At 41.9% G+C, this 129,373-nt stretch overlaps 12 protein-coding genes across 33 annotated transcripts; 6 read left to right on the forward strand and 6 right to left on the reverse strand.

The window, feature by feature from the left end:
- The first annotated feature begins 3,673 nt into the window (after nucleotides 1–3,673).
- ykt6 (YKT6 v-SNARE homolog (S. cerevisiae)) lies at nucleotides 3,674–7,499 on the forward strand. Of its 4 annotated transcripts, none has more exons than XM_040154312.1 (8): nucleotides 3,674–3,904; nucleotides 4,270–4,416; nucleotides 4,597–4,679; nucleotides 5,476–5,576; nucleotides 5,695–5,799; nucleotides 6,104–6,169; nucleotides 6,572–6,673; nucleotides 6,779–7,499. In XM_040154312.1, exons 2-8 carry the CDS (start codon nucleotides 4,313–4,315, stop codon nucleotides 6,812–6,814), a joined length of 597 nt encoding a protein of 198 aa, XP_040010246.1. In that variant the 5' UTR covers nucleotides 3,674–3,904; nucleotides 4,270–4,312; the 3' UTR covers nucleotides 6,815–7,499. The 4 variants fall into 4 exon arrangements, with proteins under 4 accessions (XP_040010246.1, XP_040010247.1, XP_040010249.1 ...); XM_040154313.1 differs by having other exon boundaries at nucleotides 4,300–4,416; XM_040154315.1 differs by having other exon boundaries at nucleotides 3,681–3,788.
- sb:cb288 lies at nucleotides 7,498–16,550 on the forward strand. Of its 4 annotated transcripts, none has more exons than XM_040154318.1 (7): nucleotides 7,498–9,399; nucleotides 9,902–9,956; nucleotides 10,700–10,844; nucleotides 11,866–11,950; nucleotides 12,179–12,191; nucleotides 16,154–16,394; nucleotides 16,509–16,550. In XM_040154318.1, exons 1-6 carry the CDS (start codon nucleotides 9,214–9,216, stop codon nucleotides 16,156–16,158), a joined length of 489 nt encoding a protein of 162 aa, XP_040010252.1. In that variant the 5' UTR covers nucleotides 7,498–9,213; the 3' UTR covers nucleotides 16,159–16,394; nucleotides 16,509–16,550. The 4 variants fall into 4 exon arrangements, 3 of the variants coding, with proteins under 3 accessions (XP_040010252.1, XP_040010253.1, XP_040010251.1); XM_040154319.1 differs by having other exon boundaries at nucleotides 10,700–10,771; XM_040154317.1 differs by lacking the exons at nucleotides 16,154–16,394; nucleotides 16,509–16,550 and having other exon boundaries at nucleotides 12,179–13,816.
- osmr (oncostatin M receptor) lies at nucleotides 14,397–22,367 on the reverse strand. 4 transcript variants are annotated; one of them, XM_040154309.1, is made up of 17 exons: nucleotides 22,194–22,367; nucleotides 21,943–22,097; nucleotides 21,617–21,770; nucleotides 20,873–21,145; nucleotides 20,630–20,759; nucleotides 20,263–20,411; nucleotides 19,875–20,008; nucleotides 19,637–19,778; nucleotides 18,975–19,060; nucleotides 18,620–18,833; nucleotides 17,962–18,147; nucleotides 17,752–17,853; nucleotides 16,870–17,040; nucleotides 16,535–16,687; nucleotides 16,294–16,375; nucleotides 16,104–16,188; nucleotides 14,398–15,515 (listed from the first exon to the last, which is right to left on the reverse strand). In XM_040154309.1, the coding sequence occupies exons 1-17, from the start codon at nucleotides 22,279–22,281 to the stop codon at nucleotides 15,105–15,107; spliced, it is 2,715 nt and encodes a 904-aa protein (XP_040010243.1). In that variant the 5' UTR covers nucleotides 22,282–22,367; the 3' UTR covers nucleotides 14,398–15,104. The 4 variants fall into 4 exon arrangements, with proteins under 4 accessions (XP_040010242.1, XP_040010244.1, XP_040010245.1 ...); XM_040154308.1 differs by having other exon boundaries at nucleotides 14,397–15,515; nucleotides 17,752–18,147; XM_040154310.1 differs by lacking the exon at nucleotides 21,943–22,097 and having other exon boundaries at nucleotides 14,397–15,515; nucleotides 17,752–18,147; nucleotides 22,194–22,306.
- Nucleotides 22,368–22,516: 149 nt separating this feature from the next.
- On the reverse strand, nucleotides 22,517–62,096 carry LOC120805131 (rho guanine nucleotide exchange factor 28-like). Of its 11 annotated transcripts, none has more exons than XM_040155041.1 (41): nucleotides 61,853–62,096; nucleotides 60,851–60,894; nucleotides 57,830–57,971; nucleotides 56,841–56,950; nucleotides 56,323–56,509; nucleotides 53,557–53,740; nucleotides 52,885–53,086; nucleotides 52,456–52,531; nucleotides 50,755–50,801; nucleotides 49,975–50,047; nucleotides 40,910–41,031; nucleotides 40,327–40,709; nucleotides 39,224–39,398; nucleotides 38,414–38,525; nucleotides 38,107–38,187; nucleotides 37,097–37,139; nucleotides 36,035–36,124; nucleotides 35,296–35,419; nucleotides 34,391–34,535; nucleotides 34,067–34,122; nucleotides 32,215–32,272; nucleotides 31,456–31,594; nucleotides 31,075–31,202; nucleotides 30,820–30,960; nucleotides 29,964–30,214; nucleotides 29,758–29,883; nucleotides 29,535–29,652; nucleotides 29,034–29,288; nucleotides 28,854–28,930; nucleotides 28,565–28,743; nucleotides 28,322–28,419; nucleotides 27,958–28,149; nucleotides 26,580–26,711; nucleotides 26,299–26,432; nucleotides 26,163–26,210; nucleotides 25,735–25,839; nucleotides 25,415–25,579; nucleotides 24,264–24,515; nucleotides 23,764–24,142; nucleotides 23,432–23,593; nucleotides 22,517–23,070 (listed from the first exon to the last, which is right to left on the reverse strand). In XM_040155041.1, the coding sequence occupies exons 2-41, from the start codon at nucleotides 60,881–60,883 to the stop codon at nucleotides 23,051–23,053; spliced, it is 5,544 nt and encodes a 1,847-aa protein (XP_040010975.1). In that variant the 5' UTR covers nucleotides 60,884–60,894; nucleotides 61,853–62,096; the 3' UTR covers nucleotides 22,517–23,050. The 11 variants fall into 11 exon arrangements, with proteins under 11 accessions (XP_040010975.1, XP_040010971.1, XP_040010974.1 ...); XM_040155037.1 differs by adding an exon at nucleotides 60,989–61,051 and having other exon boundaries at nucleotides 22,517–23,593; XM_040155040.1 differs by having other exon boundaries at nucleotides 22,517–23,593; nucleotides 26,299–26,429.
- Nucleotides 62,097–62,631: 535 nt separating this feature from the next.
- On the reverse strand, nucleotides 62,632–68,677 carry utp15 (UTP15 small subunit processome component). Of its 2 annotated transcripts, none has more exons than XM_040154269.1 (12): nucleotides 68,498–68,677; nucleotides 67,756–67,872; nucleotides 67,530–67,622; nucleotides 67,175–67,359; nucleotides 66,311–66,489; nucleotides 65,674–65,799; nucleotides 65,347–65,482; nucleotides 65,083–65,167; nucleotides 64,236–64,391; nucleotides 63,906–64,007; nucleotides 63,541–63,674; nucleotides 62,632–63,386 (listed from the first exon to the last, which is right to left on the reverse strand). In XM_040154269.1, exons 2-12 carry the CDS (start codon nucleotides 67,843–67,845, stop codon nucleotides 63,095–63,097), a joined length of 1,578 nt encoding a protein of 525 aa, XP_040010203.1. In that variant the 5' UTR covers nucleotides 67,846–67,872; nucleotides 68,498–68,677; the 3' UTR covers nucleotides 62,632–63,094. The 2 variants fall into 2 exon arrangements, with proteins under 2 accessions (XP_040010203.1, XP_040010204.1); XM_040154270.1 differs by lacking the exon at nucleotides 68,498–68,677 and adding an exon at nucleotides 68,403–68,476.
- Nucleotides 68,678–69,142: 465 nt separating this feature from the next.
- On the forward strand, nucleotides 69,143–71,651 carry LOC120804689 (transcription factor BTF3-like). Its single transcript, XM_040154210.1, has 6 exons — nucleotides 69,143–69,249; nucleotides 70,157–70,225; nucleotides 70,322–70,435; nucleotides 70,989–71,190; nucleotides 71,283–71,339; nucleotides 71,433–71,651. The coding sequence occupies exons 2-6, from the start codon at nucleotides 70,157–70,159 to the stop codon at nucleotides 71,477–71,479; spliced, it is 489 nt and encodes a 162-aa protein (XP_040010144.1). The 5' UTR covers nucleotides 69,143–69,249; the 3' UTR covers nucleotides 71,480–71,651.
- Nucleotides 71,652–75,122: 3,471 nt separating this feature from the next.
- Nucleotides 75,123–77,752, forward strand: si:dkey-88e18.2 (interleukin-12 subunit beta). 2 transcript variants are annotated; one of them, XM_040155920.1, is made up of 7 exons: nucleotides 75,123–75,194; nucleotides 75,551–75,629; nucleotides 75,790–76,041; nucleotides 76,356–76,458; nucleotides 76,602–76,792; nucleotides 77,249–77,397; nucleotides 77,501–77,752. In XM_040155920.1, the coding sequence occupies exons 1-7, from the start codon at nucleotides 75,192–75,194 to the stop codon at nucleotides 77,645–77,647; spliced, it is 924 nt and encodes a 307-aa protein (XP_040011854.1). In that variant the 5' UTR covers nucleotides 75,123–75,191; the 3' UTR covers nucleotides 77,648–77,752. The 2 variants fall into 2 exon arrangements, with proteins under 2 accessions (XP_040011854.1, XP_040011855.1); XM_040155921.1 differs by having other exon boundaries at nucleotides 77,466–77,594.
- Nucleotides 77,753–80,926: 3,174 nt separating this feature from the next.
- LOC120804799 (protease-associated domain-containing protein 1-like) lies at nucleotides 80,927–83,817 on the forward strand. Its single transcript, XM_040154435.1, has 5 exons — nucleotides 80,927–81,152; nucleotides 81,430–81,530; nucleotides 81,633–81,742; nucleotides 82,700–82,867; nucleotides 82,986–83,817. The coding sequence occupies exons 1-5, from the start codon at nucleotides 81,077–81,079 to the stop codon at nucleotides 83,104–83,106; spliced, it is 576 nt and encodes a 191-aa protein (XP_040010369.1). The 5' UTR covers nucleotides 80,927–81,076; the 3' UTR covers nucleotides 83,107–83,817.
- Nucleotides 83,818–88,486: 4,669 nt separating this feature from the next.
- On the reverse strand, nucleotides 88,487–89,374 carry LOC120804919. Its single transcript, XM_040154649.1, has one exon. The coding sequence runs from the start codon at nucleotides 89,372–89,374 to the stop codon at nucleotides 88,487–88,489; it is 888 nt and encodes a 295-aa protein (XP_040010583.1).
- Nucleotides 89,375–91,371: 1,997 nt separating this feature from the next.
- Nucleotides 91,372–92,277, reverse strand: LOC120804920. The gene has a single exon (XM_040154650.1). It carries the CDS (start codon nucleotides 92,275–92,277, stop codon nucleotides 91,372–91,374), a length of 906 nt encoding a protein of 301 aa, XP_040010584.1.
- A 6,429-nt stretch (nucleotides 92,278–98,706) lies between these two features.
- LOC120804921 (G-protein coupled receptor 15-like) lies at nucleotides 98,707–99,754 on the reverse strand. The gene is made up of 2 exons (XM_040154651.1): nucleotides 98,892–99,754; nucleotides 98,707–98,746 (listed from the first exon to the last, which is right to left on the reverse strand). The coding sequence occupies exons 1-2, from the start codon at nucleotides 99,752–99,754 to the stop codon at nucleotides 98,707–98,709; spliced, it is 903 nt and encodes a 300-aa protein (XP_040010585.1).
- Nucleotides 99,755–105,791: 6,037 nt separating this feature from the next.
- Nucleotides 105,792–121,424, forward strand: hic2 (hypermethylated in cancer 2). The gene is made up of 2 exons (XM_040155571.1): nucleotides 105,792–105,899; nucleotides 117,410–121,424. Exon 2 carries the CDS (start codon nucleotides 117,462–117,464, stop codon nucleotides 119,223–119,225), a length of 1,764 nt encoding a protein of 587 aa, XP_040011505.1. The 5' UTR covers nucleotides 105,792–105,899; nucleotides 117,410–117,461; the 3' UTR covers nucleotides 119,226–121,424.
- The last annotated feature ends 7,949 nt before the right edge of the window (nucleotides 121,425–129,373 follow it).

The following is a 129,373-nucleotide window of genomic DNA, read 5'->3' on the forward strand; positions in this document are numbered from 1 at the left end:
AAAGGAAATGTAAAGATCTGCAGGCTTATGCTATATTACCTCACACTGTACATCCAGGAATTTGTGTCACAGCTTGTTCACTGCTGCGCATGAGTTGATTCATTAAGATTACCACGATGAAGTGCAAAGCTTTCAACCCAGTCTTGTCCTGGAACATTTCCTGAATCCAATTAAAGCAATGATGAACCAGTAATGTACTGTATCTGTATCAAAGTTTGCTTAGATAGATAGATAGATAGATAGATAGATGGCTGATGGATGGATGGATGGATGGATGGATGGATAGAGAGACAGAGAGAGAGAGAGAGATTAAAAAAGTAATTGGACACTTTGCTAATAAATGTTTCGTGGGCAGCTGTGTGTCATTTCAGTGTTAGTTCATGGACAAAAAAAGTTCACGCTTGGCTCAGAGTTTACTGAGGGTTGAGAGCGGCCATTTAGGTTGAGGTGGAGTTGTCTGTCAGCATGAGGTGTGAAGAGGTGACCATGCAAGTGAACAAGATAATAATGAGGCAAAAAAAAAAAAGCAAGAGTCTATCAAAGAGATGTCAAAAGTAGATGGTTTGCCAAAATCAGCAGTTGGGAACACTCTAAAAAAGCAGGTGTGTGCAGGAACTGGTAGACCAGGGAGCACAAGTCTTGTGGATGAGCAGAAAATCATCTGCATGGTGAAGAAAACCCCCTTTATGACTGCGCAGCAAGTCAAGAACGCTCTCCAGCGTGTAGGTGTACATGGTTTCTTCTCAACGATCAAGAGAAAACTTCGTGACCATAACCGCAGATGATTCACCAAGAGATGCAAACCCCTGGTGAATCTCAAAAACAGAAAGGCCAGGTTGCTGTTCAGAAAAACACACACAAAGAAACCGGTGGAGTTCTGGAACAAAGTTCTATAGGCTGATGAAACAAAAATCAGCCTCTGTCAAAACTATGGATAAAGGAGATTGTGGAGAAAAAAGGAACAGCTCATGACCCAAAGACACCACCTCATCTGGCAAACATAGCGGTGGTTCTGTCACGGCTTGGGCAGGTATAGCTGCCACCTGAACTGGCACGCTGCCATTTATTGACGATTTCACTGCAGACGGAAGCAACAGGATGAATGCATTTTTACACAGAGGCATTCTGTGCTCAAATTCAGTCAAATCCTTCAAAACTCATTTCATCATTCACCAGGAAAACGATCCTAAACATACGGCCAAAGCAACCAAAGAGTTTTTCAGGGTGAAGAGGTGGGATATCTGCGACTGGCCAAGTCAATAACCTGATCTCAGTCCGACTGAGCTGCAGTCCACTTGGTGAAGACCAGACTTAAGGCAGAGAGACCCCACAACAAGCAAGACCTTAAGGTTGCTGCAGTGGAGAGCATCTGGGAGAGCATCGTCGGGGAAGATACAAAGCATCTGCTGATGTCTGTTGGTCAAAGACTAAAGGCAATCATTGACTACAAAGGATGTTACACAAAATATTACATATGATGATTTTTTTTTGACTCCATGTTTATCTGTCCATTTACTTTTGAACCCCTAAAACTTGGGCACCATATGTTTCAAGGGCTACATCTCCCAGATTTTTTTCTGTATTGTTGTAAACCTACTCAAATTAAAGCTGGGACTAGGCACTTTATGTATTATTTTATTTCAAATTGAAGCTCATAGCATGAAGAACAAAAAAAAAAAAGTGTAACTGTCCAAATACTTCCGGCCTTGACTTTAGATAGATAGATAGAGATAGAGAGAGAGAGAGATAGATATTTCTGTTATAGGGTTATTGTGATTTGTTCATTTACATCCCTGCAACATTTTCCAGAAATTTTTGATCAGTTTTCGTGACACTTACCAGTAGCAGATTGAAAAGGTTGTGAAATGAAAGTGTAACATGCAGAGGAGAAGCAAGATGAGCAGAAGGTCCATGCTCAGCATCGGCCATATGTCATCAGTAAAATACAGCCTTGACTTTCATGAGCTAAATCTAAACTTTTTTTGTTTTTACCTTATCCATCGTATCGCGACGAGGATTAAATCCTAAATCCCGTCCGTGCATGAAGTGTAAAGAACACGTTTTCCTTTGATGGGAAACTGCCCAACCATTATTATATTCCCAACGCGTTTGATCTAGGTTACATAATGTTCAGCAGCTGGTCCGAAACACATCTCAAATACATATCTGCAGTATGTCCAAGGTCTAGGTGGTAAACAGTGAAAATCTTTAAGAAAGCAGGGCAGAAGTGTTCTAAATAGCCTATGGTTCTTTCTTCATTGATGCAGGTATTTCAAGGGGAAAAAACTAAGAACTCATCTCCATTCTTGTACACATTTCATAAAAAAAAGGTCTTTGCAGTTATTTTCATTCTTAAAGGCATCCTGTGGAAAAAAACCCCTACGGATTCATCTTCATTGCTGCAGATATACTATGCAAAAACCCGTGGATTTCTCTTCATTCTTGCAGTTAACAGGTCCAGTTAATATCCGCATCGGCGCACTGAATGTGCCATCGGCTCCAACGATCAGTTGAACAAGAAAGCAGATTGCATTTCCAATCCAACCCTTCGTTCCAGTGATGAACCGACAAATTTTAGGGCGAAAAAAAAAAATGAGAATAATATTAAGACAACAACCCCCCCACCGTCCGTGGCCGAACTTCTTACTGACATCTCAACCTAACCAAAAATATTCCAGGAAAGAAAAAATCATTTCTTCCCCCTGGTGTAGCTGACCCGTCAACAGATGCACCCGAGGATTAGCCGTTTCCATGCCAAAAACGATTTCAATGTGTTGCCTTGGAAATGAATTACAGACACACTTCTGCCATGGAAAACACTTACCACTGAGTTAAGTGGCCGGGGAAAATTGTTAAATGGAGCAAGATTACCAAAGAAAACATCAATTGAGGGGTTGCGTGTTTTTGTAGACAAATCAGGTAAAGGCCAGCAAGCTGTTTAACACTTTTAATGTTAATTACGATAATAATAATAATTATTATTAGAATAATAATAACAACATAGGCTTTCAGATCGATACCCTACATCCGAAGGTTACAAAATTACATTAGAAAATAAAATGTAGTTGAAGTTTACTATTACTAATACTAATAATCAGTATTTTCTATCGTGATTAAATTATTTTATACATGTGTCAATTTATAGGATTATCATTTTATTGCAAGGTCTTTTTCATTTGACTTCGTGCAGTCAGGTAGTGAGTAGCACTTGATTACATAATCCCAAAGAACCAGGACGATTACTAAATTAACAGATGTAATTAAAAGCGGTTAAAGATTATTAGAACTTGAATCATTAGAAACCTCCATCCGAAATGTTTTCTTTTTACATTCAGTCTTGTTTTTCCAAAAGAAGTCAGATGAAGAATGTATGAAAAAATCACTGGGATTAGATATTTTTGAACTATCATCCCCTTCCCTGGTCGTCAATTAATCTAAATGAAGGGAAAAGACAGAAGACAAAAGTCTGTGTTTCAGAGAAAAACACTGCTTTTCATTAAGAACTCCGAAAAGTCAATATTATCCGGTTGAATAGTAATTTGAAGTGCAAGATCTCGCTCTAATGGGACTAGCCTTAAATAGGCTACTTTACATCGCGGAAATACTTCACTACACTAGCATGACATTTCTTTTTTTTTTTTTTTTTCTTATTTAACGGGAACGATGAAAACAGCGGCGTGATTGTTTCCACCGGAGCCGAAATCCCGTTGGACCGTATGAGGATCGTGACGTGGTGATTGGTCACTAAACCGCGTCTTGAAGATTATCGAGTTAGCGCAAACCACACGGCAATTAGGCCGCTGGACGTCTGCTGTACGTACCCTGGAGTTTTAGTTTATGTGCAATAATAAGTTTATTCGGTTGTTCTCACGGGACACAAAACGGTTCGCTGCTGATTTGTCTGGTAAGTAAGCTGAGGCCTCATGAAGACCGGATAACATCAGAAGCTAGCAGTGGGCTTGAATTGATTTCAGAAATGATTGTAAGGTTTATACTTCATATACATTATTATCAGTCCTGGGTAAGTTTATACTGGTCGCTGTCAGTTAACCCATCGATCTTCGCCCGGAGAAAAAGACTTACTTAAGCCGAGCATGGCTAACATTAGCCTGTTAGCTCATAACAAGGCGGCTAATTTCGCTTGTCAGCTGTGTTTCACTCAAGTTTCTTTAGCCGCGTTGTTAGCAGGGAAGCTATGTGGCTGGGCTGGATAAGGTAGAATGCCCTCGCGTAGTCCTGCTTGTGTCATCTTCCCAATTACATCGTCAGGACCGTGTCTGACTGACTGCCCCCGAACAGATCCGGCGGCAGCATGAAGCTCTACAGCCTCAGCATCCTCTACAAAGGGGCCACCAAAGCCAGCCTCCTCAAAGCGGCCTACGAACTGTCTTCCTTCAGCTTCTTTCAGCGCTCCAGGTGCGTCTGACCGATCACGACCAGCACACCTGACCGACGTCCTTACCTTTTCCGTTTCTATCGTGCTTTTGTTTTTTCTGCTTTTGCAGTAAGTGTGATCGTAGACCTCAGCAAATAAGATGCCTTCTGGCATGTCTACGTGGTTTCCACGCAGTGACCCGATTCTTTTGGTTTGTTTAGTGTTCAGGAGTTCATGACCTTCACCAGTGCCTTGCTTGTTGAACGAACCTCACAAGGAAGCCGTGCCTCTGTCAAAGAACAAGGTAAAAATGAGCAGGTTCCATCTAGTTTAAAAATGTAGAAACGGTCATTTCTAGCGAACTTTCATTTCAGTTGAAGCTGATTTTTGCCCAGTTTGACTCAAATGTTAGGCAGATGGGAATGTGTCAAGCAATTCTATTGAATTCTGCCTGGAAAGACTCGTGATTTTTCATTTTTCTGGGATTTAGTCTCATTTGTCACACGGTAATATCAGACCAACCAAATAGTAAACAAACCCTCTTCAAGCCCCCTCTCTTCTTATGTCTATGTTAACTGCGCTCACATAGGTAAACACATTAATTCCCTTGCTTTTGTTGTCCACTCATATATTGGTCTAATAGACTACTAACATTTAACGATGTCTTTTAAGGGTCAGAATGGGGAAACTGCAGTTTTTCTCACTGTCATTCAGCAATTGGAATTTTCCCAGAATTTTTCAATTCTGTTTGCCAGCAACCAACGCAAATGCTTCCTTTTTACTCTCATTGGTCTGCAACATAGAAAACAAACCACTTTATGCCCTTAACATCAAACAAGCGGAATTATCAAAATGGCGTATCAAGTGACATGAAGCTGATGTTACCAAATGTCAGGGAAAGCAAAGCCACAATCCACAATGAGTCCTTATCGGTCTTCTTATGGTGAACATTGCTAAGCTTTTGTTTGAAACTTTATCAGTTTTACTTCAGCTTTTCTAAACAAAGTGCACCAACAGGCTCTGTGCCATGAGACCAGGAAATGCCATTTTTATCACACTTTTGTTTTGATGGTGGCACACATGGTTTCGCTTTCTTTCAGAGTACCTGTGCCATGTGTATGTGAGAAATGACAACCTGGGTGCTGTGGTCATCGCAGATACTGAATACCCACAGAGAGTCTGTTTCACATTGCTGGACAAGGTGGGTACAAAAATATGCAAATATTAGATGCATAATTATTGCACTTCAATGTCAACTTCAATATTGAGATTTCTGTTTTTTTTTGTTTGTTTATTTGTTTGTTTTGTTTTTTTTCCAGGTATTAGAGGAGTTCTCCAGGCAAGTCGACAGTATAGACTGGCCCTCTGGTAATCCTGAAACCATAACCTACAAAGCCCTAGATAATCACCTTTATAAATACCAGGTCAGTCTGTTTATTCCGATAGCCTATGCTTATGACTAGACTGTAATTGTGGACAGAGAACAATATCATATTCACCTGGATATGCCTTCATAGTTGCCAGAGTTTCTAAATGTCTTATGCCATTTGATACCATTTACTAAACAGTACTGAGATGTGCTCTGCAGTCATTGTAAAGATGGAGGCATGAAGATGAAATTCATTCATTTGTTTGTGGCCGATCCAAGAGTTTGTTCACGAAATGCTGCCAAACGATTAGCAGTATCAGTGTACCTGACAGCTTGTTACTTTTTATTTTATTTTCCAGAACCCCAGGGAAGCAGATGCAATGTCCAAAGTGCAGGCGGAGCTCGATGAGACAAAGATCATTTTGGTAAAATCCTCCCTTAGCTGGGAACCAATAATATAATCAAGAGGCTGAAATATATGCACATTACTTCCTGGAATAGAGGCAATAGAGGATATTTTTTTAAAAAAATGTTTTATGAAGTTTTCCATTATAGCAGAACACACACAGGATATGCAGAGCACACACTGCTAAAGTAAACTAAACTGAGAGGGGCAAGAAGCAGTTTCTTCTCAGCCCTAAGATCTGGGCCCCAGAACTGCTACTGTAAGCCATAATAATCTTCAGACCGTTATCGGTGCATCGGTTTAATTGGCCAAATTGTGACTCTACATGCCTGAAACATTATATAGTATTCCCCAACCACTTGTCGAGTCATATTCTTTACACTGCACGCTACCTCATAAACACACATTTTGTTTTCTGTAGCACAACACCATGGAAAGTCTGTTGGAGAGAGGAGAGAAACTGGATGATCTTGTGACAAAGTCAGAGCACCTGGGAAACCAGTCCAAAGCCTTCTACAAGACTGTGAGTACTGACGATTGGTCTTATTAACGTTGGACCGTGAGGCTGCTGGGCAGTCACAGTTCAGATGCCTGACTGTGTGCATGTGTGTTCATGTTGACCCTGCAGGCACGGAAACAGAACTCATGCTGTGAAATCATGTGATGACGCTGCCTCGTCCTTGTGGACATACCCATCTCTGCCTTTCTGCTTTGCCTACATCTCCCATCATGCACCAGTCACCAGCTCTCAGTACAAAGGGCAGGACTGACGCCGTCTAATCCGGAATGGGATGCCAGGATGAGAGATAGAAATGGTGGAAGGTATTGACCTATCCGGATTGTGACTGATGGGGGTTGGTTGGGGGAAGAAGTAACATTTGAATTATTTTTAACCATTCAAAGGGTAATCATCTGTGCGGTGTTTCAGTACCAGCTGAGGACATAATAGTGTGACGTTGTGTATCGGTGATGTGTTGTCTTCAAACCATTTAATGTTATTCAGATTGAATCAAATCTTAATAGTTTGATCTTGAATCTTAAAAGTTTTGAAAGAGTATTAACAACGGTTGCGCTTCTGCTTCATGGCAACTCGGACAATCTCACAGTCTTATCTTGTGAATTCACACAGCGTGTCACTGTTTTGGTTCAGTTCTTCAAAACTTAAACTATTTTTCTTGCAGGAATAACCTTCGCGTCCACAAGGAGGCCCTGTTTATTTACTTTATTGTTCCAATGAGCCTCAATGTTGAGGTCAATCTAAAAACTCTGACAGCCAAGACAGCAAGTGGCTGCTTGGACATATGAAAACAAAATCTCAAAGAATTTTACAGACTTTTTTTTTTTTTTTTTTTTTTAAATCTTTCCTATACTGTATTAAGTTACATGATTTTGTTGCTTTTGTCTGTCTCATAGAGTTAAACGAAATCTTAAACATTCCCACTTTGGGTGATTGTGTTATTGTGTGATGATGCATCTTAAAGCTGAAGAGAAGTTGGAGATTAGATGTAGAGGGATGTTTCACCATAGATGCAGCCTTATTGCAGCGTGGCTAACGTGTAACCCCCCCCCCCCCCGGTCCTGTGGAAGAATTGCATCATCTCATTAGCAGGACAGGACCTGTAAGCTATTCTCTTTATCTCTGCGTACCGTAGCCATGCTTTTCACTCTGGTAGCCAACATGGGCACTTAAAGCAGGTTTTTAGAGTTCAAAAGCCCCCTGGGACCTCTGCAGTCCAGGGCTCGTCCGTACCTCTCTAACCTATGACTGGGATGATTCTGGGGAATCTCAGGTGCTGTTGCACTCTCTGGCCTCTTTCTATGTGCTAGTCAAGTTTTCCCTGAAACGATTATAATGTTTGAAAAGAGACGTGTTGTGCGATATTATAAATAGTGATTTCACATCCCTCTCTTATTTTAAGACACTCCGTGGCTGACTTTTAAATATTTTTTTTTTTTTTTTTTTTTTTTTTTTTTACTGAGAGCACAGTTTGCATTGTGTTTAGATCTGACGGGGTAGAAATTTCTTTCTTCGTGAACTGCTGATCAGTTTAAGATGAAGAGATGCCTTTGGTTGTGTATTTTAAGATGTCTCTCTGCTCTCTTTCTACTGTATGTGTGTGTGATTTGCTGATATATAACATCTGCAGGCTGCATTGATGTCGAGTGCCTGTGTGTTTGCGTGGGTGAGATCTGAATTTGCTCTTTCTGCTCTTACAGTGTAAACATTTGTGCAATATCTCTGCAGACTGATGGTGTCTTTCTTTTTTAAAGAAGAGAGAAAAAACCGAAACATTTCCCATAAAGGACAGTTTCTGTATACTCTTCTTATCACTAACTCCCATGTGAAGCTTGTCCAGGGTTGTTTCTGAAATATTTGTTTGATTTCTTCTTTTCAAAAATTCCAATTAATGTGCTGAATTTGAATATCTGTCAAACCTTTGGAGTTACGCTCTAGCTCTTTGCAGGTCAGGTCTCACCGATCAGTGTGTTAAACAGTCTGCATTAAACGTTTTCATCCAGCTGTGGTCTGCCATTTTAAAAAGACTTCAGATAATAAACAGTTCTTTTCTGTCTGTATTTACATTTTGTTTTTGGAACACTATTTTGTTCAAAACACTGACACGTGATCCTGCATAGATAAACAGCCATAACTTCTGGTGGGCCTTGTCTTCATTGTTCCAGGCGTCCAAGTGGTGTCGCAGGACGTCGTGTAAAAACAGTGTAAAGGTTAACTTGTTCTGTCCAGCAACAGGAAGTCAACGGTCCTATCTTTAAGATTTCTATCTTCCATCAGCAAACTGAGGGCTGCGCGGCCTCTGCTCTCGGCCTTTCTGCGGGAAGGTTAACCGGGAATCCGGTTGTAGCCTCTGTTTTAACTTAATATTAACGGGGAAATTGAAAACCCGGGAGTGTATTTGGGTGGTACAACTTGCAAATGATCACAATCAACAGGAGGTTAGCAGGTACCAAAAATAAATAAATAAAAAACGATCATCTAAACAGCTCAGATAAAGGATTTTCTTTTATTTGAATACCCTGCCTCAAATACGCGGTACAACGGGAATGTTCTCTGGAAAAGTACGAGTTTCAAACGACGCACTTGAAGGCAGCACGAGAGGCGCGTCTCAGCGCCCAGCTGAGGTGAGACGACGACAACGGCGTGAACTGAGCGCACAACCTCAAAACAAAATGTGGACGGAGGCGAAATATAAGAACAAGACTGTCGTCGGCATCGGAAACAGCTCGAAGGTAGGAGGCTGGTGGGGTGGGGTGGGGTGGGGTGGGGTTGGGGCAGCAGTGCACCATCGATCCCAGTAGTCCCTCGCTACTGACACTGCTGCTGTTTACAAGCCTGCGGAGAGTTGCACCAAGAGTTTTTACCTGGACTGGCAGCGGTTTCATCCCCCCTGTAAGCTACAGCCACAAGGGTCTCGATCAAAATGTGTTGGAGACGTGTCTCACTTATTTTCTTATCTTTGCGTCTGTCGTTTCCCTAACCACACACTTCCTGCAGCAAGTCCACTCCTCCGCTATAAGCAGCGTGACTTGTTGCTGATCAATCTTTTCCTTTTTTTTTTTTTTTCCTTCCTCCTCCTGTTCCAAGCAAACGTAATTGTGATAAGTGGCTGAATCTCAACCTGCACAAGAGGAGTCGTTTACCTGCCTGAACTGGAGTGGTGTGTCCTGATCCGTCGGGGCCCCGTGCTCTACGCTCTTTGTTCAAACATGAATGTTTTTGCTGCATTTTCAGATGGTTGACCCAGATCTCGCACTGCAGCTTTTACATGCTGTTCAGCAGAGAAATGGTGAGGCTTATCCCCTTGTTGAGCTTTTACCTCTTCTGTCTTCTTATTGACTTGTGGCCACCTTAACTTTTACATAATTAAATCTGATTAAAGTGCCAAATAAACAGGGGAATCTACTTCAGGTAAATTCCAGTCAGCTTTAGATGACTGACAGTCAATACTATTTTGAGTTCACACAGGGTCATCAAGGAAACACACTCTATGCAGCACGGTAGTTGCAGGTCAATGCTCTCAGACAAAACTACAAACTGTAACTTTGAAATAGGCAGCATGAATGTTTTAGACACCCAGAAAATGCATATGACCAAATGTAGTGAATCACTTTACCAGAGAAGGGAGTTACTGATTGAAAAGCAGATCGGGAGAGTTAACTGATTGGTTCTTGCTGCAGCTGTTGACAGTTTGGAAATCTTCAGAGGATCGTAAGAAACTGGCCCCTGAAAGCTTACTGGAAAAAAAAAAAAGAAGTGGCTGTACTGCAATATTCTGAAATGACCTCACATTTGAATGAACCACTGACACAGTTTCTTTCTTTTTTTTTCTTTTGTAACTTTGTTCACCCACTTGCATTTTAATAGTGAGCAATTCAAATGCTAGATCATTACCTTTTCGACTAACTTGGAAATTTTTAATTTAAAGTGAATTCTCATTAATGACTCAGTTATGTAAACAAGTGTATCACGCACACAGTCTTACGTATTGGCAGTTTTAAAACATTCTCTTTTTTTTCCCCCCTCATGAAGGTTCAACTGGAGCTGCTACTCGTCCCTCCTTCACAGAGGAGTCCTTAACAAGGAGCAGCGGGATCATCCCTGGTGAGCGCCACTTTGACCAAAATCTGATGTCTTTACAGACCCAGGACCTGTTTCAGAGAAGAACACCTGCTTTGTAAGATATACCACCCTGAGCCAACAAAGACCGCCTATTCCAGTCAGAGAGTAGAGACCCGCAAGTAAAGGGGAATCAGGTTACACCACGAACAGTCGACCAATCTCTAAAACATTTTATTTGGCAGTTCTTTTTGGAGTATGACTGCGGTGAGGTCCTGTGATTTTCGTCAGATTGCAGGGGGTTATTTTCATTTGCTGAGCCAGAGACCAAGATTTTCCAAAAATACTGGGACTGCTGTTTTTTTTGTCATACACATTCAAAAATATAACACTTCATCAACACACACTTCTTTCTCTGTGCGCAGTTGAATACGCAGTGTTTTGGCGACTTACGGGGTATGTTTCTTGCTTATCATTTGAACCTTGTACTGGAGAGCTTCTACAGTTTGTTGACCCCGGGTCCCTCATGTTTCCATGCCTCTGTTTGCTGAGCATGCAGACGTGTGACCAAACTGGAGGGCAGCATTTCTGGGAGTTGAACCTGAAAGTGGTGCCTCTATGCAACCCCAAGATAACCCTTAAACATTTTTTAAGACTTTCTTGCTTAAAAAGATCATATAATACAATATCAGTAAGCTGTGCTTACTTTCAAGTAAGCGTCCGTTCACCAGAAGCCAAAATAGTAATTCGGAAAGGGCAGTCAAATTCCTCGGGTCTCAGCAACAGTCAGTAGTGTTATCACTGCAGGATCCGATTGTTTTTTTTCTTTCAGAGTGGGAGATTCTTTTGGTATATAATAGTGCAGTGGAGACGGATAGGAAAGTGTGGAGCACAAATATGCATATGAATATGCAGTCATAAAACACGGTGTTTTTTTGTTTTCTGTGGATGAACTGGTTCAATCAGCTCAACAGGATGAGATACAGGTAAACAAATGATTCCTGCAACACTCCCGGCAGAAGGTACAACCCGAAAAGTAAATCTCGCTACACTGCACTTGGTGCTCACTAGGGCACATGCATGTATGAAGTTGGATTTTAACATGTGACAATAAACACACGTATGTTCTGTGCTTTTAGGTGCAATTGCAGCCACAGTGTTCATTGCCTTTTTACTTGCTCTATACGCCGTCCTCTGGAAGTGCATGGTGTCTCCACCACAACGGTAAAGAACAGACACGAGCCCTAACTTGATTTTGTTTACACATCTTGTAAACTGCTATTTGTTCACCTGCCCCTTAGTGTTACATGTCTGAACTTTGGATCCCAGCTCATCAAAGACAGACAAATCGCCTCACATGATCTGCACTTTTGCCACCTCATATTAAACTGCAATACTTTTTTTTTAATTGTAGTTATCATGTAAACGCACTCATTTGTGTTTCCCTTTCAGAAAGCACAGAAAGGTGAGAGTAAGAGTACAACAGAGGAATTCTGTGTGAAGACTGGCTTCCAGGTTGCGTCTGTTCAGCAGTTTATTTTGGATCGTAATGGTGCAGACTAAAATCTGAGAGCAGACTTTGCTCCCAGTCAGAGAACAGCACCGGAGTGACAACAAGCCACTGAAGAAGATCCTCCTCCTAAGAGATCCAAAGATCAAACCACAAAAAACTGACCGAAATGACTGACTGTGTCACCTTCTTCCCTCAGCTTTACTGTCTGCTGGTAGCTCCATGATGATGTGAAACACTTTTGCGTGCTGCTTTTTTTTTCTGTTCATTTGTGTAAACTCTGCACTACTGAGGATTGAATCATCTTAGGCCACAGCTCGCTCCAGTGACCAATAAGCGCGTGTGTGTGTGTGTGTGTCTGTGTGTGTGTGTGTGTGTGTGTGTGTGTGTCTGAGAGTATGTTTAGTACGTGTAGATTTTTTTCCCATGTTTTATACCTGCACGACATGGACTGTTGCATTTTAAAGATGTTCTCTATTCTTGCATAGTATTTCTTCATAGTATTTTCTAAAGTACAGGATGGAATCAGTAGTTTCCATTTCAATCTGTCTTTGTCTCTGAAAGATTTTTTGTGAAAACTCCTAAAGCTGCCAGAGTGTTCAGGACAATCAGCCCCCCCCCCCTCATTTCAAATTCTGTGGATGGATTTATGGTGAAACACTAATGAAACTGAGCAGTAAACAGGTTAAGTGCCAGTATGAGCTCAAATGAAAAAAGTTCTTATCTCTGATTTCTCACCTGTGTTTACTTGTGTGAGCGCATGATGCGCATCAATAATATCTGTTCAGATTCATACAAGTTCATGAGCTGCTGAATCCTTGAATCAACAAAAAGAAAAGACATGAAAAAACTCAGACTGGCCTTTTCTGTCCCATACATGTAAGTGGTCACCCAGGCCAGACGGACACGTCCTGCATAAATGGACACAGTCCAGCGGCCACTGAGCTACCCTGCTTGATATGCTATTTGTTGCACGCTATTTTAGTACCTCGCTGTCACAGCCAAATCCACAGAAGAGGTCTAACACGATTTTTCAGAACCAATTCTGCAACTGCAACAAACCACAGAGTGGAGCAAACAGAATGAAGTAACGAGCAGGGAATGTGGTTTGGTGGAGTTGGTAAGAGTGTTGGGTGGAAGTTCAGCCGAGAATTCACCAGAGCAAAGACAGCTTAAATGACAAATGATTAAAAACTGATGAATGAGATACTAATCATTGAACAGTGCATAACTTCATAACTTTGACTAAGATGAAACTAAGCGCATCCATATTTGTAAAAATGTAAAGGCAGATAGGTGAATAGTTTTGATAACACCGAGATTGTGGATGACAGCTGCATCAATCCAAGATTTATACTGCATATGCTTAGGGTTAGGCCAGAATGGCCAGACCGGTTGGAGCTGACGGAAAGGCTTTGGTAACTCAGATAACCACTCTTTACAACTGTGGTGAGCAGAAAAGCATCTCGGAATGAACAACACGTCGAAACCTTGAGGCGGGTGGGCTACAACAGCAGTAGACCACGTCGGGTTCCACTCCTGTCAGCCAAGAAGAGAAATCTGAGGCTGCGGTGGGCACAGGCTCACGAAAACTGGACAGTTGAAGACTGGAAAAATGTAGCCTGGTCTGATGAATCTGGATTTCTGCTGAGGCAGCAGATGGTGGGGTCAGAATTTGGCATCAACAGCATGGATCCATGGACCCAACCTACCTTGTGACAGGAGTCCAGGCTGGTTATGGTGTAATGGTGTGGGGAATGTTTTCTTGGTACCCTTTGGGCCCCTTAATACCAACTGGTCACGGTTTGAATGCCTCTGCCTCTCAGAGTATTGTTGACCATGTGCATCCCTTTGTGGCCACAATTGACCATCTTCTAATGGCTACTTCCAGCATGATAAAGCATTCATGTCACAAAGCAAAAGTCGTGTCAAACCGGTTTCATGAAAATGCCAATGAGTTCAGTGGACTTCAGTGGTCTCCCCAGTCACCAGATCTGAATCCAATAGAACACCTTTGGGATGTGGTAGAATGTGCAGCTGACAAATCTGCAGAAATGATGTGAACAAAATGATGTCAGCAGATCTGTAGGACACTTCTGCTATCACCAAGTGACCTGTTCCAGGAAGTTGAGGAGATCAAATGTAGGATCTAGGTATGTTTTGATATTTGAGTCAGACCCTCATCACAGTAAAAACAGACTGCTTACCCATTAGTCACTGCACAGAACTGAATTCAAAGTTTACAAAGAAATTCTGACCACTAACACTTTACTCTTATTTATTTATGCTTGTTTATTTATTCATTTATTTAGCCAATCTTTTTTGAAATAATACATCAATATGGCTGACTTTTTTTAATGTAACGCCTACATACCACCTCCTCCTAACTGATAACACAGTTTTTTAATTTTTAAAAACATGCTATTTTATTTTCCTTCCACTTGATATGTTCAGCTACCTTATCTGTGGTACCGTTTGCATCCTGTAGATAAACATCTCTCGTTGCTTCACAGTTTAGCACTCTGAGTTCCTCTTAAGCCGTCGTGTACACTTTCCCATATAACAGCACCTTCAGTTTCATTTTTGTACTGTACTGCTGCAGAGACAAAGTTGTTTCAAATGCTTTTTAGATTACCTGGTCTGCGTTTTCTGCTCTACATACAATATTTTACAATAAGTCTGCAAACAAATCACACAAGCAAATATTCTGTTGAAATGTGGCAGGATACAAAACCTTAACATCTTTACATTAGAAAGCTGCAGATTCGCATTATGTCCATTGAACAAAGCATCTGTTCACAGCATTTAGACTATTGAAATTGAGACATGAAATATATGGCATAGAAGCTTTTGGCTTGGTTTTGGACTTTATACTTGTAAAGTATCACTGGAGATATAACCGTATGTAACACTATATGATTCCTGCGCACAGTCAGAAGGTTCAAAGCTTGATTTGATTTCAGTAGCTGTGACTTCTTTTGGCTCAGAGTTTTCCTCCAGCAAGGAGTAGAAGTAATTCTTATTTGAGATGCATGCCATTTGCTGAGGGGCCGGTCCCTCACAGAGCAACATGGCTGAGTGCTGACAGTAGTCTTGGAGTGGCACACGGGAAGGTGACAAGGATGAAGTAGATGACTGAGAACCAGGAGAGGGTGGTGTGTTCAAGGGTTCAGGACGGCTGAGTGTGGTTGTTTCATTCACTTGAGGGCAGGTATTCAGGATCTCAATGTCACAGCTGATGCACTCCTCCACGTTGCGAGACTGCATCCTCTCAATAGTCTATACAAACACGTAGAGGGGATTATAATAATGTAAACTTAAGGCAAATAATTACACGAGTTTAGATAATAGAGGGAGGTCCATATCTGTGGGCGTAATGTACACAACTTAGTATGTATGCATGACAACGGCAGGTAAATTGACCCAGAAGTGGAGTTGCTTTGCTATGCAGCTACATCAGGGATTTCCAGGGAACGGCTCTATTGTGTTATATTTGCCTTTAATACTCTTAAAACCACTTTTGTACCAAAAAGTTATTTTACTTATTTTGAAAGCTGATTGATGAGCTGCTCTCTGATGGTTTATTCGATCGCAAGTAATGAGCTGCCCGAATGTACAGAATCATTTTGCACAAGTGTTTATGAAATCTATCATAAAAGCTAAAAACACGTTCTGAAACCACTGTAGAGGGAGGACCGTGTGAGTTGTGTTGTAGAGTGCGTCAAACTCAGTTCATTGAAATAGTTTAATATTTCCACAAAAAAAAATAGAAATGATGCGTTATGTACCATATGCATTTTAAGATTAGCGCATAGTAGTTGTTTCCTCTCTGTGCATTATTTGACCATTTCAATGATGTGTCCATACCTCATGCAGGAAGTTCTCTAACTCAGACGTTTTGATGTTCATACCAGCAGGATAAGCAAATATCTCCTTCAGCCCTCTCTTCAGCCTGGAAAAGAAACAAAACAAAAAAATGAGATGGAAGAGAGAGGCCCCAGGTCGTCTTCCGCAGGGATGAATGTTAAAGTGAAGATTTAAAGATGAAGTTACTCACATTTTTCTTTGACGCCACAGAAGAATGGTGCAGCCCAGCAGCAACAATATGGGAGTCAGGATACTGGTCAAGTGAGCAGAGTCTACCGCAGGAAACAGAAGGTGAACGGTTTACACAACCAAGTAGTAAATTGCAAGCCTGTGTAATCGAATTTGAGAAAAAGCCTAGGAGAAGAAACAACATTAAAACTGATTGATCTTGTTGAATTGTTGTAGATTGCACTGGATGTTATGGAGCTCACAGTTGGTTCTGGTCCTGACGGTGATACTGGCTGCTTGTCCAGGCCCCTTTTGGGTAAGTGCCATCACAGAGAAAACATAGTCATGGCTCTGCCTCAGACCTTCAATGGTCAAAGACTTATTCCGAGGGTCTTCCACTGACAAACTGAAATTATCTAAAAGTACACAAGATTATTAATGCCTTGTTTCATGTTGTCAAGAAGTTTCATAACTCTAGTGTGACTCAAATTAGAGATTGCTTCTAATGACCAAAGAAATGTAAACAGATGATTGTTTAGAACAGTCCGCATATTTTGCATATGCACAGAAAGAGTGCAAGGAATCAGGAATTATTAACTCTTGAGGCTGTCCTCTGCCCCTCTTGCAGTATGACCTTCCTGTACAGTAACCACGTAACCAGTGATGAATGCCAGATGAGCCGGATCATCCTCATTGTAACGCCACTCCAGTTTCACAGATGAGGGGGTTCTCTCAACAGGTTCAACCAGAACCGGAGGCTTCACAGCTCCTGGGGAAAAGGAGGTGGTTTTGAGGAAGGAAGACAGATAAAACCAATTGGAATAAAACAAAAAAACCAGACTTTAAGCAACGATGCAACTTCTCCAACTGATTTCAACCCACAGGGACTTTCTATCTGGCGCCTGCATTGTTGGGCTGAACTGTCAGACTCTGTTGCAAAAGCTTCGATCTGACAGAAAGTGGCTGCTATGTCTTTTTTTCCATTGATTTGGCTTTGAGGTTATTTTCTTATAAAAGATTAAACCTGGTGTTCTGTCCCCAGACGTCAATCAATAAGATTATCGTATGCATTTCCTCCTTGTCTCTGCTTCCTCCTGCTTATTCCCCTCTGCATATCTGACAAACAGGAAACACAGTGTCTTGTATATAGATGACGTCTGATGTCCTCATTAGAGCCTGGGATGAAGACACCCTGTGTCAAAATTTCAGCTGCCACACCGCATGAAAAGTTTCAGTTTTAACCATGTGCTCAAGACCTTATCTCTCCTGCAGTATATCTGACCGTCCTGTCTGTTGAAACACCAGTTCTGAGACGTACTTTAAACCCCTCTATCAGCAAAGTGCCTCATTAACCTCATGAACACACACACACACACACACACACACACACACACACACACACACACACACACACACACACACACACACACACACACACACACACACACTCATATTTCCAGTAGAACCCAGTAACACTTACCAAGCTCTTGTGAGTATCCAGTCTGTATTTCCAGTAGTCTATGTCCATTTTCTGTGCACCCATAGATATTAAATGTATACCTACAACCTGCTTTGAACTTGCCTGCAAAATAAAGGTGTATGACATTGAATACCAAAATAGCAAAAAAAAAGAACTTAAAGTATGCACTTACAGTGACCACTAAAGGAAAACTAAAAGACAAAAATTTACTAGCAGGTAGGAATAATGTGTTGTTTCCCTCCGGCATCTTTATCCATTCCAGAGTACAAGGCACTGCGCTTCCCAGATTGCACCACTCCACTGTATTGCCACAAGTGGCAGTGTCCTGCTCAGCCCAGGACAGAGTGAAACCACCAGCTGTGCTGCTTTTTAACCGCTTCCCTACAGGGAGGTTCTCTGGACAGAAACACAAATTTAAGCCGCTTCATACGTAATTCTGTCAAACTCCTGGATATCTTAGACTGAGGATGAGGAAAAAAAAACACATTTGGTTCAAAACTAATTATCTAACTAATTATCTAAAGTGATGCATCCAGAAAAGTAGCGGTGAAGGTAGATTCAAAACATGCCACTAACAACAAAACAACACAAAAAAAGCTACACGCCCTATTATGTTTTCACACACTTTAGCTAAGACTGATTTTTCTTTTCACTCTATGATGATCATCTAATGGCATAAATCTGAGCTACTGATCACCACCGCCATCCATCTTCTCCTTGATCAAGTGGCTATCTGTCTGCTACATTTTTTGGAATACAAACTTGCCAAATGGGGAAAAAAGTTCGCAATATGACTTGATATAAGAAGCATTTATGTATAATGACAGCCGAACCGACACAATCTCAGCTGACTCCATGGGTTGCTTACCACTATCATCCAACTTTGGGATGGTGATATGAGCAGAGATGGAGGGACCGGTGTCAGGGACAGCCTGGACAGTGAAGTTACACTGTCCTGGACCGATGGAGACCTCTGCACGGGTCTGTCCCCCGTCCTTCCACTCAGTCCTGTTTAGGCCTTCCTGCGACCACTGAACTGTGTAACCTTGGATGGTTACAGTGGTTGCTGAGCCATGAACATGCTGAGAACAGTGGTGGTCATTAAAAGTTCATGCTGTGGTGATAATATATTTTAAATCAAACAAAGAGCTTGTGCCCCACTACACGAAGACTTGTGCCAAAATGACACATTTGCAGGAAAACAGGCAAGCATGAGGTCTCACCGTCGTCCACAATAGAGTAACTTGACGACTGCGGGGGTCGGACATCTGCTTTATTTTCCTCCATAAGTTTAAGGTCACTAATCGATCTGAAGAAAGCGCATGAAGATTATTTGTTTAATGATTTGTTTAAATTGATTATTTGCATTACAGGCATCAGCAGATCATGCAATATCGCTACCAGTACAGTACACTTGTATGTACTAACAGTGTAGTACTAAGTAAGTAGTTTATAGTCTGGCTTTGAACGAACTTTGGGATGTCTGGGCCTTGTATTGTTGGCTAACCTGAATCATGCCTGCTTAAAATAAAGCATATGTAAATAAAGAAAAAAAAGAAAGAAAAATGTAAGTGCACCGTCTCCAGATTCACATGAATATAAATGGACATGGACCTCTGATCTACCTCTGGAATGGGGGGGGGGGGCTTTAAAGGTGGTTGTGATGGCAAAGTTGGATAACATACAACCACAATGTCCTGGGTTCATAAATGTTGAAGGGTAATTAATTGCCTGATTTAGTCTTGGCTTGAAACAATATGAAGTTTTTGGTCTTAACCTTGTCTGAGCGTGGTCTTGACTCAAACTTGAACTTGGGTCCTTGGATGGAATGGACACACGTTGTACACAACATATTATCCAGGTAATACACTCTTTTTGTACTCACAGGTTTTGAAAGATATGGGCTTTGTCCATTTTCCCCAGAGCCTGCCATTGACAGAGCAGCGCACCCTGGTAGAGTAGCGGCTGTCGGGAAGCAGTTGCTCCAGTTTGACTTTGCACGGATCATTCACACTATTGCAGTTAAGCTGCCACAAACACACAGACAGAAGGGTAAAAAAAATGCACGAAAACTTCCTAATTCTGCAGCACAAATATTTTATTTGAAACTGGATTAAACTCACCTTGGTGGTGCTGCCTGGGTCTACGTTGACCTGACAGAGGAGGTTCAGTTGAGTCAAGTTCCCCCGTACGGTCCACGACACGGCGGTGTCTGTCACCCCAGGGCTCACTCTGTTTATTTCCACAAAAGGAAGCACTAATGGCAACACACAAATGAAATCCACACATAAATAGAAGTTCATCTTTAAGCGATTGTTCAGTGAACCATCAAAGAACACGCTGAATACACCAGGACTTATTTCAACACATTGTGCAGATAAATCAGGGGCACCTACGTGCACACAGCACTACCAAGGAGTCTTTAGGGGTTCAAAAACACAACTAAACTGTATGGTTACAATATATACTGTATATTCCAAATTCTGTTCAGATGTTTGGAAGATCTATGACCTCTTTCAGAGATATTGAAGCTGTAGCTCTCTGTCTCCTCTCCCAGCTGGTCCTTCACCACCACACTGATGTTGTATTCTTCCAGCTGTGGGATGGCCGGGAAAGTACAGGAGGATGGCTCGCAGTTGATGGGAGCCTGGTCTGATTTCCTGTGTTTTCATAAACAGAGGCGGGAATGGGAAAAGTCTCATGGGACATCAAACAGAACGGTCTGTTTGGAATCGGTTTAACAACATAATCTTAACTGATTGAAGCTGAACGTGTTGGACCAGTATTTATAGTTTACAAAGACACTGCAATCTATGCCTGAAATTCTGTGCATAAAGCTACGAATACATCCTGAATGTTTGGCAGTGTGTGCGCTTACTGTAAGTGAAGAGTGTGTGTTTGCTTGTTGCGATCATATTGGTATCGATTTTTGTCTGGGTCCCAGGTGCAGGTGACAGTTGTCATTTGTGAGGTCGTGCAGCTGAGGTTTCTTGGCTTCTGGGGGGGAGCTACAGCCCACAGGTAGATACATAAATATATGTTAAAAAAAAAAAATCTTTTGAAAATTAATATTAAAGGAATGTCAAGAATGTAAACAAAATAAATAATAATTGAAACTCACAGCTGACAAAGTTCCACGTGTGACAGATATTGCCAGATGTATCACTGCAACTGAGTGAGACAGCATTAATGCAATCTTTTCGGATGGTCAGGTTGTCGACAACGATAGCCTTGACTCTGGCTCCAATGCTGATGAGAGGGTATTTGCTGTCATAGAAGGTTATACTGGAGATTTTCAATCCAACTGCGGGAACGCAGCAGAACATGGCACTGGTGCCCTCTCTCAGCACCCGATCCACGGGGAAAATCTTGGTCTTATCCGTTGCCTCAACTCCTGCAGGCCACAGAGCAGAGCTATAGTGCAGTCTGATGAGGACCTGACCAGCTTTGCATAGAAGCAGTGGTGCCGCTACAAATATCTGTACTCCTTTGTACGCTCTAGGACACCAGAACCCTCACTGCCATCACCCCTTAGTACAAGATACTAGACAAGTGAGAGACATAAAACCTGTACAAGTGTGTAGGATAATACTTCCAAATGCTATATACAATAAAAAGATTACCCATCCCAGTATATTACAGGCAGGCTTTAAGTAGGAGGATTGCAACGGACCATTGCAATGACTGCAACAGACACTGCAACACTGGTTGAGACACTGATGTAAAGATTGGTGAGGGGAAAGAGAAAAAGGATGAAGGGCTCTCTGTTACTGAACAAACAGCAACAAGTGTTTATCTTAACAGTGAAACAGTCCACACAAGAGACAGACCTGTTTTCAATGTGCTTGGTTTGGCATCGTCTCACCATAGTTAGTTACCCATTTGCTCCAGGGACTCGGGACAGACTGATTGTAGAAATACCGTATCCTGACTGAATGATGCACACACTCCAGAGGTAGATCAGAGGTCCATGTCCATGCATATTCATGTGAATCTGGAGAGGGTGCACTTACATTTTTCTATATGAACAAAGACAGGAAAAAAAACCCCATAAATTTAAGTTTGAGTTGGTGATTATCCATGACATCATCATTCATAGGATAAGTAGGATAATCAATAACATAAAACTACTGCAACTATGCAGGGCCTTTAAACAGCCTGAATTTCAGGCAACAAATCTTCAGTACTCACACTGTAAATAACAGTGTGGTCCTCAGTGCGGCTGATCTGGAGCTCATTAATGTTGCCCACTAAGGCACTGTGGTTTACCAGCCAGCTCACCACGAGGCTTTGATTGTCACTGAATGCCCGCAGATGACTGATGCTCGGTCTTGGTGGCTGCCAAACTGGCACACAATGCAACACAGTGTGTGTAAAGTTACAGGACATATTTGAGGAGTTTTACAATGGAAATGGAAAGAATTTAAATGAAATGAACTCACCAGTGTCCGAGCAGCATCCACTGTGCTCCTCAGAAAATATTAGATACAACCCAAGCAGGTTAATCAAGGATATTCTTAAACTGTTCATCCTTTCAGTAGAGAAATGATCAAAGTGAAAGCAGCGTGAAACGCTGATCGTACACTGCGCACCCGAACTAAAAATCTCATGAGTTAGTGGTTAGTAACAGCCTGCCTGCAATTCCTGGAAGAGTATTACACAATTAAGTAATACTGAAACCACGGAGTTTCGCAAACGTCAAACTGACGTTGCTGTGTTCTATTTTAAAGACAAAACACACTAAAAAAAATTGATGTTTGCCACGATAGTTTTATGTACAGCCCAATGTTACAATGGCACATCACAGTTCTGATTACAGAGATTACAAGAGAACAAATATCAAACAAAATATTATTAATGTTGACAGTGCATGAAGCAATTTACACACAATAAATTATCAGACAAGGAGATGAACAGAAAAAATACAACCATTCTTTACAGAAATCAATTACAGTATCAGATAGCAAGATTTTTGGCACTTAAGTGAGAAAAATGAAGTTCCTCTTCCAACATAGTGTGCATAGGTAGCCTTTCCATAAAACTATACATATATTTAATATTTATACAATGATGTCAGTATATTTATTTCTTTTAGATGCTCACAATCCCTCATAAATATTATTGAAGAGGACATGGAGAAATAATAGCACTATATACATAGTTTGGGGAAGGACTCGATTGGCTTCTCAAATATTTCCATTTTCTGTTAAGTGCTCACGGGAAAATAACATCAGTACTTCTGTCCAGATTTCCTGGTGCTTTAGGTCCCAGTGTTTGTAGCACGAAGGTACCTCTGCCATCAAACACGTCCATCGGACACTTAAAAGAATCATAGTTGAAGTAAAAACACGGGGAGTACAAGTATAAAAGCTGATTTACAAAGAGCTTGTCTACAAAAAGGCACAATGGTTTGATCGCGGAGGAAGAGAAGGATTAATGGCTGACATAGACTGAAAAAGGCACAAACAGTATGTGTCATTATACTTCCTCCCTGCAACTATTCCCTTATTTGATTATACAGGTTTCTAAAAATGAATTTATATCCATCACATTTGGATGGATGCAATGCACACATTTACAAACACATATAAGCGACAGATATATTATTGTCGGTCCAGTAATATGTCAGGCAGTTTGTGTTGTTCGCTTCTCTCTCAGAGATAAACAATGTTCTCCTCACCTCCCTCCTCCCCGTTCTGTCCTTCAAGAGAGAGGTAAGCCTGTGGTGGAAGAAGGGGGGTGAGAGAGGGAGAGGGGGAGTACTCCTCGTAAAGTCCGTGAGCTGTGACCTCTGACCTCCAGGGACCCAGGGATTGCCTGTCCAATGTCGGGCTGAAGTCTGCTGGAAGGAGAACAACAGAAGCTCTTGAGACAAAGATCACGTTTCGGAGGAAAGGACAAGGACATAAGAAAGTAATGGGGGTTTTTTTTGTAGGTACAACACAGAATCAAAATCACAATATGGTTTTTTTTACAATCTTGTATGATTTAATGTATAGTAAGTAGCCCTACGGTTGTTGGTCCTCTGCGGCTGTGCAGTGATCCTGCTGCTGAACGGTTGGACAGAGTCGTTCAGAGGCCGAGGGCAGCTGTGGTTGTTACTGTAGTTTGGGTACGTCAGGCCGTCCGGAGGCTGTTTGCTGTGTGCCTGGCTCAGCAGAGTGTTGAGGCTGTTGTAGAGGCTGGCGCTGAGGCCGAGGTTAGCAGTGTAGCCGGAGCTGTGAAGAGGGCCATCATGGTTCTTCCTCGACGCGGAGAGCAGACACTGGTGCTGGTTGTTGTTGGCAGGCTGGCGAGGGTGGTTGTGCTGGAGGGAGGTGAGAAATGCCGCCTCGTTTTCGTACACTGAACAGCTTTCATCCAGACTGCCTGAGCGGCTGTGGCTGGACACCTAAACACCAGAAAAAGCAGAGGGGACATGGCTTGCTCAGCAGTTTTCAGTTTTTTTTATGGGTTTTTTTTTTTTTCTACCTTCACCTTCCTGTCTCTCCTCCTCTTCCTCCTTGTCATACCTTGTATCCATGCAGTGGTATTGTAACTGGCAGGCTGCTCTGGCGGTTGTGTCTCCAGCTCTGGAGAATCCTCTGCTGGGCTTCAATCTTCTCCTTCTCCCTCTCCACACTCCTCTGGCCCTCCCTCAGTCTTTCCAGATTTTGCTGATACTCCAGCAGCTGGGCCTCCAGCTCCTCACGCTCAGAGCGCAGACGCTCAGCCTCCAGGAGGCACTGCTGCTCTCGCTGTTCCAGCACACTCTCCTGCTCACTCTGTAAACACACAAGGCACATACACATCGGAGAATTCAGGCACGATCTAACTCTTTCTGCTGTTATTATGGATTTTCTAGTATTGAGTGGGATTAAAGGATTTCGAAATGTCCTAGCAACTTTAGGAAAACTGGGTTTTAGATTTGCAGGGTTAAAAACGTTTAACAGCTTTTGGTGGGGTTTTTTTTTCTAATTCTGTTTTATTGTTTGTGTATTTTTTCTTCTCTTGCACTTAGCCAAAGCAGGCACAAGTAATAATGGCACAACAAATAGTAAAAAATGTTGCAGCTATCTAAAACAACAAATTGCAACACAGATGAGAGAAGGACCACAAATAAAAGCCTTAACAGACAACAATGAACTGTTGCCATTCATTGCATTTTTTGCATTCGTGAGAACATATGTTGCAAATATTTTGAAGTGAGTTAGCCTGTAAGCCAGTATTCAGTAAGTAACTTCCACCTGAGGAGGTCAAAAGGAAAAAGGAAGTTGCAACAACTCACCAAGATAACACCTGAATTTCACAGCACAGTATGTGGTTTATAAAGTCTAATACTATCTAAAAATATGTGATCAGGGAGAGGTGAATTCAACTGTCACAGGTTTTGTTGATATGTGACAGTCTTCACTTTTGATGTTGCTGAAATGACTGTTTCTATTAACTGTAATATTTAGCCATGGGTATAGTATATCGGCTGGTGGCATCTGTTACTGTTTACATTTTATTTGACAGAAACTGGCAGAGATGAAAGATACCGGTGAGGTTTGCACAACGCTAACCACAACATTTTTTGTGCAGCACCAAACCACCATGGAATGACAACAGAGAAAGACGGGAAAAACACATGACTGAGACAAATAAGAGTACATCTAAGTCAGAACATCAGCATGGGGCTCACCTGTTGTTTCTCTCTGACCAGACACTCTCTGTCCCAGCGCTGCTGCTCCTGTTTCAGCCTCATATGGAGTTTCTGCACCTCATCCACCTCTTCTTTCTTCCTCTCCAAACCCTTTTTTTCTACTTCCTCTTTCTTCTTATCAATACTCCTCTGCTTCTCCTGCTCCTGGATAAAAACAGAAACTGGTTTAATCTTTTTTGTCATTATTTTAAAAAGGGGAACTGAATTCTAGTCTAACTTCCTGAAACCAATGATATACTGGTACAGGCCCACATGTAATAAAAATATTTATTGTAACTCAAACATGATGTGACTGATACCAGACTGTTTTGGAGGGAAGAGAGGGTTCGGAGCTGGGGTCTTTCTCCCTCCTGGAGAAGGAGTTTCTGGACTTCATAGCAGCTGTCCTGTCGGGCCACAGCAGCCTGCAAACACAAGGAGGATCACACTCAAGTTACTTATCTTTAATAAGGCTGGAAATTTGATAGAACCTTTCAAATCTGAATTCAGATTGTTGAATCCATATCCCTTCAAATCCCGTATCAAAACCGATTAGGTTTAGATTTAGGTCAGATTAGGGTAGATTTAAACTATTTTACGACAAGTTTTGTTAGCTAAAATAACAAATGCCTTTGTTATCATACATTTACACACACTGTACCTACTATTTAATGTTAACTCTGTCTTTCAATCCAGACATTAACTCATTCAGTTAGCCACAGATGCTGAGACTTGTGCCTTTTCTCACCTGCAGACTATAGAGAAGCTGGGTCAGGTTCTGGACGCTCTCTGCCACCTACAGAACAGTGTATTATTACAGGGGAACAGTAATGTATACTTATACGCTGGCAAACATTGCTCATGGGGAACTACAGTGGTTGCACCTTTAACAGTGTCCCTTTGGTGTCTCCTTTTCTCAGCTCGACAGCAGAGCTCCACAAAACACTGTCCAGCCCCGTCAACTCAGTGTCTGATCCAAGAGAGGTAGAGCTCATACTGAGCGTGCTGAGATAATCTGCTGTAGGGACAAGGAAAGGAGAGGGAACATTATGCCATGTGGTTCACTCACATCAGTTAAGGTCAAGTAGTACGTTTGCAGCGATCTCAACTTAAGGACAAACATGCCAAATGACATTCAGAATTACTGTGTATGTTTTCTGCTCACGTTCAGAGGGAGACTCCTGGATGCTGCTGCCGTGACTGTTGTAGCTGCAGCACTCTGGTCCTCGGACAGGAGAGCTCTGACTTTGTACAGAAAGGCCATCATGAGCCTGCAGAATGGTGATCAGGTTCTCTGCTGCAAAAGAAGCAAATATCTGTCAAAACCACTGATTTTTCTATGAACAGGCCCGTTTTCCAAATAGCAACCATGACAACAACATAGACCTAGACTATATCATAACACTTTAAATAGATACTTAGTTGCAACTTTTAGTTGTTCCCTACAATATTGTATGCAGACTCCAATTTTCTTATCGATATCTGCAGAATAATTGTATTGGGGCTTGTAAGTCTAATATACAGGTCTTATTAAAAGAAATGCTCAGTATCTATTTGTTACACTGCAGTACTGGTGTGCTTTGCAAAGCTGCATTTTAGTTGATTAAAAGTCCTGCACACCCCTGCAGTCGTTTTCTCTAATTTTGCCTGATCAGAGCTCAGGTTGAAATTGGGCTGAGCTATGCGACAAATTACATGATAACCCCAAACTCAATAAACAGATAAGAATGATAAAGGTGCAAGTTGTCCAGCTCCAACAGACCTTTTTATAGCAGACACTTTGACCTTGTTATAGCAGGAATTGTCTAATAAAATTAACTAATAAAATTGATGATTGCATCATTTAATTTAAGTGTCTCAGGAAGCCATACGTAGTTAGTATTGATTCACATACACAGAGACCTATGCTGTGCTTTTTTCTGCCATGACATGTCAAACTGTCTGCTGTGAAAAAGGTCAATATTATTGCAACCAAAACTAACAGGAGAGTGAGGGAGATGTCAATAAAGCATGGTCTGCACATGACAACACAGTCCTGAAAAGAGGTCTAATCAGCCAAAGTAAGTGAAAACATCTGTGTGGGTGTACCATGGCTATGTACTAGGGGCTTTAAGAAACTGGTATTTGTTTAAAACGATATAAAATGTGTTCCAAGTGTAAAAAATGGGTTTGCCTCTCAAAAATATTGCTTAGAGCCCCCCTTTCAGCAAGGGGTCAGCTCTGTGTATAAAATGCTACAGTGTTAGATTACATATTTGATAGTGTTTCTCATATATAGATATTATTTAATTAAATCATTTTAATTTAATTTTATTTTATTTTATTTAATTGTCCATGAATATGGATTTGCTCCCACTCAAAAGATTTGTATTTCAAAGTCTGCTTGGAGATTCAGATGAAACTGAAAAGACTGACTGAAAAGAGAAAAGAATGGAGAATGGAAGTCCTAATCATTAGTCATCATTAGGCTTGTGAAATATATTCTCGAACTGATATACTCAGCATGACTCCAGCACCATATAGCCACACAGCAGCCTTTTCACCTTCTCTGAGCGCAGCTGTAAGCAGTGAGGAGGCCTGTTGTGGCATCTCACTGTCCGTGTCTTGTTGTACCAGCAGATGGCGATGTGTTACAGGTTCTGGCGAGCGGAGGGTTAACTCAGTAAGCTCAGCATACATCTGTAACTTCTCCTCTAGGCTGTTGCAGATCCGCTGATCGTGACCCAACAGTGTCTCTGCACAGAACATACACTACAATAAAGACTTTTTGTTGTTTATGGTTTACATCACAAAATGATTTTTAATGTTTCATAACTACACCGGCTCTTCACAATGTCAACAAATGACATCTTGGTAAGCACAGGTAAAAGATAAAGCGTGCATGTGGGCACACAAATAATTTCTTACCTTGGAACTTGGTGATCTTCTGAACCCTCGCTTCTGCAGCTCGCCTGACCTCCTCCGTCTCAGCACTTCGCTCCTCCTCCTCCTCTTCCTCAGGACAGCTGACAGGTAGACCAGTGGTTCAGATAATGAGTAACACACATACACTTACACACACTGACCAGGCACACACACATGCGCAGAAATTCTAAGTAGGACAGACACTGTAGACTTGACTTGACTCGACACACATGCGCATGCACACACCTCTCTACAGCTTGCCGTATGTGTCTCATCCATGCATTCCTCTCCTCTCTGGTGGTGGTATGCACTTCATACATCTCTGGTCCCACCGAAGAGGCGGAGATAAGGAACATCCCTCTCTCCTCATTGGCTACTTCTCTGACGATGAGCTTCTGCAGAGGGATTACTGGAGGTTTCTGGTCCTGAAAGAGTAGATAAAGCCCATAGAAATGGGGTTAAAGGATGGAGAGAAACGGATGACAGCGGGCCAACGTGTCTCTGATTTCAAAGTTTTGCTTGGGTTGAAGCTTACCACAGCAGCAAATATAAAGCGCTGGTCTTTCTCTTGTAGGAAAACCAGAACGTCTGTGAGCAGGAGCACCAAAGTATCTGGAAATAGGAGAAGAAATACATGTAGATTGGTTGTCTCAAAACTTAAAAAAAAAACCAAAACAAAACAAAAAACTGGTGGCACAGATGATGTCATACACACCTTTGAGACGTCCTGTGGCAGTCTTCCAGTAGACTAGCCCTTTATGCTGCAGGTCCCTGTGTTTGCTGTGCAGGTCCTGTTTGCGAAACACCTTGCCGTTCTTTAGCTTGGCAAAGCTCTTGTTCTCCAGCCGGGCCAGCACTTCCTGCAGCTCCTGACACCTCTCATACTTACTCACGGTCAGGTCCACTGCAGCGAGGACGTCACGGATCTGAACCAGGGCACTTGACAAGTCAGAGTGTTCTTGACTTCCCTCTGTGGGGGGAAGGAGGTAAAGAGAGGTAATAAGAGAGGTAATAATAACCTCCTTATTTGTAGTTAATACAGTATCTAGTTGCATAGTAGTAGTAGTAGTGGCAGTTTTGTAATATGTAGTAGTAGTAGTAGCTATACAAGAACATTAAAAAATACCCTTGCCTTGCCATTTATATTGAATATGTAAAAAGCTTGAGAGCTGCATATGTTTACAGTTTTGTGTAGGACACAGTAGAGCTGACTTACCCTGAGTGTACTGTAAAATCCTCTCCAGCAGCACTGGATACTTGGTGATGCGCTGAGTGACCAGCAGGATAAATTCTGGCACCTCTCTCCGCCTGACCAGAGAGTTGTTGCTCTGTTGCTGTGAAGAGAATATAAAAATTAAAATGAGACCATTAACTGTTCAATCACGATATTTTACTCTAAAACCCTAATTTTTAAAAGCGCAGGAGGTCAGGGGGCTTACTCTGACAAAGTTTTGGAGCTTCTTGTTCTGTTGCTGCAGCTCTTTGAAGACATTAACAGCCTCGGTGTGGTGACTGCAGAACTCGCCATACACCTGCTTCATCTTCACGGCATTTTCATCTGAGAACTGAGAGAGAGAGAGACCATCAGACACTGAGAAAAGAAATGTATCTGTGTGTTTATACGCATGAATGAATCTTCACCAACCTGTTGAAGCAGTATGTCTCCAATCTGATGGATGAGATAACTTCGAGGGTTCTCAGGTTGGGCTGTGGCCTGTCGGCGTTCCTGCAGTGCTCCGAAGAGGTTCCTGTGGAAGAGAAGCAAGGGATCCAAGCACGGGAAGATCCGGGCCACACAGTCCCAGTCCAGCTGCAGCTCCTCCAGCATTCCTCTCCTGAACACCTCTGACATGACCGTCAGTGTTTGGATGTGGTGTAGCTCTGTCTGCATCAGCTCTGTTTTTTGGAGGGGGGGGTCAGCAAAAGTGGACTATTGGGTCTGACACATCTGGTGGAGATGTGTATGTTTACAAGTGCAAAAGAGATGTTTAGTTGGGCATAGGTTTCTGACGGGCTGGAAATGAACCTCAGTGGACATTTGGCTTATTCTATTGACTATCAGCACTTAATAGAATTTTAGCGGAACAAGCAAGGGATTCGTTTGGCCATACACTTTTTACAGAAGCAAATTTAAACAGCTTTGTGCTAAAGAAGACTTTTTCGAAAAAATAACAGGAACAAAAATTTGTATGGACCTCAAACGAGGAAGTGTGCACTGTGTATGCCAACAGGTTTTCCAATCAGCTAGCTACAGAAAAGTGTGATTATTTGGTTCAAGCCACCCAAGTTCAATTCAACCAGTAAGATCCGCTTTTCAATTACAGAAACAGTATGTACAGTACACAACGTTCATATAAAATAACACGAGTCAAATACTGGTTACAAAGGTTTTTGGATAAAGCATGTCATTTTTTGAAGGAAGGAAGAAAGAAAAAAAGAAAGAAAGAAAGAAAGAAAGAAAGAAAGAAAGAAAGAAAGAAAGAAAGAAAAAAGAGTCTCACCATAAATAACATCCTGTCGTTTGATGGTGCGTCTGTCGTGCTGTCTGCAGAACTCCGGACTAACTGCCAGACTCCATGACTCTGCATCAAGTCCTAGCAGGTCGGCTGACAGGTCGCTCAGTAGAGGAGCATCAACAGCATCTGTGAGAACAAAAAATAACGAACAATGTCTTACTTCTGAATCACTGTTACCTCTACAGTAATTCTCAATGTGCTGCCTGACAAATTTGAATCCTGTGAATCCCCCGTCCTCACCCTGTGCAACGAGTGGCGGGTCAGTGGATGGGGGAATCGTTACCGGCGTTCCCTCATCAGACAACAAGCTGTTAGTGCAACCTGTCGCACTGCTTTCTCCGTCCACCCCTGCTGAGTCACTCAGCCGTCTGAGAAACAAATCAAGTTGAAACTAAACGAGAAACTTTTTGACAAAGACAAAGAGCGTGTCTGCATGTGGGAGCATGATTGCGAACTAAGGTTTTATTTATTTTAGTATTCTGACACAGATTCCAGCATTCGTAGGCTGAAGTCAGATTGAAAATAGACTCTTTGGTAGTAGCGCACATATTCAAAATTTTTAAAATCCAAGTAATGCTTTGATGTACTGGTGAAACCATAGTGGGAACACTGCCATCCTACCTGCTGTCTATAGAGATGGAGAGGCTTTTGTTGAGAGGGGCGACTGTTTCTCTCTTCTCTCTGGTCATTGCTGGCAGTGAAGAGGAAGAGGACGAGGAAGAAGCGAAAATGGAGGCTGGAGAGTTGTCTTTCACAGAGTCTAAAGGGGAGGCCAGGAGGAGCAGGAAGAAGGATCAGTCACACCTTGGAGGCTTTCCCATTTTACAAATAAATACGTCGTAGTTTAGTTTTCATTAGATTTCAGATGTCTTGTTTATATCTATGTAGTCACTGAATGTAATATTTACTTGATTGTAAAGCTGTGAGGAGGTCTGCATTTGTTATCTTTCATTGTTTATAGAGCATGGAGGCTACAGTTATGACAATATGTTGTAGTAATTGAAGCCGATTGTGTTTGACCCTGACACCTTTGTCTGACAACAAACAGTGAAGACACAGAGCTTCAGATTAAAAAATAAAATTATCCTGTCAATGACAGTGAAACACGCAACCTCAGTACTCATGCACATCCACACACACGTAAACACAATCCAGGCCAGATCCCCCACTGAGATGGATTAAAATGTAACTCATTTTTACCAGGGCAAGAACAACAGGGAAGAGGGGAGAGTGGGGGATGAGGTGAAATGGCTTACTCAATGCACTATAGGAGAAACAAGGGAGGACAGGTGAAAACCAAATGAATCAAAGACCAAGGGAGGACACTATGAGAGTGGGGGGGGGGGGGGGCGACGACACATATTGTAATTTCTGACTCACTCTGTGGGAGAGAAAAAGTCTTGCTTTTCATTAGCAATGCATTCCTCTCCTGCAGTTTCTGGGGAAAGACATAATCATATTAACATCAAGAGATGGAAATAGTTGGTGTTGAAAATATCAAATTGCTGTGGTTGTAATGCAACATATTCAGTCAATATTGGAGTCAATTTATTCCTAGCCAAAAACATCAAAGAGACCCCCCCTTAGATACTCTTACTGTGTTGTTCAACACATTCCAGGAGTTCCTTTGTGTCCATGTGTTGGAAATTTACTCATCCTGCTATACCCACCTCCTCTCAGCCTGCCTCTACGTTAGTGACTAATTCATATATTTTTTGGGGGCATTTTGCCTTTAGACAGCACAGTAGAGTGTGACAGGAAACAGTGGGAAAGACATAAGGAATGACCTGCAACAAAAGCCGGATTTGAACTGGGAATGTTTGTGGCACACAGCACGCATCTCCGACCAGACCAGATTTCTAACGATTCCCAAGAACAATTTCGACAACCCCCAAAAGATCATATGTGAACGTACTGGATTCAGAGCACCGAGTGGAGAGTTTGATTAACAAAAGTAACAGCTGTGGCAGAGTAACACCATGATAGTGACAGATTTTCAGTTCAGAAAGTGTCAACGGTGTCCTGAAAGGCAACCTGTGGAGTTTTTGACCAATAGCAGCGCAATGGAGCTCTGTTTCTACCCACGAGACCCTGATTTGTTTGTATCATGCAAGTGCACAAGGACACGTGAAAATAGGCGAGTGGGGGCGGCGGTTTGACACTATTTCTCTGTTGGTGACGGAAACGTGCCGAGAAAAATAGAAATGCAACAAGAAAGGCAGTGGGAAAAAAAGACTGCATGCATGCTACTAAGCATAGACGCAAACAATGCATGACTTAAAATATTTAAAGAGATGGTTTGGCAAATGTTTGATGAGGAAGGAAGGGCACTTAGCATGTTTGTTAGACCTCAAATATGCACAAAATGTGTTTTGGTGAGAATCACTGCATGTACACATAACTTTTGTGTTTACAAGAAAACTTCAAAGGGCAACTTTAATTCAAACTACAATACATGTCTTGTCACTGCATTCTGGTTTATTGAGGCGGTAAAGGGGTACTCCACTGATGGAGTATTGCACTTTCAAAGATTTTGGAGAATTTGCGAGAGACAGTCTTTAAAAAGAACGTTCAAAATTGAAGCAGCAGAGTTCGAGGTGTTCTGACTTTTAGTCCCTAGTATACGTCAAGCTCCAATAATGCTAGGTTCTGCATTTCCAATAATGCCCCCTTTAGCAACTTTTTGTCAGACCTTTTCTGTTACATATCTGTAGTCTCCAAGGTCAAAATGGGCTTTTCCAAGATGACATCATCGGCTATTTTGTCGGATTTGACAAATCTCCTCCAGAGCCATGGAAGACATTTTACACCTGTTCTCACAGGGTGAGTAGTGCTAAGTATGACAAGTAAACCTGAGCTATATATTAAATAAAATTGGTGGAGTGTCCCTCCGGTGGGGAAAAAAGACTCTCTCTCTCTCTCTCTGAGACATTGTTTGACTCATTAAATTATTTACAAAGAAGCCCATGTATCACTCTTGACATTCTTGCAAATATCTTAAAATTTCACCACACTGTTTGTACCTGCGTCTTTATCCATGACAAAAAGAAAAACACATCATGGAACACAAAGTAGTCCCAGACATGCCTTTTCCATCACCAACAGCAGTTTTTTAAAAATGTTTGTTAAGTTATTTAGGGTGTTTTCTTCCTTTAAGCTATTACTTAAAATCATTCATCATTCTTGCTTGTTGGTTTTGACATCAAATGAGGTGCATGATGTTGGTGGTTACCTTTCCACAGGCTGCAACAGACTCTCGACAGTTTTTATGGACATTCAGGAAACAGTCTGCAGACAGAGGCAAACACCAGTTAAATTCATCAGTGAAGTGATAATAAACAAAATTACCACATGTCTGGATTCAGTGTCCACATGGCTGTCAATCTTTTCTGCTCCTCACAATTGATGTTGAATTTGTGAGAGGAAGAAAACTAACTTCCTGTCTTCTACATAACAAAACATTAAGGGAGCACGTGCATAGATTTTAACAAACCTTAAACAGTTCGGCCACCACAGAACATAAGACAACAACAGTACTGACAGTATTAACACTTACTGGAACACTGCAACAGCTCCTTCCCAGAAACAGACTTATCACAAGCCACACAGACAGTAGGACCAGATGGAGACACAGGAACAAACTGGTGTCCATTAGTAGCTCCAGACTTCTCCTTTCCCTCCTTGCCCTCTTTCCCCTTCACCTGTAATACAAGGAATAAATATTTAAAATTTACGAATGTTATTTTCACCAAAGTAGAAATAACAAGACTTGGAGCGGCAGGCAGAAAGAGGCACATACCGGTCAACTTCTTGCTGAAACGCACCTGTTAAAGTGGAGTTAATTGAGATAAAGGGGCCTCTGAGCGAGCTTTTCTGTTTACTTTGTTAAGGTCCATAGGGATGGCTGCTGTTGTGGTGCTTTATCCTTCGGGGGGCATTAGGGGGATTCCTCTGTGTATGTGTGTGATAGTACAGTGTTTATTTTCTTAGCAAACTTTACAAGGAAGTCTAAGAGTGCATGTTTGTTTTTGACTGTTCATGTGCATCGTGTGTCTGTATATACATGGAAATATGTTCTTGAACACATGCACACGTTTTTAAGATTGAGAGTATACTATGGAATGTGTTTTGGTTCCTCATGCTGTGTGGACGGGGTCTATGTATTATGTAAGAGGATATTTTCTCTGTGTCCCGTTGCTAAGACCTGAGGAGAGGGAATTTTCTTCCTTGCCAAATAAAGGCACAGTGAACATACAATGACTGCCCAGCACAGGAATTCTGACCTGGCTTGTCTGAGAGGTGGAACTACTTTGGGAGGCCTTTCAGCTCTGGCTTTTTAAAAATTTTATATTAAGTTCAACTATAGGGATTTTTCAGTCATGTTTTTAACACATGCAGGTGAAATTTTAGCCAGCAGGAATCATATTTTCCACTGGAGCAAAGGCTACTGTGTTGCCTCACCTTGGTCTTGTTGCGAGTGCTGGACATCCTGCTCTTGAGGAAGCTGAAGGTCCGGCTGACTTTGTACTTCTCTGATTCGACCTTAGATGGGATTATGTATTTATCCCACTCCTCATCCTCGATCCTGTTCCAGTGCGAACATTTCAGTCAGCAGTCATCGCAACTCCTAACATCATTTTGGCCTGCGGAAGACCGCAGCATTCGAACCCAACATGCACACTCATTTAAAAACAAACCAGTTTTGAGTACTTTTAATTTACTAAAAAGAGTTGAATAATCAGGTACACTGGTGTCATGCTGGAATGGAAGAATGTCCAGACAGTCTTCCAGGACCCCTGGTCTACAGATTATTACTCTTACCAACATGCTTGGCATGCTTGGAAGTCACTATGGACTCTAGTGGATGCTATTTATAGTATGACCTTGGCAAGATGCAATTAATAATGTGTCAACTATTTATAGCAACTTATGCTAGTTACGTTAGACCTTCTAGGTGAAAGGCAACAATGACAGAATGTAAAGAAAAAAGATAAACACATGCAACATCACATCAAACCTATAATTTGACACGACATTAAAATTGTTAAAATAATTTATTTCTGGAGATTCATATATGACCAAATACAGCTGCAAAGAATCCAGGCAGTTAATGGATGAGTTGGAGAATGGTTTTATTATGGGGTTAGAATGAGTTAAGCCACACATGCATGGCCGTGAGGTTGTTTTGGTGAAAACATACTCTTTGAGGAACTCTGTAAGGGTGAGGTGTTGGAGTGGTGCGCTGCTCTCCTCCTCTGCTGACTGGGCCCGCTTACGGAAACCCAAAACCCTGCATGGATATAACACACCTCAGACCAGGTTGTTGTTTTTTCAACTCACCAGGAGACTCAAAATGTGAATAATATGTGTGGCATCTAAGATTTGAGTCTACAAACCATTTCTGGGCCTAATAAAGTGTGTATGGAAAAGGTAGAGGACAACAGGTTTTGCATGTGGATGCTCACATGGATGTTTGTGCTACATGCTGTTTTAGTAAACCACATAAAATAGCAAATGCTTAAGGCAGGGGGAACATCTCCATTTTGTTAACATTCTATGGACTGAGATGATGTGAGGGACAAAAATGGTTGGTGAGTCCGATCAGTGTGGTGTTGTGAATATCATGGAATTAATATGATCTATTCTAATAAAATATCGTTATATCAAATGATCTAATATGATAATCCAATTGTCTAACGTGATCTTCTAAAAATGTTCCTGTTAGCAATGCATGGTTATTAGCAAAAATCCATTTAGTGCATGATAAATGTATGAGACAGTGAGATGAAATAAACTAGAAAATGAATACAAACAAAATAAGCAAAATTTGTCACATGGTAGGATTGTAAAGCAAATGTTAAATCAGTACATCTGTTAAAATCTGTATTCAAAATACATACTGGAATATGTACAGACTACAAATTCAGTATAATTAATGTGATCTAGAGGCGATCTAGATGTTTCTGAGGATTGACGACCAGGAAAGTCCTGTGTTTTGCAGTTTACTCAGGGTTATTTTGGGGTTGCAATCAGAGCGTATTCTGGCCCTGGCCTTGCAACAGGAAGTATGTCACATCCTGCACACTCAGATCCCAACCACAGGTTATACACTGGAGACACACATACACACATGCAGGCTCATGTGAGCCAATCTCTAACCACTGGACAACACTGATGCCTAAAAAGGGAGGACCATCTGAGCAAGATCCTGCACAGATGAGTGGATCTTGCCTAAACTCATGAAATGACACACTGCTTTTACCTCTTTTCTCTGGGGGTCTCTGTCAGGCTGAACGCTCTCTGCTCTGTAATGTACAGGAACAAGGACAGGCAATTGAGTGAGCCAAAAACACGTCAATAAAGTTGAAGGCATTATTACAGATTCTAAGTTCATCAGCGGATGGGGTTAAAAGACATCATCCTGAATCAGAAATTGAGTTAGAAGCGAATACAAGAGTCCCTGAAACAGTCTGGACCCAGCAAACCCCTACAGATAAAGCACAAACAAAGCAATCAAGTTTTGCTTGGAAAACCAGATTACAGTAGAGATGGAAAAAATAAAAACCAAGAGGGAAACAAAACATGTACCCAAATGAAAGCAAAAAGAACCCTCAGAGTAAAAACAACTCCTCCTTCAGATGATCCATAAGAGTTATGTGGAGAGCATTTTTCCAAAGTCTCAGGATATCAAAATCCTAAAGATTCAGACCTCTACTTGTCAGTCTTTACAAAGATAAAAAAACAAGGATTCTGGATGACTTTTGTTTTATTACTAAGAAAAAAAGGTTTGGCATCAAGCTTTGGAGAAAGTCAGCGTTTGATCATCCAGCAGTTCAAAATAATAATGAATATGTTCTTTACTGAGACAGTGGTTCATGCATTGCACATTATGAGGGCAACAGTCACCTCCAAGAACTAAATCTTACCACAGATACAGGGCTGCACAATTTGGACAACAATGAGTAACATCATTGGTTTGAAAAACTGTGTGATCAAAATAGCTGGGCAAATCATTTGATAACAAAATGTACAGCAAAATTATTTAATTTCTGACAACATCCAGACTATTTCAATTGGTTTACTCCAGTTTTTCCATGTTGTATGAATATACTTTTGAATTACAGTGGGTCATGGAAAGTTTAAATATACCAAACATGCCTTTTAATTGCTCAGCTATTGATAACCATCAGTTTGTCCAATGGTTCAGGAGAAAGAGCAAAAAGACACAGTGAAATGCATTCACCAACCAACCAGCAGTGTCCTTGTACTTACTAACTTGGTTGAGACGAGAGAGGGATTTAGAGAGAGATAAAGCTTGAAGTAGGGAATGACCGCTGCTGCTGAATGCACCATCTACATGGGATAAAGCATGGCCTTAATCTTGCACACTCACTCATAGTCATGAGTAGTGGTGTTGTGTCCGAGCTGACTGTAAACACACACATATACTTTATAGCGGTTCAGTTGATTTATGACACCTGTCTGGTCTTCCCCCTGTTAGACATGTGGCACATGTGTCCATTCGGCTGGCTCCTGGGAACAGAAAGGTTACGGGGCACAGGGGTCAAAGTTCACTCACCTTCTGCCAGGTCAGTGATGGTTGCATCTCGGTTTAGCAGCGGCCGTGATGGCCGCGCTTTGGGGGAGGAGTAGGAGTAGGAGCGCAGACGAATCTCTGCTTCCTCTGGGTCCTGGGTGAGAAGAGAAATCATAAGGAACAAATCAGGCTGAGCGGTAAACAGAAGTTCACAGGTTAGGTCCTGTGAACTGTAAAACTTGGGGAGCAGCAGAATGCTGCAGGGCAGACAGATAATATGTCTGACTTTTCGTTCACATTATTGAGCTGCTGACAGTCTGGGCTTATCAACTGATATCTGTGTGTAAGGCAGGCTGTGTCTGTTGTAGTGCTGTACTTTGCATTCACTGGGTTTTTTGTTTTTAATGTGATTGTAATACATTTTTTTCTTTAAACCCTGCTGAAAAAAATGCTTTAATTGATTAGAAAATAAAATTCAAATTAAATAATCGAATGGAAGCATGATACATCAGGTCCGTTTAACACATCATGTCACAATGGAAACAGACTCTCAGACTCACGTGACCTGATTATCTGATCTGTCAACAGAAGGTTAAAGTCAAACCATTGTACTGTATGACTCAAGTAATTTCATGAATTGACAGGAGTATGCAATCAGTAAGAATAATCAGAAACTTTTTAATCTCCTGTCTAGAGGGCAATATAGTCATAAAGACAATGTTTTAATTTACTGTTTGGAATAAAGATGTGGGAGAGAACAGGCATTCTGCTTCAGGCCACGTGTGAATCTACATGCAAGGAGAAAAACACTGCTGCTGAACATTTAATATAACCTGTTTAACGAGGGTGTACCTTAGTGGACTTCTGCGTACTGTTGGAGTGTGTGCGGTTAAAGTCTGGTGACGAGTAGAAAGAGTCCCTCTCCTCTCCTGAGTTGGACCGCAGGATGGACTGCTGCTTTAAAGATGAGCAGGGGTAGGAATGTCCCAGTATGTCCTCTTCCCCACTGTCACACTCAAGACTAGGGCTATTTAAACATAATACACACACAAACACAGATGCAATCACGTACACATGCTTAGGTTATGATCCTGCAGCTACAATATTCAGTAATGGCTGTTGCTACTTCAACCTACATGATTGAATTAAGCTGGGAGCAAACTGGAATACTTAAAAAAAAAAAAAAAAAAATCTACTGTCTACACACATTATAGTTGTAGACAAACACACTGTGGTCAGAGTTCTGTCATTAACCAGCTGAAACTAGAGGATTACATTCAGATTGCAGTCTTCAAAATTAACCAAGTCTGATGCCTCCAACTGGTCCATAACTCAGTTGGGGGGGGGGCAGCGGTTTTAAATCCTGAAGTCTTGCATACTACAAGATACTGTGCTGACTCTGTGCCCACGATCACCGTTTTGTATAGATCAGTGCTGATAAGCTTCATGATCTCCAAAATCATCACCGACAGTATCATTGCCAAATCCAGGCTATAGTCAGGCTCTAAACCAATGTAGCCTTTTGCCAGCTTCTCTCCCAGTACAGAAAATCCTGCAGGAAACTGGAAGGAATGTTCAGCAATTTCAACACACAAACAACTCAATTGTGTCCAGGCTTCCTGTCACTTTCCGCACCTTCACTGACTACAATCACTGCACCAAACATCAAAAAACGCTTTTGCTGAAATTCCAAATGGAAGATACATCGTTGTCTTAGTATGGGTTAGTCACAGGACTGTTTATAATTCTGATCAATGAGATCACACTAGTTGTGCTTCTTCTGCTGCACTGAATCAAGTTGGTCATAATGCAGAGCATTTGTTCCCTCACTTTAACCAGAAAAACTCAACCAGTTGTGAAGGAGTCACACTGAACGTTCTGTAATTAAATATAATAGATGACACTTTGAGTGTCTTTGATTTTTAAATAAAGAATCAACAGCAGTACTGTCCTACCTAAGGCCCCGGCTCGCCTCCGTCAAGCTGCATCCTCTGCGATTCAAAGCAGGAGAAGCTGGTAGGCACGGCTGTGTCTGACGCCTCTGTGCTCCTTCGAACAAACGGAGGGCGGAAGCCAAGGGGGAGGAAGGAAAAGACGGGGAGGCAGCAAAGGGTGAGGGGGGAGAGGTGCGAGGGGATGGCTCCCTGTGATTCTCCAAGCTGGGGCCTTGGATTCCCCTCTCCCCATTATGGGGCGAAGACTGGTGCCGGTTCTGGGAGCAGTTCCCTGAGTCAGGGTCCGTCATGGCGATGGGGTCCCAGCACTTGCTGCCAACATGGGGCGCAGGGCTCATCTCCTCCTCCCCTGGAGAGCGGTATCTAATGTCGGCTTCATCCACCTGGAACAGAAAAGGGAGAAATGGAAGGCAATTAGAGGGAACATATTCCACGGATTCATTTGTTGCTCCTGTAATGGAACATTTTACATCATATGAGCCAAGTCTTTTTTCAACTTAATGACTTAACTATATAACCGATGTACATTGTATATTTTTACTCAAACAGTAAAGAAAGCAACACTAATTTCGGCCCAACTTACCTGATCCACCAGCATGGCCTTGGCATACACTCTGTCTTTGCCGTGTATCATTGCTGACAGTCTGGCAGCTGCAGCCAGAGTCGGGGATGAGGCCTGGCTCTCCCTTATGGATTGGCTTTTCTCTAAAGAGTGGGAGGGAACCACAGAGAAACAGAGAGAGACAGAGAGAGAGAGAGGGGGGATTTTTCAATATTACATTGGGTTTCCACAGCAACACCAAATAACTCCTCACAAACACAGGAAGTGACATAGACATCCTGGGCAGTAGCATATTACTGTTCTGGACCAAGAGTCTCTGTATGAGTGTGTGTGTCCGTCTGAATGGCTCTTTGCACACACACGCGAAAGGGGTGTGCATGGAGTTGTGAGTGGGCATCTGTAGGCATGTTTTTGCCCCACCCTGCCTTCGATACAGCGCGTGAGTGGAAATAACTCCCGGTGAGCACACAGTAGCATTGACAGGAACCCTTTCAACACAGTGGAGTCACTGTGAGCAGTAGCCTGGTTTTGCTGTTGAACAGGAGAAAACACTCCTGCTCTCAAAACACACACAGCTGCCTCTGGGATGTTGCTCTGTACAAAACACAGCTTCTCCAAAACACAATTTCTTAGAAAGTATTTCAAGCCTAACGTTATTAACCACAGGACTCATTACAACAGACCTTTGATGAGGCATTTATGCAGCACAGTAAATTATTGTTTTAAGCTTATATACACAACGTAGAGTAAATTAACAAAATAAAGAGTGAAACAAACTGTGAGGGTGACATGAGCAAAAATATATATATATACACTGATCCACTAATACTAAAATATTAACCCAGCAAAAAAAAAAAACTTTATATGCACAGCCCTGAATAAAACACAAAACTTGACCTGAAACTGATAAGAATGAATACTGAAAAATACGTTTTAGGATCATGTGATATGATCGAAAGCTCCAGAACAGCAACTAAATGGACCTTAACTTGTGATTCCTCATCATCTCCTTTTTCCAAGTCCAAAAATGAACTCCGAAATTCAACTGTAAAGCCAACATGTACGAAAAGTTGTTTAAATGCTCAGCAAGGTCGAAGGCTCCAAAACAGCTACTAAAAGGACCTTGAGATGAGCTCATTTTGTCAACTGCTGTTTTCAGGCACAAGAATCAATTTTGAAACTCAAAGGGTTGTTGTGTTTGTGAAAACCGCTGTTTGATCAAAACCTCAGCTTGGTCTATTTTTGTTTTTCAAACTTATGACTCCAACAATGTTGTGAAATTCCAGATGTACAGTAGTTTCCACTGGGTGTTACAGTACATAACAATTTCTGTGTTTTCTGTCTAACTTTGTCCAGTCTCAGCACCACTGTGACTGAGTTGCCTGTGTGTTAAATCCGCAACCTGTGTAGTTATTCGTGAAAAGCTGCTTTTGAATCCTGACAAAGTCACTTCAGTCAATCGTGAACCAGCGATCTTGTCCATGGAAGTTTTGCCTCCCGGTTTTTTACTGCTACCAGTCTAACATCAGTGAAGAAATGTCTCTCTGTCTCAACAAAGATTAATTTTTCATTGAATAATTGTAAATCCATGGAAGGAACTCCAATCATGCCTGAACAGTCATTAACAGGTCTACGAAAAACAACAATGCCAAATTACAAGGAACTTAAACCTCAACTACTCATAAATCTACCAACCTGCCCTCAGTGTTCCAGTGAAGCTTTTGAGGAAGTTCAAAGGAAATAAGACTGTTGTTATATTCTGCAGTTTGCAGATTATGATTGTATTATGCACTGCAAAATAAGACAAGTACAGCATTTGTAACAGAGTATAAATCAAACCCACAATTGGCTGTGCTTCCTCTGGGCGCTGAGTCCAATAAATCTGAGAGGTAACAGGGAGTCTAGCAGACATTGATGAGGACACCAGATGATTCCTGTTCCGTCCACATCAAATGTAAAGGAATACACTTACCTTCAACCACTGCAGGATATACAGAGACCACTCCACATCCAGCCTGAGGCTACAAAGTTCTCAAGTATCTCTCATAGTGCATGATACCTCCCAGAAGTTAAACGTACTGTTAATCACTACAGCCTGAAATTAGCAGAAAATGGCAAAAAAAATATATAAATGTTACAACCTGTTCTTCCGTTATTAAACTTCTGGATCCTCTTAGTTTCCAAAAAAAAAAAAAAAAACCCATTATATTTTATATGAACCTGAATCCAGGTCCATAATACCTGCACATAGTCATGTTAGACTTTGTACAGATATTATGCAGGATTAGATTTAGTCTAATATCAAATCCAGAGAGGGGGTCAAATTCTGGATGTGGGTCAAACCACTGTTTGAAAGCAGATACTGTTTCATATAAACCCACTTCAGGAACTTGACAGACAGACCTAATAGTTCAAGTTCTGGGCCAGATCCAAAGCCACAGCTGGCTGCCACGGGCCTGATCGTTCACACACCTCTGACCCATAAACACTGCCTCAGTGAACATTACTGTCAGGCGCTGGGATCTGTGTTTAACATTAGTTAACTGGGGGAATAACAGAGAAGCGGGGAGTTCATATTACTAACAAGTTAAAGCCGCACAAAATCAATCTTTCTGCCAGAGAAGCTGTCTTTATCGGTGAGACAAAGAGAGTTGTCTGCAGGTTGCCATTTCAAAGAGAGTTTTAAGGAATGCGGAGCAGTGTGTGGGGCTGTTTGTATAAGAGTTTTGCTCACTGATGGTATATTTGGAGTGATGTGATATTCAGAGCATGTCCCTGAGTGAGAGCCAACCCTATACAGTAGCAGTGCCTGGAGCAGCAGCAGAGAGAAAAAGAGAGAGCTGGAGCTTTAGCGAGACCCAGACAAAGACAGCAGTCACTGCCAGGTTTCCAGAACAGGGGAGTTAAACACAGAGAGTGACCCTTCAACCTATGCACACCCATGGGAGAGGGAGATCGAGGAAGGCAGGATGGAAAGGGGGGTGGGGGGGCTGTCACAAGGGTTCTTTCTCAAGGTTCACTTGCTTTACAAGCTGGACGGCAAAACAAAAATGTAAGATGTGTGTAAACATCTAGGCTTGCTCATTGTGAGTATAAAAGAATCATTTGTCCATGTTCTTCCCTTCTTATATGATGTAAGTCACATCTTAAGCACTGCACTGTCGCTTTGGAGAGAGCTGGGAGAAATTAGGAGCCGAGTAAAATAATAAGCTGGGTCTAAAAAGGGAGAAAAATAATCACAACACAGGGTGTTATTACCTCATGAAAGGAGAGAGGTAATTATTTGACTTCAGTGTTCATGGGGGGCTATTTAAATCATTAAAACAATTGTCTACCAAAATCCACAAACCCACTCTGAGTTATGACACCTGCAGTCAAACATCCTCCTAGCTTGATATATTCCCTCATCTATTTATTACTGCTCCGTAATTATTTGACTTGTCACAGTCAAACATCCTCCGTCCAAGCATCACATTGTGAAAAACAACAATGCCAAATTACAAGGAACTTAAACCTCAACTACTCATAAATCTACCAACCTGCCCTCAGTGTTCCAGTGAAGCTTTTGAGGAAGTTCAAAGGAAATAAGACTGTTGTTATATTCTGCAGTTTGCAGATTATGATTGTATTATGCACACATTGTGCGTTTCCACTGTGTTTCCACTGTGTTTACATTTCAGTGTCACCCGGCCCAAGCGATCCAGGAAGAGGTAAATCCAGAGTGAAGAAATAAACTTGTGGCAATGCACACCTGAAATCACATTTCACTTCGCAGGTTTGTTCCACAATGAACAGTGAAACATGTCTGCCGAGAAGGCAGTTTGCAGTAAAGTCTTCCATTTGCCATCTGTTACACGATGTACGTATAAAAGGTAATGATTTACCTATAAAAAGTAATAATTTCTCTCTTAAATTAATCCACACGCATCTAGAGTCTGTCAAACACTTAATCAACATGTCCGAAACACATATTTCACGGATATTTGTCTGTTAAGTGAAAAGTGACCCAGTCAATATTTATGGCAACCGATACAACTTTCACTCTCAATGTGACAGAATAGCTTGATATATTCCCTCATCTATTTATTACTGCTCCGTAATTATTTGACTTCAGTGTTCATGGGGGGCTATTTAAATCATTAAAACAATTGTCTACCAAAATCCACAAACCCACTCTGAGTTATGACACCTGCAGTCAAACATCCTCCGTCCAAGCATCACATTGTGCGTTTCCACTGTGTTTACATTTCAGTGTGTCACCCGGCCCAAGCGATCCAGGAAGAGGTAAATCCAGAGTGAAGAAATAAACTTGTGGCAATGCACACCTGAAATCACATTTCACTTCGCAGGTGCATTGTTACACCAGAGCTGTTTTACTTCAGATTCTGGCTTCTAAAAATATCTAAATTCACTTTATTATACGGTCAGGTTAAAAAGTTTATATAGTGCTGCTCTTTCTGCTCTTCGGCTGAAGAGCAAAGACAGGCAGTGTGCATAAAATTTGCCAGTGTCAATCACAATTAAGAAGCAATAACATGGATAATCTTGCAGAGGTTTATGGGGAAAGATGAGGAACAGACCACTGGAGTTGAGCCATGACACAGACATGGCAGTAACTTGATCTTACTCCGTGTCTCTCTCTCTCTCTTCCCAACAAACTCAGCCATTTGAACACAAGCCACGAACTGGTTTACCGTTCTGGTTTAATTTTGTACTATTTTAAGTATTCACTATAGCTCTCCCGTGACTAATGATGAAGCAGCAAATTCGTATGCCAGGTTAAAGTACCGACATTAACTTTAATTTGGTTCGGTTTCTGATAAATCAAAAATAAACTGTGGCAAACACTGAACTTCAGCGACACCTTAACAAAAACCGATTATGATTATCGACTGAGGGTGTCTGAGCCTAGGTATTGTGAGGGACATATTAAGTATTGGGCCCCCCTTTTTTTGCACTTCTTGGACATCAGCAGTCACATGAGGCCACAACTCTTCACCGGGGTCCATTCGTGCACCCAGCAGCGTGGCCAGAGTATGTCAAAAGCCCCAAACCACTCAATCGGCCTTGAGGGGACATCTGACAGTCCCCGACATACTGTCAGATATCAGGTTACATCACCGGCAAACATGCAGTCATCGCACCCTGACTGACTTGGTGCTGCATTCGAAGCCTGTGAGTAAGAATGTGTAATGGGAACAGTCTAATTTTAACCTTATTGTTCCACAATGAACAGTGAAACATGTCTGCCGAGAAGGCAGTTTGCAGTAAAGTCTTCCATTTGCCATCTGTTACACGATGTACGTATAAAAGGTAATGATTTACCTATAAAAAGTAATAATTTCTCTCTTAAATTAATCCACACGCATCTAGAGTCTGTCAAACACTTAATCAACATGTCCGAAACACATATTTCAAGGATATTTGTCTGTTAAGTGAAAAGTGACCCAGTCAATATTTATGGCAACCGATACAACTTTCACTCTCAATGTGACAGAATAGCTTGATAGATTCCCACATCTATTTATTACTGCTCCGTTACCTTTTTTCCCCATCTTCCTGTGCATCCTCATCTTGGGAAACGAAGGCCACGAGTAGTTGAAAGGAGAGTCCGAGTCAGAATCCATGATTTGCTGTCTGCGAGAAAATCTTCATCGAAACAGCTCAAAGTGTTGGATAAATAAGTGAACGGTGACTCAATTTAGATCCGTTTCCCCATGGCTGAACAGACCGCCGACTAGCTACAGCACTCCTTTTTCCAGAGCCCCGCTGTAGACACTCTGACACTTCAGGAGTGAGCCAGCATGTTCCCCTCTGTCTCCCCCAACCACCCCTCCCCCTAAAATCTTCCCCTTCCCCCTTCACAACTCTGAAACAACTGTCCGACAGAGCCGAAACCGAACCCTGCCTTCGCCCACTGCTCCTTTTCTTGAGTTTTCTCTCTGTCTCTATCCCCTTTTCTTGTCTTTCTGACTGCTCTTCTCAAAATCTGTGCCAACCTTTCAGTCTCTAAGTCTTCTCTATCTCAGTCACTCAACTACTACACACAATACGGAGGGAGAGGGAGAGAGATCAACACAGGCTGACAAGAACAGGGGGAAGACAGTACTGACGGCTGGAAAGAGTGAGTGAAGGAGGGAAAGGCACAGAGAGACAAAGTCAAACATAGGAGTGACTTCAGAACCTACAGTGAAGACAAACATGAGGGCAGACAGCCTAGCTGCGGTGAGTCTCAGACAAGGGAGAAATCATTAACCCTGTGAGTTCATGATTGTCTCAGAGATACTCCAGGCTGCAGATCTGCATGCTCCGTACACTCCAAGATACAAGCCATTCAGTCCGAATATGCCTGATGCCACGTCTGAAGAGAGTTCTCCTCGATCACTCCATTCTCTCCGTCTCTTTCTCTATATTTTAGCATGTCAAAGCCAAGCTGAGGGGGAAAGGGGTTGGGATTGCTGGGGGGGGGGTTCAGACTGCCAGATCAGCAGCCTCACCATGGAGACAGCAGTGAGAGCCGGTGCTGATTTATTCTTCCATGCCGTTTTTTCCCCCATTTTCCTCCTCTTGCCAACTTGCAGGAGTACAGTACTCCATTTGCAACAGCAAAAATACAAATCTGGCTAGAGGTGGTAAAAGCAAGAGAATGGGCTAGTGAGGGGGGGTTTAAGAGACAAATCAGACAAAGGCACTCTGGAAAGAGGCCAAACATGGGTTTATAAATGCACATAAATGAAGGAATGTGATTAAAAAAAAGACAGAAAAGGGGAACGACAAGGGTTTTGCAGGCAGAAAAGAGGTACACTGCAACTATAGAAAGTAGTTTCTGTGTGTGTGTGTGTGTGTGTGTGTGTGTGCATGAGGAGGGGTGGAGGAGGTTGTTGGCACTGTACTAGTGAACATTAATGCTGCCTTTGTGGGGTCTGTGTGAGGTTTAGTCCTTTTTTCCGTTCTCCAATTAGATCCCTCAGCTGGGGTCGGACACTCTTGTTAGCATTCCTGGTGCTGCCCTCATCGTCTGTTGTCACCGTGCCAAAACTATCCATATCATAACCCCCCCCCCAATTACACACTCACACATACACCATTCGCACACTCTTCCACTCTCCTCTCCCTGGGGATCTCAACATGCTGCTGGAAAACTGCATTCAGCAAAGCCCTGGCAACCCCCATTCAGCCACAAACACCCCCTTTTTTCACTTCCCCATACCCCTTGCCCTCTTCAGAGTGCTCTTCCCTACTGCATTTTCCCTCTCAAACACACAAGTGCACACTCACAAAGACCTCCTTCCTTTCTTCAGCCATGGAGAGCAGAGCACCTCGGGATGAAGTGCCCTTTGCTGTTTGTTCACTAAACTCACATTAAAATGCTGACCTGGGAGGATGGGACAGGGAACATGGGTCCATAAGTCTGAGTGTGTGTGTGTGTGTGTGTCTCTATGTAGGTATTTGGGTGCAAGTGTGTGTTTTGGGTGGGGTATTTGAATATTGGGGGCATTAGGAGGGCAAAGGAGGGGGAAAAGGGAGGGAGGACGGAAAAAAGAAAGAGAAGACTGCCTTTTCTCTTAAAAATTCTGTATTACTACACTTATATTGTAAACCTCATAAAACCTGCTTTGGCAATACTTTATTTAACTACAGTTATACTAATAAAGTTACAGTAATTTGAAGTGGAGAAAGGAAAGAGCTTACATCAAGAAGACAAGGGGGGACATGACAGCTACATTCAAAATTCCTCATCCCTTGCTGAAACTCTGGCTACAGAAGTTCTGTCTGTCTATTTGATGACGGATTAGTGCAAGAAAGCAGCCTCATTGCATGTGATAAAAACTGACTTGAACCACAATACTGTATATCCTTCACTTCTTTGTTAACTAAAAACAAAACAAAAAACCTGCCGGTCACTCATAATGCTCAACAGCTTTGGAATGTCTAATGAAGAAAAGGTCAAATTAGCACTGTAATCCTGGAAGAATAGCATGCACAAAACCAGAATCACTTTCAGTCTGAGCTATTTTTTTATTCAAATAATTTATTCAAATTGAAAAAACTTGAAAGAAACTTGAAAGGAGAGTTGAAGAAAACAGTATTCAATTGACTAATGTTATTCGTCTGAACCACAAAAAGCCTTTGAGGGGATCGAGCAGGGTCACTGGCAGGCAGTCTTCAATGACTACACAGAAAATGTGAAAATCCTCAGCCAGCCAACAAACACGCACACGCACACGCACACACACACACACACACACACACACACACACACACACACACACACACACACACACACACACACAAACAAACAAACACACAAGCATGCAAATTAACAAAAACACATATGCACACAGAGTACAAAATGGCTAGACCATAACGCATGGAAAACAACACCAGCCACAGGAAGTTAAGATTTCAGATGTCCAGTGCCAAGTGTTATAAAGCCTGAAGCCTCAGCTTGTAACCACAGCATTCTTACACTGAGGCATCAGTCTGCTGTGCAGCATTACAAGCCAATTATTAACCCGCAGGATGTTCCCACTCTCAAATCCTTCCCTTCTCATCCAGAGGCAGATCACAGTGAAGCCACCTTCAACCACCTAGTTCGGATTCATTTCTGTTCCCCCTGCCACTGCTGGCAGGAATAGAATGACTCAGGATTGCCTACAGGAGTCTTCTCTACATGTTGTATTAAAAAGATTTCTTCACAGTGCCACAATCACTGTAAACACACAGAGTGACAACACTCCAAAAACTCCAGAGAGAGGGGGGCATGACAAGCCAGGGGGTTGAAATGTGATCCTATAGTCCGTGGGGATGGTAGACAGCCATAGTCGAGGATTAGAGCTGAGTTCCAAGTTCTCTTCAGGAAAGGAAATGTTTCCTGCTGTTGGACTTGCTTAATGATTGGAAGCTACTTGGATAACTTCCTATGAATATAACACCACCTAAAACAACAGTGATCTGCACAAAACATGATCTACAGCTGAGGTACCACAAGCTCTAAAGATAAAACAATATCTATAAAAGGGCTTCTGAGAAAGGAAGCTTGCTTGGAAGGAACTTTAAAAAGACTTTAAAAATAAAGTCTCTACCAGAGTCAGACTGTGATGGATCGTCCTCTTCGTCCTCCTCATTGAGGTAAAACATTAGTGGCTCCTCGTAGTCCTGAGTGAAGAAACAGGGAACATTTCACCAAACAGCATGCATTTTCCACACTCAGACTTCATCGGGCTACAAGGTTAATACAAAAACTAAAAAAACCAAGTAGCGCTAAGCACAAATACTCAAGTGTTTGGCGAGTGCCTAGGTGTGTGCAATAGAGAGAGATTAATTAGGTAACCGTCTGTATCACATAAAACAGGTCCTATTGGATAACCAGAATCGCCTGCACACGCCACACCTCTCAATACATGAAATACACGCTTGACCGAGCACAAAGTCAGCTATTCAGTGGCGTGTGCAAGGTGCCAACTCCAACACCTTCACAATGAGAGTGAAACAATGTGGACTGACTGCTCCTCAATGCTGCACACCTCCACTCCATACACCTTGTTCTAGTCATGACCGCAGTGTGCCACTTGCTCATGGGGATGTTTACGGAGATTGAATGGAGCTTTGGGAGTTTTAAAATTTTGGAATTAGATAGCCAGGATTTTTTTAAAAGTAAAATCTGGCACAAAATTATCCTGGAATGTTTTGGAAGGACAGGTAATCTAGCTCATATTTGACTCCTCTCATTAGATAAAGCTGTTTAAGCACTAGTTCTAAGAAGATTTACTATAGTAAAATATATTCTGGTCATGTTTCAATCTATAGCTCTCTGTGTATGTGAATTATGTGGAGAAATTACTGTCCTTTCATCAAATACGCACATTTTCTTCTAGAGCAGAGTTTCCTCCATTGATATCAGGATACGGTGCTGAAAGAAGAGAAAACATATTGAGACGCAGCCATACAGCAGCCACTACACTTCAAAAGAGACTCAAGTACACACAGATGTTTGTCAGTTTTTCACATGGTTTTTACCAAGTAAAGACTTTTTTTTTCTTTTCATAACCTGTTGGATCTTTACCGTGTGGCCTTGATCTCCTTTCTTTTCATTTAACCATGTGGATCCCAGATCAAAGGACACGGTGTATGATCGCTTACCAGAAACAGAGCAGCGACACACAGAAATTAGTGTTCGGGTGGTTTGATGTGTAGCCTGGGGTCAAATAAAAATATAAAGGCAGGAAATGTAGGAGAGCTAAGTGGTAGCAACCCATACAGGATGTATAGGTGGGGAGAGAAATTCAGAGTCAAGAAAAAATTCATGAGCGGGAGATGATAAAAAGAAAGCAAATGCCGGGAAAGGAGAAGGTGTCATGTGTAGGAAAACGCTAAACAACAACCCTAATCTGACTAAGGTCTTTCTGTGCCTCAGCGTGATGCCATAAAACAAATTCAAGTCTGATCGAATGACGCCAGCTGGCCCAAATGTTGTTCTACAGCTAGGGAGGGGCGAGCCAGAGAGACAGGGAGACACACAGAGAGGGAGAGGGGACACAATCTTTTGAATTACATCCAGCAAACCTGTGTATTTTTAGCCATGCTAGCAGGGTGGCTCTTGGTCTGTTTGTCAGTCGCTTCAACACCTTAGATCTGACCTAATATCCCAGCAACTATTCAATGGACTGCCATGAAATTTTGTACAGACATTGTGATGCCCCTAGGTTGATTCCTAATGACTTGATGATCCCCTTGACTTTTCCTCTAGCACCACCAGCAGGTCAAAGTTGTCTCTTATCCAGTGAAATGTCATCTACATCTTCTTGATGAATTGGCACAAAATGTACAGATATTCATGATTACCATAAAATGTATCCAAATATCTTCCTCTGAATGATTTGTATAACTTTGGTGATCCCCCGACTTGTCATCTAGCTCTATCGTCAGGTTAAAAACTTTATTTGTCCAATACTTTGGTTTATGACCAAAATACCTGCAAAGTTAATGACATTCTCATTAGCCTTTGTATTTGGTGCTAATCATCTTTGATTATTTTTTAGAATATTTTTCTCAAATTTAATCATTTGTCTGTAAAATGTCAGAAAATTGTAAAAAGTGGCTATCACTATTTCCTGGTTAATTTGACAAAGATATAAAGCAAACACGAGCAGAAAATCCTTAAACTTGAGAAAACAGTTTTCGATTGAATCAGAAAAATATTGGGAATTGTTGCTTGATAAATGACTTGCACAGTTAGTCGATTAACAAAACTGTTGCTAAATAATTTTTTTAAATCAACTAATCATTCATCATATATTAATCAACTTATCTGTCAGCATTAACTTAAACATGCAGCTTGGGTATTCTCTGGATATTTTCACAGACTTGCAGTACCCCTAAAACCCCATAGGAGGGCAGCCCATTTCTATCTTTCTTGTAGCCTGACAGAATCTAGCCTCCTAAAACACTAGCACAAGAAATGGCAGGCCATTGCAGCATGAAAGAGAAGAGTTAAGACTGGATGGCTTTGTTTAACCAGGCCTACCAAATCCCGCAAAGCAGGCAGATTAGGAAGGATATGATACCGTTCTCTGCAGGATCATCCACAAGTTCCTCCTTCCCTAAGATGGTCTCCACCCATTCCTTCCTTAAAGCTTTGATCTGAGGGAGGAAAGGTAATGTTTTAAAGAAGAAGATGCAATCAACTAATATATATAAACCAGAGATAGACAGATTTTGACTCCAAGCTTACTTAATCACACAATTTAAATCTGGCTTTATTTTAACGGTGCTTTCAGACAAATCAGTTGAAGCCAAAAAAACTATTTCTGTTTATGCTTGATGTCCCCTAAGAAAGACCCAATTTCAGATTTTTAGTCCATATAAATTACAGGTTCATTCCAATACTTGGTCATAACTGCTGATGTTGTTCTGTTTCAATCTGGAGTTTACAGATGTTAAAGATGTAAACGACTCTTTACAATCATCAGGCAGCACTGATAACGAACACTCACCTCTCTGAGGAAGTCCACATCTCTCAGCCGGTCTCTGAGAAGCAGGATGTCAGCGTGCCGGCTTTCCTCTGAGCTCCACCTAAGGTTTTGTCGGATGGTCAGAGTCAGGTTCCCCGTGTCATGACAGAACCTCAGCAAGCGGGACTGGTCTGCCCACACCTGGGACAGACCTGCTGGAGGCGTGGCCAGAGGGTTGGGTGGGCTGCAGCACATCAAGTGGATTAGTTTAATCACAGATCACAAAAAAGATATTCATAGAGAATGCTGTTTTTATCATTAAAATAATGATTAGAATACATCAACAAAGACCAGATGATGGCCTTCTGGTTTTTCAGAACAAGTAAACATGCCTATAAAGCTATGCAAAAGATTTATGGATCCAGATTGAGCCCAACTGATCGAGGGGAAAACATTCCTGAGTAATACCAGTTGGTGATTAGCATTTTATAAAATGTACTTCAACTAATTTATTTACAGTATCTGAGAAATCGAAGGAATGCAAATTACCTGGGGTAAAACCTAGCTTAAAACCGGGTTGTTTCTACATTTGGAAAGCTTTCCTTTACTGTTGTGTGGGAAAGCTTTGCTCCCAGCGCATAATGTTACAGAAGAACAGTGATTCATTAGTTTGTGTCTCTCCCTGAAGTGACCTGTTGGAGCTTATAATCTTACTGTCTGAGCAGCTCCAGGAGTTTGGTGTTGCCTGCTGTCTGTGCCAGCTGCAGCGGTGTGACTCCCTCTTCGTTTGGCAGACTGACAGCCATTAAACCCCCCGGCTGGCAAAGCAACAGCTCCGCAAGCCGACACAGACCCCATCGCACAGCCAGGTGGAGGGGAGACTCCCGGGGACTGTGCTCTGGAGATGAGGGGGGAAATATAACGACATAAAAATATAGTTCTGGAGAGATAAAAGTATACAGAGTGATCTAAGGCAGCTGCTGAATTCAAGGGGCGGTTAGATTAATACTAGGACAAGAAAAAATAAGACAGTGGCTGAATGTGAAAAAAATAGGAGGAAACGAACATGACGAGAATCTCGTCTTGATAACCACTTCCTCATGATAATTAACCTCAATGTCAATGATTGATTTCTTCCCTTGCACAGCACTGGATCCCTCTGCTACACTGACCCACTTTAAGGCAATAAAAGGCTTTTCAACAAAGTGGTGACGGCTCCTTATTTCTGTGTCTGCCACTCAACGCAGTCCGTCACGATCTGTAGCCAGGTAACCAGCCAAACAAGCTACAGTCCGGCAACCGGTAAGTTTTGAAATGTACAGTTATATTTTTTTAAAAAGCAGCATAAATCCCTCATAATCTTAAAATATTTCAATCTCTTCAATCTTTTCAATATCTTCAGTTTCTTTAAGGTGCACTTATTATTCTTTGAAAGAGAAGAAAAAAATTACACATTAAAAAAATATATAGATGGGTAGTACATTTCAGCCTGTGGTCAAAGTAAAATCATCATTAAAAAAAAATTGACTGTTTAAAAAAAACGTCTTTATAGAGTCTTTTAGAAAAAGTGAGGGTCTATTGTGACTACTGCTCCCATCTGCTAATACAGTTTTGTTTTGTTTGGGATATGTCATTATGATTCTTTTTACTTTCCCCCATAATTTCTCAGCATTTGCGATGGATTCACCAGCAGTCCAGACAGCATCCTCTAAGTCACAATTACAAAGGCAACTGTAGAAGTGAGTCACATTAACTTGAAGGACATAAAGCAGTGTGCGACAGCTTTCACAAAGGTCTGACAGTCTCCATTTATATAATTTCATGAAATGGTTTCATGGCAACATGAGGTTATCTATAGAGGTACAACGAAGCCAGAGGGATTCCGTCTGACATGACTGCACATCACTCACTAACTCTGCAAAAATGTGGCAAGGGGCAAAGAGTCACAAAATATATTGAATCACAGGGAAACTTTATTAGCAAACAGAAACAGTGGTCATACGGTCTACACTGACTGAGGGACTTTTAATGGGTTTATCACTTAGTGACACTGCAAACTATAGCCTCAAATATGACCATCAAACACAATCAACACCTCAGACAGACTCATCAAAAACTAGACATTCATCACAATTCAATTTGCCACAGCAGGCTGTTTTACTGCAAAGTGTTGCACTGTATGGCTTAGGTTATTAAGAAAAGGATGCAATTTTAAATATTGGGGTTGTTGTGGGCTCCTCAAACATAAATTAAACAGAATGTGATTTTTTTTTTTTTTATTTAAAAATTTTATCTCTGTCCTGTTTGCCTCTATGTTTTGTCACAGTTAAAGTGAAACATAAGGGTGGCACGTGATAAAAGCCCTCTTCACTCACATTCCAATATATCTTCAAAACTGGTGCAAGGAAGACTTAAATTTACTTTTAAAAGAGATTCACTGTGTTTTCTATTCAAACTGAGGTTATTTTATAGTAAAACAAACAGACAGGAAGTGTTGAGACCAAACCCAGATTATACTTTACAGACTTAAAAGTCTCTTTGTGCAAGGATATTCTACATCCAAAAGTCCATCAGGGTGCAGGCCTTGTTAAGCAATAAAGACAGATTTTGCAAGAAAACACTTTTGCCAGCTGAATGTCAGAACTTTAACGCTAAACCTCTCAAAGCTAATCTCAGTCCAGAGAGAACATAATAATTCCAAGGTCCAATTCAGCCTCCTGATCAGTGACAGTAATGAGTTTTTCCAGTGCTTCATAAATGCAGAATGCACTGTAAAGAAAAGGTGGCTATCGAAGCAAAGTTCGGGATTCATAATTCAGTCACATATAGCATCAGCGATAGAGTGATGTCATAAGCAGTGTTATCAAATTAACTGCGGACATTTAGATGGAGATGCTGCTATGAAACAGACTGCCATAACTATATTAACACTAAATCTAGTTTGTTATTTATGTTGGTGGCCCTACACAAACACTCAGATCATACAAACAGATGGTTGCATCTAGTAGACATGGTGGTCGGCACACACAGAAGCAGCACACGCAGACTTGTCCTCAGATTTATTGAGCTCTGCCTAGGGCTACTTCCAGATGGAAAGGCTCTATTAACCACATTACACGCTGCTTAATTAGCTTTGAGGAATTAAACAGAAGCACACATGACCATGTTCACTTCCGATTTCAGCCCAGTGATGATGGAAAATGGGAATGATGGCGAAGAAAGTAGAGGGAGGGTGGATGGGAGCAGAGTTGAAAAGTTCACTTTCCTTGGATAGCACGTGCGTGCACGTTTCAACTTCCTCAACTGTCAAAATGTGCTGTGCTGTTTCATTTATCTATTTATTACTGTATCAACTCAATGATTTAAACATTTTATAATTTCATCATTTTCATTAATTGTTACATTATAAACACCAAACATGAATGCTTTTGATCAACATCATCATCAGTGTTCGGCAGGATAACGTAATCCTCCTCTCACCGTATCCACTGTGGCTCCCCAGTACATTCCAGTTTTGGGGGATGTCCAGGTTGGCCATGGCCAGGGCCACACGACTATCCATAGCCCAGCGAGAACTCTGCTGGCCCAGGTTGAAGAGGCTTCTCAGCTCCTTGTGATCCGTGGAGCTGAGACAATGTCCATGGATTACCAGGTGCTCTGCAAGGTCCTGAGAATAGAGCAGTCGTGGATAAGACAGAATCGGTGGCAACTGGTGCACCATGCAAAAAACACAGTCAAGACAAAACTACTGCTATGAAACTAAGCTGAGATGATTTTACTTGTTTGCAAAGCAAAAAAACATGTTTGGAGAATTTTGTGAGTTGAGGTAAGTGGTTCACTTTACACTAACAAGCAAACACTATTTTTTTTTTATTTTTACTAAATATTACACTCGCTGTGTTGGTAAGAAGACAATCCATGTGCAGGCAGATCATTTTTTACCATAGGAATACACAACCTTGCGTGCAATGTTTAGGATATTTGTGTATCTTCCTTACCTGAGCATCATCTTGGACATATTCCAGTGACGCTCCACCCACCCAGGTGAGGGGTGTGGTTTCAGAGCACAGGTAGGCCTGGACAGAAACCATCTCAGCCAGGTTATGTCCTAAAGAGAGACACAACACAGCAAAAGCTAGACTCTACTCCAGATAGCTTCATATATCTTTATATAAAAAAAAATGCATAGTATGAGCCTTCATTCTCTCTATGATAATGCTCTGCCTGCAACTGTCTTCTCATGCAACAACAGCAGACAAAATGTCCACAGTGACTGATTACATATTTAAAACAAGTTTCAAGTTTCTCCCTTTCAAACTGTAATAAAATGAACAAAAATTGATGGCTGTATGGGTGTAAAGAAATGTATCTAAAATATTCATGGTCTATAATAAATTAATGAATATAATTAAAATTACACACGGTTTGTAGGCAACAAGCCAAAAATACAAAACCACTGGTATGGTGCTTTGAAAACGCCTTATATATTTCAGCCCAGAGTCTAAGTGCTTTAGAAAAATACCTATGTGTAATTAAAAATGTTCTCAGATTTTCTTTTTGTATATTAATAAAGACACGTTTTCTTTTTTGATGGAGAAGGAGACCTGGTTTTAATAGTCCATCAGGCTCGTGCACTCTCCATCTGTAGACAGCCCACAAGCCTGCAGGACTGCCTGTTTTCTGTGTCAGCCTACGCAGAGTCTCAGTAACGTTGGCATACTGTTTATGGCGCTGTCTCCCTCCTGAGAGGAAGCTGATAAGATTCTGTACCCTTCCAGACCTCAACTCACAGCCTGTGTATGTATGTGTTTGTGTGTGTGTCACGATTCAAATAGTGACGTATTGCTCCTCAGTACACAACAGACAGGAGTAGAAAACCTGGGATTGTCAGGATGTGCAGTTTAACATCTGAAGATATTTCTCATACACATCATACAATAAACACAGCAATACAGTACACATCATATAGACATGCACATGCACATACCAGGCACTATAAAGAAGAGCATGACATCACTCTGAGCCCTGGTGACATGCACCAGTGTGGATCCTTCCAAAACAACGTAGACCTCTGCATCATCTGGCACTGGGTCTAAACCCTCCAGCAATGCAAATACCTTCGCCTGGCCCTGAGATAAAGAACGGTGAGAGAGGTTGAGAGGGAAAATAAAGAAGGAAGATGCTAGAGAGCAAAAGATATTTCTATTCCTAAAGATGAAGGCTCATTTTAAAGCAATCCTCTTTACTGATGCAGTGTTTCTACATTTCTGTAAAGTACACCAAATCCCCCTCACAGCATTCCTCTTGAGGATACAATAAAACATTCCCCCTCAATAAAAACAGGAATGTCTTAGTGTGTCTTGCAAAGACCTGCCCTGATCCCAACAGGCCAGAACACTTTAGACTTCTGATCTGAGGCAGACGAAAATGAAATAGGGCAGATCAGTCACACCAATATGTAGACTGACTGTTACCCCTTAAAAAAAAAATTGTGCAGGTCAGATGTCGGTGTGACCACATGTTATATGTCTGCCTCACAAGACTGTGTAGCTCACTGATTTATCCAGGGCTGTGTATTGTTTGAAGTTTTTGATACTAGAGCCAAGACAGTACCTGACTTTTGACACTAGTACCAAATTTTTTTACATACTTTTTTTTTTTTTTTTTTTTTGAAAAAGAGGACAACATACTCAAATAGCTGTACAACGGTACAAGAACTCCGCCTACATAAAGTGGTCCAAAACGGGCACAATGGAATACAATAAAAAGAAGGTTACAGAATATAACCAGATCACTGAATCCCTGCTTTTGGTATTAAGATTTTCAATACTCTGGGCTACAGACATATTTTAATCTGTAACAAAAAGGTATCGAGATTAGACAACCAGCCATAGACATATTGTGTGAAAAATGTTTATATAGAGATCCACTGGGCTATTAAAAACTACAGAACATCAGGGAAAATGGAATTAGCACATAGGTATATTCGTGTGATATTAGTTTAACAAATACAATATGGCACACTTCTACAGCCGCTTAGTAACAACCTTTTAAATACAACAAAAACACATTAAGCATGAAAAAAAGAAAAAGTGATCGCAGTTCAGGAGGGACTTTCCCTTGCACCTCTGTGCCAAGCCAACAATGCAACAGAACAAGTGATGAAAGAATTAGTTGGTTTTAGTTTCAATCCCTCAGAGTAAAAAATATCCTCTGCTAGCTTGCTTTTTTGAGCCACCACTTTCCACCAAGAACCAAGAAAATATCAATTTGTCCACCTACAGTGGCCTCAATAGCAATGCAGCCACGAGACACATTGTGTGGGTTATTCTGGGAAACATATCAAACGACTGACTGAGGAAGGAGTGGAGGAGACGGGTTACATGGAAGAAGGTACAGCAAAAATGTAAATTATAAGGCTTATCTTGAAATGCAATGAGCATCCCAGATTAGTGTTGGATGGTAAGAGTGAGGGTGTTTTTTTAAGCAGTCTCTCTCTCTGCTTTTCTTAAGAGTCTATCTATTAGCCTTGCATCACCTCAACAGCTGACCTGATTTCTCATGCTGTAACACTGAGAGGCTTTTCTCTTTACTTCTCTCGTTGTCTCCGATAGAGACACTGTGAGTAATCCTGCCTCAATGTCTCTCCGTCTCACTTAATCCCACCTTCAGGTTCACTTATCCATTTCTTTATCCGTAGTCGTTTACTCTCTGACAGAGAGAAAATGAGGTTTACCACAAATGTTATGATGTCTACACAGATTCTCCTGTGCCCTCATTAAGACTCCTCACCTCTGTGTGATTGATCAGATGCTGACCACATTAATGAGGCTGTGGCCACTAGATGAAACACTGGGCGTAACAGCGGGGACTATCAGACTCAGAGGAAGAACGGACAGGAACAGACTTTGAAACTAAAAAGGAATTGATGCTGCATTAAGTAATATGATGTGTGCCAGTCTTGTGATATGAACCTGTTTGCTTTGTTCTCCACCTTGGAAACAGATGCCCATAAACTCTCCTTTGAATGTGTGCACATGCATTGAGAGGCTACTGAATTTGGTGAGCTCCTGACTTTCCCTCTAGCGAGGTTGACATCTTTAGTTTTTAGTAAAATGTCTCGGAAACTATTAGACGGATTGCCACGCATTTTGGTATAGATATCCCTGGTGCACAGAGGATGAACCCTAATGACTTCGGGAATCTTCTGTTTTTTCATTTAGAGCCAACAGCAGGTGAGGCATTTCAGTTATCTCGTAAAATATCTCAATCTGATAGATCGAGTGGCACGGTGCCAGTAAGCAAATGTTAGCATGTTAAACTTTGAGTAACCTTGAGTAAGAGGAAAACAGCATTAAAAACATGTCAAATTAGGATTGACTGCCCTGTTTGACTACAATTTAACCTCACAGACAAAAAATCCATTCAAAGGCTTAACTTTACCAGAGATATGACAAATCAAACTGATAGCAAATGCAAGTTCCTTTCCAACTCTGACTAAGTAAAATACAAATAAACAATGTCACTGTGAATGAATCACAGAGTTACTGATTTGCTAGTTATATACACAAGTGCCAGGCTGCTATTGTCACTGTTGCGCTGATGGATACAGTTATTTTTTCCTAAGAAACCATGATCCATTGCTCAAATAATACAACAGCAAATCCCACAAAATAGTCCCTCTTTGATCACCGTGGAAACATCACTCTCCTGTCAACATGGTGCCCTCATTGACTCCGGTGTCGAATCTGAGGTCTCATGTATAAAATCGTGCATACAGTAACTTCAGGGAAGGAAACAACATGCACTATATTGATATAACTATAATGGTTTGGTCATTAGCACAAAATCTCTGCCACAGACTTTTGTTTTTTTATAAATTAAGCTGCTGATCTCTCACTGCATTCCAAGCCCATTTTGCAGCGACTCTCCAGAGGGATAACTGACTCTCGAGATTTACTGGAGAAGCTGGTCTCTAACCTGACTGCACACTGGAGCACATACTCACATACAGAGGCACTTTCCTCCTGCTCAGCTCCATCGGCACAGCAACTGCAGGCAAAGACAGACATTAAACTGATACACGAGAAACAATTACGAAAAAAGGAAAACTCAAACCCAGTGTAGTCATGTGACTCCTCATTACTTCTTTGGTTGTTTTAGTTATTCTGCCTGCTCCCACGATCCTTGAGAGATGATCAAACCTTATCTGTGCCAAGCAGAGTCAGAGGTCCTCTGATGAGACGGGATAATCTTTTGATCCCAAGTATTTGAATAATGATTTTAATGATGACACTTTCTGCCTCGGTGTGTAGAGACATTACCCCAGAACACCAAATGTGTGTGTGTGTGTGTGTGTGTGTGTGTGTGTGTGTGTGTGTGTGTGCGCGAACTTAAGTAGGAAATCAATTGATTTCTGTGCTGCAGGGTTCAGATCTGCTCTTTATCACTTCCACTTCTAAACCGGACACAGCAGCGAGGTCTTAACACAAGAGCCATTTTTCAAGAAAATGTTCCCTATACAATTACATTATCTTTTTGCAATTACCTTTAGATATGTATCACTATAGACGAGATTTTACAGTGAGCAAACGCAAGGCACGAACAAACCAACAGAGGACTTTTTCTTTTTTTTTGGAAGTGTACTAGCTTTATGACACAGCAAAACTGCTCAGCACAGTATAACTGGAATTATATTAGATATTTATTATTAAACGCCACTAGCTCAGTGGTCTAGCTATGTAAACGTCTACGTGCTTTAAAAAAAAACAAAAAACATTTCAAATGAATTTAACTCATAGTTAAACATTGACCTATTTAGCCGTAGAACAAATGAGGCTCCGTGCTATGTTTTACCGTTGCAAGTGTTGACAAACAAACTGTCAATAATAACATCAAAGGAGACAGAGAGGTTGAACAAAGCCAGGAGCTAGTTAAAAAAAAATAAAAATAAAAATAAAAATAAAAATAAAAAATGGGGGGGGGGGGTTGACGTTATTGATGTACCTACCTTCACAGGAGCTCAAACTCCGGCAGAAGAAACCCTGACAGTGCGCTTACATTCAGCCAAGCAAAGAGCACCTGACTTCGGACTCATCCTCCTCTTGCTAAACCGCTGACTCGAGTGTCGGTGCCGAAGCTACAAGTTGAGAAATGGCGCTCAGCCGGCTGCTCCCAGTCTGACCCGCAGCCTCCACTGACACAGCATCCTCCTCCTCCTCCTCCTCCCCGTCGGTGTCGATGATTTCTGTCTTCCGTCGGCTCACATGCAAATTCCTCCTTACGGGAGAAAGTTGACTGTTTCTTTGAGGTTGCAGCGACCTCTAACGGGAGGCGATAAAACGGTGGCGAGGCCACAGGAAAGGGCAGCGGTCCCCTCACGTTGGAATGGCGACACCGTAGGTCCCCCCCCCCCTATTTACACATGTAAACACTTGATAAATGGTTTATAAAAGACTATAATGTAGCTGTAAGCAGATCTAAGTGACTATTAGTGTAATTGTTAACAGATAATGAATGAAAAATATAGTGAAAGAGTTCGATTAAGATCTCTTCGTAGGAGAAGTTGTAACTGTTGACTGATACTGTACATTAAAACACTTCAAATGCCCTTATGTGTGTTAATAATTGCATTGTGTGTTATAAATGATTAAATTCTTACAATTTGTGAAATGCTAAACAGGGGGATTTAAAGTAATGCGTTTCTGTAGAAATCTCGTGGAAATTTAAACACACAGTGAGCTGAGACAATTTTTCCACACTTTGTTGAAGACAATTATGATTCGTCTGTTTCAATATTACAAAGATTTATTTTTATCTGCTTATAAAACATTTGTCAATGCCAAATATTATGAAAACACAAAGCAGACATTACCGGTCAAATCTTTCAAATACACAATAGTACGCACGCTCGCGCTCGCTCGCTCACTCACTCACTCACACGCAAGTATAATTACAGGACTTCTAATAAAAGCAACACACTTGCTTTACATCCACACATTCAGAGATTCCTCATTCAGTAAATGCATGTTCTCTTTGTTGTCTGTTGTGTTGTCAGTCACGGCGAGTTAAAAAACGCCAGAGTGAGACCATGGGTTTTGTCAGTCTCTTAAAACCTGTAACCAAAATGTTTCTGTTTGGTGACATGTAACCTGACACGCCAGGAAATCTGCGTCTGATGTTTCAAAAAGAGGTTTTAGAGTTGTAAAGGTACTCTAACCCAGTCTTAAGCAGCTCCCCCTCTCCACAAGCCTCAGGTGGCCTGGAGCTTTGGTCTTGCTTCTCCCTGAGCCAGGCCATTAGACCTGCTGATCCCGGAGCATGGCACCTCCTTCCTAGGGAGGGAGGAGGCGAACATTGTGTCCAACATGCCCAGCACCTCCAGGAGGTCCTGCTGGTAGTCAATCTCTCTGTCCAGCAGGTCCTGCAGACGCAGCAGCTGCCGGTCCACCACTGGTGACTGGCCGATTACTGACTGATAAATGTCCAGGATCATCTCAGCCGCAGTTACAAGGACAGGAGCGAACCTGGGGTCAACCAAGTTTCTGGAGAAGAAACGGAAAAAAAAAAAATCACATGTCAAAACATTTCTTTACAATTTGATGAACAATTGCAAGCTACAAAATTCAGTGCATCCAATAACATATTATGTCAACACTAGGTAAACCCTAGAGTACTGAGGTTTTATCTGCATCTTACCCTATAAGGAAGTTGAGCAACTGAGAGAGCCCCTGTTCGTCCCTTCCCGCCAGAGCGTTCTTCAGCGTTCCTCTTCGATCCAGCTCTTTAACAACAGCAACTGTGATCTCTGGTTTTCTGAATCTTGTCCATGTCTATGTATAAAATTGAATACACTTGCAAATTAATACCCCGACCAAAAAAGTATGTTTGTGCATGAGGAAAGTTGTTCAGCTTCCAATATCGAGGAAAGCCATTCCACTTTGAACAAGAACGCAACAGGAAAGTAGCTTATGTCACTGCTTTATATCGTATACTGCTTCAAACACAATGATACCATGTGATTTAACCTTGCTGTTAATCTTATAAAAACATTAAATGTATACCTCCAGAGCTGTATCCAAAGCCTTAGATACATTAAATTTCTTGAGCTGCTTGTCGTATTTGGCCAAATGCTGTTTCACTGGCTTACTGATGAGATAATCATCCTGGAGAAAGACGGAGAACCAAGAAATAAATGAACAATGGTTAGAAAGAAAATAGTCTCATAAGCCTTAAATAATACATCAGTGTCTAGAAATAAAAGGAATTAGCCATTGTCAGACAGTTTGACCTGGTCCGTCGTAGCATTCGCTCAATGCATCTCAACTCAAAAGACAACATCGCGTCTCGGACTGTTAGCCTCAGCTACTGAACCTTACTAAATGTAAACATACCTGTTTAGGGACGTAGTTCTTCCCCTTCACAAAAACACGATATGACGGCCGTCGCTTCTGCTGGCCAGAGATTTCCTTTGACTCTTCAGGGCCTTTCCTGTGTTTCATGCTCAGAATACCGTTGGTCATACCCACGACAATGGACTCATCATCCGGCTTCGGAGAAAGACATATTCATAGTTTTACTGTCAAGAATCTGAACTCTCTTTCTTCACATATGTCTTTGAAGAGCAGAAAGTAGGCCCAGCAAAATCAATTTAATGCTGTACTATGACTGATGTAAAAACATGGTGTATTATCATCAGTATAGTTGGGACAACATTTCTTTTTGAAGTGCATTTTTCTAAAAAAAAAAAAAAATCAAAAATTGTGGTGACTGAAAGGGGAAATCCAAAAGCACTCAAAGCCATAAGTAAAAAATGCCTTGCAAGTTCACTCTCTGAGGTTGCACATTGTGTTCTGAAAACCCTGCGCCCTCATGCAAACGTCACGAGGAAAGGATGTCCTGTCTCATCTCCTTTCGATTTAAATCTCTGTCAATATTGGATATTTCTGTTGCAGTCTCACAGCTGGCCTCAAATCTTGGCTTCCTCTGAGAGATGCACCTGAAATACAAGCAATTCTTCATCTCTGTATTTGCACACATTTGTGCAAAAGGTTGTTTTTTTTTTGCATGTTTATATGCTAAAGTCAGCCAAATTCTGAGTTTCCCATCTTGCATAACTATAATAAACTAGCCATTATAATAAATTTTGATTCAGTTATTTGAATGCACCTTCCTACATTTGATTACTCATCAATCGTGAAAATTAACAATAAGAAATGATAAAAGGGTTTAATTTCTTACAGCCAAAGCCAGACTGAGGATGGAGGCAGCATAGTCAAAGTTATGGACCACTTTATAGTTGGTTGTGTTGTACACCTTTACATGCCTGAAAGACAAACAGAGGCTCTGCATTAGATCAGGTTCATATGAAAATTGCTTATGAAATAAGCATGGAAGTGTCATGACAGATTGAGTGGCCTCTGTGATTTCCACAATTTAGAACATTTTTTTTTTCCTTTGTCTGCTATGTCAGGCATGCATACCGTACATGCATCTGTCCCATACCTGTCCAGAGAACCTGACAGTAGTCTCTGTCCGTTGCTGCTGAGACACAAACAGGTGACAGTTTTGTGATGGTTCTTCAGGGACGCCAGAGGCTGGCCTCCTTTTAAGAGATCCCACACTTTCACGTAGCGCCCCCCTAGAGATAGTGACGTAAAGAATTTGGATTAAACGTTTCCTAATGTCCTGGATGAACATCGGTAAAATAATAATAATAATAATAATAATAATAATAATAATAATAATATAATGTAGTGAAAATAACGTAATGTAGTTTGTGTATGAGTGCGGATTGGTCTGACGACGAGCGGGTACATTTTGGGTGACTACCTGCGGAGACAAGGAGACCCTCAGAAGGATACAGAAGCAGACTCTCCACTGGCTGGCCATGGTCCATGGTCATCACACTCTTATCCACTCTGGCATCAAACAGTTTCAGTGTGTGGTCGTATGATCCTACGATAAAAACATCCATTTTTAGTCACACGAAAACAGAGCAAATGCCTTCATCCTGGTCCTCATCTCTCTGTCTAGCAGCTCAAGAGCAGCATTTTGACTGTGATTACTCAGATTATTTTTTCTGCAACAACTAATAACTTTGCATATTAATTATTCAAGTAATCTAGTTATATAAGTTCATGTTTCTTTTTCATATTTGTTTGTTTTTTAGCACAAATTATTTTAAAAAAATGCAGCTAATACACCATAAACCTGGCAGATAATAAAAGATCAGTGAAAGTTAAGTGTTGGTAGACTGAGTCTGTGCCTGTTACGTCGCTTTGATCTAAAAGCCTTTGTGACAGACGACATCCCTCATATAGTGGTTCTATTCAAAACGTCTACTGGCTACAATAAATGTCTAAATACATAGATAATTCTGGGATGGACCAGCTATTGATGCTAATGGACCAAAAGGGTAATTTCCTTAATTTCCTCCTACAATGTGAAAAATTGAGCTCAATCTCACCAGTAATGAAGAGATCTCGGTTGAGTTTGCTCGTGACACCACAGCGGATGTAATCTGTGTGTTCTGGGTAGGTGCTGAGCTCCGTGGCATTTGGGATGTCCCAAAGTCGACAGGTGTAGTCGTCTGACCCCGTGAGGATCTGGTAACGGTCTGAGGTGAAGTCCGTTACATGTACAGCCCTGAGCAGAAATAAAGAGACAAAATTCACATTGGTTCTCTTTCATGAAGAAACGTTTATGAGTAAGCACGACAGTTTGCTGGTTGTCAGAATCCTTGAGCTCATCATGAAATTCAGTCGATGGATCACTCAAGAAATCATCATTCAACACTTCCTTTGCAACACATTAACTCCAGACGACACAATCAGCTAGTCAAAAAGTCTCACGCGCCCCTGAGCAGTACAGCAGCTTAGCATATTTGTTTGTTTTGATACAATATCATAAAAACAATAATTTATATGCTGATACCAACAGAGGCAGTCTTTTCTTTTGTAGACTTTTTAAACTGTTAGGGACTTCTATCTGACTGAAGATCTGGAAACTCAAATTGTATTATGCAGTAGGAATTAGGCTGTCGGCACACTACAAGCAAGTATGCTAAATAAGCATTCTGTCTGCTCCTTTTGTTTATTCACATTTTATTGCTTTATGCAAATATATCGACCAGTATGCTCCAAGGCACATGATAAAAGGATTCTTGATGTGCCGGGATTCCTTGAGGCATTCTGTAATCCTGCAATTATTTTGAAATGATGACAGCAACAGCAGCGAGAAAAACTCACAGACACATAAGAGAGACACTCAGCCTTCAGGCTAGGACAGCACAGCTAAAACACTAACAGACAGGGAAACGTGCGATACGTACTTTGTGTGCCCTTTGAACATCCTGAGTGCCACCTTGCCGCTGACATCAAACAGCCGGACTACAGAGTCCTCACATCCCGCCACAAGCAGCTGACCGTCTGACCTGAACCTCCCACAGTATGCAGTGTCCTTAAACCGTGTAAATGTCTTCACTGGCTCCTGGGAGAACGGCCCGTAAATGTGGATCTGTACAGAAACCAGTTTTACAATGAGAAGAAAACTCCAACAAATCTTGTCTACTTAATACCTGATTAATCATCGAGGACTGACTGTAAACCAGAATTGTGTAAATGTGAATACTGATTAAACTGAGTGAACAAAAAAGATCGGATTTCATACAAGCGAAGCCAACATACTCTTGTGAACGCCGTCACAGCAAAATTATGTGGAGCCACAGGGGAGAAGTCAATGTTTGTGATTGCTCCAAATTCTTTTATCTGGACCGGAGCCTGTGAGAAGAGAAACAAAGATGCATTGTTAAGACCGGGAAAAAAATTTAAAGCCAACTCTGACATCACCTGTAATAAATGACATTTTTTGCCCACAGAAATATTACAACAGAATAAAGTAGAAGAGACTCACCTTGTAGTTTTTCCAGTACAGTGTGTCTTGTGTGACTTTCTCTCCAAGTCTGGGATAGACTTGGATTTTCGTAGGCTTAAATGAAGCCATTTCTGTGCTGATCACAAAACACCAGGTCTGGAAGATACAGAAAATAAAAACATGGATATCAACATATAGCAAGAGATATGACAGCTGGGCTAGTTAAGCCTCTTAAACCCCACTTACCTACTGGTGGGATGGAGTCATATAACATAAGGCCCAAGACATTTATAATAATTAAGAATTGCCACACAGAGTGGAATAAGGAGATTTTTTCACAAAAGCTGAGCTAAGTAAAGGGGAAATTAACGTGGTAAAATGGTCAAGGGAATAATTGTTTAGCCCTTTTAGCTTGATCCACAAGGGCATAAAGAAACATAATTGGTAAGAGAGCTCACATTCTTAACCCAACATCATCACAACCCACCAAACTGTGCAGTTCGTGAAGGCTAAGCGAGCAAGTTCATTATTTCGAGGCAACAGATTCTTTCTTTGAAGTTTTTGATTATGCAAGAGCTCATTAAAATAAAAATTGTACAGTAAGATACAGTCAAGTTTTTCCTAAGAGCTCAAATTAGACGTAAGGTTAATGGTTTGAAAACAGAAGCAACTTAGTAGACAGATACCTGACCCAACGTGTTCAGTGCAGCACAACTTAGTTAGCACACTGCGCTTTAGCCGACTAGCATTCTCTACTAAACCGGGCTCTGATGACTCTCACCTTTGAACGAAAATGTACAGGAGTGAAAACTTATTTTCTTTAGTAGAATATGTTGAAATTAGATGATTCCGATATGGGTTGCCCAAGTAAACCAAAAGTTGCTCATTTTAACGAGTGATCACGTTGCCTCTCGGTGGACAGGAGGACGCCATGATTATAAACGCGACTACTTCCGTTATGAATGGCATATCGTTTAACAATTTCAAAACATTTTCAAAAGCAATTTTAGATAGCACTGTCGGGTTACTTTGTATTTTTTTTTCTTTTTTACAGGTTTACATATCAATTATCCTAATAAAAAGGAATTTTTATGATTATAACATTTTCCTTTTCGGTGAAAGAAAAGAGTGAGAAATCTTGTATCGATTTGGCCTTTTTATGTTAATTTTTGTCTTATATAGTACTTTATTACTAATATTCTACGTGGCTGTTAAAAATATTTGCTACTACCTAAAAAATAATAAATAATAAATTATCTCCTTTTCAGAAGTTTCCGAGTTCACCACTTTTAATCAATTTTAGAAAGCATGTAATTGTTGAATGTATTCTCTGCGTCTTCAAAAACACAACAGGACATATTTAACATTAGAAAACACTGGATTAAGATTAAAGTCATGTTTAAATTTGAGCACGAATTCTGAAAATCTGTGAGCGCACCGGCAGATTGTCGACCTGAGTACGTCACTTCCGGCCTTCGCTCCTTTCTCCGAGCTTCAATCGGTTGTGTGACCCGCGTGTTTACACACTCCCAGGTCAGTTCACGTCTCTGTAGCCATTTGAGCTGCCCCAGACTCGTATAATTTAGACTGTGTGAAGGAAGAAAGGTTCCCGGTGCCACTGTATGCATTAAAATGCGAGGAAAACGTCAATTATACTTGAGCGCTACCATCAGTTTGAAGAGGCCTAAGTTAGCTGTTTAGCATGGCTTGCTAACTAGCCGGCAGTTAAGTGTCATAATTTCTGAGACCTAGACATTAAAAAAAAAAAAAAAACGTTTCTTAGGCCTGGAAGCTGAAAGTTCGAGCATGAGTGTTTCGTTAGGGCACATTAGGAAAAGTGAGCTGGTAAGGTTAACAGCCAGCTCGTCCCTCTTCGCTTTGGGGAACGTTGTGAACCTAACTTAGCCACTAACTTTAGCTGACCACCTCTGTCTGATTCATGCGGAACTTGAGTCGAGACTCAAAAAGTGTCCAGCTATTTTAGGTGCTCCTGGCAGCTGTACATTCTTGTTAGTTTGAGTTAAAACGACGGGGGGCTGTTTAGGGAGTTTTAGGTTTGGCAATTCCTTGTAATTACAAACCCTAAGTTTCCACTGAACTGTAGAAATCACACATCACAGTAGGTTCTTATAGTTCATGAATTGCCAATTTGTCATTTATGAAATTTAGACTTCTTTCATTTTCCATATTTCTCTAGCTCTGATTCTCATCTCATGATCAAACTTAGTGTGCATGTAGATTATAGTATCTGATGAGAAAACGGCTGTAAAATCGGTATCGACACAACACATCCATCATATTAGTGTTGTGATGACATTACTGGAATGACTATTGGAGCTTTCATGTTTTACAGCCCTGTGTTTACTGAGTATTTATTCATTTCTTCCTAAATGACTGTGATCTGTGTGCAAATATTTCATCTGATTATGTCCTGTGTCAGATGAAGGAGTCGATAATGAACCAGGAGAAGCTCGCCAAACTGCAGGCGCAGGTCCGCATAGGCGGCAAGGTGAGTTGGAGTACATGCCGGCAAATGACTTAAAGAAAATGTTTTTTGAGTTTTGTCCTTGGGTTATTGGTTACAGTTCATTGTTGTGCTCTGAAGGGGTCAGCCCGCAGAAAGAAGAAGGTGGTGCACAGAACAGCTACAGCAGATGACAAGAAGCTGCAGTTCTCCCTCAAGAAACTAGGAGTCAACAATATCTCTGGCATTGAGGAGGTAGAGCAAACTCTTTCTGAGATGTACAGCAATAAGTAGGCAGACATGTCTTCTTCATGGCATAGGTACTTTAAGGTGAGGTTTCTCCACATAATAATGCAGTAATAAATATGATATGATACAAGAAGTCAATTTGACAAACATGGGATTGGAAAAATAATCAGGTTCATAAAATGAAGCCTCTTAATTGACGTATTTCAGTGCTGAAACAATTAGTTAATTAATCAATTATTGAAGAATGGATAGTGAAAAAGTAGTACGTGTTATGATGTTTCAGTTTTTCATCTTGTCCATTTAAATAACAGTCCAAAATACAAATGTAGTCTTCAAATCCCTTTGCTGACAGCTTACAATGAATTGTCCAAAATGTTATTTTAGATATAAAGAGCATGAATGCTGTAAGCCTTTTGTTTTTAAGTAGTGTTGTATCATTGATTGGAGACCAGTTGTTGTCTAGTCAGAGTTAGCGAAAATAACATAATTATGGGTTTTAAAAGTGAGTGTTTTTAATCCTCTTTTCTTCCCTTCAACTCCTTTTTGTATTTCACTTTAGGTGAACATGTTCACAAACCAGGGGACAGTGATCCACTTCAATAATCCAAAGGTTCAGGCCTCCTTGGCTGCCAACACCTTTACGATCACAGGGCACGCTGAGAACAAGCAGCTCACAGAGATGCTCCCAGGAATCCTAAACCAGCTGGGAGCTGACAGTCTTACCAGCCTCAGAAGATTAGCAGAGACCCTGCCCAAACCAGGTACCCACATAACTCTTCACTGATCTGTTCACATGCATCAGTAGTTTTGTTTGCTCTCTGTCAACAATTTGCTTTATATTATTCTTTCATAGCTGGAGAAAACAAAGCCCCCTTGGTTGCTGCTGAAGATGAGGATGATGAGGTTCCAGGTAAGAAATTTACACATCCCATTTTAAAACAATTTGCAACTCTGTAATATGCACTGATCAGCCACAACATTGAAACTCTGTTTCTGTTTTCAGATCTTGTTGAAAACTTTGACGAGGCTTCAAAGAACGAGGCAAACTAACAAACACCAGCGGACAATACAAGGCTCCTCTTGACAAACTATATTTTGACACATTAGCAGTTTGTAGTTGTTCATCTCTTGTTATTGTTCTGTGGCTACAAAAGTTGCTTTTTAATTGTAACCTTGACAATTGGGCTAAAACAAGTAAACCGACTTTTTATGGCAACTGTTACCCTTTTGTCTGATTTTCCTCGTTCCACAGTACCAGTGATATTATTTAATTCAGTGGAATGCGCAGACCTGTTTCTTTCTCACGCTGCCTCTCCTGCATTGTGATGCCCACACATCAAAAATGTATTGTTGGCATTAATCATGTAATAAAGATTCTCATGGTCTTAGTTTTCTGCATTTTTACAGGTGATTAGGTAATGGCAGTCATTACTATTAGGAATATACCAGAAGAAACAGAATTGTTTTCATTACCATGATCACAGCAGTACTGCTGCGTTCACTCAGAAGCATTTGACAGACTTCACAGTCTAACAAGCAATGTTATACTAAGTGTGTAAGTGGAAAAAAATAGAAGCTTGATGAGAATGTACAGGTTGCAGTAAAATGTGAAAGTCAAGCCATGAGGAGGCCTGTGTTGACAGCAGCACTGGATAAATTCAAAACATGTCTGTTCCACGTTACAGAAGGCTTAAAAACCCAACACAAAAACATCCAATGCAATCAGACTGTTATATACAGTAGAGCCTTATGCTTCAAACAGGCCAGTGCAGCTACTCCTCCCAGTGGGCGGAGTACAGTAGCTGCTGTGTATAGCCTCCCCTATTATAATGCCCCATTCTGAGTGCCAAAATGTCTGATTATAATGGTCTTTCATAAATCTCTTTTATTTTACATACTGTATGTCAAATCACAGGTGTGGCAAAAGCCACAGTTAAGCCAATTTCAAAATTGAGAGCCTGAGCCCTACATCAGAACCAAGCAGCAAACCCCCCCCCCCAAAAAAAAGCATCTTCCTCATGCACCTTTGGTCTGCCAGAGCACTGTGTCACTGGGAATCAGGAGCTGGAGTTAATTTTCTGTCTAGAGTGCTACACAAATTTTCTGGCTCAAGACCTTCTAGTAATTTTCTGTGAATCTGTTTAATCACTGAAGCTCTGGTGGATGCATCAGCAACATACTGGCGTCAAGTTTTAAAAAGATTATAATGGTCATACATAAGAGGGTTTACATCAGCAGTAAGGTGACCCTGTCTCTGGCATTACACATGATTTAGGGTCACCTATTGGTGCTACTGAATATCAGCTGGTGATCTATCTGTGATGCTCAATATGTTGCTAATCTAGCCAGGGTAGTTAAACATCCAATTGTATGATGTGATGAGTTTCTTGCACGAAAGGCTGTCAAAAAGTTGTTTGTTTGTTTTTTAATGAGAAGCACAGAAGACGTTAGACACACTGAGATAATCATTTCTCTCTATATATTAAACTAGGGATGGGGTGGATGTTGAAACTGTTGTTGACCCCTTTCTTGGACAGCCTTGGTGTTTTTTTTTTTCCATTATCTGGATTGAAGTGACCTTGGCATAGTAATGAAAACTGCGTGAACTAAAAGATGTTCTCAGTTTGTCGATTGCTATCGAAGTTACACACAGAATAGGCTGGGACTTTGTGGCTTTGTTCACAATTAATCATCTAATTAAGTGGAAAAAGTAAGTTGGGTGACTCAGAACCATCTTTGAACTTCATAGTGAAATCACAATCAAATATATTTCACCTTAGTGAAAGTAAAAAGGCCAAATGAAAAAAATGAACTTACAGCTATATTGAAACCTTTAAGAAAACTGAATCAAATTTATTGTAAATTACAGTATATAGACATATATTACTTGTTTAAATTCATAACACTATAATTTTAAAATATAAAGATTATTATCAATAAAGTGAGCATTCACTACAATCACTGCAGGTACTGAGAGAGGTTAAGTACATTAAAGTGTTCTCCAAAGCAGATACATTAATAATACTATTTTTGCTTTTAAGGAACTGGAACCTGAAACCAGCTATTTCAGTACATATGACCTAACACTTTTTACAGAAAATAAGGTCCGCAATGTGGTAACTATCGCTATGTCATACCGTGTGGGGTAAATTCTTTTAAATATTATGAGTGATGGATTTGCTGACCACACTGCAAGAGGACAAAGAAGATTTATAATGCCAAATACCAATATAGCCCCACCCCCCATCCCCGCACATGAATTGCAGGGCTTTGTTTACTATAGAGGTACTTCAAACTCTTTTTAACATCTGACAGGATCAGATGAATGACCTACTGTATGTGTGAGGATAAACACATAATTGTGAACTACAGGACTAATTTGAATTCTTTCATAGCTGAAATTTGGTCAAACAAAATTGGATTGCCCCTTACATGACTAATGGCCAGGGAAAGTCCAGATGTCTTTCCCTGTCTCTTTTCGTGGGTGGTGTGTGTGCATGCCGATGCATGCTTGCATGTGTGCACGGTCTGTAACTTCATTATTGTCAAATGTCCTCATAAAGATGGTATGATGGTGAACATCTCTGAAGGAATATCATTTTTCTTGGTCCTTTTTTTCTGGGATTTAAATCTAGGATTAAGGAACAGAATTAGATTTGGGATCAGGGAAATATTATCATTAATGCAAAGACACACAGGTGCAGATTTTTTACTGTATGCAGTATGTATCTTATACACAGTCTCTCTTGCCAGGCTGCAACTAATGACATTTTTCGTTACCAGTTCATTTGAAGATTCGTTTTTCAATTAACTGATTAATCATTTGGTCTATAAAGTGTGAGAAATTAGTAAAGAAATCCCAAAGCAATTTTCAAAAGCCCAAGGTGAATCAAATGGCTTGTTCTGTGCGACCAACATTCCAAAAAAATCTTCAATTTACCAAAACACAGCAAATGTTCAAATAGAAGAAGCAAGAACCAGTGAATTTTGGCATTTTAGTTTTAAAAAATTGGCTTAATGACTTGAAACACTTTGTAACTGATTAAAGTATCTGAGTACTTGCCAAGTAATCAATCACTCATTTCAGCTAGTCTCTCGTGGAAGAGTGTATAATCTTTAAACGAGACAAACATTTCTGTATCCATTTCTATGGTCTGCCACTGAGGCTATCACATCTGTATTCTGTTCATTTTATCTGAACCTTAGACTTGGAGAAATAGGTTTTTTGCCTTTTTAGTTCCCGTAAAGATAGAGGATCGAACGTGCGTGTATTTTTTTGTGTGTTTGTGTGTGCGTGTGTGTGTGTCCTGTTTGTCTGATTCCAGTATTGTTAATCAGATACAGTATATGCCAGATACTGTGTTATGCTGCAGCATTTCATCATAAAGCTGAGGGTATCCCCCCATCACACTGAACACCCACACTTAACACTTCTTATCTCCACCACTCAGTCCCTTATTTGAAATTCACAGTTTATCCGTTTACAAAATTTGACATGCAAAACAGTATGGAGGAAATGCACTGTCTGCCATCTCTGTCAATAGTTTTTTGTTTTTTTTTTATCAGTTTTCTATCTCCGTTTCTCTCTCACTTCCAAAGGTGCTATGACAGTGATGATGATGGCGATGATGATGAATGTTGTATGCTTAGATATAAAAATGGAGCTCAGTGGGCAGTAAGAGCACACAACCATCAGGATCGCCACGACTGAACTTCTGCTCTTGGTTTTTTTATTGTATCGCTTCAGTGTGATTTCCTCCAAATGGTAAGCACTAACTACTAGGAGTCAAAACAAGGAAATAGACGCTGTATACATCTTTTTAAAATTTTTTACTTATTATTTGTGCAGTTAATGCGGCATTTGATCGTTTGTGGGAAAATTGTAGTGTAGTACTTTGATTATTCTGATCACTTTTGCACTATCGTAACATATTTTTTCGACTAAAAGCATTCAGCCAATTAAAATGTGCCATGAACAGATTTTTAGTTTGTTTCTCACTTGAAGATGAAATGGACAATAATCACCAAAAATCATGGGATAATTACTTAGTTTTTTATGCAAGTACTGGATAGTTTTCAATAATCTTCTCCTCCTCTTGCTGTCACTCACTCCTTCAAAAGACTTTGCCTCTGTGGATATTTGGGCTTCTGCTCATCGGCCCAACAGGAGCACATAGACTCAACCACTTTCCAGAAAATTGTACGTCTTATTTATGGTCCACATGTTTTTAATAACAATAAGAATTCTTCCATATCTTCAATGTTTGTACATCTGTTAATCTTGACATGTTAATTAACGTGTTTTCGTGCATGTGTATGTCTCTATGTGTACATTTCTGTCTGTATCTATGTTTGTGTAGTTGTTGTGGCCAAAAGGGGTGAAGAAAATACAGTCACACTGACCTGCAGTACAAAGATCAACCAAACGGTCACATGGATTTTTGAGCATTTTACGACAGAGCATTTAGGGGACAGAGCCCAGCAGGACGGTCAAAATCTGAAATTGTCAGATGTAGATACACCCATGCTGGGAGAATACAGCTGCTGGAGAGGAGAAGAGATGTTATCATCAACCCATCTGTTGCTGGAGGCTTTGGAGGAAGATGAATTAGGTGAGATGCTCATTTCATTTTCCATTTTTTCTACTGTCCATATACTGTAAATGATAGGACTCTCTCCAATAGAGAAACATACAGCCAACATATCCAAAATTAACACTGACAAAGCCAGTCGAAGTCTTGAAATTCTGGAATATTTCTGTCTTTAGTAGAGGAAACTGAAACTTAACAACCACTTAACCATTCTGTGATGCACTTCCAACATAAATGTCTTACATTCCATTTTATTTTCTCTTCGTTTTTTGGTGTGACAAAGTCTAAACCTTTTCCATTAAACTTGTGTCCACTCACTTTGTGTATCTTTACAGATTCTTTGATCAACTGTTCTGCAAATTCTTATGACTGTAAGTTCAGCTGCAACTGGACCAACCCTAGGTACACAGTGGTGCGCCTTGGACTTGGCCATGACTGGTAAATTTAAAAAAAATAAAACATTGACAGTTATAGACAGATAGTTGCATACAGTGTATAAAGATAGACCAACAAGCAGACAGAATGGTACCTTTCTCAGTTACATATTTCACCCAGAGTCTGTTTGCTGCTTTCCTCTGTAGCAGTGAAGGTGTGAAGTCCTGCCACTGGGTCAACAGCAGTAATCAGACGCAGGATGGGGGATTCCAGTTTCAGCTGTCCCACTCCCTCTCACCCTACGCTGAGGAAAGCACCAAGCTCGAACTCACTGCCGAGGCCATCATCAATGACTCCTTCCTCAGGAGAACCAAGAGATTTTATCTCAGAGACATCAGTAAGCTGAGTGAAACTGAGCTAGACCATAGGCATTCAACAGAAGATTATCAAGATTTGAAGTAACCAGCATCTTTTGCACGAAATCACAAAGTTGTTCACAAAGTAAAAAAGTACATTGTTCAGTAACTTTCTGATCAAGTAAAAATGCATTTTCTACACATTATAGAAAACTATAACTACATAAAAGTCATTGTAAAATGAAAATATTTTCAAATAATTGTTATATAGCTACAAAAACAACTGTGACTATTTAAAAATGTAACATTAAAATGTAAGTTAAAAAAAGAAAAGAAGGCAAATTTAAGCAGTCATACAACTGTTCATCTGTAAATCCTTTTTGTATATAAATGCGATTATTGCAGCAAATATTTGTTAATTTACATATATACTTCAACGATTCCTTACAAGATAGACTTTAACCCATACTTTTAACTGTAATTTTTCTTCCTTCAAGTTAAACCTGAGATACCCCAGGTTGTCACGTGTCAGGAGGTGGACCAGGACCTGAACGTGACCATTTATCCACCACCCAGCTGGTCCACTCCTCACAGTTTCTTCAGTCTGGAGCACCAGATTGAATACAGGTTACAAGATGATGGCAAGGTACACACAAGCTTGCACTGAAACAAAGTCTGGTGATCCCTCCACGTCTGCCATTCTCTCCACTAAAGTTTGTTTTCTTATTGTGTGACCTGTCTGACTTTAGATTGGATACTCTTCATCTTCTCTGATACCGAAGAGGGTTAGCGAGCTGAGGGTTCGCTGCAGAGACTCCCTGGTGCTCTCAAAGTGGAGCAATTGGACCCCTTGGAAAAAAGTCATCTACAATAAATCCGGCACTGTCTGCTCCTAGTTTTTCTTTGTTTGTACATGTCTACAATTTTCTCTCATGTCCTCTCACATACCATTTTTCACAATGTGTTTCTGGCTGTCTCCCATTGGCCAAGAGATAACACACACAGCACTCACCAGAAGCTCAGCAATAAGTAAAGAGTTTTGTTTTATGATAGAAGATTGCTAAAGCACACTTTTAGTATTTATTTTTATTAATGACTGTAGTAAAATAGTTTATTTTTGCAAATACTTATTATTCATATTAAATCATGCACACAAAAATTTAAGGAAAGTCTCTCTTGCTACAAAAAGCACTACTATTCCCCAATGTGGGGTCTGGTAACTACAAGAAGTCCTTCTGAGGGCTGATAGAGTTCCATAGGAAATGTAGACAATAGAAATTAGTACTGTAGAGTCACTGTTACCTCTCAAATTACAACACAGACAGTTCTGTGAATCCATACGAAACTATCAGGTAGCAAAATAAAATGTCAAAACAAAAGTCTTGTTTTTTTTTCAAATATTATAAAATGGCTCTCCCCATTTATGTCCATTTAAGGATCCTTGACATTAAAATATAAGGATATCTACGCAATACATAACTTACATAAGACATGCATCAGAAGTTAAATGTGCATTTCAACTGGAGGAGTCCAGTTCAGTCTGCACTTTAGACAGAATTTCACATATCATGTTTCTTGTCCCTGTTATTTCTGTGTGAGTGAGTGGGTGTTGCTGTGTATTTTGGTGGTAGGGTGCTGTGCAAACCAAATGGCTATTAAAAGAGCTTTGTGCTTCCTTCCTTATATATGTTGCTTTTCCTTTGTTGCTCAGGACATGTGTACACTTACTGGCCAGACACATAGAAATCCCTCTTCAATGTAATGCGGTGTCAACCACATGTATGTATTATTTGTACATGGGGGTGGACAAAAAATTAGAAATCTTAAGAGATGAATAGAAAAAAAATTTAGATGGTAGTACTTATAGTTATTAATCACAATTATGTGTCTTACAATACTCCAGTAACAATTATAATGGATGTTTTAACTTATCCTAACAATTGGTCACTGTTTTAATGCCCCTCTAAGTTATTATTAATCGATAAGAATGTTACTCTCTTTTAAAAGACCTGAGGCTATTGATAATATTCGGCTTCTTTTAGTTGGTAAAGAATGAGCAATAGTAGATGTCAGAAGGGAATACTTTTTCAGTACTATTTCATTTAATACCGTCACCTATTTTAGGTAGTTAAACCTACAATTAAATGTGTGGTATTTCTAATGAATAGTCCTTTTAGTACATATTCTTTTAGAAGAAGAGGACCAAATAAGAATAAGTGAGACAGTATGGCTTAAAAGGAGAAGTTACTTTTGTCAGTAGCTGTAAGCTACACTATAATGCTAAGAATATTTGTATATACTGTATACTTATATATACATGTATACATACAGTATGTATTAAATAAATTGTACCTTTGATTGCATTTGTCGCTTGCTTGAAGAAAAATACAAGGGATGGTAATGACTTTAAACTTAATTTCTAAAAGCTCTGAACTGAAGAAGGCATGGTAATTGTTCATTTTTATTATAATTATCATTATTATTTCAATTGTTTTCTTGGCAGCTGGAAATGTTCAATGTTGTTTGAATTTTATTGCTAAACAAAAGGAATTATTGTAGTTGATTTTTTTTAATATTGCACTTCATTTGTATAAAAATCTTCAAGAGATAAAAATACAAGCCAATCCCTCAACTTTACAAGTGAGTTTTCGAAATGTTTTCTCTTTAAGCAAGTCTGGGTAAATGCCCTTTCAATTTTATGATAATTTAATGGATGGCTCATTGAATATTACACACATATTATATAATAACACTTTGATAACTAATTACTGTGAGTTAACAGGTTTATGCCAATCTAATTGGAAATCTGAAAAAACACGCACCACTGAAGCACAATATCAACTGGTGATAAGAGCCTGAAGGTGGGCCTTGCAATACTTATTACCCACTATTGACACCCTGATTTGAGGACAGTCCCTGTGTCAAGATTTAAGACCTACTGTGTGACATTATTGGACCAAGATTTTCGCATATTCCCAAACTGGCCCTTTTCCCCAAATACAGTTTGACACGTAACAGTAGGAAAAACACAGGTGTACAAAGTAAAATGAATGATGGCTGAATTCCATTTAGCTGCTTCGGTTTCAGAGTCCTGGTATTGTGCATTGTGATTCACTGTCACACTGTCAGGGCTTAGTGGGGCGCTTCAAAAGCCATTGTTAAAGAAATAGTTTAACGTTTTGTGATTGTGTCTGTATGATAAATGTGAAGCTATCACCATGAGCCGGTTAGCTTAGCTTAGTGTAAAGACTGGAAACACGGAGAAACAGCAAGCATGGCACTATGGAAAGATAACAAAATCCATCTTCGAGCACCTCGGTGACTGATTTACATGTTATATTTTGTTTGTTAAATCCAGTCCTGGAAACTCTTCATCAACCTGAGGTGGCCAGGTAACTGGCAGACACTGGCCAAGAAATTGTTTGGCACATAATCCTTTTTATAACCACAAAATTGTTATTACAATTCAGTTTTTCTGTGGATTAAACAAATGATTAAAAAAACATGTTAAATAGTGAGCTTTAGAGGTGTAGGCGGGTTTTTTACCTTTGGACAGCCAGGCTAGCTGTTTTCCTGTGTTTTCAGTCTTTGTGCTAAAAAAAGCTCAGACGCCGCTGGTTGTAGCTTCATATTTACCATACAGCGATGAGAGTGGTACCAAACTTCTCATCTAATTCTTAGCAAGAAGGCAAATAAGTGAATTTCCCAAAATGTCTAACAATTACTTTAATGTTTTTCCTGCTGTGTCTACTGTGATATGAATCTGCCAACCATCAGTTTCCCTAATTAACTGGGGATTTGCTCAGACACTTCTAACTACCTGGGTAGATTTGGAAACAGCGGTACATTTTGCAAAGCGGGTTAAAAATTTTAAAGTCATGCAGTAGACACATGAGTCCCGACGATTCTGGAAGTGCCTTCTGAACGACCCTCTGGGCTTTTCAAACATTAAACTCCGATAATTTTTTAAAGAAACCGATGGTTTCCTCTATGACCATTAATGTCAGGCCTGTGCAGTATAATACATGAATAGCAAAAACTGGGGTTATTGCCAGACAGGCTAGGATATAAAAACTGTAGGCTACACACTGCACAGGGAGTTGTATCAGTTCCAGAAAACGGGGGGGGGCCCGCGGCCCCCGCGGCCCCCCAGCACGTTAATTCGGCTTTGTACCACATGCGCATGACAGGAAGAGTGATTCCGGTTGCTAACCTGCTGCTCTGTTGCTCACTGGCCTAGCCACAACCTGTGCTACACACGGACCAAATGCCCCTGCCAAAATTTAAGCCACGCTGAGCAACGCAACGTTGCAAATGTCTTGAACATGGCCAAGGTTGTTGGCACAGCAGCTTTAGTTTTGTACCTGTGGAGTGTTTTCTTGCCGTTCAGTCGCATGTCAGGTGAGAGGCGAGTTTCAAAGGCTAGCTAACAGCTACTTTAGCTAACGGCCGGTGTTAGCTGAGGCGTTTATTTAACCTTTCTTTACACACGTGCAGGAAGTCAAGTGCAGAGGTGTGCTGTGTCACATTCCCTGTGAATTTCCATCGCTTATCGCTCTGCTGCTGCGGTTAACCAGCACTGACTTCATGCTGATGATGCAGTTACACGCATATCTGAGTTCGGATAGTCGTGGTAAGTGTTTTTTTGTTGTTGTTTTTTTTTTTTTAACTGCTTCAGGTCTTGGGATCAATGAGCTGCTGTATTTCCGGGTCATCAGTCCAGAGGATATAGGGTACATCTTCAGTGCAGCACCTGCTAAAGACTTTGGAGGAGATTTTGTAAGTACTCTTTCTTCATTTGAATTTAATTTTCTCGAGTCTCAGACACACGTGTTGCACGCCCCCTCTAATCACATTACTCTTCTCTCCCTTGGTTACCAGACATCATTTTATGATGAGATTTTCCTGGTGCCAGCAGACCCAGCAGATGGCTGCTCAGACTTAAAGGACGGAGAAATCATTCAGGGACAAGTAATCCTCGTGGAAAGAGGGTATGTAAACATGCTGCAGCACTAGTTATTGAGGATGTGAAAACAAACTAGGGATGGGAAACTGAAACTGTAAGCTTGGGTGGATCCATTTAGCAGTTGAGGGGTGGGAAAGGAGACTAATTGAAGCTGTGGCCTGGGACTGAGCTTAAGATAAGCAGCCCAGGGTGTGTCTGTAAGAAAAGAAGGCAATTGAGTAGACTACTAGTAAGGAAACTGTGATAAGTGTATGTGTGGTTCTAATCTTGATTGTCCTATCATAGCCTGAAGAGGACAGTTTGAGCTGCTGTATTGTAGGTGCAAGTCATGTGTTACCTCTGGTATTTAAAAAAAAAGTATCAAAAAGACTAATTTATTCTCACTATAATTGATATTTTAAGTTTATTCATTTGTATTCTACATTTTTTGAACAAAGGCATATGCACATAAGAGTATACCTCTGACTGAGGGGGCACCTTTGCACGCAAGACTGGCATTAAAATAGAATGTTCATGTGGCCATTTTTACAATTCACGCTTAGTAAATTTTCTTGATTGTTGTACAGTTGTTTCTTTTATAAAGGTTGTAAATAGGGAAAAAGTCTTTCTTTTGTAGCAGAACACTAGCCGCTAGAAAATGTAGTAGTAACTGAAAAACCATGTTTAACATATAAGGGTCGACACAGTTTATCAGACCTGACTGCACAACCCCAGTCCCAAACTGAGTTGTACTTGGTTGGACACTGCTTGGCAGACACTCTCTTAAGCCTAAATTGAACTCTTTCAGCTTTAAAGATGTTTTAAACATAATGGCAGTAAGCTATTTTTCTGGCTATTTAATAAATACCAAGACACTAACGTGTCATGTTGAATATTTAGTGTAATTTGGGGGTTATACAGAGAACGTTGGTAATATTACAACTTGTTTTTGCTGGCACATTTTAAAATAGTTTCTCACATTTCTTTCTCTGTTTTCCTGCAGAGGTTGCTCCTTTGTACAAAAGGCCCAACATGTGGAGGAAGCAGGGGGCAAAGCTGTTTTGATTGCTGATAATGCAGTGGACAATGACAGTCAGTACCTTGATATGATCACTGATGGAACCACTGCCAAACCAAGCATACCTGCTCTATTTCTGCTGGGACGTGACGGGTAAGACAGATGCAGACATGCGAACAGTCATTCTGAGCTTTTGTTATTTTGTAGAAGCATTTATATAACATAGTTTGGGACATTAACAAATTTTGTTCCTCTTTTCTCTGTTTTCTAGGATGATGATCAGACGATCTCTTCAGAGACAAGCACTGCCGTGGGCTGTCATTTCCATTCCTGTCAATGTTTCCTCTTTGGCCTCATTCCCCCTCAAGCAGCCGCCATGGACACTGTGGTAGAAGTGCCGCACACCAACAACTTCATCCACTTCCTATATCAGTCAACATTGTTTCCTCCGTGTCTAATCAGCAGCCAATAAACTCACAGCCTTGCAGGGAAAGTCTTTGGTGGTAGTTAACAAATTCACTTAACAAATTCACACACACTAGTGATGAACCAATAAAATGAATAATGACAGTAATGATCATGACATAATGATCATGCTTACATACACAACCAAAGGCATGTGCAGAAACCTCTTTGCAAACCTCTTTGTTGGAACCCTTGTAAAAGTCAGACAAACAAGAAACATGAATGCTCAGTGCCTATCTGAAATTTCAATAATTAGCCATGCAATGGTCATGATTATGAGTGTGTCTTCCAGGAGAGCAATTTCTAGGAATCTGTGTTCAGATGATCTGTTGTGCACAAGTGAGTGATGAAACTGGAAAATTTGATATGCATACATACAACACATACAGATTGAAGCACACCGTTTCTTCTATCTTGTCTAATAGTACAAGTGGTTGCGTAGGCCACTATAGGAAAGGAGAAAAAAAACAGGCTATGACAACATATGCTATACTTGACTACGATACAGCATACTGGGAATGTCGTCTCACTGTAAAAATGTAAATAAAGTCCTGTTTATCTGCATGAACTTGAACAGGGTAGCCCTCTGATCAGAAATGAAAATTCTTTTTCTTATGGTAAATAAATATAAAATGAAACTTCTTGTTTATTGCCTTTCTGAGGTAAAACTTTAAAGGCTATACAAACATTTTTGTCCACTTTAGCCTGAAGCCTAATCACCTAGACTACTGTAGTAGTATAATCTACTCGTAGTATAATCAATACTCCTGATCCAGACAAATGTGTACACTGCATTTTAGATAAACAAGAATGACACAGCGATTACAAAGTAAAGCTAATAAAAAGGGGGCTGTCTGACAAATAGTCTTCCTGAATTGGAAGAAGTACAATTGTACAATTTATGACGATATTAAAATGCTGCAAAGTACATAAAATAAATTAAAGACATCTGTTGTTCCCTGCCAAAGTTACCCCGAGAACAGTTCTTGTAAAGCCCCAAGCGGTATTAGCCAGTACAGGAGATCCTGTATTACTTGCAGCGCTCTGCAGAAAAAAATGTTACAATTCAAACCTATTGGATTACCTCCTCACCAATTAATCACGGTCCTAGAGGATATCCCAGTAAACCACCTTTTTTATACATTCAAAGTGAATAACGTTGCCTATTGAAGGTTGTACACATCGCAACTGGTGACCAGAAGCTAGACTGCAACAATAATAAAAATAATGTGGGAACAAAGCCATTAGTGGGAGCACGCCAGCTTGTCAGTGAAAAAGAAATCATCCCCCATCTTGTATTTTATATGGACTATAGCTGCACTAAAGTTTGTTAAAATAACATGCAAAGCAGTCACTTGGAGTTTTTTGCAGTTTAATCTGGAATAATATTACCTAAAAAAAATCAAATGTATTTACCATATAGGTCTATAATTTTTTGTTTTAGTTGTTTGATTTCATATGACTGCACAAATGTCAATTGTCCGTGCAGTTGACAGAATCCGATAGTTATTAAAGCTATCCCAAACTAATAGTTGCAACTTAAATCCCATCTCAGTTGTCTGCAGATGCTAACCTTGTACTCTAAATTGGCTTCAGATGGTGCTGACTTGACCTAAGATGTAACAGTAAAATTGCAAAGGAGATTTTCCACAATCACAATAAACTTTTATTATGGATATTCAATATGAATTGGAAAAGAAAATACCTTATTTATTGCCAAATATACAGATATTGTTGATCTTTGTACTTCGTTTAATCAGCAGAAAGAAATTATAATTTAAGCACCATTTGTTTTTTTCCTTTCTCCTTAGAAATCCCTTTCACTTTTTGCCCTACTAAAAAACCAGAGCCCAATCAAGCCAATAGAGTTGAAAAATTGCTTATACATTGCACAAAAATGTTTGTTGTTATTACATGTCAAGACCCATTTCAGTTCAGTTTCTCTTTAAAGAGACTAATTAATTGCTAATTTAGAATTGTTATTGCCTTATTTAAAACACAGTTGACTTGGATAGTTAATATCTTTTTATTAAGTTAGCCTAAATGTGGGGTTTAATTTAAAATTGGATTGTAGGATTAGATTTTTGATTTCCGCACAATCCAAATAAGATGTTGGAAACTCTCTTAAAGTACATCCAACCAACCTTTTTTGGGTCGTTTGCAGCAGCAGATTTTGCTCCAGCCAGTTTTCCCCGCAGGGCCGCCCTGAGGGAAGAGCTCGCCCACCGGCAGAGGGCCCGAGTACACATCGTTGCTCCCGGACGATACTCAGCGGGTCCGTGGCGTCGTTTTTAAAGTCAACATACGGTAGCCTACATCCCTGTCACCCGAAACGCAATCTTATAGATTATATTCGGGCCCCACAGCAGCAGAAAAAAAAACCCCATCATCCAAAACTATTGTGATCAACAAGCACTCTTTCTTACTGTCTCTCTCTCTCGCAGCTGCTGGTACCTGGTCACAACTGTCATGGTCGCTTTAGCGACAACTATCACCGGCAAACTCGTTGTGTTGTGTAGTTCTGCCTCCCCGGCTTTGGATAACGGAGCAGCTGACCCTAAACATGCACCCCAAGTCCCATTTTTAGAAGCGAAGCCATCCCGCACACGGAAGAGAAATCGATAGAAAATGCTTCACAGACAGTAAACTACTTGTGTTCAGCAGAAATGTAAAGCGATTTTGTCCTGACAGCGGTTAGAGTCAGCACAGAGGGGAACGGGTGAAACGGGGATGGCGAGGATCGTGATAGGGAAGTGACTGAACGGCGGAATAAAACAGGGATCCACTCGTGTTCTGAAGCCGTTTTCTGAGGACCACCCTGTAATTTCCATGTTGATGTTGAGGGATGGGATGTGGGCTGTAGGAGGAGACAGTGACAGTGGTAGGCTGATAACTGATTTTAAAATGTTATTGTTTTTAAATTTCACTGAATTCGTTGTTAATTCTTATATATAAAATATAATTTTTTTTTTTTTTTTTTGCTGATAAGAGCATAGCCTACACATGTGGACCTGAACCTTTGGCATCCACAAAACTACTGAACATGTCTTACCCTAGAACTCACTTGTAGTATGGTTGTATAAGCAGGTGTATATAGCCTGTGCTAGTTCCTCAAGTTGATAAATGCTGCAAAGATATTCCTCGTTTTCACCAGAGAACGTGTTCTTCTAAAATGAGTGCAAAGGCTCAGAGTAGTTATGTGTTGATTGGCAGACCCCCCCTTTTTTTTTTTTGCCACAATAATAATCCCTGCTTTGAGTTGATTTGAAGTCTGTACTAGTTGGAGCCACTGTTTACAGATATTGTAATTATTATATCAAACTTACTGGACTTATACCAATACTGCACTCGCATTTTATCGTTCTGTCTGCCAGTTGCAACAGTTTTCGTTTCAGTTTTCGTTTATAGACAGCATGTAACTGTCATTGCCCGTCTACAACTCTTATTGCACCCCCAGTCCTCCACGGAGGGGGGGGCCAGGCGTTGCCTTGAATTTTCCATAATGAGGCTTCTTACAGTTTTTGATGAGTTTTTCCTTGTCTTCAGAGAGCTCTGGCTTGGCCAGGATCTGATTGCTAATATAAGTGGGTCTGTAAACTCCACTGATCCTTGTACCCTATGTGACAAGCTATAGACTGGGATACTGTGAATAATATAAAGGGTTGAGAGACGTATAGCTGGATCCGAGTGCAGAGTCCAAAGAACACAATCACTTCCCAGCTTCATGCAATACCTGCCCCACCACTCTTATAGATCAGTCACTGTCATTGGGCCTTAGTGTTCCTCGGATTTCTAGACTCTAACTATATTTAAAAAACCAAGGAGGGTCTAAATCATCTTGACAACCCCTGTGCACAGCATCAGCACTTTAAGCCAGCGAGACCAATGCATGTTTCCTATTCTTTTGGCTTGCCATCCTCCCCCATGCCGCAATATGATAAGTTCGGTTGATAAACTGCATGTGTTAGAGCCCTAAAAAGCATTACACACTGTTATAGACCCAATAAGTTGGAGGCAGCTAAAAGGTGTTCTTAACCTCTGTAAGGCCACATTTCTTGTTTCTTTTTGCTAAAGGTGCAAAAAGCTCAGGACGGCCGTTTGGATTTATGATTTCCTTTATTTAATTCGTGAGATACTTTGAATCTGAGAGATTTAATCTGAAGTCCTCTACAGTATGTGTTGGCCTTTGTGGTTCCACGGAGTAAACAAGGTTTGCTTAGTGTCTGAGGTTAACAGGAGCTGCCTGGCCTGAATACAAACATTTAATTCTGCGGTCCTTTCAGATAGCCTTTTTACAACAAACATTTAATTCATATATGAATAGAGAATCAAATGTATGAAAAGTGTGTTTATTCAACCTCTTTCACTTGGAGAAAACAGAAAATGAGAAAAACTACGCCTGTGATTATTTGTTGTTTATTCATATATGGATTTAAAGTACAAAACTCTTATCAGAGAAGTTTATTAGGTTTTCTCTCCTTCTCATTGCTAATTTGATGCAACTTTTTCTTTTCAAGTCGTCAGTGAAGCATGGACAGCGGGACAAATTAACCTATAGGTAATTTACCACGACCAAAGACACTTTGGAAACACCAGTGATGATAGGAGTGTTTTCCTTTACATAATTCTCATTAAACCAGTGCACCAGGTTGTCTGCTTGTCCTTTTAATCTGGACAGATGTCATCTGGATACAAACTTTCCAGTCAAGCAGCCAGCTCTGTCCACCTACGCCCACACATCATTATGGCAAATTAATTTACTATAAAAGGTAAACTTTAAAAAAAAAAAAAAAAAAGAAACTTACACATTATTTGCCATTCGTTTAATAATTTAGATTTTTCAGACCTGCCCCTGGTGCGAATACAAACTACTGAGTACCACTGCCTCTCAGACTACAGCACAGCACTATAGTTAAACATTTGATAGGAGCAGGCTTCCTGTTTCAGCGTGGGGTCGTTACCGGGACACTTTCACTGAAGCAACATCTGGTGAAACATTAGCACGGCCTTGTAGGATCCAGTGATGGAAACCTTTCAGATCATAGAGTCTGCATCAAAAGCCCTTAGACTGTATATTGAGTGTGCCATTAAAAAAAAAACAGTTGATTAGAATAACATGCTGAATGGATTCAATTTCCAGGGCTATTCTTTGTCTGCCTTCACATGACAGGAGTCGACTCTGAGGAGAGGGGTTATAGACAGTTTAAATGAGCAGTGAATGCATCACCGGATACAAATCAACATAAATAGGCCGAACAGGGAAGTGAATTTTGTTTGGGGTTTCCCCACAGTGTCTGCCTCCCTCCGTTACCTCCTCTTGCACCCCGGGCACAGCCTGCCCCACACTGTCCTCACCGCGGCCTCCCTCAGAGCCGGACTCCCCCAGATGTACACAGACGGTGTGCACACGGCGTTCAAGCGAGCCATGATGGCGAAAAGATTGGTGGCCTCGTTCCTAAACGTCAGCCCCCTTCCCATCACAAATCTGACGATGATATTCACAAAAGAGGGGCACCACAACACCAGGAAGCTTATGACAACGAAAATGATGATCCTTAGCGATTCCCTTTTGCTTTCTCTCTCGGCGCTGGCAGGGTGTCTTTCCAGCTGGAACCGGGCTATAACGTACAGCTTGACCGTCATGACCACTTTGGTGAGCACGATCAGCTGAAAAAAGACAATGCTGAACACGTACAGCTGCATCGCCTTGGGAAGGGGCAACACATTCCTGGCGAGCAAGTGAGCAAAGTTGTAAACCCAGCAGTAGACGTTAACGCCAATCACAAACTGTCTGGTGACGAAGCGGCTGTAGACGAACGGGTGGCACACGGCGAAATACCGGTCGAACTGTGCGAACAAAAATGTCAGTATGTTGACGCCTAGGAGTGACGGTAAAACATTGTAAGTCCCGCGTCTAGACGGGTACCCCTCCTGAACATCAAACAGCCCGAGATAGTAGACCGAGAACCCGACCAGCGTGTCGCAAATGCTGGTGTTCAGCATGAAAATGAACCGGTTCTGGACGCGCAGCGCCCTGGTGGCCGAGATACCGATGACCACCGTCCCGGCCACGAGGACAGTGGCTGTCGCGAATAAAATCTGAAAGATGAAGATGAAGTAGTCCCCGGGACTGTCGAAGTCCACCGAGAGAGGCACGGCTCCTGTCATAGAGTGAGTGATGTTGGAGAGGAGCATTGTTTGTGCGCCAGTGGTTGGGTGCCGCCGTTATTTTATATCTAAGACCCACCGTACCGTGAAGTCACCGGCCCGGATCTCTTGAGATGATTTGATGTAATGCCCCCCCCCAAAAAAAACAAAACCTTAACACCAGCCTCATGCAGAAGTCCTGTGGGGAATTTAGTTTGTCCTTTAACAGTACTGCTTTGGTCCTATTCTTTCTTCAGCACATGCGGCACATTTATTAAGCTTTTTTTTCTTTTTCTTTTTTTGGTCCTGTTATGTAACAAAACGTCCTCATCCTGATGCAGCAACAATATAAAAAAAACAATAAGTTCTAATCATATGTGATCATGAACGTAAACATAAAATGTTTCCTTTGCTACCAAAAAAAAAATAATAATAATAATATTTCCAAGGTAACTGAACCTGATAGAGACAACACAACATCGGAACAGATTGCCACATATCACTGCACTGATAGTATATGCTAATTTACAAGAGCTTGCGTCACTCGTTTGAGCTGTATTTGATCCAACGATTGTCTTTGAACGGGAGGAAGCATCTACTACAGTTCTCCCTGCCTGAGATTTAAAAATAAGGCGATTTTATTTTTTATTTTTTTTTATTGTATCTTATCAGCACAGAGATGTATAATTAAACACGGTGACATAAATTAACCAAATGAAACAACTCTTTAAAAAAAAAAAAAAAACTTAGAGGAATGGACGACGAAATATGTGTTCAACTTAATTTGCCGGTGCCAGGCCCGGTGGTCAATCAAGCTGATTTGAACCATCTTCATCGTTGGTGTTTGTGAGACATAAAATCTCGCGTGGTTAAAATATCACCGTGGACTTAAGGCTCTGTTTTAAAAACAAGGGACGTTTGATTTTGGTTTTTCTGGTGTTCTTGTATGTCCTTCGTTCGTCGGGTTGGTAGAGGTGACTTCAGCAGCAGCGGCTGTCCACGACGCACAGAATGCCGACACTTTACGACAGGTCGACGCTATCACACGGTAATGAGGTCACTTTCACTGGGATTCATCGGGGCTCTCTATTGGATATTATCAGTACATTGTCCAGAGTACGTTCAATTTATGAATAGTGTTTAAAAGTTTTGATGTAGTAGAGAAAACTTTCAGTATTCATTTAGGGGCCGAAAAAAAGGTGTTACTCTGTCAGGGGCCAGACTCGCCCGCAGTCCACGGTAGGCCAGTCCAGCCCGCTAGTTATTTACAGTTTTTGAAATGTTTCAAACTATTTTATTGACTTATTGGAAAATATGGGTTTGGAAATCAAGTAAACTTATCTCGAGCTCTTTGGCACTACAGATGACAGAGTGAGGTCCGGCAGCAAAGTCAAATATATTGTCGTTACAGCCGGGCTCGGCTTCTTAATGCAACGTTGCCCAACTGCTCCCCTGGACGAATTTCTCCCACACGCTTATAAATCCACACATTCCTCAGGAAGACCGTGTTCGTTAATTCAATGACATGTCATTTTCAACGTTCTCAAAAAAAAAAAAAAAATTAAAAATTCATTGGATAATTGAAGTATAAAGACGAGTGAATGACCTTTGTGGAGGTACTGTCCTTATAGATAGTAAAGATTAAGGTAATATATTCAAATAGTTGATTATTTGAACTCAAATTCAACGCACCATTTACATACGAACTACTCTATAACACTTGTTATAATGTGCGACAGCAAGCTGGTGGAGCTGTGCACGCACAACACAAAAAAAGCAACCTTTTCTCCTGTAACATTTCAAAATACTATATCAGGTTTAGCTTTGAAAAAAAGGAAAAGACACACGGTCCCTTTTCGCCGAGTCCTTGCAGTAGTTGCCGGCGGGGACCCCGTGAACACATTTTTTTTTTTTTTTTACAGTCAGTGACTCTTCATCGGCCATTTCCATTCACAGGACAGGGGCCATTTCTGAGACGGAAACAGGTTAACAGCCGTGTATCACAAGTTTTCTACGGGGAGAAAGGACCGGCATCTTGATAGCGGTTAGGTACATTTAACCTCTGACCTCCTGCAGCACCTCGGGCACGCTCTGCCCCACACTGTCCTCGCCATGGCCTCCCGCAGAGCCGGACTCCCCCAGATGTACACAGACGGTGTGCACACGGCGTTCAAGCGAGCCATGATGGCGAAAAGATTGGTGGCCTCGTTCCTAAACGTCAGCCCCCTTCCCATCACCAGTCTGAGCACGATATTTACGAAAGAGGGGCACCACAACACCAGGAAGCTTATGACCACGAAAATGATGATCCTTAACGATTCCTTGTTGCTTTCTCTCTCGGCGCTGGGAGGGTCTCTTTCCAGCTGGAACCGGGCTATAAAGTACAGCTTGACCGTCATGACCACTTTGGTGAGCACGATGACTTGCAGGCTGACCATGCTGAAAACATACAGCTGTATTGCCTTGGGAAGGGGCAAGAAATTTGCCACGATCGACTGAGCATAGACGTGAAGCCAACAGTAGGCGTTTGCAGAGATGACCACGCGCCGGGTGACGAAGCGCGTGTAGAGGAACGGGTGGCACACGGCGAAATACCGGTCGAACTGGGCGAATAAAAATGTCATTATGTTCACCCCAAGGAGAGAAGGTAACATATTGTAAGTTCCGCGTCTAGACGGGTACCCCTCCTGAACATCAAACAGCCCGAGATAGTAGACCGAGAACCCGACCAGCGTGTCGCAAATGCTGGTGTTCAGCATGAAAATGAACCGGTTCTGGACGCGCAGCGCCCTGGTGGCGGAAATGGTGACGACCACCGGTCCGGCCACGAGGACGGCGGCTGTAGCGAACACAAGTTGAAAAAGAAAAATCAGGTAATCAGCGGCGCTGTCGAAGTCCACCGAGAGACGCAGTCCCCCTGTTAGAGAGTCTGTGATGTTGGAGAGCAGCATCGTTTCAATAGAGCAGCCTGAAATTTTTTTGGTCTTTATATAGCGCGTTGATAAGGCACTGTCCACGTCGTCCCAGACTGTCTCTCCCCCAAGAGGCATGACCTAATCCCACTTAACATTATCACTGAATAGGTTTTTTGTTTGTTCGAATAACCTGATACACATTTAAGTTTAATTTTTCTTTTCTTCAAGGCATTTTCAGTTAAAACTCCGGGCAATAGGTCTACATTTTTTCGGCTATTTCAGTTTCCCTCTTTTGTTTGGGGAGACAAAATGACATTTAACAGAGACATAAAAGGGACTTCAGAGTGTTCATACAGAGGAGGCACCCTCTCTAATCAAATACCTACAAACATCGCTGTCCTAGATTGTTGTAATATTAAAAACCAAACAATAATCAGCACAAATGCAGACCCATTGTCAGTACCCGCCTATGTTCTACACGTCTAATGCTGCAGAAAAGAAACAAAAATAAGTGCCATACAGGCAAACAAACAAATAAATGACCGGATTTTGGATATTACCAAACATGGGAACAAAGTTGAAGTAATATGGATTTGTTGTGACCTCAACAAGATTATTATTTTTAAATACTTGGATGAAAATCCTTTGAAGTCAATGTCTGCCTGAAGTCTGGAACCCATGGACAACGTCAAATGCTGAGTTTTCTCCTTTGAGATGCTTTGCAAGGCCTTTACTGCAGCCGTCTTCAGTTGGGGCTTCTTTGTGGGTCTCTCTGCCCTCAGTTTTGTCTTCATTAAGTCAAAACCATGCTCAGTTGGGTTGAAGTCAGGTGACTGACTTGGCCATTGGAGAATATTCCCTTTATTTGCCTTGAGAAGCTCTTGCGTTGCCTTTGCAGTATTTTTTGGAACATTATCCATCTGCACTGTGAAGCACCATCCTATCGGTTTTGCAGCATTTGGCTGAATCTGAGCAGACGGTACAGCCCTATACACTTCAGAATTCATCCTGCTACTTCTATCAGCAGTCACATCATCAATAAGCACCAGTGACCCAGTTACATTGGCATCATATATGCCTATGCCATAACACTTGACGGATGATGTGGTATTCTTTGGATCATGAGCCGTTCCTTTCCCTCTCCATACTCTTCTCTTCCCATCATTCTGGTCCAAGGTAATCTTGGTTTCATCCGTCCAAAGAATCGTGTTCCAGAACTGGGCTGGCTTTTTAGATGTTTTCTGGTAAAGTCTAACCTGGCCTTTCTGTTCTTGAATGTTACCAGTGGTTTGCACCTTGTGGTATTTACATTAACGTAGGCATCTCTTGATTGTAGACTTTGACAATGATACGCCTGCCTCCTCCTGAGTGTTCTTGAGCTGGCTAGATGTTGTGAAGGGGTTTTTTTTCTTGACCAAGGAAGGAATTCTGCGATCATCCACTTTAGTTGTTTTCCGTGGTCTTCCAGGCCTTTAGGTGTTGCTGAACTCCAAGCTGTGGAGTTGTGAATTTACCAAATTGTTGATTTGGCCACTCCTAAAGTTTCTGCTATCTGTCTGATATATATATATATATATATATATATATATATATATATATATATATATATATATATATTTTTTTTTTTTTTTTTTTTTTTTTTCTCAGCCTAATGATGGCTTCCTTCAATTGCATTGACACCTCTTTGGACTGCATATTGGGAGTTCCCGTGAACAGCTACTAAACACAAATTTGGAATTAACTCCGGACCTTTTATCTGCTTAACTTGTCACGAAATAACGAGGGAACAGGCCATGAAACTGATGTCAGTTAACTGTCCAATTAATTCTGAGCTTCTGAAAATGAGGGACTATTTACAAAAATGGTTGTAATTCCTAAATAATTAATTCAATATTTTTGTTAAACCTTTTGAATTAAAGATGAAAGTCTATACTTCAGTCACATTTTATGGCTTTGTTTCAAATCCATCATGGTGGTATACAGAGGCAAAATTACGAAAATGGTATCACAGTCCAAATACTTATGTAGCTACCTGTATATTGTTACAAAACTATATTTTGACACAGGGACACTCCTCAAGAAGGGGCCTCAAAATTAGGTAACAATTCAGGACCCACCTGAAGGCCCATATCACGTGGTGTGATACTGTGCTTTATAGTGCTGCTTGTCCCTGAACAAATTTTCAGTCAAATTCTTCTACTAACCAGATGACATGCAGTAAACTTAGGGATTGCGGGGCCCACTGGGGTCTTGGGCCCTGGGGCAATTGCAAAACCACGCCATTTATGCAGTATAAATACAAATGAACGGAACGGAAGTAGGATACACGTATAATAGGTGCCTGCTGTTGCTGAATTATCCACAAGCCACAGGTGCTAGAAGATCGGTTTCAGGGGACACCATAAGTGTGCATTGTCAGACATAGTGGCCCCCTCCTTAGGAAAAGTAAATCCTGACCCATAGCACAGAGACTAAACTTAACCCTTAAAGTGAATAAATTCAGGTGGAGGGCTAACGTAGGTACTTTTTATGGCCTAGTCAACCCTGATTTAGGTGTTGCAATTGATTTGATATATATATATATATATATATATATATATATATATATATATATATATATATATATTATAGATATTGATATTACAGATCATTAATTGATTCATGAATTGATCAAAAATGTAAAACACTTCTTGAAATGTGGATTCTGGTGTGAACTCTTTATCAATCACATAAGAAGAAAAAATGTGAATATACTGCCAATTATTATTGTTCTTGTTTTTACTATTATTATCATTATCATCATTATTACATATATAACATTTGACATGAAAACTGCAGATTTATCTGTAGCATTTAAAGCATGACCATCTACTTTTTCCCCCCTTAATCATTACTGACAACAATTATCTTCATCTAACAGATTTCATCAGTGATTTGAATCCTGAAACCTCCTCGTCGTGATCATGTAGATATGTGAATTAGAGCGCATAAGGAATGAATGCTTTTGTAATTCAGCATATCCCTGTCAGCATTTATTATTAGCATTTATTCTTGTAAAAAATGAACGTATTTGCGGGTTGCTACCTGCCGTGGGAAAGCCCTGAGCTGCTGCCGTTCATTTGGTCTGTATGTAGCTGCTGTTGACAGTTAATTATTAAAGTTAACTTTAAAAAAAAGAAAAGAAAAAGAAGCCACTGCTTTTTCGTCGCCACAGTTACATTAGTTTGCAGAGAAAAAGCCTTTATACCAACCAGTTTTTCATTAAATTGTACTGTTAACTACATAAGCCGCCATCGGTCACTATTCATTTACACCTCCGGAGTTCACACAGTCTGCGGAGATGCAACAACCGAAACGAACTTACATTTGTAGTTCATAGTTGGGACCCCGCACGGTCCAAACGAAATATTACTTCTCCATTAAAGTGATTTGGTCCGATCGACCTCTCGCGTCCTTCGCCGCCGCAGATTTTCGCTCCTCGCATTTCCCCACGAGGGCCCTCCCGCAGTCGCCGGGCTCACCCACAGGTAGCGGGATTATCACCGGCAAACGGGGCTCTTCTGTACGTCGCGACCTCTTTGGGGGGTGAGAAAGGTCGTGATGTTCGCTCCAAGAAGAAAGGGGTGAAATACACCGAGTGCCAGTTTTAGAGGGGAAGCCCGCCCGCACATCGGGGAGAAAATGATAGGAAAGGCCCCAACCGGTGCTCGTGTTTGGGCATAAATACAAACCGCTTCTGTCTTAAGTGTGGTCACCGGTCACGCACTTTATTTGAACCGTTTTCTCGTCGCTTTTAATGCATTTCGCGGCCTCGCTCTAGATTGTGTCTCAGAGTTACTCTCCCCCTAAACCTGCCTGAGGGCCTGGATCCTGCTTTGACAGGTTCTTCTTCTGACTTCTGCTGCTTTTTTTCTTCTGCTGCTCTTGGTTTTCGAGTCTGCTCCAATCCAGACTCGAAAAACCTCGAGTCTGGATTGACTCGCCTCAAGAGCTCAGACTTGCAAGAGCATCTTCTTTGAAATAACTTCTGAAAACTCATTTCGAGGCTTTTCACTAATTTTATTTCGATGTATTTGTTATTTGAGGATTGGGCACATTTGAGTGCGATCAAGGTTACAGCATAAAGTTTCAGGCTATGAGAGTTGTCATTCATTTCACAATAATAAAATGAAGGAGAATTTGGCAGTTCAGCGAATCCTGTTACAGAAACTCAATAAAATAACAATAAGATGAATGAATAAAATTTGGTTATATTAGTTTAAAAAACATTTTATTTTGATTATCTCTGTGGCTAATTTAACTTTTAAACAAAAAACTAATAATTTAGTTAATTTGGGGTTTTTTTTCAGCTTGGATAAAGATTTAAAATCTTATCTCAGTAACACAAAAGATAAACCTAATTTTGTATTCTGTATTATAGTATTTCTATTGTCACTGTGAAAGAGAAAAAAACCAAACAGTGTCAATGTGCGACTGGGTGATTGTCAGACACCAGCTCGCCGTTAAAAGACCTCTCAGTTACTCCTGAAATCTCTTGTACCAGATGTTTTTGGTACCGCGGGTAGATTCTTGTCCAGAAATCCTCATGCAAATCACACAGTAGGCAATTTCCGCGGAGCAAAAACAATAGCAGGCGTTTTTCTAGTAGCCTATAGTAAGTCGACCGGGTGCAAAGCCGTGCAGGAGGCCTGCAGCAGGACTGGAACGGAATTTAAAGCCATTCTGGGAGAACAGTGGCAGAATGACATTTTGTTCAAAATAAAAATAATAATAATTTATAAAAAAATCACGAATTATTATTAAACATCTGCAAACACGGAGTCTAACTGTGAGCAGTCTGAATGACAGAAAAACGAGATTTCACCGGGAAGTCTTCCAAATCATCCCGCCAACCTCAATCCTGGTTGTGGAAAAATGCTCCGTGTATTATTATTATTATTATTATTATTTTGAACCTGTACATAAAATTTGTCTTGACACACTCCACCAGAGTGACAGACATTTGAGGCCTTCACTATTTGGAAAGCAAATTCTATCAATAAGTTCGTGTTTTCTGAAACAGGAAACCTCCAGGTTGTGATCAGTCGTTCTGGGTTTGGCGGGCGGAACGGCAGAATTACAGCGGCTTTCTAAATCATGGGACCCACATCTGCTGCCGGTAATTTGAGGGGGGGGGGGCACCGGGCCTTCTCGACGGTGGACATTTCGACCCGAGCGCACCGCGCTCACCCCGAGGCAAAATCTTTATTCAACATTCAACAACAGACAAAAACTGCAGAAGTTACGTGATTTCTTTTTTTTTTAATCAATGAGGGGGCCCATAGCTACAAGTCAAGCCGTCATGGCCCGTTTGGTGGAGTAGAAACTATTGTAAACAACAGCAGCAAGAATACGGAGCTGACCGGGGTCCTGAACTTGCGGGAGCGAGAACCCCGAACAGCTCCTGGTTCCCTGGCGGTCTCAGGGTCGGCACCCTGGCTAGCAACGTCGTGACACACCTGCACAAACTTACAAATGGATCCACCAGAGCTGAACCACAACGCAGAACTATGCCTGTAAATCTAGTCAGGAGCCGTTGTGCTTTCGGACCAGTAACATTCACATCCACATTGTTTGTTCACATCCATGGTCACGTTAACCCCCAGCACCTTCCCCCTGAAAGGAACATTGTCTTTCCCTGCGCTAAACCAACTTTACTCTCATTGTGCTGTAGAATTACTAGTTGATCCCTTCGGCTATACAGTACTATCGCATGCTGAACTTCACGACTCTTACTCCAAACTTGGTCGGGTATCACTGAACTTGTCCTCAAACAGCACAGAGGTATAGACCTGTGGGTGTGTTTGGAAATTGAAAATCTGAATTGCGTGATATACTTTAGGCTATGTCGCACATTGACTTAAAACGTTGATATTGTCTGTAATTGCCCCCTAAAATTAAGAGGTTAAAAATGCATCGCGCGGTCTTTTACCCGTAATAGAAAGTTTGATCATCAGAATGCCACTCAAACTTTAGAGAAAAAGTGAGATAGGGTGGTGGGACACTGATTTCCAGAGAATAAAAACATACGATCCATATTCTAATTTCAATAGAGGCAGTTGTTAAAACATGTTACCCATATATTTCATTTCGTCCCGTTACAAGCGTTGTGTGACAAGTAGACAGGCTTGCCTCGTGTGAAAGACACCGCATCCTTTCCCAATGCAAGTGACAAAAAATTAGCGGGCTTCGCCCCGGACCGTAACGGGTTGCCCTTGAAATGCGTGGCAGTGGCGCGCACGGGAAAGATTTTCGACCGACCGCCCGGCCTGTCAGGGGGCGTTTCTTTTAACAGCAACATTTCAGACGTGGTGATTGAGAACTCCCGCTGATTCCAAACGGGCTGAGACGCGTGCCATGTCAGCCGCCGTGGTCTGTCCACTTAGTCCACCTCCCCTGCGGTGACGCAAGAGGCGGGCTGCCTCGTTACGGTTTGTCCGCCGCTCCATCAGAGTTAAAGCCGATTCTGAAAAGGGACAGAGGGTCGGGGTGGAGAGGGAAAGGGAGCCACAGCAATTGTCTTACATACGTTTGCTCATTTACACAGAAAATTGGACAAAAATCACATGTTTCTAAACACCCCAAGAGTGACAATCGCTGTGGAGACCGACCTGGCCCGCCGCCCGGGGCAGATCCTCCGCCACACTGTTCTCCGTATGACCCCCCGCAGCGCCGGGCTCCCCCAGATGTACAGGGCCGGGGTGACCAGTGCGTTTAGGCGTGCCATGATGGCGAACAGGTTGGTGGCCTCGTTCCTAAACCTCAGACCCTTCCTGGTCAACTGTCGCACAATTATATTGACGAAGGACGGACACCACAGAGCCAGGAAGCAAATGACCACAAACACAATGATGCGCAGCGACTCCTTCTTGTTGTCTCTCTCGGCACTGGGCGCGTCTCTCACCAGGTGACTCCTGGCGATGATGTATAATTTAATCGTCATCAACACTTTGGTGAGAACTATAACCTGTAGGGTCATCACGCCAAACGCGTTTATCTGAGCCGCCTTCGAGACGGGCACCATGTTCTGCACCGTGAGGATGGTGTACGTGTAAAGCCAGCAGAACGCGCAGACCGCGACGACCACGGACCGCGTAACGTAGCGGTTGTAGAAGAACGGATGGCACACGGCGAGGTAGCGGTCAAACTGGGCGAAGAGGAAGGTTAACACATTGACGCCCAGGAATGAGGGTAAAATGTAGTACGTCCCGTTCCTCGAGGGGTAGCCCTCCTGGACGTCGAAGAGGCCGAGGTAGTACACCGAGAGGCCGGTCAGAGTGTCGCTGATGCTCGTGTTCAGCATGAATATAAAACGGTTCTGGCCTCGCAGCGACCGGGCGCAGGAGATCCCGAGGACCACCGAGCCGGCGACGAGCACGGCGCCGGTGGCGAACAGAATGTGGAAGAGGAAGATGAGGAAGTCCCCCGGACTGTCGAAGTCCACCGACAGAGGGACGGTGGCGTTAAGGAGCATCCTGGCGCTCCGCCAGAGGACCAGCGTTCATTTTATTTATACATGTCGGAGTTTAAGCACGCCTCCTAGTCTCTAGAGGGCGGCGGCCTTGGCAATAAACGAAGGGCACCTTTAGTAGCGATGGAAAGGACGGGCCCCGAATGAAGCCGTATCACAGGAAGTCCCAGGGGAGCTTGGTGACGGTGAAAAACAGGACGCTCGCCGGTGACTTTGCTCGTGAGTCCTGCTGTTTCCATAACACTTTTTAGTGGCCTGCTGCGGCCCCAGTTCCTACAGTTTCCCCTCACCTACAGAGCGCAGGCCGGTCCCACCCAGAGGTCCCGTCGGTGGTCTGGGTAAAGGCAAGCAGCAGCGCTTTGGTTCGGTTCAGGGAAAGGTCGGGGTTTTTCTTTTGGACAAACGTAGACAAAAACACGTTGTGCCTGAAGTCAATCTGAACCTTTTTCTCCGTTTCGTACAAGACGGATTTGTAGTTGCAGTTTAGTTGTACAGAAACGGATTTTTTTTTTTTTTTAGGAGACGGGGTTGGCCAAGCAAGACTTCTGTGCAACGACAAATTTTAGCGACTCTTTCTCTACACTCTGCAGTTATGTCTAAGTCCTTCCTTGTTCACGACACAGGAGGATAATACGGTTCTTCCAAATGTCTGTTTTGTCATATGCAACCCCGGTTTCAGTTACTGAGTGATAGACAGTATGTGTCTTCCAAATTACCCTGCATGTGGTGCTCGTGCTCGTTTCGACCATAAAAACTAACCACCACACATAGCCTGTATTATAGCAACATGAAAAACACGTGCCATAACAGACACTGCATTTAAAAAAAAAAATCCTCGTACAGTTTAGTGAAAGCATCCAGACAAATACGCGCTGATCACTTGAATACCTGACTAAAGTCGATGCGTTTTTCAGCCACTAGAGGGAGCAAAAACCCACTGTTTCACTCTAGCATGGCCAAAAAAAGACGACTTTCCACTGTTGGCAGTAATCACTAACGTGGCACCACATCAGTTGTACGGATTCTCGCCCCACGCATGGCGCCATAGCCTGTAAGGAGGGTGTTCCACGTGTGTATTCCCAGTTCAGTTTGTTTATTCAATATTTGCGGCGTGGTAAATCTCAATGTCTGAAAGTTTGATCCACTCATAAATTGGCCCTCACAGCGGGCATCGGGATGCAGAAATGCTTTGGGTTCCGCTGCTTTATCCACTGAAATCTGGTCCTGAAGCGCTGTCGGTTACAAGCGTACACTTGTAATGCAGCAAAGCAGTGTAATTGAGAGAGCTGAAGACGAAGCAGGGATAAATATGCATTGATCTTAAACGCGCGTTAATCTTAATCCTGAACGAGCGTGCACTGGACAAAATCCCTTTCTTGCAACCCCCCCAAAAAAAACAAACAAACAAACACAAAAACAAAATAAAACAGAATTTAAAGATGTAGAGGTTTAGGGTGTAAAAATATGACATCACTGACAGTTAACCATCCTTTACCAAAGTCAGTCTGCATGCAGACACTTTGAAGAGTTCTCACGTGTCTTTGGCAGTTTCTTTGTTCGGACCCAGCTTTCCCCGCAGCATCGCAAGACTTAAGAATTACTCATTAAGAAACGTATTTTCTTTACGTTTGACAAAAACCCTTTTTCTACTTTCTTTCTCGGGCCCTAAAATTGAAGCAAACTGTTTCAGAGGTGGATTTTTTTACCACTAAATATATCTGGCAGCTTTAATACAGCTGAGGTACTTTCAAAAAGTTAAAAAGACCTTTGCATTAAATAAAACAATATAATAAGAAGAGAGAAGAGTTAGATAATTAAATAATTATGGGGGTGGGGGGCTGAGAGGATTAATAGTAAAATATGCTGGTAATAGTAAGAGGTGGGCTGTTCCTGACTCTGGGTGTAGTTTTTGCAGAACTGGTGCAAAATTGTATCAGTTTCAAGTCAGGATTGTATGTGGAAAGAGCTGAAGTCAGCACTTTAAAACGTGACGATCGTTTGAAACACAAAATGAGAAAAGACGCTGTTATTTTCAGGCCCGTTACCGCGGTTACTTTAATAGGATGTTGGCCTCTGTACGTTTGATCAGGGGCTTGCCGACTTGTTGTCGCGGGAATTGAAAGTCGCCCAGGTCGACGTCTCCTCTTAAGCTCGGCTGCGCTTCCTGCGTAGATCAGAGCAGAAGTAAACCCCCTTCGGCAGAACAAGTCGCAGTGTTGCGCCGCTGCCAGTCGTTGCGGCGCAGCCGAGGACCCGAGCACCCCTGTCGCCACCACGCCCTCCCCGCGCCGATGATTAACAGCAGCCAGGGACTGTCTCCTGTGCTGCCCCTGACAAGCTTCGGCAATGTGTCGATGCTTCTTTTCAGCGTTTTCCTGGCCGCCACCATCATTTTCCTCAACATGTCCGTGTCGCTCTCCATACTGCTGAACGGGGCGCTGCGCCGCGAGAACCGCTTCATGTACATGCTGAGCACCTGCCTCAGTGACATCTGCACCGGCGTGTCCTATTACTACGTCGGGGTTCTCGATGTGAGGGATAGCTTCGGCTCCCCTACGAGAACCTTTTACATCGTACCCACATTTTTAGGCCTGTCGTACATGGCCATTCTGGCCGCGCAGGCGGACAGGTACCACGCGGTGGTGTCCCCTTTTGAGTACTCCCACCGCATGACCCGAAAGAAAACCCTGACCGTCGTCTTTGCCTACTGGCTCTACGCTTTCCTCGTCGCGGCTGTGCAAAACCTGGTCCCCGTCGGCATCGCCAAAAAGATCACGAGCATCGGCACGTTTGTGGCGAACATATTCACGGTGATTATAATGATCGGGCTGAATATCAGACTGTTCGTCATAGCCAGGTTCCAGCTGGAGAGGGAGCCGCCCTCCGAGGAGAGAGAGAGCAAGCGCTCGTCGGTCTATCTCATACTGGTGGTGGCTGTGTTTTTCTTGGGAGCGTGGCTCCCGATATTCTGCCACGTCATGGCCTGCGATTTCGTCGGTTCAACCTGTTACACCTTCAAGAATGAAGGCACTGACCCGCTCCGCATTTTGCCCCGGGTCAACGCCGCCCTGACCCCCGTGCTGTACATCAGAGGGTGCGGCCCGCTCAGAGCGACGCTGCTCACCAGAGTGTGGCGACCCCGCTGTGGGAGGAGGCGAGAGGGTTGGTGGTGACAGAGTGCGCCCACTCGTTGTAAACTCTGCTATCCAGAGAGGCATTTCGTGATAGTTGCATCTGGCTTTCATAGGTTTTTGCGCAGAGTTTTGACCCCACCCGAGTCCAGACTCGCTGTGCAGATGCTGCGGCTTTTACATTTATTTGCTTGATTTTTTTTTTTGATCCCGGAGCAACACTTACAGCCCCTAAACATCATGTAGGCTATTTGTGTATTTCAGTCATCTGAATGCCCCTACACCTGTCCAGAGGTTTTCACCGCTTATTGACATATTGCAGTTCACTATGCACGCCGACACCGTAGAGGTGCAGTTGAACAAATGTTTTATGACTTTGCGTGTTTTGTACTTTATGCGTGTACATGTTATTAAATGTTCTTCTTTGTCGGATCCTTCCTGAAATTCTATATCTCGCCCCTTCTTGTTTTCCCTGAAAACACCGAGACAAATGTATCAGGTGTTGAGCTGGTTTTGATCCGACTGTCCCTTTCCTTTCTCTCCCCACCTCTTCATAAATCGCGTACCCTGGATGTGGACTTGGCCCCGTCAGGCACCCGGTTCCGCGCGGCTTAATTTAAAAGTTGGATCACTTCGAAAGGGAGGGACGTCAGAGTCCGTGTTTGTTTTAAACCCATGCCAACATAAGCAGACTAATCAAGTGCGGGTTTTTCATCACGAACGCCAGCCAGCGGCCAAACGCTGAGAACAAGTTCGGGCTTTGGGTTTCTTGGAAGGTGTGGGAAATGTTTCGTCATGCGCTCAGCTCACCCAGCGACTGTTTACACACCTTATTGTTTCCAGTGGTTTCTCGAATCACAAAGAGCTAATGCCGGATGTTATTCCACGAAGACCTGATGGAAATTAAAAATGAACACTTATCCTGTGGCGTGTTTGAATGTATTTGTCATTTTACTACATATTTCAATAAATAAAAATGAAAGGTCGTCAGTAACTGAAACTTGACTGTGCCAGCTTTTTGTCATTTCTGTTGCTTTTCTTTTTTTCATTTCATTTCTGCTCTTGAGAAGCTTCGTTCTTGGAAACCAAAGTGATATACGCAAAGGCAAACGTGTGCTGACCTGTTTCTGATAAGCCTCCGGCATCTTTACAGACTAATTCATAGTTTTTCTGACAAAGTAATCAGAGTGATTTTTTTTTTTTTTTGCTGCAGTAGGCCAAATGTTAACCGTTTGTCACTGAAACTTGGCAAAAGGGGGGAAAGCTGTGCAGATTGATCGGCTGTGTTCACTGAGTTCTTGGATACATTTCCCACTTGACCCAGGGTATGATTTACGTTGCATCCTGTACGAGGTTTACCACATGTTTGCTACCACATGTTTGCCACATAGCCGCTGTTGTTACTCGCGAAGGATCCTCGGCCAGGGCGGGCCACTCACACAGAAACGCATGCAGTGCGTCCGAGCGCATTGACTACGCAGCCCCTGGTGTGCCGAGCTTCCCCGCGGAGGGTGCAGTTTCCGCGGCCGCCACAGAGTGTCAGAAGAACACTTTGGCACGGCGCCACAACGTCCATGTCCACGGGATGTGGACCGTGAGCGTGAAGCAAAGGGGACCGGACCGATACAATATCTGGGTCGGCCTGGGTCCCCTCACGGCCGTGTGGGCTATGGGCAATACGATACATTAATAGCTTCAGTCAGGTGCCATCATCAAAGTAATCTCGTTGCTGGGGGTTCAAAAAAAAATTGGTATGTTGGTCAAACCCATCAGTGAGATTGTATCCTGTTTTCTATTGGCCGAGGAAAGGTCTGGGTCCTCTCTGCTAAGAGGAGGAGCCAGCGGATGGCCGCACTTCCGCACATCTGGTGCCCAATATTTGAACCACAGCCATCTCTGCCTCTCTCTCTCTCTCTCTCTCTCTCTCTCTCCTTGTATACTGATACCTCCAAATCATCTGGCCGGCCTGGGAGATTTGAAATCTGCCTGGCCACCAACCGGGACTGTACGTAGTCCTACACAAAAAGACGGCGAAAGTCTCAATGAAAAAAAACAAACCATACAAATAAACCATCCAGTGTATTGTCTGTGTGTATTGTCTGTGTGAACCCTGTCAGAACCAATCGGGAAAACACATAAGCCTGGAAAGTGGATGGACGGACATTGTCATTCTTTGATATTTGAGGTAACTCTCAAATTGCGATCCCCGTCTTCAGTCCAACTGCTGAACTGCTTTTTCAAATATACACGGTAAACGCTGGTTTCTATAGCGACTGCAATAAGCGCACTAGATACATTATATGTTGAATTTGCATAGTCTGCTAGTCGGGACTCGAGATTGCAGCGAGACAAGAGTGTACGCTGCAAAAAAAAAAAAAGCTTTTGATATTTAAACAGTGAAGTCGTGGGGGGGGGGTCATTTAATTCACTAATTCACAAACCTTGACCAAAACATTTTGTGCCATGAAACCAACGACACCACTTTATGTCAATACGTGGTCGACTAGCACTTGCTTTTGTTGCGGGCGAAACTGTGAGTTTCTCCCACGTCCTCTCCAAAAATGATGTGGTTTGTTTAATCTTTCTTTTTTAATTGGAGGACCAGAACTAAACACTGCCCCAGAATCACTTGTCCTGCGGACATTTTTTTTTTGCAGCGCAGACCTATATTCAGCAGCGTAGGACCATGGGTGAGTCGTGCTGCTGGGAGAAGAAGGCCTAGACAGTTTGAACACAGCATACCCCCCCTCTCTCTCTCTCTCTCTCTCTCTCTGTCTTTCTTTCTCCCTCTGCCATCTTGCAGGTAAAGTTGCCAGGGGTCCGGGGCTGAGAAAGTGGCCAAACCCTCCCACAGTGGGATGTTTTCTCTGCTGCACTCTGGGCTGGTTTCTATTCAAATGTGGGTCAGGGGTGAGGAAGCCTAACGTCATAAGCTTGCAACATGGCGTCCCGAAGGCTGTGAGATGAGCAGGAGGATGGTAAAGAACGCTTGAGAACGATCCTACCGATGTAATAAGGTATTTAAAAGAAATTATTTCCCTTTGGGTTGGATTGTAAACGCGCCACGGAGCTGCGTTTACGCCTGTTTCGAGCGGATCCCCCTTTCTCGCGGCTGCTGCAAGGATCGCAAGGGTTTTCGGCGTTACGGCGGTGTTTTTTCCACGGCGTGCCAACAAAAAAAAAAAAAAAAAGGGGCTGCGCTGGTGCCTATTCCGGCTCTACCAGCCTGCTTGGCAAGCCGAGGAATCTCGCCGTATTTGTTCGAGTTAATCGCTGCCCCTGCCCGGGAACCGTAAAAATAAATTACTCGCAAATGTGGCGGCGTTTATTTTTGGCGTCGTGGGTTTACAAGGGATGCCTCGCAGGGGCGAGTGTGTACCAAATAATTACCAGGCTGGCAAAGCACATTATAGGCGACAGAAAGGACCCACAAGCGTCTCGTCGCGGCGCTTCAAAGAAACGTTGAAATGTTTCCACACTTTACCTCAGTTTTATAATCCAGCGAGTTGATTGAATTATTTGCGAGAATGTAAGGTAATGAGATGAAGGTTTCATTTAAATCGATCCCTGTCATGTAATGATAACGCTGACTTTTTTTTTTTTTTTTTTTTTTTTTCAAATTGCAGTAAATTTCGCTGAATGTGTTCAATGAATCCGGACGGATTCTGTGGATTTTACGCACGGTACGTTGCGCAATCGTCGAGATGATCACAGAGATGTTCCAGCCGATACCCATAGTGTAATCTGCATTGTTTATATGTGGGTTAAGCCACCTCGGTCTTCGGTAGAGCTGATTAAAAAATAATTTACCAGGGCTGACTTGCGAATACACCCAGTACAATGCAGACGCAGCTACTCTCTGGTTTAAAAGGTTTTCTGGTGGACGAGAATTTTTAGCGATGCGGGGAATGGTGTATGTCTTTGTAGCCCATAGGTGTGCTACTGCCGTACATCGACCATCTTTGTGATCAGCTACACTGTGGGTGTAACGTTACGCGCTGACCCCGAACTGCCGTGCTTCATAGAAACGGCGTTGCGTGATATCGGTTTCCATATGTAACTCGTCATTCTAATAAAGCCAGAGAGTCGCATCTGCACGGCGAATGTTCGATTATTAAACTCAGGCCAACAGCAAATCACTTGGTGGCCACTTGAACAATGTATGTGCTCAGGTGCGAAAGCAACTTGGCTTCTCAGGTGATTCAGAGTTGTTAAAGTAACACGGGGCATGGAGATAATAAGGCACAGGAATGTGTGTAATGTGGGTTTCGTATGACTGGCTGCTGTATTTCTATCACCAAATTTTTAGTTCGGTTAAAAACTTTCAGTTCCAGTACAGGTCTGTTTTACATTGCTTAGTGTCAACTAAGAAAAATTACACAGATCCCTAGATGTATTTCTGACAAGACACTTTTAATTATTATAGGGATAAGGGAACTGGTGTAACTATTATTGTATATGCTATCAATGTGTGTGACAGTATAGGAACGGTAAACTCTCTCAGAGTAATTTAGCCAGTTTTTGTAATAAATGTGCCAATCCTGATGCTTGAGTAAAAAAAATGTTGTCCCAGCAGAGGCCAGAGGTCCTCACTTGTCCAGTAACAGTTGGGTCTGTCTATAAAATGTGGGTTGGAAGTTGGTTAGCCACAATGATTTCCTGTTTTTGTTTTCGTCATGCATGACAAAATGGTTTTGCATACACTTGCCTGTTGCTTACTCACACAAAGTTAACTGTTTTTATTCTTCAGATCGACTACATCGAGGGCAGTCGTTTGCATTAACTCATTTTTAAGCAGACAGTTAGTTAGGAGGTTTGACAAACACAAAGTTTAACTGTTTTCTTTAAATGCTTAGACGTTATTACTCTTCTCTTGGGTTTTGTCACAACTTTGGGCCAATATGAAGATAAATCGATCTATTTTCCACAGCCTCTTATCGTCTTCAGGGCTGATTGGTGCTGTAGCCTATACTATAAGAATTTTAGGATTATATTTTGGGTAGTTACATCCCCCAGAAGTATAGTTGAAGTGTGCAGTTGCTCTGCCTGCCAGCCTTAAATTTGTGAGCTGAACTTTTCAACTTTTTAGCAGTATTGGTGACAGATTTTCAAGGCTTGACGGGGCGCATCTAAATACATTTTACACGTACACAACCTAATTTGGCGAGATCGTAAAGCTGGAACCGGGTTCCTGGCTATCCTGCCTTAAGCATTTGATGGTGACAATGCCGCATCTGTAACAGTAACAAGCTTTGAAGACTGGCGGTACTAAATGTGTAGTTCATGTGATCCCATTATTTTCAAGATGGTGTCTCTTTATAAACGTAGACATGTATGCAGAAATAAAGAACTTGTGTGAGTGAGGAGCCTGTGTTGCATATTAACTTACCACCGCTTTAGACAATGTGGCAGATGTATAGCAAGCTGCTGTCTCTACCAAAAGGCCTAACAGAACAGAGGGGGAAGAATTAACCAAAAATGGTATTAAAGCAACCGTTGTCCTCTTTTACCTCTTATTCTATCGCCAAACCTAATCATCTGCATATTGTAGCTGTTCTCAAATATACATTATACGTAGGTACATCCAGTGATACGTGTCAAACAGGTTAATTTTAGTCAAGTCAACTGATCAGTCTAACTAGTTTCATTGATTAGTATGAACTACAAAGTGGGGCCTGGAGGGTAATTTGAGGCCTGTATGCGTGTGTGCCTCATGATCGGCCTGTTAGTCTTGCCTCACTATACTTGTCCCTTCCCCTTCTCAATGGACACACAGTATCCTGTGTACATTGTGATCATGGCTTACAGTGGCGTGTGCGGACAGCACCATGCAGTAAGAAGGCTAATTAGGCTATATGTTCTGCTGACATGTTGGACGAGGACTTATAGATTGTGCTAGGCTGTCGTATCTAAACGAATCTGTCTGTTCTGGTCTGTGCTGCCTGTTGGAGGGCAGTCTGGTTTGTTCAGTGGCTGAAACACCTCAGGGCAGGGTTGTTGTTGTTCTTTAAGAAGAAGAAACAGTCTGTGGAATGTAGTGCTGATAGCCAGAAGGTTATGCAGTGTGTAAAGGCTGGAGGAGGAGTAGGAGGAGGAAGAGGAGGGGGTGGCAGCTCTGTAAAACCTTGGACCATACAGGATCTCTCCTTACCCAACATGCCCTGTGTCCTTAACCTAAGGATTAGGCACCAGGTCATGTGGGTCTGCTCCTTTTTATATGGGGTTTTATCTCATTAACAAAGTTCATTCTCTGAAGACAGAGGGTATTTTATCACACCAATCATATGTTTGCATGTTAGTGAAGTGGTTGATTACTTCACTTTTGGTGAGGATACACAGTTGGATACGGTATGTGTGGGTGGCAGTTGTCAACCTGTATTGCTGGGTAGCCTCAGTGAAAGTCTTAGTGTTCATTTCAGTCTTTATTTAGTTTCTCCAGGGGGCAATTTGAATGTAGCAACTGAGCCACAACACACACTGCAGCATAGACGACACAGAGTGCAGATGCGCACTTATACATAAACCCTTGGCAACAAAAAAGAAAGAAAGAAAGAAAGAAAGAAAGAGAAAGTAGTAACTCTTTTCTATATTTTAGGAGAGGTCTAAGAAGGATTGGGTTTAAATATTAAATAGCTGGATTTGTTAATCTCAGAGTCTAACAATTCTCTCATTTAATCTTCTATCTTCTCTTTTTGGCTGGACCGCAACAGCGGGGCCGCTCCTATAAATGCGACTGTCTGTCACTTGCTGACTGAGTGATGAACTTATACAATTGGTCGGCCAGCGGAGTGTTGGAGTTAACGCCATTGGCTGTTGATATTTCAAAATGAATTGGTGTGAACAGTTTCTAATATGTCATCGGGGGGGACATTTACAGGCAGCGTTGCTAACTTAGCGCCTTTGTCGCTACATTTACTGACTTTTCAGACCCCCTTAGTGCCTTTTTTTTCCCCCCAAAAGGCACCTAGCAACAAATCCAGCAACTTTTTGGACAAATCTTAGCTACTTTCCATAGAAGTGAGTTGCCAGTATTGCCCCGCGAGCACGAGGTTGGGCTTTCCCTCCACAGGCACACCTCTCTATGCATCTCATTCAATTGACTGCACGGTAGCTGCATAGACGCAAATATGCTTCTGACTTTCTCTCTGAGTGATCACTTCACAAGTCAATATAGCTGAAATCCCAGCTCAGCCGTTGTCTTTAATTTATGTGTATGGTGATTTTTGTCAGACAATGTCACGGATATAAAATCAGGACGTTAGCAGTGCAGAGCAGCAGCTTGAAAATGGCTTGGAAGTGTGTGGTTAACATGTAGTCGTAATGGGCCACATTACAGTCACTACTTCATACTTGTTCTGTTGTCTGAAAACAGAAACGTCCTCAATTTTGCACATTGACCATGCATGGTCCAGCCATGCACTAGGTCTTGGCATAATCTTGTTTTAGCAATGAACACACATTCAGGAAGTCATTTAACTAAAAGGCAAATATGTAATCTGTATGTCAAAACATGCCTGTAGTTCTTTGGATGTATGTTTTTTGTTATTTAAAAATTAAGTAATGTATAGCTATAGTTATAGCAAAATATATTCAATAAGGTGTTTGAAAGGATTTAGATATGATATGAAGAGATATAATACTTGATTTTAGATTCATTAAAATTCTGTCAAACAAGGAAATATTAGCTAAGTCGTGTATAATGTCCCATTATGTTGGTGCTTCCTGGTTTTTGTCAGATACAGTTGAAAAGGAAAGTATTCAGACCCACATTTTGCAAACTTTATTGTGGTAAAGATGTCATTTAAATTGATTACATTTTCCTTTTTGGCCACAATTACCCATAATGACAAAGCGAAAACATATTTTTAGAATGTTTTTAGAAAGTGTCTGTAGCCACTGTAAATGTAATAAAGATACTGTCCTGGACATCTGTCTTCAAGCACTATATCTGTACCTTCGTACAAATGACTGCTGATCTATTTAATTGTCCCATGCCATATATAATGTTGACTTGAAATAAATCAGACTTGGCCACAGTTTGTAAAATGTAAGGGTGAAGTTTTAGGCCCAGTTTAGGCAACTGTATCCAGCACCGTCACAACAATAAATGTGAAGGAGGGGAATATTGGGAAGGTTTTGGGTGTGTGTGTGTGTGCTATTTTTGCATGCATGAGAGAGTATACTTGTATACCTGTTACCCCCTCTAGACCTGGCTGTGGCTTTAGTGTCTAGTATTACCTGTGGCTGACATGCACACCACAGAACACGTTCATTCATGACCTGTTGTTAAGTCACTACTGCTTTATCAATTGAGGGAAGTCTTCAGAAAAATCTTTCTTCTTTATTTCACTGGTGTTAATGTCCCAGTGCAAGAAAATCCTGAATTGAAAAAGATGCTATTTCATGCACATTTATTGATTTGTGCATGAATCACACAGAAGAGGATCCATGGAGCTGATTACAGGTTGAGTTGTGGCACATGTAAGAGGTTTCACCTGCTTTTGTGTGTGTGTGTGTGTGTGTGTGTGTGTGTGTTTTAGAGAGTCTCTTGCCTTTTCTTCCCTTGCTGCACAGCACTGGCACATCTGGGGTACACAGCAACCAATGACCCCCTCCCGTTATGAAATGGAGGGGGCTCTTTTCATTCCACTGCACCCTGGGCAGGACTTGTTTGTCTGCAACATGGCTGAACTGCCTGACAGAAAATTAGTCTTAATTGGAAGGTTTCTGCCCAGACTGCGGTGGGGAAACTGTAATTCATGTACTTCCCCCTTCGGCCATGCAGCACTAGGGTCATGTACCTGTTCCCTAGCAATTCTGCAGAAATTCATACCTCTGAGACAGGACAGATCAGCCTTTACTTCTTGTCTTAATGCTTTTTAGCTGTTTAACAGCAGGTCGTTACTCCTGCAGCTTTTCTGAAAAGATTATAACTAGAATTGGATCCATTTCCAGAATTCCAGCAGATGTTGTGCATCAGAGCTATACAACCATTTGCCACAGAGACACAAATGTAAGCAGGTTTTTATTTCAAGCAAAGACCACAGCAGGTGATTTCCCTTATTATTTCACCCTCTGTATTCTCTGGTTGGAACAAAGAAAACTGCCCTTTCTTCTCTACATGGCACCTAGTTGAGTAGCCCTGCTTTTTATATACCAGTGGAGAAAATTCAATACAAAACTGCATGACATGTTTTCAAATTCAGTGCAAAAAATTAAGATTGCACTAAGGTTTTGAATTAAACTTTGTGTTAAACTACTAATTTCTCTATAAGAGATGGTTGGTCATCCCTGATGCTTTTAGATACACATAATTTACCTGGTATTGTTGGCTTTCTGCAGTAACCTGATTTCTTAAACATTACGGAAACAGAAAAAAACAGTTTTCTTTTTCATGAGTTCATGGATTAAGAAAAACCTGGTTAACACTGCTAGATTTCAGATAGAGGAACCTGATTTCTTTGCAATGTATACGCTTAACTGGCTTTCTGAAAAGTTTTTTACTTGTGTGCATGTGAAAGACAAAGACTTCAGACAGGGAAAGTATCGCCGTGGCAGGATGGAAGGAAACATCATTACCCGTATAAGTGCATCCTTGTAACAAATCCAAACTCTGATTAAAACGGGAATAAGTAAGCCGGTCTCCACAGCTGAACAGTAGACTATTTGTAAAACATGCACACAGTGAGAAAATAGTGTCTGCTCTGCCACTACACAGGCTGCCGAAGCCATGTGCTCTGAAAAAATGGAAAGAATTTTCCACCATTAACACACTCAAGATATGCCGGAGTTAACAAAATACCATGAAGGGGAAATTAATTACCGACCACCTGCACTTACTGGCTTGTTTTACAGTAACCAGGTTACTGCAGTGCAAATAAATGCATTCTCCAATTAGCTGCCTTAACCTGATTTGTAGCAGTAACCTGTTATTTTTTTGTGTCTGTATTTACACACAGTTACTTTGAACCAAGTTTCTAAAATGCTTCTTAAAACTGAAGTCATGATCTAATGATTAGCGAGATGTTTATGGCTTTTCCTCTGGTGCCGCAGATATTACCCAGGTGAAAAGGAACACACAGAGTAGGTAGCTGAAAAGCACAGCTGTTCTGTTTAATCTCCTAATTGTATTGTGAGCTGTCCTCTTGCTCATGAGAGAGCTGAAACTCAGATAATTGCAGTACCCATGAGTCCTGCTTGGATCAACCTTGCCCATGCAGCAGTGTCAGCCATGTTGAAATGGTTCAGAGGTGGTTACTCAGTGTTTGTATTTCAAACTGGCTTTGTACCACCCCCCCACCCCCCATCCCCTCCCCCACGTCCTCTGCCCACCAGCATACTCTGTGTGTGTGTGTGTGTGTGTGTGTGTGTGTGTGTGTGCGTGTGTGCTGTGTGCTGTGTGTGCTGTGTGCTGTGTGCATATGTTTAAGTGCACTGTCTGTGAGTGTGCGCACACATCAAGGCCTTTTGAGTGTGTACTTGATGGGCTCTCTCTCTCTCTCTCTGCTTAAAACTGTCTTCACCTGCACATCCAACTATTCTGCCCATCCTTCCCTGCACAATGTGATCATCTACACAGTTTTACAAAGTCATTACTGTATACTGGTTAAAGGAATCAGTGTAAAAGATAACCCTGCAATAAAGCCAAGGTTGATTACGTTTTTAAAATCCTTCTCAATCTTGTTTTCTATTGGTTGTTAGCCGACGACCTTTCACAGTAGTAGGGTGTGTTTTGTTATTGCGCCACGGGACTTTGCCTCACCTCTGCCCTCTCTCCTGGCTCTCTACCCTCTGTTCAGGAGATTAGTGCCACAGCCCACTGCTCTCTCAGTCACCTCCGCTGCGTGAACACTGACTCTGAAAGGTTTACTAGCTCGCTGTTTAATCCATAAACTCCTTGGAAGAAGGATGCGATGACAGGCAGCAGTAAATGAAGTCAAACCACATCGTCCAGACGTCTTGTGTAACCAGTTTAATTTACAGGAGAGTGACATTAATTCACTGCTTGGGGCACTAAGTTTAACTCTCAAATCAACGCACGGATATCTTATCCTGATCGTGTCTGTTTAAACATCCCTTTCTCCTCGTCTCCTCATCAGCAGGCTCCTGAAACAAGTCAAGGTTGAGGCTAAAGAGTAGGTTGCTGTGTTTTCAAAATGAGGTTGGCCCCTCTATCATTAAGCCACAGTCAGTTTTTGAAAAGGTTAACACTGCAGGCAAGGTAAGTTGATCCTGTGGCTCTGCTTGAAGGGCAACATCTACCCTGATCTGTAGTCCAAAACCAGGGCAGACTTTGGTTGGTATGTGGTGCCATATCACGGCCCTCCTGACCAGCTATCTTGCCATCTCATAACCTCCCTGCCAGCCTTTGCACAGGGCTTAAAAATACAGGAATCCAACCCTGCAGGAAATGCTGCTCTCCGACTACATAACATACATATGAAGTAGTCATCCTGCATTCTGGAAACATCGTTATAGCTGTTCTAGCAGTATCATCTTTCTAATGGTGCATCCATCCCTGACTTTCCACAATAACTGTGAGGCTGCAATGCCGCAACAGTATAACAGCCTCGATATGATAATGGAAATGTTTCTACAAACTGCAAAGAGCACCATGAACTCGCAGATAGGGCTGCACCATCATGGCAGCTCTATCTGTTCCCTATGGTATTAAGCCTGTTTTCCTGGGCAGCACCATTGGAAGGGGAGCCGGGCCTACACGTGTCCCACCCTAGCTGCATATAGATCAGCCGTAATCCATTAGCAGCTCCCTGGAATCCAGCCGGCACGGCACAGCACCGGAGGGGCCAAGGGGAGAGGGTAGCTGTGTGGGTGATGGGGGGAGGAGAGAAAGCAGGATGAGAAGAGGAGGGGGTAGGGGACGGCTTTTTTTTTTTTTTTTCTCTCTCCTCCTGAGCTGGCTTCTCTACTCTGAGCCCAGCCCCCTTTTATGTTGGTCTGCTGGAAAAGCTTCTTGAATCCCCCCATAAAGCCTGCAGAGGTGTGTGTGTGTGTGTGTGTGTGTGTGTGTGTGTGTGTGTGTGTGTGTGTTTAGAGAGAGACTTGACTGATATATGGCTTCCTGGCTGGCATCATAGCAGAGGCCCTTCTCTCTCTAGCAGCCCTCTTTTCCCTTACCGCCTGCAGGGTTGAGTGCTGCGCGCCCCTGTAGCACATTCTGCGATTAACTGCAGATCTGGGCTACGTATTCCAGAGTAGCTCATTGTGATTCACGTTCGGGAGAGCAAACTCTTCCTGGGATGTGTCTGCATGCCCGGTGAGAGGCTGGTGAGGGTGGGAGGATAGAGAGAGAGAGGAGGAGAGGAGCAAAGGAGAGACGGGGGAGGGGAAGAAGACCATGAGTAGAAGTGTCAAAGCAGAGGAGGCAAGCCCAGGCCTGGACCTGAGAGTAATGATCACTCCAGCTGATTGTATCAGCTAGTCTGACTGTTCCAACAGAGCTGGCTTTGATACATCAGCGAGCCATCTCCAGTTTACAAATTTCACGTTGTTGTTCTGGCACAATGTTGACTGTCGCCTTTAATAAATTATATTTTTGAAACAGTGTGTTGTCCTTACCATCCAGATCGAAAAAAAAGTCCCTTTCCTATATTGTCACCTATCTCAGTGGCAATTTTTATGGTTTTTGTGTGTGAACTATTGGGCCTTGGCCAGTATATTTGAAGCTGTGTTTAACATGGTTGTGATGCAGCATGTCATTATTTTTTGCTGGAAATTTCAGATTTCTTAATGAAAAATACAGATCCAGCATAAGCTAGCTAAAACCTAATTTATTAAGCTGAATAGAGTGGTTAAAGGAACTGATGAAACTAAATACATGCTGATGCTGGACTACATTCTTCATCTTTACGCACTTGCTCTTTGTTAGGATTCAGAAAAGTTAAATGGGCTGTACAAGCAGCCCTCGGTTGTGTGATTTCTAGAATGAGCTTTGGCCTGATATATTTTCGTGAATTTCAGCCTTCAGATGAACCCGTATTCCAGTGTCAGTTTTGATAAACAGAGTTAAGTTTTGTTTCTTTGCCTTCAGGCTTGCCGCTTTAGTCGCTCCAGCTAAGTTGAGGAACCACTCCTTTCTTTTCTCCTGCGTATTATGAAATATGATTTTCAGTAAATCTCTTACTTGGCACTGGGTTGAAATGGCACATTTTCATATGTATTTATGGCTAGAGCTAAGCATTTCTCCGCATTACTGTGTAATCTCCTGTAATACAGTATACCCAGCTCTGACCAGGGGCATTAATAATGTGTGTCCATTTTCCCAGCATACCCAGGGCTTTAAGAAAATGTTAAACATGAGTCAGGGACAGGCCCTGCTGCCTCAACTAAAGCACATTACTGTTACTATCACACATGAGCTGGGGATAGCCTCTTATCAACTGTATAAACTGCATTTATTTTCTTTAACAAAATTTGTGCTTTCAGTGTCAGTCTAGAAGTGGAGCACTGTGGTATGCAATCGGTCATCAGTATGTAGTTTTAACAGTGAATGAGATTCATCTGCCCTAATTCTATAAATGAGGGCCTTTCTGGAGGATCAGGTGGTAGTGTCCTTGTTTTTGAGCCACCCCCTTCTGACCTAGCTCCTGTGTTGTTTTACGTGCTCAGGTGTCACCTAATCCCTCCCCCCGGCCCTGCTGTGCCACCGACCCCACTCCCCCCACCCCCACGTCATCCACCCACCCACCCCCCCCCCACTCCTAGACAATGGGCAGGGCTGACATTACCATGACCTAATGGAGACTAGGGAGGGCGAATTTCCAAAGAGGGCATCCCACCGAAACTAGAGCTAGTCCGCAGAGATGAGAAGAGAAGCTGAGAGGAGGCACCTTAGAAAAGTAGTTACTTTACCCTTTCTTCTCCTCCACCCCTTTGGCTTTTGTACAAGAACTGTGGCACTGTGTACAATCAGAATTTGATCCATGTATGGTTGCAATTTGTTTAAAAAGGAAGATGAGAGGGAGGGAAGGGTTCCAGTTTCTAAGCCGTGTGATTATGTGGCACGCTGTGCTAACAGTTTGCTATCCCTAATAGAGCTGAAAGCTTAGATTGATGTACTCACAGTCGGAATCATAACACATCTAGTTTTAGTGTTAAATATTTCAGACATACAAGCATTGTTACTGTCAATTTTTTAAAACCTGTTTTAAAATTTAATCCTACTGAAGGCTGCAATAAACAAGAACTTAAACCAAACTTCTGCAAAAACATGCTGCTTTTGAACAATACAAGCTCTGTTTTTGCCACCCAGCCTGTGCATGCTGCATTGATCACGCTAGTACACATTGCTTGGTCAACATTTTTTTTTTGCCTTTTTCTCTTACATTGCCAAGTCGAGTGTGGAAACATTTTCTATCCCCTGTTTAAAACCACTACTCTTCTTTCATTTATTTTACTCTGGCTTACCCCTTGAATTGAACAACCTGTTATTTGTCACGGTCTCAGTCTAATACTTCTTCATAAGTACAATGTGTCTCTGACCACCTTTTCATTTTTTTTCTTTCAGCTTCAGGTGTTGCTCGTGTAGGAAGAGAGAGAAGGAAAGAAGGAAGGTGGAAATGGAACTGCCAAATCATGCCAAACACCTGCTGCTGCAACTCAACCAGCAGAGAGCCAAGGGCTTCCTGTGTGACGTTATCATCGTGGTGGAGAATGCACTCTTCCGTGCCCACAAGAACATCCTTGCCGCAAGCAGCATCTACTTCAAATCTTTGGTCCTCCACGATAACCTCATTAACCTTGATACAGAGATGGTTAATCCCTCTGTATTCAGACAAGTTCTGGACTTCATCTACACTGGGAAGCTCCTGTCCTCATCGGACCAGAGCAGTGAGCAGAACTTCAGTGCCCTCTTAACCGCAGCCAGCTACCTCCAGCTCCATGACCTCGCTGCTCTGTGCAGAAAGAAACTCAAGCGCAGTGGTGGGAAACCCCTACCAGGTAAACCCTCCACTCCAGGTCCCATTAGCCGCTTACGCCTCAACAACCAGCGCCTTTCCTCTTCTACCCCTGCTGGCCCCAACAACCACTATCCTCCAACCCCTTCCGATGCCGACCAGCCACAGCCAGATGAAGGCCTTCGGGACAAACTCTCAGATGATGAGATGTTTGTCGGGAGCTCTGGGAAAAATGGGAATGGGGGGAATGGCAGCAGTAACGGTAACCTCAGCAGTGGAGGAAGTGCTGGGGAACCAGATCTTGGACTAGACCTGTCCAAGAAGAGCCCTCCCTCTGCGGGCACAGCCACTGATGCCCCCAGCCCACACAGCAACTCCCAAGAATCCCCTCAATCTGCCTCAGTATCCACAACCAACAGTGCCTCACTGGATGACTCCTCTACCACCCTACCAGGTGTAGACACCTGTGGCTCAGAGACCATGGAGCTGAACTCTTCCTCTAAAACCTCAGAGGAAACCCAAAACCAGCCAGATGGGCCCCCACCCCAGAAGAAATCCCGGCAAGGTGCTCGCAAGAATGAATGGCCTAAGAGAGAGGCATCAGGGTTGAAGTCTGAAGATCATGACAGGCCCCTGGTTAATGGGGTGATTGTGGGTCCTAAAGATGGCCGCTCCTCTGGGGTTGGAGGGGGCAGTGGTAGCAGCTTTGCCTCTGACCAGTCCTTCCAGTGTAAAGATGAGGAAGAAGGAGGAGAGAACGGTCAAGACCACAGTGATGAGAGCGGTCAAAGTGATGGAGAGAGTGCAGGAGGTGGAGGAGGAACAGGAGGGGGACACCACAGCGCCAACTACGTGTACAGGCAGGAAGGTTTTGAGCCAGCATTTGGAGACAACCTCTATGTGTGCATTCCCTGTGGTAAGGGCTTTCCCAGTTCTGAGCAGCTCAATGCTCACGTGGAGACGCACACTGAGGATGAGCTCTACATCAAAGAGGAGGGAGGGACCTTTGTGAAAGAGGAGGACGAGGAGGAGGCAGAGGACCTCTCTGCCCCTGTAGGTCCCTCCAGCTTTGGCTCTGAAACGCGTCCATTCAAGTGTACAGTCTGCAGTAAGAGCTACAAAGACCCGGCAACGCTGAGACAACATGAAAAGAGCCACTGGCTGACTAGACCATTCCCCTGCAACATCTGTGGAAAAATGTTCACCCAGAGGGGCACCATGACACGCCATATGCGCAGCCACCTTGGCCTCAAGCCGTTTGCATGTGAAGAGTGCGGCATGCGCTTCACACGCCAGTACCGTCTGACAGAGCACATGCGTGTCCACTCTGGGGAGAAGCCGTATGAATGCCAGCTATGCGGGGGGAAGTTTACCCAGCAGCGCAACCTCATCAGTCACCTGAGAATGCACACCTCACCCTCTTAGAAATGCATCAAGCCAAAGAACTCTGGGAATAGAAAAAAATAAACATTTCTCTACCTTTTTTCCATCTCAAAAGCAAAGAAACGCACATGAACACCTTCACAAGCAGACACACATAGTTCTACATATTAATTCCAGTTTACGGCGCCCTGGCTAAGTGAATGATGTTGCTGTTAGCCACAGTGGGCTCTTGGTGACGGAGGGATCTTGTTGATGCGTGGATCATGTCATCGTTTATACCATCTGTTCACCTCTCAGGAGTTCGAGAGGGACACTTTACTCCTGTCACTCTCCAAAGTCACGAAGCCATGGTGGAGTGGCATGACTTCTGGTCTGTGTTGCAAGTCTGTCAAATGTGAATGTGGGTACCAATATAATGTCAAGTCCCCTCACCCCATACCCCTCAGCAGCCTTCCTCTCTTCTACCTTTGAGCATTGAGTCTTTGAGTTTTTCAGATTGTTCCTCAAACAGATTAACTGAAGAGTCCACTCTGTACTCCAGTGCTATTTTGACCAAAAACCCACGCAAACAATACTGGCAATAATTCAGCAGAAAGATAATTTTTACCCTGACAGCTTTATATCCTTTGTTATGTTGGTGAAGGGGATCTGTATGTAAGAAGAGGGATAACTTGGGTTTGGGACCATCTCCATGCTTTAAATGAAAGTCCTGAAAGAAGGTTCCTGGTGGGATGACATTGGATTAAGTTATAGTTTTCACAGACAAGAAATACTCAAAGTCCTCCCTACAGCTGTTCACAGTAATTTTGAGAGGGTTTTCATTGTTTTCGGTTTTGCCTGCTAGTGATTCCAGGAAAGAATCCTGGTTGGAAAGATTGAACCCCTTTAGGTACCTGTTTTACTTAAAGAACTTGTATTGTTTCAGTGAATGTTTAAACTGGAAGGTCTTGGGATTTTTCTTGTGGAGGGGTGGGATTTGGGTTGGGGTGGAGTGGGCTGGTTTAATGGGTGTAAGAAGAGGGTGTTTAGACTGAACATTATGTTCAGTGGGTACGTTTATTTTTTTTGTCTGTATAGCTTTCCTCCCCTCAGAAAAAAGAAAAGTCTATTTATATAGGCTTCTGACCTTGCTACCTCTGATTACTCTTACGAACTCTATGTTGATTAGTTGAAAGTTCCTATGTAATTAATTGTAAAAAGTGTGTAGATTATGGTAACTTTTCACCTAATGCTTTAACCTGCCCATCTCTCAACACAGGTTTTTTTAATGCTCATAGATTTTACACATTAATATTGTTTTAGCTGTTGTTTTTACATGTCAAAAATAGCTTTTTGGGTGCCCTACTCAGTGTGGCCCCACCTCAAAGTGTACTGTAGCTTCCTGCCTGGAGCAAATAGTGGTTAGTTAGTTAGTTTAGATGTATAGTGTTCCAAAGATCTTATGAATGTTAAGGAGAACAGAGCTAACTAACAAACATTGCTAGACAAGTTCATAACCAAAGTTTTTAAAAAGATGTACTTAAAATATATAGCATACTAAATTATTTCACTTTTGATTTCTTTTTGCTGTATAAAACAAATTATGAATTATATTCTAAGTCCAGACAAAGAAATCCACTCTTTTGATGGAGTTTTGGCCAATGACTCTGAGACAGAAGAAGGTTCTTGTTGTTTGCAAGGAAAGCTTGTGCTGATTGGTGGGCCGGTATAACGTAAACTTTACCACCTAACAAAACTGGTAAAGTTTAAAAACGTGTTCCCTGAACATGTTTTTTGTTTCTTTTTGTCTGTTTCCAGAGTCCTTATCACTTTATATTCCCTGACTTTAAAACAGGACTTGATGACATTGTATGTGTTCTGTTCAGACCAAAAAAAGAAAAAGAAAAAAAAGATAGGAATTATAATCAGAATTTAAATGTGAAGTTCAAGTTGCTTGTTAGTTTTTTTTTTTTTTTGAGCCAGACTTGTGAAAACTTGTAATAAGAAGGGAGAAGCAGAGATGCACTGGACAGCTGGACAACTCATTGGTCTCCTGCGGCATCTTTTTGTTTCTGATTGTATTTCATTATATCACAAAATGATTTTAAGTTATTTTAAACCTCTAAAGCTTTACCTCATCATAAGCAACTGTAAGTTGGGAATCTCTCTCTCTGTTGTCTGTTGGTTTCACTGAAACCTGTCCAGTGTATCTACTCTTAACAGTTACACTGTAGAGCATGAACCTTCACTACAAGTTTTTGGTATAGGCATTCCTCTATTATGTTGGTTTAACTGTCTTCTTAATTTTTTTTTTTTTTTTTTTTTTTTAAATACCTCTTTCGTCCTCATGTTATGGTCTGTGAAATGTTTGTTTATCATAGGGATGCAGCTACAGTTACAAACATCACTACCGTTTTAAGGTACCTGCGTCCTGGACTCCCAGAGTTGTTACTTGGTTATGTTGGATGTTGGTGTCTTGCTGTTAAGCAGTTGCTTTTTAGTGATTGCATGGTACATCTATGAATTTTTCACACTCCCCACTCCCCAACCACAAACATGTTATTTATCGCCCGATCCATTGTTGCTTGTGACCTCTTCTAGCTTAAGAGGGAGTCCACAATGCATTGCCTTCAAACGTTATTGTACTTGTCAGCACTTACTGCAGTACAGCATAGTGTCTGTCATGCAAAAGGTGTTTTTGTACAAGATCTCTAGCCATCTCTGCAGAAGACTTTGCAGCTGCATTTGAATGCTTGCCTGTTTGACATAACAAAGAAAAAAACTACGAACTCCAAACTGTGATCATACTACTACTACTACTACTACTACTACTATTACTACTACTACTACTACTACTACTACTACTAGTACTACTACTACTACTATTCAAATACTTCAGGGATTGTTCTGCATCTGTGAATGCAGACTCTCAGCTACATTTGTAAGACATAGTATTGTATCGATTTCTCTGTATTTTAATCATGGGAAAAGCAAAACACTAGTTTCATATTTAAGACAAACAGGGGGGTACTTTTTCACTAACACAAAGAGCCTTGACAAAGGCGAGGCAGCTCGAAACAAGTCTACATTTTAGTTAGTAACACAGTATGTTCAGAAATAGTTGCAAAGTTGTACAAAGAACTAAGAAGAAAAAAAAAAAGCTCATACCCAAATCCACAAAATATTTTTTAAACCAAAGCACATTTGAATGATTATGGAACCATGTGTGGCTCTAAAAAGAAACATATGTATTTATCTCATTGTTTACATAAACTCTTACAGTTTTATAGACCTCAGACGAGACTCGGCCAGTCAGAGAGGTGGTTTTGTGTGTATTTTTTTTAAAAAGATGCTTTTCCACAGAGGTTGCTGCCAAAACAAAAGCATAGCGTCAAACATGGGTTGAACTGCTGCATATTCATACTAAGGGGAGGGGTGTGCGGTTTAGGGGCACCCCCCTTCCACTGCCAGCTGGCTTTGGGGTCACCCTGCGCCCCAGTCCCCCTGCCCTCTGGCCTGTCTTCAGATGGGACCGCAGCGATGGGGGTGTGCAGTGTGTCCTTGACATATTAATCAAAAAGCATTGTTAGTCAGGGTCTTTAGCTCAATGTTGTGTCTCTGTGTTTGCCCAAATGCACTTGAGGACTACCTCTGCTGCTTGGGTCTCTTAATATGTAGAAGTGGGTGGGTGATGCTTGAAGGGTTTGGGTTGTTTTAGTGACATGGTACATCTCTTATGCTGGCGGTTCTTGAAACCTATCTGGAGAATGTAGCTTTGATTTGTTCACTGCATGTAAACAGGTTTATCTGGTAGTCTTAACTGTGAATGTTATTGTCGTTTTCTGCTTTTATGATGTTTTGAAACTTTTTTTTTTTTTTTTAGCTGCCTATGTTCTGTGGGTAAAAGCAGCACAAACCTCTGGCTGGCTGGGCCTCATACAAAGTTGGTGCAAACACTTATTGACTGTGTTCTTTTTTTATCAAATGTCTATTGTCAGTGATGAATGTATTTATTTCTGGTCCTGCCCTCACCTCTGCAAAGAATTTGCTCAGTGTGTGAGACTGAGGTGGAGGCAGGACCCCCTATTTTTTTGTTTTTTTGTTTTGTTTTGTTTTTGTTTTCATTTTAAGGATTTCAAGCTGAGAATCAAAAATGAGACACAATACATAGCCATTAACCACAATCTGTGAAGTTGACTTTTTTGTGGGAGAACTGATTTTATTTTTTCTCAAACTCAAAGAAAATGGTCTATGGCATTTAATACCTTCTTTCTCAGTGTCACCTGACAGTCTGTAGGATTTTTATTTCATGTATTTCTCTATGGGTGTTTTGCCCATACGTTCTTGAGCTCTCACTGAATGACTGCACACCAGGGGAGTTGAACTTTAACCCCTTGTGTGTCTGTGGACACAGGCAGGACGCTGTGACCTGCCTGTGCAGAACGGAGGCTACTGTATCTTTTCAAGCTTGCTCTCCCTGGGTGTTGCCATGCTGCAGCCATTAAAAATGACAAACATTCACACAGCAGAAACATGCACATAATCAACACTTCTTTCCGCTGAACGGTAGAGTTGTCCTCGCGACTATTTGTTACAGTTCTTGTCTTAAACCCACTTGCCACTTCTTCCATCTCTTTTACATGACATTTTATGTTTTTAGTGTCTGTTAGTTCCTTGGGTGAGATAGCTTTACTAAGTGCACTTTGTATGTTTTTTCAAAGCCTCCGGGAAGACCCAGACGCTCTCATATCAGTTCCCATTCACCTGATGGTTTACTCTTTGTCTTTCTCTTCTTACCTCATCATTGTTGCTGGGTGTTTGTTGAAGTATCATATCATTATGCAGTGTTACAAAAGCTTTAAAAATGAATATACAAAGCAGGAAACTCAAACGAGAGACTGTACCCGGCTCTAAGCATTCAAGTGTCCATCTCATTTCTTGGTATTATTGTTGTTACACCATGTATGGTTGTTACTTCTACCATCCTCTCCAGGCATTTGTATAGTAGATCGGCTGGTCTGTCCAGTTATTATGGAGATGCTCCTTCATACCTCGGCAGACTAAACCAAAGCCAGTTTTAAAATGGTCTCCAGTGCCATTAAACCTCGTCTAAGCTTTACTGTCCCTTGCTTTATCTCCGATACACCTGACCCTTGCTTTAGCCCCTTGACCCTCTGTAATCTCTGTTACTGCGTAGGTGACGGTATTCCATGCTGCTGCATTTTATATTTCACATCAGTATTTACTGTACCTCCAGTGACATGGCGCAGTAGTGAATAGAACAAAAACACCAAATTACCTCAAACTTTCAGTGTTTACAGAAATGTGCTATTTTGCCTTTACATTTACATCTCACTCTATATACTTTTTTTTTTTTTTTTTTAGCCGTCCATCTGTAACCAAAATATCCTTTCTGAAGTGGATTTGTAGCAACATATTTTGATACATAACCTTTATTTTACATCTGTCTATAAATTTCTAAAGGCACAGTGTCACCTTGATGTGCACTACATTATTGGAAAGACATGATTAGCTGCTAAAAAAATAGTACTTGAAGAGTTGATTAGTGGAGGTGCCCATGAAGTGGGTGTATCAGGCTTCTTCTCTGGTCCATTTTCTTCAGGAACAGCCTCTCAATAATGTATCAGGATCCGTGGGCTGAGAGGCTCTGCAATGGACATGTAGGGTCTTTGCTTATGAATAATTAAAGGCCGAGAAGCCCTCCCCCTTGGCAAACACACTTCTTATGCAAAGGTGTACACACCCAGGTGCACGTTTGCTAGCATGCATTAGCATACACCTCCACTCATGCAAAGAAAGATACAATTGTCTAAACTTCAAACACCACCTAACATGCACACACCAGTACTTTAAGGTGAGATTCTGTGACCCCTTTTTGCGGCTTTTGGCAGCACCCAGGCTGGGCTCTCTCTTTATCTCCACTCCTCAGAGAGCTCGTATTCAGGTCAGAGCCACCGCCGTGCATAGCAATGGGGCTCGCATACTCAAAGTGTCATAAAAGTGTAATACAGCTGACCTCAGCACTCACAACCTTGCAGTCTTAATGTACAGCAGTGAGGAAAAATAAACTGTTATTTTATGATCTTTTCATTAAAAGCTTGATTGAAAACCAAGACTGTCTTTGACTTTTCTTAGTTTTTGTGTTCATGGCTTGAGAACAAGTCTGATTCTGTTGTTGTGTTGGTGTAAGTGAGACTGTCCACAGATAAAACCCTTTATGAAGGTCTCCAAACTCACAGGTAACATGTTTCAGGTATTTCTCCCCTGTGCAGTTTGCCTCAGGCTTTTTCTTATGTACAACCTATGAAGATGTTAACTTGTGGCCTATAGTCCCTTTTGCAAATGCAGTTTTCTTGTATGACATATGTTGTCTTTATTCTTGAGTCTTTCCTTTTGCCGTGTTTTACTGTTTGCAACTGATGCACCAGCAATTCAGTGACATGGTGAAATATTGCTAATTAGTATTCTACTAGTATCCAGCTACTTTGTAGAGCAGTTTTTACCGCCTCGGTTGGTTTTGGACCAGTCACAAACACTGCAAAAATTCTTATGTGGTAACAGGAAATGCCTCAAAATTCCCAATGAAAAGTGTAGAAGACAGGCAGTTTCTGCAAGTGGACAGGAAAACCCTCACTACCATTGACTGAGGGGCATTTACAGCAAATATACAAACAGCCCATTACCCTGCTGTCACCCTGCCTCCAGTCTTCATGCTAAGGTAAGCTGTCTCCTGACTTCATATTTATTGGACTTCATCTAACTGTATTGTTATGGGTTTCAACTGTCATCTCCGCCTCCGATAGTTAGGGCAGATCCAGCTGTGGTAAACACTGGGCTTTTTCCAGGCTATCCTACAGCCCCCTCCCCCCAGTGTCTCCTTCTCATATTCCTTTTGATGCCCAGGCAGGAATGCCAGTGGCTGTGGGCTGCTGGCCTGCCCATCACTTACAGTAAACACATACTTAACACATAGACCGCAGAGACTCATGCACACGCCCTCCTCAGGTATGTAGATGAGCTCCTTAGACGTCTGTCTGCTTTACATTGGTGTTTCTCACTGCCATCCCTCCCTGACGGGTTTCATCTGTTGCTTTCTTGTCCCTAATTTTGAGTCTGTAATCTCACTCTCCCCTCACCACCCCCTCTTCCTTCCCCCTATCTCTCCTGCCTTATTTCACATCGTCCTGGTTCAGGTCAGAGTGTAGGGAGCTGGCACATTTATAGCTCTTGTGTGCCATTAGCATTGCACTGTGCCCCTAGAGGTGTCACATGCTAAATGACCCTGAATGGGGGTCGCTGAGAAACAATGGCCTTGGTGTCGATAACCCTACCCTGCCCTCCCCCATCCCAAGCCCCTCTCTCCCCTAACATCAGCGCCAAGCAAACACAATAGTGAACGCAGAGGGGGGTGGGTAGATGGGTGGGTACAGCTTGGACTTTACCCACAGCAAAGACCCGGAGTGCCTGTTTGCCTGCCAAGGGTCATTCACGTTGCGAGCAGTTCTGTCTCCTTGAGAACAAGCACGAAGCTCAGCGGCTACATATGTTGATTTTTATTTTTATCTGGTGAGGAGCGAAGAGAAAAAAAAAAACCTAAAAATGCCCCCACTTCTCCCCAGCTTTCTCAACCCAGTGGGTCTGTGAGCATGAGTGGAATTTACCGGGGTCTGCCCAGGTGGGTCCAGGCTTGCCTCTGCTCGTCTGGGATGGCCCTCTATAATCTGAGGAATGTGGATGAGAAATGCCTGGCCTGCCCGTGGTGGGCGAGGGAGATGGACAGCGTCTGTTTTAAGTGGTATACACACACACAAACACACATACACACACACACACACACCCACACCCACACAACCCACACACACCCACACAACCCACACCCACCTTTATCTCCAATGCCAGATGACCTTCTTGTCTCCATGCTGATATTAAGCAGAAGGACTGTAGTCTTGTTTTGGTCACTGGCTATGTTTTAACCATTGTGTGAGGAATATCTTGAAATTTTCAGAAATACACCTATCAGCTTTCTCCCTGAGAGTCCCTGAGAGAAGATTGATACCTCTCATGTTAACTAGTGAGTGTTGGAGGGGCTGATATGCAGATTTTGTTACCTTTTGACTGAGCCAGGCTAGCTGTTTCCCACTATTTCCAGTCTTTGTACAAAGCTAAGCTAACAGGCTGCTGCCCCAAGATTTATATTTACCACACAGATGTGAGAGTGGTATCAATCTTCTCATCTAACTCTCTGCAAGAAAGTGAATAAGTTTTTATCATAAAAAGCCAAATTATTCCTTTAGATACATGATTTTTTTTTTGCCCCTGAATTTTCTCCTTAAATTTCTTTACATTTATCAAAAATACATGTTTCTCTATTCTTTCTGACATTGTCACATGCTCGGCTTATACCAGTACTACACTGAAGCCATATGATGCTTGCATTGAGTGAAATATTCATGTTCTGTGGGTCTGAGCAATGCTTGGCAAAACAACATGATTTTATAAAGATGGAGACACTCGAGGTCTGAGAGACATATGCGGCTTCACCACCAAATGGATTTCTGCATTCTTTAAGTAAAAGTTGCCCCTGTTCTGTGATCAGGCTGAGCATGATTTAAAGTAGAAGTGGGGAAAAAAGTTTATAGGCAGTGACAACTATGCACGCAGAAACTGAATGCAATTAATCTGCTATTGGTCCAAAGTTGCTGTAAAGCATGAGGAAAGATTTTGTTTGATTGATTGTAGAGCTGCCTACAAATCGGACTAATAAAATCCTCTTGAGAGAGAGTGGATCATCCACAAGTAGAATTTATACATACTGATCATGTGTGCATATATCCTCAATGTTTTTGATGCACATCAATTATTAACAATGTGCTGAATTAATGCCTCGGAGCCCCAGGTTGTCTGTACAGGCGTTATGAGATGCTGCTCCTGGTGGAGCCGGGGAGAGATCCAGGGAAATGTTGATTTGCTGCTTCTTTTGCCTCTGATACAAAGCTCTGTTCTGGTCATCCAAGGTTCCAGCACTTCATCTCTTCTTCATAGTTGCATCTTTTCATCTCCCTGCCTCTGCCTGTGGGGCCGTTGCCTCTATCCATGTGGTTAACCGTGCCCTCCTCCTTATCCTTCTTCCTCAGGGAAGAGACCAGTAGATCCTGTTCCACTGGGAAGACACATGTCTTGGCAGAAAAGTGCAATGCTGCAGGCAAGGTATGTATCTCCATTTGTGTGGGATCTCATTGATTTTTACTGTGTGAGTGTGCACACGTATATATGACAACACCTTCCTTTAGCCGTATCTCATTATATCATCACACACACACACACACACAGATGTTTCCCTGACAGTAGTGGTCTCATGATGGTGCGGTACAAGTATTCACTCAGTCCTTCATCAATAACCCATCAGTATTGATGTGGGCTGAGTACACTCTGAGCATCAATACCTGATCTTAAATTCAGTGGGTCTGGTCATGGCGCATGGGAAGGATGTCCGAGGCCTCTGTTGCAGGTATGGCAAGAAGACCAATCCAAAATAGGCACAGATTGAGTGAACTGTATGAGATATAGAAACTATCAGTTTTAAGTTTTGATTCTGAAATTGTGTGGATTTCTGGAAGAGAGTTAGATAAACTTTGTCCTTCTTCGAAACCCTTGAAAATCACTTCAAAATCCAGAGCCAGGTGCAGCTTAGGCCTCTCTTTCAATGCAAAAAATACAGTACCTATGTATATGCCTGCTTCTTTCACCGCTTTTCACTCTCCCACTCAAGAAATTAATCTTTTCTCTCTCTTATTGTACCCTTTTTTTTTTTCTTTATTTCATGAGGCCTCAGCCTGAATTGAACCTGGACTGCTGAGTCACCGAGCGCTTGATGGTGAAAGGCAGAGAAAGAGAGCAGAGTGAGAGAAGGGAGAGATGAAGGAGAAAGAACTCGGCAGGTGGTGGGCACCGCCGCAGCTTCAGCCCGCAGAGTCTTTTCAGCTGGCACACAACTGCTAGGCTGCCACAGAGGCCCTGCTTTCCATCAGAATATTCCCCCTCTCTTCCCCCTCTTTAAACGATAAACGAGGAGAACAGGCTTGGGCTGGAATAATAGGATCCTTTCTTTCTGCCTCTGCCATGTGTGAGGACAGGAACAATGGCAGGGACCAGGAGGGGAAATGATTCAAAGTGAGATTTTCACCTGCTCC

Source organism: Xiphias gladius, chromosome 19 (genome assembly GCF_016859285.1).
Source record: "Xiphias gladius isolate SHS-SW01 ecotype Sanya breed wild chromosome 19, ASM1685928v1, whole genome shotgun sequence".
NCBI lineage: Eukaryota > Metazoa > Chordata > Actinopteri > Istiophoriformes > Xiphiidae > Xiphias > Xiphias gladius.

Bases quoted from the DNA above. Each gene is read 5' to 3' on its own strand.
- LOC120804799 (XM_040154435.1), top strand. From the start codon at position 81,077: ATGGCCAAGGTTGTTGGCACAGCAGCTTTAGTTTTGTACCTGTGGAGT. The intron at 81,743-82,699 runs GTATGTAAACAT...GTTTTCCTGCAG, and splicing joins GTAATCCTCGTGGAAAGAGG to AGGTTGCTCCTTTGTACAAA. The intron at 82,868-82,985 runs GTAAGACAGATG...TCTGTTTTCTAG, and splicing joins TTTCTGCTGGGACGTGACGG to GATGATGATCAGACGATCTC.
- LOC120804921 (XM_040154651.1), bottom strand. From the start codon at position 99,754: ATGCTCCTTAACGCCACCGTCCCTCTGTCGGTGGACTTCGACAGTCCG. The intron at 98,747-98,891 runs GTCGGTCTCCAC...GTCCCTTTTCAG, and splicing joins TGCCCCGGGCGGCGGGCCAG to AATCGGCTTTAACTCTGATG.
- LOC120805131 (XM_040155036.1), bottom strand. From the start codon at position 60,883: ATGGAGCTGAGCAGGAGGAAAGTGCCTCTGTAT. The intron at 39,399-40,326 runs GTAGGACAGTAC...ATGTTTAAATAG, and splicing joins GAGGCGAGCCGGGGCCTTAG to CCCTAGTCTTGAGTGTGACA. The intron at 28,150-28,321 runs GTAAGAAATTAT...TGTTCTGTGCAG, and splicing joins GAAGATCACCAAGTTCCAAG to AGACACTGTTGGGTCACGAT.
- hic2 (XM_040155571.1), top strand. From the start codon at position 117,462: ATGGAACTGCCAAATCATGCCAAACACCTGCTGCTGCAACTCAACCAG.
- sb:cb288 (XM_040154317.1), top strand. From the start codon at position 9,214: ATGTTCTCTGGAAAAGTACGAGTTTCAAACGACGCACTTGAAGGCAGC. The intron at 9,400-9,901 runs GTAGGAGGCTGG...CTGCATTTTCAG, and splicing joins GCATCGGAAACAGCTCGAAG to ATGGTTGACCCAGATCTCGC. The intron at 11,951-12,178 runs GTAAAGAACAGA...TTTCCCTTTCAG, and splicing joins ATGGTGTCTCCACCACAACG to AAAGCACAGAAAGGTGAGAG.
- osmr (XM_040154308.1), bottom strand. From the start codon at position 22,281: ATGAACAGTTTAAGAATATCCTTGATTAACCTGCTTGGGTTGTATCTA. The intron at 20,009-20,262 runs GTCATAGATCTT...TGTTGCCATTAG, and splicing joins CTTCAATATCTCTGAAAGAG to TGCTTCCTTTTGTGGAAATA. The intron at 16,189-16,293 runs GTGAGTAACTTC...TTTCTTTTCCAG, and splicing joins CTGTGGCGTCAAAGAAAAAT to GCTGAAGAGAGGGCTGAAGG.
- LOC120804919 (XM_040154649.1), bottom strand. From the start codon at position 89,374: ATGCTCCTCTCCAACATCACTCACTCTATGACAGGAGCCGTGCCTCTC.
- LOC120804689 (XM_040154210.1), top strand. From the start codon at position 70,157: ATGAAGGAGTCGATAATGAACCAGGAGAAGCTCGCCAAACTGCAGGCG. The intron at 70,436-70,988 runs GTAGAGCAAACT...ATTTCACTTTAG, and splicing joins ATATCTCTGGCATTGAGGAG to GTGAACATGTTCACAAACCA. The intron at 71,340-71,432 runs GTAAGAAATTTA...TTCTGTTTTCAG, and splicing joins TGAGGATGATGAGGTTCCAG to ATCTTGTTGAAAACTTTGAC.
- utp15 (XM_040154269.1), bottom strand. From the start codon at position 67,845: ATGGCTTCATTTAAGCCTACGAAAATCCAAGTCTATCCCAGACTTGGA. The intron at 64,392-65,082 runs GTAAGAAATTAA...CTTTCTCCGAAG, and splicing joins TCCTCAGTCTGGCTTTGGCT to CCGGATGATGAGTCCATTGT. The intron at 63,675-63,905 runs GTATACATTTAA...TTTTATACATAG, and splicing joins CTTTGGATACAGCTCTGGAG to ACATGGACAAGATTCAGAAA.
- ykt6 (XM_040154312.1), top strand. From the start codon at position 4,313: ATGAAGCTCTACAGCCTCAGCATCCTCTACAAAGGGGCCACCAAAGCC. The intron at 4,417-4,596 runs GTGCGTCTGACC...TGGTTTGTTTAG, and splicing joins AGCTTCTTTCAGCGCTCCAG to TGTTCAGGAGTTCATGACCT. The intron at 5,800-6,103 runs GTCAGTCTGTTT...TTTATTTTCCAG, and splicing joins ATCACCTTTATAAATACCAG to AACCCCAGGGAAGCAGATGC.
- si:dkey-88e18.2 (XM_040155920.1), top strand. The intron at 75,630-75,789 runs GTACGTCTTATT...ATGTTTGTGTAG, and splicing joins CAACCACTTTCCAGAAAATT to TTGTTGTGGCCAAAAGGGGT. The intron at 76,042-76,355 runs GTGAGATGCTCA...GTATCTTTACAG, and splicing joins TTTGGAGGAAGATGAATTAG to ATTCTTTGATCAACTGTTCT.
- LOC120804920 (XM_040154650.1), bottom strand. From the start codon at position 92,277: ATGCTGCTCTCCAACATCACAGACTCTCTAACAGGGGGACTGCGTCTC.